We start from the raw sequence: 121,896 nt of genomic DNA, 5'->3' as shown, positions 1-121,896 counted from the left end.
TAACTGTGAAAGGGATCTTGGAGTCATAGTGGACAACCATTTAAATATGAGCCAGCAGTGTGCAGCAGCTGCCAAAAAAGCCAATACAGTTCTAGGCTGCATAAACAGAGGGATAGAATCAAGATCACGTGAAGTGTTAATACCACTTTATAATGCCTTGGTAAGGCCACACTTGGAATACTGCATTCAGTTTTGGTCACCACGATGTAGAAAAGATGTGGAGACTTTAGGAAGAGTGCAGAGAAGAGCGACAAAGATGATTAGTGGACTGGAGACTAAAACATATGAAGAACGGTTGGCAGGAATTGGGTATGTCTAGTTTAAAAGAAAGAAGGACTAGAGGTTCAAATATCTCAGGGGTTGCCACAAAGAAGAGGGAGTCAAACTATTTTCCAAGGCACCTGAGGGTAGAATAAGAAGCAATGGGTGGAAACTAATCAAGGAGAGAAGCAACTTAGAACTGAGGAGAAATTTCCTGAGTTAGAACAATTAATCAGTGGAACAGCTTGCCTCCAGAAGTTGTAAATGCCCCAACACGGGAAGTCTTGAAGAAGATGTTGGATAGCCATTTGTCTGAAACGATATAGGATTTCCTGCCTAGGCAGGGGGTTGGACTAGAAGACCTCCAAGGTCCCTTCCAACTCTGCTATTGTATTGTATTAATAGTAAAATAATAATAATAATAATTGTTAAGCGAGGAATACTGAACTGTGGTTAACAACATGCTTGGGGAAATTAGTGTGTCCTCAGACACATCTCTTGGTGCCACCAAGTCTCTGCCATGCTGCAAACCAAAATAATCTAGCATAACCTATTCATTTATAAAAGATCATTTTTATCTTACTTATTTAGAAAATTTGCCACTCATCCAACATCTCAAATTTATTTATTTGCAAGAACACTGCAATGTTACAAAGCATCCAAGGGAGCCTAACTTGCCTTCTAATTGTTCCATGGTTGACAATGCCCTCACCCCCACCCTGAGGCTTTTGTGGATATGCAAACCTACATTGGGGAAATTGTGAGTGTGCTCACCCCACCTCTCAAGTTTCCAAATGTCACAACCCAAAAGATTGCATGCACTCAAAGGATATGCAGGGATAACAGAAGAAAACTTATCTCATTTCAGAAACCAGGATTCGGCATCTGATAAGCACTTAGAAATCTGAAACCATTTTCACACTTGGAAAAGTAATGTAGGCCAGCCTTAACCTTTGAATTAAATAGGATATGCTTCCAAGCAAGCAGTGGCTAATAGCTTTATATAAGCCTACTAAGTCAATTATAGTCACAATGTCTTTACCAAAGAAATGTACACAATTTCAACTTTAAAAAAAAATCTTTCACCTGATCAGTACGAAAATTAAAGATATGGAAGCTTACTGAGGCAAAGGCAGCTAATTAAGGGAATATCAGCTACAACTGTGATGAAGTCTACTCTTTGGGCCTATTCCCATCTGCCATTAAGACAACACAATCTTACTTTGATAGTACTAATTTTCCCTTTTGGTTCCACAACACAGTCCTTGTTCCATCCCTAGCCCATGAATGGCATGGCCATAGGTTTTTAGTAGCAATACTAATACAAAATTAGCATGCTACTTTTTAGTCCAGCATCATCTAACAATAACATCAAGGTCTGTAAAATCACTCATTTTTTCCAGAGGGAAAGTCAGCTGGCCCATTTCAAACATGATGCAAGGGATGGCTTGGCAGTGTTGGAAGAGGAAGACATAACTCTTCCACTCTGGTCTCTAACCAGTCTTTATCAAAGCCATATTCTCCCAGCCTTTGCAACATTCAATGAATTCCCTTGATTTATATCACTGTACCACAAATGTGTGAATATGCATTAATAATTTAATTCAGATTAAAGCAGTGGTAGTCAACCTGGTCCCTATCGCCCACTAATGGGCGTTCCAGCTTTCATGGTGGGTGGTAGGGGTTTGCTACAACTCTGCTTTATAAATTTTGTAAAGTAAAGTTACTTCCCTACTGTGGAATTTTACTACTAACAGAGATACAAAAGTGGGCGGTAGGTATAAAAAGGTTAACTACCCCTGGAATAAAGGATGGAAAGCTTTTCACTCTTCCACATTAAATTTTTTTTCAAATGTATATTAATATAAAATGCAGCCGCCCACATATTCCTTAGTACAGCACTTTGAGAATAAGGAAGCTGAACTAATCTTATCAATTTCAATCTCTTACCCGCTCCCAAGCTGGGAATAACAATAAGGCTGCCCAGAAGTTAATCAATTTTACTTCTCCTTTTCCCTAAGACCACAAGACTTGGGATGTGGGTAGGAGCAGACGAAAAAGCTTAGACTGGACAGAGCCAAACTTTGCTGCAAGTCTATATGACTGGCGGAAGTTTTTTCTGCTGGTTGGTAAAACCCTGAAAGGGGTTATTTATTATAATTATTTAAATCCATTGGCTATCCAACTCCAATAGACTCTGGGAAGCAAAGCTACATGAGAAAACCAATTCCTTTGCACATAATCAATGCACACGTAGACAAATCAGAACAAAACCATTCACCAGTTGAATCCAATGCCAGCATTTTACTAATTCAAGGATTCCCACTGTAATTCCACAGCTGTATGCACACACCTTGATGAAAATTGTCCTAACCGCAAACGGCCTCCTCAGCAGTTTTTAAAAGCAACAGCTATGAAGAATGAAATTGGTGAATAACCAGAATGTATAGGGAAGGAAGGGGGAAAAAAAGCAGTTAATAAAGGCAGTTCCCCCTCTGTCCCACGGCTGCTTTTTCAAGAGGCAACTGAAGGCTTTGAAAAGCCTTCAAAGAAAAACCCCCAAAAGTCCAGTTGCCTTTGGGTCAACCATAACCTCAATGAGAATCTCCATAGGCAGACAGTCCCCCCTCTGAAAACCTCATTTCCACAAATGTGATGAGTTGCACCCCTTCCCTCCCCCCTTTTTAAAGTAATAGATGGGAAAGTAAAGACTTTCCTTTTAATTTCTTATTAAGACTCAGTGCTTACTGACGGGAGCCAGACTGGCCCTCCAGCGTCTATTATAAATACCACCGCAAATCCACCATGCAAGTTTATTTAGGAGGGGGATACCATGCAGCGCCCTTTACTTGGCATCAACAGGGTGCAAATCGACGGGGAGTAGCTATTTTCCGCCCCGCTTCATCCCTGTCTCTTAAACCCGAGAATAATTGAGCTGACAACGCGAGCCTCCTCCTCCCCCGCTTCCAGCCCCATAGCACGCTATCTCCTCCCTACCGTTTGGGATGCTAGAAAAGAGGGACCGACTGTCACACGTTCAGCCCCAGCCTCTGCAGCTTCTCCATGAGCGTTTCCTACCGCCCCGCCTTTTTTTTTTCAAGCCCCGCCTCTCCCCAAGCTCCTCCCGCCGAGGGGAGGTGAGAGGTCAACGCCGGAAAAGGCTCCGGATGATGGCGGAAGAAGCGCCGCGAAGTCCCTCCAACGGGCGCAGACGCTTAGGTTTGTTTTCATTAAAAAAAAAACAACAACAAAACCACCATCTATTACTCTCCCCCCCCCCATTCCCCGTTACATGGGCTATTCCTTCCTACTTCCTTCGACTCAGTCCGCGGGACGATCAAACCATTCCGCAGCTCTGGAGGGGTGCGCTAGGGATTGGGAGAGGGAAGATGAGAGAAGGAGGCGGTGTACAGTGTAGCACTATAGTATGGGGAATCTCTTAAGAGATAGTATGGGGAATCTCTTAAGAGATAGTATGGGGATCTCCAGGAGATAGTATGGGGATATCCAGGAGATCTTACAATCACAACATCCAGATAATACTCCCAGGGTAGTGGCCGGAAAGAGATGGCTTTGGTTGGTCGGCTTGTTCTAATAATAATAACAATAACCTCGATCTTCCCAAATGCACTTCATTATTATACTTAACACTTATTATGTTATACATTACATTATATGTGCACTTTCTTTAATAGCAGGATCTCATTTAGAGTAGGGGACAGCAAGCATACCTAATGCTCCTTGCTTCCTTCCTTCCCCTAGAACAGAAGTGGGAAGCGATGGCCCCTTTTATGACTTGTGAAGTTCAAGACTCCCAGAATTATGGCTGGCTCAGGAATTCTGGGAGTTGAAGTCCACAAGTCATAAACGTAAAGGGTAAAGGGTTCCCCTTGCACATATGTGCTTGTCATTCCTGACTCTAGGGGGTGGTGCTCATCTCCGTTTCAAAGCTGAAGAGCCAGCGCTGTCCGAAGACGTCTCCGTGGTCATGTGGCCAGCATGACTAAATGCCGAATAGCAATAGCAGTTAGCAATAGCAGTTAGACTTATATGCCGCTTCATAGGGCTTTCAGCCCGCTCTAAGCGGTTTACAGAGTCAGCGTATTGCCCCCAACAATCCGGGTCCTCATTTTACCCACCTCGGAAGGATGGAAGGCTGAGTCAACCTTGAGCCGATGAGATTTGAACAGCCGAACTGCTGAACTGCAGTCAGCTGAAGTAGCCTGCAGTGCTGCACTCTAACCACTGTGCCACCTCAAAGGCGCACAGAACACTGTTACCTTCCCACCAAAGGTGGTTCCTATTTTTCTACTTGCATTTCTACACGCTTTCGAACTGCTAGGTTGGCAGAAGCTGGGACAAGTAACGGGAGCTCACTCAGTTACGCGGCGCTAGGGATTCGAGCCACCGAACTGCCGACCTTTCTGATAGACAAGCTGAGCGTCTTAGCCACTGAGCCACCATGTCCCATTGCCACAAGTCATAGAAGAGGCCATGGTTCCCCGCCCCTAGAACAACAACCCTGCGAGGTGGACTGCGCTGAGAGACATTGACAGGCCCGCAGTCACCCAGCCATTTTTTATACCAAAAGTGGGACTAGAACTCGCCATCTCCTGGCTTCTGCGATTTGTTCTTAACTTTTTGTTGTCCTTTATATTAGGAAACAAACCACCTTTAAAAAATGAAGATGCTGCTGAAAGGTATTGTTTCTAAATATTATTTGCTTATAGATATGTCCGAACTTCTAAAAGAGTTCCAGGGATCTCCTCTCATGTTATCCTTGCGACAGCTATATAAAAGAGCCCAGAGGGGTCCTAAAGGTGTCCTATGCAGGTATTTGGAGTTGGAGCAGAGAAGATGCTTGGGATTCAAAGAGCTGTGATTCTGTGGTTCAGAGTTCCCTAGTTGGTTGAGGAATTGAACCTGGATACTTTCATCTTGAATATCATAGTGGACAACCTTTTATATCTGAGGGCCACATGCATTTGTCAACAAGGCAGGTTTTTAATTTGAGTTTTGAATGTGTTGTGTGTTCTATGACAAAAGTTTTAACACTTCCGTTTTGAGGTGTTTCCAATCTTAAAAGTGAAAGAAAATTCAATTTTCTGCAATTAGTGTCTGGGGCTGTGATGGCGAAAATAGTGGCCCGCAGAGCCCTTTCTGCTGGCACGCGGACCATTGTCCCAGGTCTGATCTCCATGTGTTTCTTTCGTGAGCTTCTGTTTCTATGCAAATGATGAAACAGAAGCTCACAAAAAAAAAGATCTTACCTCTTGCTGCGCTGCTGGTGTTGAGATGCCCCACCTTCCGGCAGTCAGCTGGTTTTCGGGGCTCTGCTGCGCATGTGCGCATGACTATCCATGTGCACATGCACATTTGCATATGCACACATTCGCACATGCCCACGCATGTACACACATACCTTTCAGTTTGGGCATGCACACACACACGGCCTGGATTGGGTGAACCAGTAGTAGTGGCAGCGGGAGGCTCCGCCCACCCGCCCGGACACTTCTGCGCACGCACCTGAACCAGTAGGGAAAAAATTGGCAACCCACTACTGGGCACTCGATGTCTAAAAGGTTCACTATCAGTGGTCTAGGGACTGCAGATTGCCTCTCTCTTTGACCTACATCATAGTATTGTAGAGATAATATATGAAGTATCATAACTCCAAGCATGATAACAAGACTTACTTGTCTTAACTATCCCTATTGCTCATGATACTTACAGTACTGTAGTCCTCAGCTTACAATCAGTCACTTAGAGACCCCTCAAACTTATAACCTATCTGAAAAAGAGGACTTGTGACCTGGATCTGAAATTCTGATCACACACACACACACCCTCCATGGTCACACAACCACACTTCAGGTGTTTAGCAGCACAGCAATTTGTAGTGCCCTAGGGCCACGAGACTATGATTTACTACAATTTTGCTGAAAACTTACAGTTTTTAGCAAAATTGCATCATTGTGAATAATGGATGAGTGAACAACTAAATAAATCACACATCGCTTAATGACTGCAGCATTCGAACTTACGACTGCTGCATTTGCTTAATAACAACCTCAAAAAAGGTCAAAGTGAGTCAGTTACATGACCAAATTGTTATATGACAATAATGGGCAGATTCCATTGCAATTGTAACTTGAGCATTATTTATATATAAGATAAGGACTTTATAGAGAATGGTTTATTACCAGAGGACACAAATACATTTGTGGGTCTTTGGGGGGGTTATTTATTCAAAGACAGTTCCCTGTAAGTTCTGTGGGAGACTTGCTCTAAAGTTTGTGATTATAGGATTATCGTTTGCATTTATTTAACCAGTTTGCTTATTACAAGGAAGATAGTTGGATCCTATTATGATGTTTGTGAATACGTTTTGGGGAGATTAAATATATTCTAACTGGCAAGGCTCAGCTGCTAGCCATTTTTCAAAAGCATGACAGAAAATTCAAACCAAGTTTCAAAATTAACCTAACAGAAGGATGGTTTTATGTAATGAATATAACATTCCAATGAAATACATTATTGAAATAAACAAACGTTTTTAAGCAAATTGATATGAGTTGTCAAAATATTATATACACTATATTGTTAAATCCTTATTCATTTCTAGGAAAGCAGCACTTGAAGCTGCTATTAGGAAAAAAATTGAGTGTGAGCGGAAAGCATTGCAAGTTGTTGAACACCTGTTGGAAGATAACATTACCGAAGAATTATTTGTGGATTGTGTAAGTTCTTTCCTAAACTTACTTTTCTTTTAATTTTTGGTGTTCCCAAGTGTATTAGGAATGCAACTCCCTAAATTCCAAACCAGAAAAATGCTGATTTAAATATTAAACGCTTGAATGTGATGATGTTGTCAATTTTCTGGGTTCACCTTTAGTCATAAGTCATCACTGTGCTTATCATGTGTGGAGTTGATAGAGGACCTGTAGTAGCACAGTGGTTAGAATGCAGTATTGCAGGCTAACTCTGCCCATAACCCTGCATTCAATCCTGATCAGCTCAAGGTTGATTTAGCCTTGTATCCTTCTAAAGTCGGTAAAATGAGAGCCCAGATTGTTGGGACCAATATGCTGATGTTTGTAAACCACTCAGAATGCTGTAACTTAGCAATAGCAATAGCAGTTAGACTTATATACCGCTTCATAGGGCTTTCAGCCCTCTCTAAGCGGTTTACAGAGTCAGCATATTGCCCCCAACAACAATCCCGGTCCTCATTTTACCCACCTCGGAAGGATGGAAGGCTGAGTCAACCATGAGCCGGTGAGATTTGAACAGCCGAACTGCAGAACTGCAGTCAGCTGAAGTAGCCTGCAGTGCTGCATTTAACCACTGCGCCACCTTGGCTAACTTTAATAAGATTTGTATGTCGCCCACTCCCTAGGGACTCTGGGCGGCTCACAACAAAAGCAAAAACATAGAATATTAACAATTATTTAAAATATGATATCATCCATTCAATCACGTGGGGCTGGATTTTAATCAACAGCCCCAGGCCTGCCGGAACAGCCAGGTCTTGGTCGCTTTACGGAAGGCCGGGAGAGTGGTAAGGGTCCAGATCTCTGCGGGTAGCTCGTTCCATAAGGCCGGCGCAGCTACAGAGAAGGCCCTCCCTCGGGGGGCCGCCAGCCGGCATTGTCCAGTCGACGGCACCTGGAGGAGGCCCAACCTGTGTGATCTTATTGGTCGTTGGGAGGTAAATGGCAGGAGGCGGTCTCTCAGGTAGCCAGGTCCAGTACCATGTAGGGCTTTAAAAGTAACGACTAGCACCTTGAAGCGGGTAAAGCATTATAGAGTGGTATATAAGTCTAAATGCTAAAGATATAAAGTGTACTATAGTGACCATGTTCACTAAGGCAGTGTTTTTCAACCACTGTGCCGCGGCACACTAGTGTGCCGTGACATAGTGTAAGGTGTGCCGTGGGAAAAACACTTTATATATAGTCAATATAGGAACAGAGTTAATTTTTTTTAACATTTTCTAATGGTGGTGTGCCTTGTGATTTTTTTCATGAAAAAAGTGTGCCTTTGCACAAAAAAGGTTGAAAAACACTGCACTAAGGCAAGATTTTTACCAGTAGTTGGTTAAGCAAGCCTCAAGTTCGTTCATGCTAGTAAAACAAAATGGATGAGACCATTCCACTTGTTTTTTTGTGAACAAGTCTTGTGTTTTTAGAAAACTTTTTCTACATCTGAAAGTTACAGGAGGAAATATAAAAATGTCATTGGAGAAAGCAAGAGGGGAATTCCTCTCTCTGTTTTCATGTGAGAAGATTTGAGCCATATTTTTTCTCTGTGGGGGGCCTAATGCCTTAACTTAAATTTGTATTCTTTTTTTTTAAAGTAAGACTGAAATTTTGGGGGTTTGTCAACTGAATTTTGGCTATTGAAAACATTAGAACCATGGTGCTATATTAAATATCCCCTTGGTTTTTAGAGTGTCTAAAAACTTTGCCTTTATTACCAGATGAAAATAATTTTAACAGAATCCTCTTGGTTTTGTCATTTCAGGGGAGGCTTATAACACCTTCTCACTATCTGGATGTGGTGGAAGAACGATTTATCATCAAGCTATGTGGCTATCCTCTCTGTCAAAATAGGCTACAGAATGTAAGAGTTTATGCGCGGGGTGTGTGTGCTCTTACCATTTTTCATTCAGAATGTATCGCTTCCAGGGAATTGTCTCACACTAGTCTTTTGCCTATTTTGGTTAAATGAGATCAATTGAAATTCACTCTCTCACACTTTTCTCTATGTAGAGATTAGGATTGCCCCAAATTTAATTTAATTAAATTGACTGGAAGAAAGAGGGGCCCAGCATCTTTGGCTCCAAATGGTTTGATGTTATTCAAATGCATATAATGCACAAACAGTCATTTTGTAGAATCCACAAGGGTTCAGGCATTGTGTTATGATTTTAATCGGGATTGTTACATAATCTCTGGTTGGTTGGATTTCCATGTCATGCTGAGGCTTAAACAGCAAAACCACATTATAGCTTCTTCGGTTGTATGAATCCAGTGATGAAGTTAGGTCATTGCACCATCTAGACCAGAGGTGTCAAACTGAAGTCGTCACAGCGGCGTCACGGGATGTATTGGGACATTTTACCCTTTGCTAAACCAAGCGTGGGCTGGACAGCGCATGATGCACTCGTCCCGTGGGCCAGGAGTTTGACAGCCCTGATTTAGACCAACAATGTCTACGTTTTAGCAGCAAGTTTCCCGGATTTCAGGAAGAAACTTTTCCTAAGTAGATATGCCTGGGATTGGATTTGAGTGTCCTACCATTGAATTACAGCTCCATGTTGCACATAATTTAAATTCAACAAGAGACATATATTTTTGCCATTTTTAAAGTTTCCAATTTGGTAATGACATCTACTTATTATTTCTGTTTTTCCTTTTCAATTAGCACAATAAACAAACTTTAGTCATTTATGAAGCTAGATTATTTTACAGAATCAGAGTGAAGAACAATTGCAATTCAGAGATGGGAAACCAATGAAGTACAACTCTCAGCAACTGTGGTTATTAAGGCGCTTTATTTCAGCAGCAACAGAATGCTCCAGGGTTTAGATATTATACTAGATCATTGTTAACTGAAAAGAGAGCAAACTTTTCTTTCCCTCTCATTAAATCCATGCGAAGAAAGAACGAAAAGAGCAGCAGCAGCTTCAGAAGTTTCCTTTATCCCCTGTAATCTATTCTGAGTCAATCTCTTTACAAGATGCACTTTAGAAAATCTTACTCCTGTTTAATTAAATGAAAGAATCTCTAGGACAGAAGAAAAATTTTCATGCAACACACTAGTAATATTATTCCTGAAGGATGCTGTCTTCCCACTGATTCATTTTGAGATGCTTGGCATTGATTTAGTAGCTCATAATATGTCCCAAAGCTGCTTTTTTTCAGGAGGCAACTGGACATTCTTGTTTTTTCTTTGAAGATGTGTTGCTTCTCATTCAAGAAGCTTCTTCAGCTCTGACTGTATGGTTCTTGGGTGAGAAGCGAAGCATCTTCAAAGAAAAACAGGAAAGTCCAGTTGCCGCCTTAAAAACACCTTTGGGACAACCATGACCTGGATGACTGAAAATCTCTGTAGACCCTTTAGCTCATAATATGCTTCACATGCATAGTAAAAAGTTAGATACAGATAATGAGACAGTCAGTCTGATACAGGCAGCAGAAAAATACAGTACCATAAAGAAAAAAGATAAGTGAGGGAGAGAGTGCCTAAAGTTAATACAAGTAATTGAATGAGGTAGCATAGTGGTTTTTTTAAACTGGGATAAATATATTACTTGAAAGAGAAGAATGCTGAGCTAGCTAAGTTAATGAACTATGTTAATCAATTAACTTCATTCCATTTCTTACTTTTAAGGTGCCAAAACAAAAGTATAAAATTTCCACAAAAACAAATAAAGTATACGATATTACCGAGAGAAAGGTAATTCAGTCTTTGTATCCACCTTTCAATTTAAGTTTGCACCATCTCTATTTTGTTATATTAAAGAAATAACTGTTGTTCTTTATTCTTTCTGTGGGGAGCAGCGTTTTTGCAGCAATTTTTGTTACAAAGCATCAAAATATTTCGAGGGCCAAATATCCAAAACTCCAGTGTGGCTTCGAGAAGAAGAAAGGTACTTAGACAACTCATATTTCTTCCTCTGATTTCTTAGAAATAGAAAAGATCATGCACTATTTGTAAAGATTGTCTTATCTGACCAATATGTATGTTAGAATTTTTTGTTTCTTCAGGCCAACTGCTGCTTTTTAATGTTAGGGATTTTCTGTTATAAAATTTGATGTCCTGGACTGTTGTTAATGGGGAAAAACAGATGCTGATGGATGTTAATAGAAGAAAACCAGGAACATAAGAAAAAAACAGTTTTTATTTGTCAAAGAATATAATCCATATTATTTAATAAAAATGTGTCCTATTGATAGCAGGTATGTTTATGTTTAAATAGGAGATCCATATAAATTCATATTATATGACACTTTAAAAAGTCCCCTGAATTTGCTTTATGACAAATCAGATTATGTTATGGATTTCACTAGTATCTAGTACTTGTCTGTCTGACAGAAATCTTCCAGGCTTCCTAACAGAGATTTACCTCACTTTAAGCCATAATTGGATCTCATTTAGCATGTTGTGTGAATTCAGACTGACTTACTAAGAAACATGATATATGAACCCACTCATTCCTTTCCCAGACCTGAAACTTGAACTGAGCAATGCTCAATGAAGTACAGTTTCCAAAGCATCCTGGTCTGGTTAGGGTAGCAATAGCAATAGCAGTTAGACTTATATACCGCTTCATAGGGCTTTCAGCCCTCTCTAAGCTGTTTACAGAGTCAGCATATTGCCCCCAACAGCAATCCGGGTTCTCATTTTACCCACCTCGGAAGGATGGAAGGCTGAGTCAACCTTGAGCCGGTGAGATTTGAACAGCCGAACTGCAGAACTGCAGTCAGCTGAAGTAGCCTGCAGTGCTGCATTTAACCACTGCGCCACCTCTGCTCATATGCCAGGATTATAACTGGCATACCAGTTATAGGCTGAACAAAGGCATCCCCTGATTATGCCTAAGCAGACTGCTGTTTAATGGTTTGTCAATCCATATCCTAGATTGATTGCTTTTGTTTTAGATTATTAATTGGCTTTTCTCCAAGGTTTAGCAGATTGTATACATCTTCAGCCTGTCCTGGATAGGGGAAAATACTACTATTAATATTTACCATTGGTACATCTAAGGATCATTTTAAGCATTTCTTATTCATGGACTGAAAACAAAATGAAGGCAATGTTATGAAAACAAAGCAGAAAAATTATATAATCAGGGGATGTTTGTACTGTGATTAGGTACAGATGGGAAGGACCCATTTTAAGTATTGGTGATCAGCCTAATCGTAATTAAAAAGGCAAGGGAGAAATGTTCTCCAAGGATGCAGAGAACTGTAAAGTACCATGCATTTTGGAGTATAAGAGACACCCCCCCCCCAAAAAAAAGAAGGTGGAGATGTCGGTGTGTCTTATATACTGAATATGGCCATTTTGGCCTTCCAAAACCCCTCCTTGTGGGTCCCTTTTTCACCAGAAATTGGCCTGTTTTTCACAAAAACAGAGCATGCAGAGAGTTTGGGAGGCCTGCAGAGTGTTCCTGGGGGCTGGGGAGGGCAAAAACTATATTTTTTCTTGTTTTCCTCTTCAAAATCTTGGTGTGCCTTAAACTGCGGTGCCTCTTATAGTCCGAAAAATATGGTAGTTTTACTATTTGTTATCAACAGTGATCAGGGAAATGTTAGTCAGCACTGTCCTAAGACCTTTTCACCTGAAAATGGGATTATCTTGCCTAATCTTATTGGACTACTTGTTCTAATTTTAGTGATGATACCAAACAAGGACTGCCATCTTTAACATGCTTCCACAAGCAGCATTTATTATATATAATAATTCGTATAATTTTAAAGGGGATGTAGGGATCTAGATATTTGTTCCATTAGGAATTCTCTTTTTATGTTTCCTGTTGCTCTTTATTTTCCCTTTCATGTAAATAATATAGCTGAATAGTGTGCTTTGCCTGTAGCACTAAATGCCCCTGATTTGGATTCAGTTTATAGCAAACAAGATCAAGACATCAAAGGAAACTGTCCAAAAATATAAGAACAGGGTTATGACTACACTAAAAAATTATGACTTGCAACTAACCCAGTATCCACTGGGTGTCAATGTCTCATAACGTATAACTGTTACCAAGAAATAAAGCCATGTGGATTTAATGAATAGAACTCAAAATCCATTCTATAGCAAAAAAACAAAGATAATACATTAAAAATAATTAATTTTTTTCTAGGCACCTATGCAGTTGGAACAATTATATTTTTAATTTAAAGTTCGAAGAAGAGAAAAAATCTATTTCAATTAGACTGTTCCAGAAATATTTCAAGATAATCATAATATTCAGAAGCTATGTATTTCTTAAAAGGTTCACTTCCCTCCTTCATACATTGAAGAATGTTGCTTTTGCTTTTAAGTTTTTATTTCCATTCCATTCTATACAATCACATGTTTACTGTGCATAACCGGGGCATATAACATTGAATAATAAACACAGCCCTCACTTATATAGAAAATGCCCTCTACAATACAAGCCCAATATACCTCCTTGGCCCACCATACACCCTCTTTCAACCCCCTCCAACTTTCATTCTTCCTTCTTACATACCCCTCTACTACCTACTTCCCCCCCCCTCTATCACTCCCGAAGAATGTTGATAGATCTAAGGCAGAAGGACCTTTGCCTAGATTAACCTGATATGCTGATTTAATCCTTGCTTGACAGAATTCCCTTCTCATAGTCATTCATGTCTTAATCACTTCACATTGCAAATCACTCTCTGCAAGGGACTTCCCTTGAAAAGCACTTGGAAGCGGTACCTAGCTATAGGGGGCCTTTATGTTCAAGCCTTGGTAAACCTATGATTCCTCTACTGTATTACACAAGATGCATTGGTTACCAAGGTGAGCTTCTGGGTGCAATTCAGAACACTGGTTGTGATATATAACCAGCATATAGTCTGTTACCTGATGTTTCATTTTTCCCAGAGTAGGCATGTTTCAGATCCCAATTTCAAAATACAGATAGTCCTTGACTTACAACAGTCCATTTAGTGACCGTTTGAAGTTACAACGGCACTGGAAAAAAATGACATGATTATTTTCCCCACTTAGAACATTGCAGCATCCTTAGGATCACATGATCAAGATTAGAATGCTTGGCAACTGGCTCATATTTATGACCGTTGCAGTGTCCTGGGGTCATGTGATCCCTTTTTGCAACCTTCCGGCAAGCAAAGTCAGTGGGGAAGCCAGATTCACTTAACAACGGTGTTGCTAAATTAACAACTGCAGTGATTCACTTAAGAAACGTGGCAAGAAAAATCGTAAAATGGGGCAAAACTCACAAATTTCTCACTTAGCAACAGAAATTACTATGGGCTCAATTGTGGTCATAAGTCAAGGACTACCTGTATGATCACAATTGGGACCAGTAACTCCGCTGCTAAGCATGGTTGTTGATTGAGAATATATTACTGCAAGTTGCAATTTCAGTGTCAGATTTTCCATTGACTTGCTACTGGAAAGCCAGCTTGCAAATGGTGGTCACGTAACTGCAGAATACTGTGACAGTCGTACATGCCCACATTTTAATCACCTGACAACAAAACCACTGCACCAGGCGAAAGTGTAAAGATCAGTCATGAGGTTACATTTTCGGGTCCATCATTATTTTTAATGGCTGTTATACAGAACAGTTGTAAAATGAGGACTATCTGTAGTGTCATCTAATGGTCTCAGGTGGCCCTCCTTCTCTGTCATGGTGCCTGCCTCCTGGAATGGCATCTCCTCAGAGGTTCATATTGTCCTTCAACCTGTATCCTTTCACTGAATTTTGAAGATCTGGCTCTTTCTCCAGGTCTTCTCTTTCCCCAGATGTTTTTGGCTTTTGTAGATTTATTGGTTCATGCCATTTTGTTCTTTAATTTTATTGTAAGCATCCAAAGTTGATTGGCTGGGACAGCTTTGTAAATTTGATGGAATAAATAAAATCAACCAAAGAGATGACGGACCTCTAATTGGTTCTGATCATGGGAAGCCTAGATCAGGGATCTCCAACCTTGGCAACTTTACGACTTGTGGACTTCAACTCCCAGAATTCCTCAGCCAGTGCATGCTGGGAATTCCGGGGATTGAAGTCCACAAATCATAAAGTTGTCAAGGTTGGAGACCCCTGGCCTAGATAGCGATCTGTTGGAGACAGCTAAATGGTATTCTCGTCTTGAGTGAAAGGGTGGGTCCTTCCAAATCTTTGATGATTTGGGATGCAACGAGTCAACTTTAGTGAACAGATGGCCAGGACAGACCACAGATAAGAGATGTGAGAAGTTTGGAACATTAGAAGTATTAGTAGTTTCTAGAGAACTGTTTTAAGCCTAAATTTCAGGCTACAATCCTAAGCATGCATGTTAGGGAATAAGCCTATTGATTATTAAGCAACTTTACTGCTGTATAAATATGTATTAGATTGCATCTACAATTTGTGTCATTTTAATAATCTGAATGTTAATTATCAGTTCCCCACTTTTTCAGGTCCATTACATCAGGTAAATGTTTAATACTGTTTCAACCTTAAAAAAATGATTTCAAAACCTAATAAATAATATTTGAATAACTGATTCATGAATTAAAAATTACAGTTGATTAGTATTGTTTATTAGCTTGTTGCAGAACCAAACCCGGGCAAAATTTAGATGAGTTCGTTGATGATCACAATCAGAATTGTCACAGAATATATTTTTCTTGTCTTTCTTTCAAGGCCACCAACTATTGAGCTGCTAAAGAAAGAGGCAAGGTAGGGCCAAAATCTTAATTTCATTTTCAGAGCTGCACTACAGTTGAATGAAGTCTCTGATTTCCTACTCTCTGCTTCTCTGTCAAATAGCCACCATTATTCTCATCCCCACAAAGCCCTGCTGCTTGCCTTGATTAGCTGGGTATTTTTCTTCCAGTCTGAAAAGCCTGTTTGATCTGTATGATTTTCAGCTGGTCCTAGTGGTGTAATTGAACCTGTTGAAACATGACACAAGTAGAGTGTTTGCTTTTGAGTCCGCTGCAGCAGTTTTTGTCTATGGCTTTCTTTGCAAAAGAAACGGGGCCAATTATATGTGCTGAAAGCTTGTTTACATCTTTAGATAATCCATTAAATAAATAGGTCCATTTGGTGCTGTGTGTGTGTGTGTGTTTTTTTTAAAGCAAGCTTTGGCTGTATCTGCAATCTGTGTGTTTTAATAGAATGGCTGTGTTTGCTAGAAGTCCTTCTTGTCTGCATTTAAAATACAAAGCCAATTCATGGTACATACTGTTCTAGCGGTGTAATGTGGAGGAGGGAAATCTGTGGCAATGGGTTTTTTTGATTAAATAATAGGGCTGCTAAATCTGTAAAGTAGGATTAAAACCAGTGTATTAAAATCATGGTTTTCAAAGCAAAAAAGGAAGGGTAACTGGCACCTTCTGGCAAATGAAAAAGCTGGCAAATGACCAGCTGTCTGCAAGGGGCATATAAATCCTTCCATTCCCTACCATCCAGTCAGAGCTGAAGAAGCTTCTTGGATGAGAAGCGAAATGTTTTCAAAGAAAAAAACCACAAAGTTCAGTTGCCTCTTGAAAAAACACCTTTGGGACAACGATGATCTGGATGAATGAGACTTTCCATAGACAGTCCATTTAGCACTCCAAATACTGGAGAATGAGTGATTTTAGACAGGTTTTTTTAATGTGAACATGGGTAGTTCCATTGAATTTCTGTGTGGGGATGAATTGACTCATTCAAATAATAAGTAGAATGATTTATTCGTGACCCGTCAAAACTGCGGTCCACAAAAGCGCGCTCGACGAAAGCGCGCATTTGACGTCATCACAGCGCGACGAAAAAAATTAAAAATTGAAATAAAATTAAAATTAAAGCAAGCCGATTCACATAAAGGTAAGGGTTAGATTTAGTGTTAGGGTTAGGTTAAGGGTTAGGGTTAGGTTTAGAGCGTTAGGGTTACGTTTAGCGTTAGGTTAAGGGTTAGCGTTAGGTTTAGCGTTACGTTAACGGTTAGGTTTAGGGTTAGATTTAGGGTTAGGTTTAGGGTTAGGTTTGGGGGGGTTAGGGTAAGGTTTTCGCTTTATTTTTACATTTATCGATCACAGCGCAATGTTTTCGTCGCGCTGTGATGACGTCACGTACGCGCTTTCGTCGAGCGCGCTTTTGTCTACCGCGGTTTTGTGGTGGAACCTGATTTATTCTCAGAAGGGGCAAATTAGATAGAGACAACTGATAGCCTATGCTAGTACAGGGATAAATTCTTTAGGATTTTAGAGATTTTCAGTTATAAATTTCTAGTTACCCAGAGATAGAATGTTGTTGCTGCTGCTGCTGCTGCTGTAGTAATAGTAGTAGTAGTTGTTGTTGTTATTCACCAAACAGAGCAAAACATTTTTAACCATAATTGGTAATTATTCTTCAATGTTGCTTCTCCTAATAAAAGCTTGCATGGTCTCTTGCTTAAAGCTAAGTTCTGGAGGATTGATTAGTTGAGTCTTGGGTGCTGTGACTATGTGACTTCGAAATCATAAAAGAACTCCTTTGTATTCCTGTGCAAAATGTTTCATGTTCAATATATATTTGATCCTTAAAAAAAGCCTGATTTTATATCAAAACAGGTTATCCAAAGTTTACTGAAAGCATTTTATGTTGACAGCTCCTGCTTGAAACAGCTAGGTTTCAAAGTCAGAATAGCATTGAAGCACTGGTAGTAAGTCTAAAAAAAAAGGAATCTGAACTCAAAACTCAGCATTTCAGCTGGAGGCAGTTTGAATTTAAAAAATTTTGCAATCATTTTTCCTTTTTCTCAACAATAGTTAAAAGAAATCCCTAAACCAAATTTATTTTGCAATAATCCTTCCACTTAAAGCATTTCACATAAAGGCCATTAGAAAAATTTCTATAAAGGTCTGCAGAGTTTAAAAATTAAATTTACCCAATTTAATTTCCAGACATCTTATTATACTCAGCAATTTGGCAGTACTCCTTCCATCTCAAACCTATTTTATTTAATAAAATTTTAATATTTACATCTCTAAAGTTTTTATCAACGATGGCTTATTGATGTCTGAGAGGCCAAATTATTTATTTAAGCATCTGCCAGTAAGTGTCTGTGTACTATATAGACAATAAAATATAAGTCATACTTACAAAAGGAAAATAAAACAAAGGCAGTGTGAAGGAAAGGAAAAGAAAATTACTCTTTGAAATGGACAGAACCAGATTGATGATGCTTTTCTTATTGCACTAGTGAGAAAATGCCTTTTTTTTCTTTTGTAGTTTGTATCTTCGGTTAGTATTTTTAATTTTTTTTTCAATTTGTAAGATTAAAGATTTTTGTTAGGAAAAATAGATATTAATTTAAAAAAAAAACTCTTTAGCTTTACAGTATAATTATTTTAAATTAAAATAACTGTTCTGCCCCGGGCTTACATGTTTGATGTTAAGCCTTTGTTTATCTTAGTTAATTAGATAGTCATGCTATGTCCTTGTGTAACTCAATTAGTTAGACAGTCAGTTTGCATTTTTTATGCCATGTTTTTTGTTTACCTTTAGTTAAAGGTTAGTTGATAGTGGAATTTATAATTCCAGGTGGGGAGTGTGCTGTCCCAACAGTATATGGCTAATATAGGAATTAAGAGCTGTCTCCTTTAAGAAACTACCTCATGGGAAATGTAACTACCTTATGGGAAATGTAGTCCCATAACATGTGACCACATCTGTGCTCCCTGATTGGGCAGTGGGGTACTCTGCCCGGGAAATTGATTTATTACTGCCCACTCTCTGAATCGCCTTCAATTCTACCAGAAGCAGCTTTGCACCAGCGGCATGGGTTAGAGGAATTAATGTCTTTTTACACTACGTGATGGGACAGATCATGGAAAGTCAGAAGAATCTTAACACTGAATTGTAAGTTTTGCTATTAAGGATGCCTGATAATAAATGTGATCTGAAAGATATTCCTAAACGTGGAGTTAACTGGCTGCCCGAGCAGAACCTCATTGCCTGGGGCAGAACAATAACCAAACTACTTAAAGCCAGCATCAACTTCAACTATCTAACATCACAGTGGGAACATCACAGTGGGAGAGAGAGAGAGAGTTTGTGTAAACTAGCTAAATGGCAGATTTTTAAAAAATTGCTACATTAACAAGAAAAGGTCCAAATTTGCTCCTTCTTTTCCTCCTTGCTCTTCTTTGTAATCTGTTCTGCAGCATGGTCTTTGCTTCCTCTCCTTTAGCCAGCCTAAACATAGGGCTGTAGATTATAGTTATGACAGGAAACCCAAGGAAGGGCAGGTCGGATGATGGCGTATCTGACTTCCACATGTATTTCCCGCTTCTTTAAACAGAAGAAAGTAGGCCTTCATCCGGGGCACAATGTACTTGTGGCGTTCAGTCAAGGAACATGCTTCTTTAAAGCAGACATTTTATTTATTACCGTCTTTGCATATCTTATTGTCATTTTTATTTGTGTTGACAGTGGCTACTATGGGAAGGAAATAAAATTAGTCGGCGAAAGAATTGAAGCCTTAGACATTGAAAACCCTACTCCTGCAGAAATCCATCACGACTCTAACTCAGGCAGTGAAAGCAACAGTGATGCTGAGCAGGAGTTTGTTTCCTCTGTTCTACAAGAGAATCTCTCAAATACAGAGAAATTGGCCGGGAAACCCCTCAAAAGCATCCTCAAAAAAAGCCCTACCAAGAGAGCCGAGCCTCAACTCTTCACCCCAGAGGAGACGGTTGATGAGACTTCAGCCCAACTAAACCAAGGCAGATCACATGTTCTACAAGAAGAGGGTGGCTTTCCTGGTACTATTCAGGGGGAAGAACATTGCCATTCTCCGAACGTTCTTGAAAATGTGCAGGTCTCTGAAAATCTTGGAAATAGCCCTAGATGCTCCCAGGTAGTGTTTCTGGGAGTGAGCCAAAAAGGGGCAGACCAATTTAAAAGGTTACTTGCTAAATCAAAACTGACTGACAGAGGTCCAGCAGACTCCCTTGCGGCCAAAGATAGCTTGTTAGAGAGCCTCTGGCAGACATTTACTGAATGGAGAAGTGAAGAGACACTAAAGCTTCTCCATGGCTCTTGCAGCACCCCCAGTCATCTACTGCAGCACACCCAACCAAAGGACTCTGGCAAGGAATATCTTGATGAAGATGATTTGGAAAATGCTAGTAGCAGTGAAGCTCTACCCCAAGAACACACTTTAAACAGCCTAGATCAGTCTTTGCCTTTCCGGGACCCTGGGACAGCTGCCAAACCTTTACCCAGCTTTGAAAAATTGAAAAAAGAGACATTACAGTTGGAGTTAAAGGTGAGCGAATTTTACAAAGGAAAGTTCACCGTCACCGAAGAGGAGGATTTGGCAATGCAATCAGAAAGGGAACAGCAGAATGGGAAGTCTCAAGTAAGTATCCTGAAAATAAAGGAAGTGGTTATAATGTCAACCTTCAGGTGTTGGGGCCAAGCTGAATGGAGTTCCTCCCTGGAGGAATACAATATGAATCTCGGTTCTGGTTACCTCTTGTTGTTTTCAATTGTATTTTGGGGGGTGGGGGTTGGTTTACTGATTGTATGCTGCTCAAATTGAGCTTGAAGTGGTAATGCAGATTTTTAAAAATATTTTTATCCCATCTTTATCTTTATCCAACCTTTAATATTTGTATAAATAACAAGGTATTTATAAAAGAAATTAAGAAGGCACTTAATACTCTATCCTTCTCTTATTTTCACCACCACAAGAACCCTATGAGCTGGATTGGGCTAAGAAAAAAATGACTGGCCCAAAGTCACCCAGCCAGCTTTCATGTCTAAGGCAGAACTAGAACTCACCGTCTCCTGGTTTCCAGGCAAACACCTTAACTGGTAGATCAAACTGGCTTTTGTTTTTATTTAATTTTTATTTTTCCAAGAATAGTAGCAAGTTCATGAATTCTGGAAGGATCCCATATAAAAGCTTTTTTGTTTGCCATTGTTGAAGTAATTTTATCTCACAATTATTCAGTGTCTTCTATATTCATTTTGGTTTATAATTTATCAAAGGTAATCAAAGGCAAAAACATTTTAACCTACTGTATTTTTCAGAGTATAAGATGCTCCGAAGTATAAGACACACGTAGTTTTTGGGGTGGAAAACAAGGGGGGAAAAATCTGTCTCTGCCTCCCAGCAATTTGCCTCCTTGCAGCAAACAGCCTGTTTCAGTTTCAGTTCAGCCTGATTGACACCTGATTGTCAGGCCTCCCTATGATCAGCTGTTTCAGGCTGCAGGGATTGCCGTGATGGCGAACCTATGGCACGCATGCCCGAAGTAGTACATGGAGCCCTTTCGCCTGGCATGCGTGGAGTCGCCTGTTCCTCTTTCAGGTTTTTGGCGTGCATGCACACGCGACGATCAGCTGGCCTTTCTGCGTGCAGCAATGCCGGAAACTGGAATAGCTGGTCTTCCATTTTTCGGCATGGACATGCACACCAGCCAGCTGATCGGCATATGTGCATGCGTGCCAGTAACCGGAAAACTATGTGGCTGGTGGCCGGCATATGAGCGCCGGAAACCAGAAGTTCATTTTGCAGCATGCGCATGCCCCCTGGCCATCTCCTCTTCCAGGTTGTGACAGCAAAGAGCCACGCGTGTGCTCCCTTTTTGGCACTCAGTGCCAAAAAGGTTCGCCATCACTACCATAGCCTACTGCCGGCTCCGCACACCCCATTTTCAGCCTCTGCATCCCATTTTAAGCCTCCGCAAGTCCCATTTTTGACCTCCGCACACCCCATTTTCTGCTGGTTTCAGGCAGCAGGGATTGGAGTGGATGGATAATGAGGCACGTGGAGGCCAAAAACGGGGCATGCAGAGGCAAAAAATAGGATGTGCACAGAGGCGGCAATAGGGAATGGCAATCCCTGCAGTATGAAACAGCTGATCATCAGGAGGCCGATCCAACCGATAATCAGCTGCTTGTGCTACTCAGACTGTGCTGAAACTGAAACAGGCTGCTCGCTGTTTGCTGCAAGGAGGCAAATTGCTGGGTGGCAGAGGTCAAAGGGTGGAGGCCGGTGGGTGGGCAAGGCTACATTTGGTGTATAAGACGCACTCACATTTTTACCCACTTTTAGGGGGGTAAATGTGTCTTATGCTCAAAAAATACACTATTTGTTATAGTCTCTTCAATGTTATATTCTCTGTCATAGTTGTGCCGTTTTTACATTATCTAGGACAATGAACAGTGGGCTCCCATTTTGCCACTTGTAGATTCTAAAGCACAGCAGCAGATACGGACACGGATTGTGCTTGAAAAGCTACAAAAAGCGTAAGCATCTTTTTGCATCAGCTGTTGATATATATACATTCAAAAAACTAAATATACAGAATCAGTTAACTTGGAAGGGATAATATGCTTCAGAGCCATTAATTGTAATGTCATCAACCTGTCTTAAAAACATTTTTAACCACTGTAAATTGAAACCATGGTTTGTTTAATAAATCCTTGTTAATGCCATATTCAACCATGAACATGTGTTGATGTTTTGCTAATCAAACTGTTAATTTCAGCAGATTAGATTTAAATCCTGGATTGTTTCGCTTTGTTATAGCTGAATTCAAAGTCCTGATTTATTCCATGTTTGTTTTATATTCCATACATTTCTTCTGGATACTCACAAAAGAAAACAAATGTGTAATTTTGAGCATGTACAAGATAGAATTGTTCTTTGTTCAGCAAAATAATCCCTTATACATTAATCAAATGCATTAATATCTTTGTGATAGTTTGGGAGATGACAAAATGTTAAGCTTTAACTTGACATCCGGTGAAGTGTAAAGGAAATATGATTAATGACATAGATGAAACTTTTCATTTGGAATTTAAGCAAAGTACATATTCTAATACTTAACTAAGTTTGTTTTGTTTTTCTCTCTCCCTCCGTGTTTCAGATTGCCTGCTGTTTTGGGCCCTCTTAAGATTCCTTTTGGTGATGTTTATAGTGAACTGAGAAATCTTGTAAAGACATTTAGGTAAATATAAAATAATATAAAAGAATCTCAAGGTTTAACATTAAGCAATGATAGGCTGATGCTTACTAAAGAGTGATGTACTATGTGTCAGCGTTCCAAATACCATGCAGAATTAAATCAGAGCCGAAGGCAAAACTATGCTTAAAGTTCCAATTTAATAAGACAGGCATGTTGGCATCGTGCTGTGGGATTCCAACTCTGGAAGTTACATCAGAATCCCACCCAGTTAAAAGTTCATGATCTTGTCCCCACACCCACAGTCCATCACATGGTCCAATCTTCTTCTTCCACGCTGGCGTCTCCAGCCAGCTGCTTCCGGTCAGGTGTAAAAGTGTGGAGACAAAGGATGGCCTTGGCTTCTAGTAAAGAATAAAAATAATACATTCCCCAATCCTACTCCTTCTATTCCCCGCTCCCATCGACTGTACTTAAAGAAACAGCATAATGAAATAAGAGAAAGTGTGGCAGGCCAAAATTCTAAAAGGAATATAAATGCAGGCCTGACACTATGAGAATTTGACTGAAGAATTAGAATCCTACAATTCAGTAATAGACCATGTTGTCTGACCAATTTTCTTAAGGCACCATAGCTTGAAATTAAACATAATATTCCTAATTTTTTTTACCTAGTACATAGAAAATCTTGTGCTGTTGGTGATGTGCAGTACAAATTCTGGCTTTACAAAGCAAAGTTTAGTATCTTGAGAGTTGTCTCATGTTTCATTCTATATTTTAAAATATTTACTTGATAGTTCTGGGCTCCACAGAATATAACAGAGCTGGAGAAAGTGCAGACAAGGTTTTGAATTGCCCTCTATAAGAAAAGACTAGAAGGGTTTGGCCATGTTAACTTGAAAGTAGGTGATAGAGGACTAACAGGTCTGCTTGTTTGGTCCTCTAGTTGTTCAGATTTCTTCTTTCACTAGTGACCTGCTTGCTTGCTACAGTACATTTCTCCTGCCTCCTCTGGGAAAGACTGGCAGGTTAGTCTTTATGAAGTGGTTAAATTAAAAACTGTAGCAACCATTTGCTAAAGAAAGAGAGAGAAAAGAATAAATTGGAGTGGAGAAGATGGATTGACTATACTCAAAATAAATATGGGACTAAGAAATTCCAGATAGGTTATGACTGAAGAAACAAGGAATGATATAATCTGTTTAGAGCTAGCCTAGCAAAGAGGAGTTAAAGCTCAAATGAAAGATGATATTAACTTTTTTAAAATTTATTTTAGAATATCTTTGTTAAAGATCTATACCCTGTATTGGTTCTGGGAAGTCGGGGGGGGGGGGGTAAGGTTGGGGGGGTTGGGGGGAGGATAGGGGGAGGGAAATAAACATTTGTAAAAGTTTTTTTTTTCAAAATTTTCAATTAAAAAAAAAGAAAGAGAAAGAAAAATTAAACTATCCTGTCTATTGAACAGGAGAATAAAATTTAAAAAAGAATTAGACCTGGAAAACTTCAGATGAAATTCAAGAAAAGTCCTATTGTATGACATGAAACACATGGTCATTTCTGGAGGAATGGAGAGGCTAGAATGGAGACTGGAGGGGGGAAGCGTTTCAGCCTTAAAACATAACGTGTTAAAAAAAAAGTGCGTGGTAAACTCAGCAGCAGCAATTTTCAGCTCCATCAGTTTTTTAAAGGAGCACAAAATTTCATCTTCTGATCTGCACCATTTCGTTCAGTCACTACGGCTGGAAAGTACACTAAAGAGTTCTCTGGAGACATTATAGGATAGTTATAGTTCTTTAACCAAGTCCCTGAGTACCTGTATGCTTTTGTTACACAAAATGAGATGTCAAATAATCTCCAGGGTTGTCTAGAGTGTTCTGCTGGAAAAATGATGTGGAAGGGTTGGGGGGGGGGGGGGGGGAGACAACATTGAAATCCAGGCTGAATACAGAAGTTGGCAAATGTGATTTCGGTTGTTGCTATTTAAATGCATTTAAATACTTATAAATGCTCTTGGAAGGGACAGACTTTTGGGATCAAACTATGTTTTTCTGGTTAAAGATTTAATTTGCATGAAATTTTAATTGGGAAGTGGGATGATCGCTTTGCTGCAGTAAATCATGGATTGACGTTATGTATTCACTGAAACAGAACTGTCAATATTTAAACCTTACAAGTACTTTATTAACATACTTCTTTTAGGTGTTGACTGCCTAGTTGATTGAATTAGCACATCTGCCTTGGGAAAGGGTGTGTTTCTGTGCTCATTCATGCCTTTTCCAATGTGGCCTCCTTGGCATCCTTCAAATATATTGCATTACAGTTCCCAGAATTCCCAATAGATTGACCAGGGGTCACTTTGAATGAGAATTCTAGGGGTAGTTCTGTAATTCAACCCAGCTACAGAACATTTTGTTGGAGAAGTGGTCCAGATCTTCTCCCTTTTCAGATTTGAACAAAGCTTTGTTTAAAGTATTTATATTCTGTTTTTCTCCATGATAGACCACAGATTGTTGGCAAAGAAAACCTAAATGCATAATAAGATTCTTTGAAAGACAATGTAGTTTTATGAGGCCTGAAGAAATGATGAAAAAGTACACTCCTTCAATTGTAGGGTTCCACCACAAATCCGCGAAGCCCTTCTGCGCGGAGACATAAGCGCAAAGACTAAATCGCGCCGTTCTAAGCGCTAAGGAAAAACGTGACCCTACCGCGATGACATAATCGCGGAGGGCAAAATCGCGCATTCCCAAGCACTCACTACCCTAAACCTAACCCTAACCCTAAACCTAACCCTAACCCTAACCCTAAACCCTAAACCTAACCCTAAAACAAACCCCTAAATCTAATCCTAACGCTTACCTTAAATGAAGTCGGCTTTCTGCCGCGGCGCCGTTTTAAAGCGCCCTTATGTTGCTGCGCTGTTGTCGCGGCGGTGATGACGCACGGTGATGATGTCGCGGCTTTAGCGCTGTGATTTTATCGCCGCGATTTTGACCAGCGCGGTTTTGTCGTGCCACGCAATTGTAGATTAGCATTCTTCAATCAGTAATCTTAGCCTACAACTTCCATTATTTACAGCCTGCACAGTTGGTGATAGTTTGGTTTCTGATTGATAAGAGTATGGTATCTCTAAGGCAGTGGTAGTCAACCTGGTTCCTACCGCCCACTAGTAGGCGTTCCAGCTTTCATGGTGGGCAGTAGGGGTTTGCTATAACTCTGCTTTATAAATTTTATAAAGTAAAGTTACTTCCCTACTTTATAAATCACCATTACTGTGGAACCGGTGGGCGGTTAGAAAATTTTACTACTAACAGAGATACAAAAGTGGGCGGTAGGTATAAAAAAGTTGACTACCCCTGCTCTAAGGCATCAATAAAGACAGGTTGCATTAGATAATGCTGCTGTTGTGTTATGGGCATCGGGGCTGTTCCAACTGCTGCAACTCTTTGGAGCTCCATATTAACAACAGGAAGGAAGAGCCAGAATGCACTGCTTAGCAACAAAGGCCAGATAGCCCCAAATGTCTTTGTTTCTGGAAGGATTCTACTTTTCATTTCTGAGTGTAAAGATCTAGTAGGGATGGGGGGGTAAGACAGTTATGAGAGTGGTTCACTTTCCCACCCACTTTTTAGACCATATATGAACTTAGTGCAAAAAGAGCAAAGTGTAACAAGAGTAAAGCTCTCGGTTTCTGTTGCACATGAACTTTATATGCAAACAAATAAATATGTTGAGATGGGGTATCTTTTCCCAATTTATCTTACTACTAGATAAAGCTTTGATAAAGTCAATCAGCATATGCAAAACGAAAAGGAGCTCCATCACCTCAAACGTTTTTTTTGTTGATGTGTTTTCATTTTTGGCATAGTTTGGAAACTTCCAAGAACATTCCACACACCCTCACATTTTGTGTCTTCCATTTTTTTACATATTAAAAAAAATGTGTTTTTATCTGACGTAACAAGAACACATGCATTTCTAAAATTGGTGGATTTTTTTTTTTCATTTTCAGAACAGATAGTCTTTTACTTATGGCCACAAGAATTTATGTTGTCAAATGAGAAATTGTTTTGCATTTCGCCCCATTTTACGACTTTTCTTGCTACGTTTATTAAGCGAATCACTGCAGTTGTTAAATTAGTAACACATTTGTTAAGTGAATCTGGTTTCCACATTGACTTTGCTTGTCGGAAGGGGATCATGTGATGTTGGGACAATGCAACGGTCATAAATATGAGCCAGTTGTCAAGCATCTGAATGTAAATCTCATGACCATAGAGATGCTTCAGCAGTCCTAAGTGTGAAAAATGGTCATAAGCGACTTCTTTCGGTGGTGTTGTAACTTCGAACGGTCACTAAATGAACTGTTGTAAGTTGAGGATTATCTGTATTGTGGACTTGTTCTAAAAGAGCATTATCTGCAGATAGGAGGTGGGAGTACTGTAGTGAACCTGTTCTGCATAGCTCCTGACCAATTCTTTTTCTTTTTTGAAACCTCAGCTTCAACACACCTTATTTTTCAAAGGTGATTGCCCTCTCTCTTTTGTTGATTATCTAAGGCAGTGGTTCTCAACCTGTGGGTCGGGACCCCTTTGGGGGTTGATGACCCTTTCACAGGGGTCGCCTAAGACCATCGGAAAACACATATTTTCAAAAAAATATGGAAAACAGTTCACCGACAAATGCGCAATAGACAAATGCGCGCTGACAGAACCGCGCTGACAAAACCGTGATGGACAAATGAGCGCCGTCAAAATCGCTAATTGATTTTTGACAAAATCTCGACGACAAATGTGCGATGACAAAATCGCGTCATCAACAAACTATAGAAAGCCCAGTGAGTGTGCTGGGCCTTTAACATAGTGGGATGCGTATACATACGTTATAACCCTAACCCTAATTTTTTTTCCGATTTTATTGTGCTTGTCATCGCGCTTTTCTCGGTGCGATTTTGATGTTGCGAATTTGTGGGTGCGATTTTAACATCGCGTTTTAATCGGCGCCATTTTGTCGGCACGCATATGTCTATCGCGCAATTGTTGGGTCCCGATGGAAAACATAAAATAATTTTATGTTTAGGGGTCACCACAACATGAGGAACTGTATTAAAGGGTCGCGGCATTAGGAAGGTTGAGATCCACTGAGCTAAGGTTTCATGTTTGTGGGTCATTTGCTTCAGGCAATCAGGGATTTTGTAGGATGACCGGGCAAACTTCATCCGGGACAGAAATTGTAGCCCAAAAGCTTTTGACCAGGGAGTCCTAACTGCTTCTCCAGCCTAGTGATAGCTTAGCTCACTATCTGCTTCTGTATTCAGTTCCACTGAGCACATTATTGATGTCTCCGGGCTTCCTCTGCTATAAGTACCATATTGATGACAACAACTAGTGTTGAGACCTTGCCAATCAATACTGACATTTAATAAGAGTTAATTGACACAAACAACCGCTTCTTGGAGTTGGAACACAACAACGATTCCTTCTTGATCCATGATCAGTAATGGCTCCCCTTGTAGGGCATTGAAACAAAGGTGCTTTCCGCTCTCCTGTCTGACAGAGTTCTCCCCAGTGATTTGAGGCCTGTCTCTTCCACTGCATCTCATCCGGGCAGCTTAACTGGAAAGTTACATATGAATTGCCTGTCAGGATGATTCTGTCAGGCGTCTTGTCTTAAGTGTTTACTCCTGTCATCAGTGTTTAATCTAGACCTTCATCCTTTGTTTCTGTCAGTAACTCACAAACTCAACAGAGCAGTTTAGCAAGTGCCAACTATGTAAGCTGCATAGAGAGCAGATCGCTTTATCTCTTTTAAAGATTCATGCAAATCCTCTTTAGTCCAGGGTCTGAAACTGCAGATAGAATAGTTGATTTCATCGCTTCGATATAGAAGAGCAAGAATGTTATAACTAAGGATTCCCTACTGCACAGAGGAGAGGTGGGGATGGGAAATATAAGGATTAAATCTCAATTGTAATGCCAGGATGATATCAATTTAGCAGGTTATTATTTATTGCAATCCTACTAATTTTATTATGTTTGCAACCTGGTAAAAAGTAGGATGGCATTTGAGGTTGCTGTTACAGATATAAGTGTCAGTAGGAACCGTTAATGCAATTCTTAAAAAGCTATGGTTGTTCATGACCTGTGCTATACTGCTTTTTAAAAATCAACTTAACTGAATTCCATAAAAGACACATAAATAGCAATAGCAATAGCAGTTAGATTTATATACCGCTTCATAGGGCTTTCAGCCCTCTCTAAGCGGTTTACAGAGTCAGCATATTGCCCCCAACAACAATCTGGGTCCTCATTTTACCCACCTTGGAAGGATGGAAGGCTGAGTCAACCCTGAGCCGGTGAGATTTGAACAGGCGAACTGCAGAACTGCAGTCAGCTGAAGTAGCCTGCAGTGCTGCATTTAACCACTGCGCCACCTCAGCTCTTATGAGGTATCCTATTGTGCTACATCACACCTAAACAATGTGGATATAAACTATATTAATACTTTAGCTATATTAAGGCTATATACAAAATATTAATTTCGGGCATTGAATTTCTTGAGAGCCACCGTGACTTGATCTCCCTTTTAACAAAAAACTTGTTTGAGTAAGAATTCTGAAGCTCTTTATCCTGAATATCTTTAGAAAATGTGAAAGTCGCCCATCACAGATACTACACATGGAAATTCAGTATTGAATACACTTCTAGGGATTAAACCGTTTCAAATTTAGCATATATTATATGCATTTTAATGAAGTTTCTTGGTATGCAAAGAGCCATGGTGATCCAGTGGTTAGAATGCAGTATTGCCGGCTACTTCAGCTGACTGCAATTTGGCAATTCGATTCTCACTATGCTCGAGGTTGACTCAGCCTTCCATCCTTCCAAGGTCGGTAAAATCAGGACCCAGATTGTTGGGGGCAAGATGCTGACTCTGTAACCCGCTTAGAGAGGGCTGTAAAGCACTGTGAAGCGATATATACTATAAATCTAAGTTGTTGCTATTACTGTTCCAGGTTATTCATGTATACCTATTATTTGGTGTTTAAACCCTATTAGAATTTTTTTTTTTAATGAAAGAGCTCTTTACTATAAGTTAAACTTTTAATTTACAATATTACAACACTAAAAAAAAATAACGAGATTACCAATACATGCTCATTTTCATAAATAACTAGTATTGTTAACAAGACAATGTTAATCCACAATGTGTTTTGAAATTATTTCTTTTCGTCACTGTCTACCTTATTGGCTTCTAGTCGCATAAGGTCTGAATGCACCAATAAGGTAAAAGTCTTAAGGTTACACACTTAATTTAGCCCAAATTCTGAAAGATTCTTTACTTTGTTATTCATCAAAGTAAGGATGGGGAATCTGTAGACTTCTAGATATTCCTGAACTATAGGTCCTGAACAGCATGGATACTTTTAACATCAGTTAAGAGAACCCATGAGGCTTCTATGTTCGTTCTTCTTGGCGGTTCCACCACAAATGCGCGTACGACAAAAGCGTGTGTGACTAAAGCGCGGTGACAAAACCGCGCCGTCAAAACCGCGTGACAACAGCGCGCCGACAACAGCGCGCCGACAGAAGCGTGCTGTAACATAACCCTAAAAATAACCCTAAACCTTACCTTAAGTTAAATCGCGCTTCTGTCGGCGCGCTGTTGTCGGCGCGCTTTTGACATCGCGGTTTTAGTGCCGCGGTGTTGTCGGAGCGCTTTTGACGTTCGCGGTTATGTCGTGCCATGCTTCTTGGCTCCTCCAGTCTATTAAGACTTCTACAGACTTTTCATCCCAAATAGAAATACACCTGGTGATTTGTGATGTTCAGCACCAACTGTTCCTCAGTTGTCTGAGCATGCATGTGGAAAGACAGAATCAAATCCTATTGAGCCATATAATTTCTTGAGCAGACATGGGCTCATTCACTGTCTCAGGCTAACTGATCTTGAAATAAAGAATGTTTTGATCAGGAGATAGGGGACAAGGAAGCAACTTTTACAATATCTGCCTTTGCTTTGAAGGAAGACAAATGTACTCAGTAAGCACACTAAATGAATAAATGCAAGTAAAGAAGGAAATTGGACACTGTAAAAAGGAAACATTTGCCTTTGACATTTCTTCTGATATGGGGAGTGGAAAGAGAGTTCTATTTATAATCTATACAGCAACATACATTAGTTTGATCCTGCCTATAATCCTGTTTAAAGTAACTTGGTGTATATTAATATGGGACGCGGTGGTTCAGTGGCTAAGCTTGTCGATCAGAAAGGTCACAGTTCGATGGTTCGAATCCTTAGTGCTGCATAACGGAGTGAGCTCCCGTTACTTGTCTCAGCTTCTGCCAACCTAGCAGTTCGAAAGCATGTAAAAAATGCAAGTAGAAAAATAGGAACCACCTTTGGTGGGAAGGTAACAGGGTTCCGTGCCCCTTCGGCATTTAGTCATGCCGGCCACATGACCAAAGAGACGTCTTTGGACAGTGCTGGCTCTTTGGCTTTGAAACAGAGATGAGCACATATGTGCGAGGGGAACCTTTACCTTTTCTTATACATCAGTACATCAGGATATAGACATAAAGAGACACATTTTTATTGTTGCATTCCAGGTTTTACTGTTTGATAGCTATTGAACCATTCTGCTCTAACAATTTCGGAAATGCAAGAATTGCTAATGTTGGCTTTTCCCCCCCAGGTTGACAAATACAAATATAATCCACAAAGCTCCAGTATGGACCTTAATTACCATTGTGCTGCTGTCTAGGTAAGTATTCAACTGGATTCCTTGAAATACGGTGACCCTACCTTATTCTTCCTCTTATATGAATTAGCACATTCTTAATTTACCTAATGTTGGTTTTCTTTTGATGGTAACTGGGAAAAAAATACATTGGAGTGTGACAGAACTGAAGAAATGACAAACCTATATATAATTAACATATAAAACAAAAGATGATGACTAGTATTTGGAATATACCAACTTTCCTAGGAAATCTGACACCTGAAGAAAAGCACAGTAACTTACTATAGGCATTAACTTGAGCCTAGGCCTCCAGAACTGAAGCGCCAGACAAGTCTGTACTGCGTATTATCACCTTCAAATATATATCAAAATACCTTGCAACTTACTGCTTACACATGATTGCAAAATTAGAACTAATCAGTTGAGAACAAAATTAGATTGAAGCCAATTGGTTGTAATGTCTGCAGGGGAGTTGGAACAGGCAAGATGGTAGTTGTGGCTGTGCAACTCAAGCCCTGATCCTTTTGTATGCACATTGACATCATACACTGGTATTAATTACACCGCTATACATGCCGTCTTGCCTATTTTGACACCTCCTGTCCCCACACAAAAAAAGCACACGCAGTGCTCTAGCACAGCCGCCACCCCAACCTTTTGAGCACCAGGGACTGGTTCCGTGGAGAGAGGTTTTTCTGTGGACCGGAGGGGGCATGGTTTCGCGAGCTACCTGCATTCCGCAGATGGGGCTTCGCTTGTTTCCATGGCCCAGTTTCTGGCATGCTGTGGACTGGTGCTGGTCCACAGATCGGGGGTTGAGGATCCCTGATCTAGCAAAGCCATTCCGCTCTAATAGCAGAATTAGAGGACATTTAAATAGCAATTGTGTTTTTGCCTGCCTTGAACTACATAATAAGAGATGCAGGTGCAGAAAGCATAACAAAAGTATTCTTCTTCCTTTTTACAGATTGCACCCATAACTTTAAACATTGGGGGGGGGGGGAGGTTTCCGAGAATCAAAAAGCATTTTGTAAAATCTTAGAATTCATTCATCTTCTGCCACATACCTCCCTTAGACCAATAAGATCGCACAGGATGGGCCTTCTCCGGGTGCCTTCAGCGGGACAATGCCGGCTGGCGACGCCTAGGAGTAGGGCCTTCTCTGTTGCCGCTCCGGCCCTATGGAATGAGCTGCCCCCAGAGATCCGGGCCCTACCCACTCTCATGGCCTTCCACAAAGCTATTAAAACCTGGCTTTTCCAGCAGGCCTGGGGCTGTTGACCTCTTGACTGAGGTCCAGCCCCCCTCTGATTGGGTGTATGTTGTGCTTCTTTTTAACTTTGTTGTGTCCTATTGTTTTTAAATTCTTTTTTAATATTTTCATTTCTGTAAGCCGCCCGGAGTCCTTCGGGATTGGGCGGCCTAGAAATTCAAGAAATGAATTGAAATGAAATGAAATTACTTTTTTTCCATTAAGAATTATTGTTAGATTTTTATAGGATAGAAAACATCAAATAATCGTTGTCCAGTTGTCAGTTCAAACTACAAGATAGCAAAAAAATATTTTAGAAATTCCTTACTGCTGTAATATTGATTTTCCTCCTTTAAGAATTGCATGAACCAATGAAATCTACAGAATAGTGGGCCAGCCATTCATATATCAAGAAACGTATCAAACTCCTTGCGTCCCTAGAACTGCACTTATTTTGATCTTGCTTTAGTCTGACACATTTTTCTGCCTTTTTTATCCCAGGAAAGGCAATACTAGTGGGCATTAGAGCAGGCTTCAATGAGCCTTACATCAGTGTCACCCTAGGTGGATATTGCTCAAATGATTCATTAAATCAGAACACAGAAAATAACTTTACTTGAATGCCTTGATATAAATTTTTTATCAGCTGTAAGAACAAATCTTTTGTCTCTTTTTCTGTACACTTTTCTGATTGAGTTTCTAATGTGCGAAACAGATCCTATGAATTTTTCAAGCACGTCTTCGGTTAATAAAAGACTGCTGGATTTCTTCAGAAATATGTAGTATGTCTTGGTGATGAATTGTAAATGCTTTAAACGACTACCCTTCCTAAGGACAGATAACCCTTGTTGCCATATTAATGAATTAAAAGCAGTATTGGCTTGCTGGAGCTTTCTCTGTGTAGCAAAGGCAGCAATGCTAAATAAGCAGTGCAGTATGGTAAACTACAACTAGGCAAATATTTTTGTATCCGGAGTTTTTCTTAAGAATGTTAAAAGATGGAGTACACGGAAATTAACCTATTTTTATCTCCAATTCAAATTTGTGTCTAATAAATAGAATAAGAAACAATATTGGTCCACAGTGACCTAGTGAACTTGAGGACTAAGTATGGAGTTGGTTGGCTCATATTGTGTTGGGTATTTTTTTATTGAATGGATAAAAATTTTCTTCATTTTTCTAGTATCAGTTCTAAAGTACTTTCAACAAGATTGTATATGTTTCTTATACAATAAAGTAAATATCCTTGAGCCACTAACTAGCCATTCGCAACTAAGAGGAATGCTGTTAGAACTGGTTTTCGATACAGAACTGATAGAGGTAAGAGAGAATATATAATTTAGGAAGGGAAACTAGCAAGTCAGTTCCAGTGCGATCAGAGTATATGTAGTAGATAACAAAAATCCAATCTTGCTCTTATGGATGGTGTGTTAAATAAGATCGACTTGCCAGGAAAAGGTACAGAGATAATTGATGGCTTATTGACGAAGTAAATAAATGAAATCAGCCATACATACAATCGGGCCCATCAATACAGGTGGTCCTTGACTTACAACCACAATTAAGCTCCAAATTTATGTTGCTAAGCGAGATATTTGTTAAGTGAGTTTTGCTGCATTTTACAACCTTTCTTGCTCCATTTGTTAAGCGAATCATTGCAGTGTTTTAAGTTAGTAACACGGTTGTTAAGTGAATCTGTCTTCCCCGTTGACTTTGCTTGTCAAAAGGTCTCAATAAGTGATCACGTGACTCTGGGGCACTGCAACCGTCATAAATATGAGTCGGTTGCCAAGTGTTTGAATTTTAACCAGGTGACCAGAGGGATGCTGCAATGGTCATAAGTGTGAAAACCAGTCATAAGTCACTTTTTCCAGTGCCGTTGTAACTTTGAATGGTCACTAAGTGAGCTATTGTAAGTTGAGGACTACCTGTACCACATGTTTCACATCTCTTAACTAGGTTCATTAAGAGCCAGTTTTGGCAGTTACAGTTCTAACACATCTAAAGACCACCAAGACAGTAGAAGACAGCTAATAAAGGAGTATACTTGTAACTCAGGGGTGGTAGTAGAGGTTTGCTCTCAGTTTATCTTCTAATGGCTTGTCCTGTCAGTGGGAGTGGTCTTTGAGGTTCTTTGGTTGGGCTGGTTATTGTTAGCTTGTTTGCCAGTTCCTTGATTGGGGTATTGTTTACTTCTTGTTTGTAATGACGAGGTTAGGAGCCAAGGTGGCGCAGTGGTTAAATGCAGCACTGCAGGCTACTGCTAGATCAGCAGGTCAGCGGTTCAAATCTCACCGGCTCAGGGTTGACTCAGCCTTCCATCCTTCCGAGGTGGGTAAAATGAGGACCCAGATTGTTGGGGGCAATATGCTGACTCTCTGTAAACCGCTTAGAGAGGCCTGAAAGGCCTATGAAGCGGTATATAAGTCTACTGCTATTGCTATTGCTATTGTTACCTTCAGAGGTGTTATTCAGCAGGTTCTGGCTAGTTCTGCTGGTCAGCGAAAATTTTGAGTAGTTAGGAGAACCAGCAAATACCACCTCTGACTGGCCCCGCCCCCATCTATTCTCTGCCTCTCGAGTCCCAGCTGATTGGGAGAGAATGGGGATTTTGCAATAACCTTCCCCTGGAGTGGGGAGGGAATGGAGATTTTACAGTATCCTTACCCCGCCATGCCATGCCACAACCACCAAACCATTCCCACCGAACTGGTAGTAAACATTTTTGAATGCCACCACTGGTTACCTTGTTTGGGTAATGGATTGTCCGCAAGAAAACAACCAAGCTCAGTGCACCAAGGTCTCCTGAAGACAGCTAAGCTGATTCCAACAATTTACTTGCTGAAAATTATCCCCTTTCTTCATTTTTGAATGTTCTTCCAGTGTTGTATCATACTGTTAATGTGTTTATATCGTATTCACAGAATGGTTGAGGCAAATGTGAGTTATTCCCCAAAGACCCTTTTCCCAGGACCAAATGAACATTGCTCAATACTTGCAAATAAAGTACAGTCTTTGGAAACACATACTAGAATTGGCAAAGGGTTGGCACTTGGCTACTGCTAGTGAATACCCCTGGCACAGTCTAATGGAAAGCTTTCAAGATAGCTCCAGAAATGTCGGTTTCATTTTATTTACCTGATCTGGCTGGTTTCCAATGAAGTGTGGTCAGCTTCATCTAACAAAGCACTTGCCTAGATTCCTCCCCCACCCTTCCCCCTTAAAAGCTTTAGTGACTTTTTAAATGTTCTGGGAGTAGTACAGTAAAGCACCGGGCTTTGGTAGTTCAACTCAAAATGCCCATGATCACCGTAGAAAAACCATAGTAAGACATGCACTTTAGAAAGATGCGTTGCACACGGAGGGACTCTAGAGGTTTGCTCTGCAGGCGTATAGCAACAGATACAGGGAAATTTGCGTAGCTCTTTATATGTAATAGTGAGCCATAAAGAGCAGCTTTAGTTCCTGGAATGAAAAAAGGCTCTAGTAAACCTGTTGAAAGCTTTATAAGCAGCCCTATTTGATCCAGCAGATTACAAAGATTACAAAAAAAACCCTGGAGTTCAGAGCGGCTACCTTTTCAGGCACATTGAAAAATTAGAACTTTGTGAATGTGTAACTTACCAACAGCCAGATTTTGTTTAGAGCAGTGGTCCCCAACCTTTGTGCCTTGGTGGCTGGGCCTGTCATAGGGGGTTGGGGTGGGGGATTGAGTGGTAGGCACACGCATGCGCACAGCTCCATTGGTGCGAGTGGCGTGCATACATGCCCTCCACTCATGTGAATAAAACACACCGACATGAGTGGAGCTTTGCGTGCAAGAACAAGTGCCCTCTGCTCACCCCCCCCCCACTCGTGCGAGTGGAGCTTCGTGCGTGTGTGCTTTCCTACTGCTCGTGCGCGTGGAGTTTCGTGTGCACCAGTAGTAGGTTTCAAAAAAAAATTGAACCTACTCTGTGGGTGTGGCCTCCTTTGTGGGAGTGGCTTGCCGGCCATGTGACCTGGTGGGAGTGGCTTGCCGGCCATGTGTTTTCTTTCTTTCTCTCTCTCTCTCTCTCTCTCTCTCTCTCTCTCTCTCTCTCTCTCTCTCCTTCCTTTTGTCTCTCTGTCCCTTTTTCCTTTTTTTCTTTCATCTCTCTCTCACTTTTTCTTTCTTTTTTTTCTTTTTTTCTTTCTTTCTTTCTTCCTTTCTTTCTCTTTCTCTTTCTCTCTCTGTGAGTCTGTGTGTGTGTGTGTGTGTGTGTGTGTGTGTGTGTGTGTGTGTGTGTCAGTGGTGGGTTTCAAAAAATTTTGGAACCTCTTCTGTAGGTGTGGCCTGCTTTCCGGGTCCATTGGTGGAACCTCTTCTAACCAGTTTGGTAGATTTGATGAACCGGTTCTACCGAACTGGTAGGAACCCACCTCTGGTGCACACACACTTACTTATGTGGCCCGGTTTGAATCAGGCTATGGCCCATTAGTGGGCCATGGCCCTGGGTTTGGATTTTGCTTCTTTTCTCCAGGGAACATGGGAACTCAATCCCATAAAATTAAATTACTGCACTGACTCTTTGACAGTGATACCTAACCTGAAGCATAGTTGTCCTTACAGAGGTATTGTAATATTTATTTCTTCCAAAATCTGTGTAACTGTCCTGCCCGCATTTTCCTTGATACATTCACATTGGCTGTTGAATTTTAAAATACAGTGTTATATCTACTATTAACACATATTTTCCTGCTGGCTTGTCTTACATATCAGAATTTAGGACTCTCTTGAAGACTGGCTTCTAGAGCTGACAATTCTCAAATTCAGAGATGATTTTAGCAGGAGACTTCAGTGTCAGGATGGATACTGACAAAAAAGTTCTGACCACTGATTTCCGTGCCCATACATATATTCTGCCAATACCCAGTTATTTGGCTGATGTACTCCAAAACAAAATTACTAATATAGAAGGAGGAGGATTAGCACAGTTAGCCATTAAAATTGTTCTTAAACAGTTCAGCCCTTGGAATCAGGAGAGGTCACTTTCTGGCTTGACTGTATATCACAGAGGTTAGAAGATGTATATGCCTAATTATAAATTCATCCAACTGAAGACTATGATTGAGCCAACATAGGACAATCTACATAATTTTTTTTTTATAATTTCCATGATCTTATGAAATCACAGTGAGAATCCTTAAGTTCTACTTTTGAGCTAATGCAAAGAGTTAAATTCCTCAAAATCTGGTTTGGGCAAGAGTATATTTGTACCAGAGGTGGGTTCCTACCAGTTTGCACCTGTTCGGTAGAACCGGTTCATCAAATCTACCGAACCGGTTAGAAGAGGTTCCACCAGTGGACCCGGAAAGCAGGCCACATCTACAGAAGAGGTTCCAAAATTTTTTGAAACCCACCACTGGTCCTTGGATATGATTATTCTGCACTATCATGCTCATATTTATAAAACTCAGTGCCTCTGTGAAAGCTAAGGATGACTACTGCGTCTGTGGTGCAATCAGAACATTGCGTGTGTTGAAGTTGTTTTAACGCAAACCAAAGATGCCTTTTAAAAAACAAGTTTACATCATATTCTTATGCATGCCAGTGCTGTGTGTGAAGTAATTTAAGGTGGTTCTGACAATTGTCGTCGGCATCTTCTTATCCGGTCACATGGGTGGCAGGCCACTCCCATCCGGTCACATGGGCGGCAAGCCACTCCCACAAAGGAGGCCACACCCACAGAGTTCGAACAATTTTTGAAACCCACCACGGATTTGTACCAAAACTTTACTGAATGCTGCCTAAAAAACCCACCATGGGATGCGTTTCTTAATCCTTCTTCCCAAGGACATTACCTGCTGTTAGACCGAAGAAGAAAATCAGTAATGTCAGGGCCTGCTTGTACCACAAGAAGTATAAGTAGGAATAGGGTTTTATACCTTTGCCAAATACAGCTCACTTATTTAAAACAAACAAAATGTTATAGGTTAGGTCAGATTTACATATCTTTAGATGAGATATCTAATATCTCTAATATCTATTATTAGTTCTAATAATGGAGCACTTTTGTTATGACTAACTTAAGGCTTTTGATTTCTGTGGGTTTATTCTAAGCATAACTTAAGCCTGGATTTAACCTATAATGCTTCATTTTGGATTGTATTAAAAACTGGTGAGTTGTGTATTTCATGAGAGAAAATGCGGTAATTTAAAGATGTAATCTTAAGAACATGTTCTGGAGATACTCCCCTGAATGTAGAAGATCTTCCAATTAAACACCAGTAACACTGGGATTCAGAAAAATACTACACAGATAGTGATGTATCTCTTTAATAGTTGGAAATGCTGTGAGAAACCACACAACATTGCAGACATAAGTGCTTAAATAAAAGCCTAAACAATAGGAATATATATTCTCATTCATTAATATATATTTCTTTTATAGTTTCAAAGCTTTGCTATCTAAGAGCACTTTCTGAAACTACAGCGTAGTTCCGCTCTGGACTTTCATTCTTCCAGCAGAGTCTTATAAATATTGAAACAAATAGTTTTATGTCTTGGGATGCTTATCAATCTAGAAAAGGATCCACAAAGTATCGAGCAATAAAATTTAAAATATATAATTCAGTAAAGATTGTTCTCTCATCCAGTGATAATGAAATTCAGTGGAATTGAATTTTCTACATTACTAAAATAAAATATTTTTAAACATAATATCTAAAAGTAATTTTTAAGTAAATCAAATATATATTGTGGTTTGTGATATTGAATGCTCTTTGGGTTTCATTTTAAAGGATACAGGTTTTTTTTAGGTTGCCATATTTTTTAGAGTATAAGACGCACCGGAGTATAAGGCGCACCAAGGTTTTGAAGAGGCAAATTTTAAAAAAAGTTTTTGCACTCTGCACACCTCCCCAAAACAGCCAGTTTTTTGGCAAAAACAACCAAAAATGGGCCCATTTTTCATTTTTTTAAAAAGGGCATGGGTAGCCTCTGAGAAGCTTATAGAGTGCTCGGGCCATTTTTTGCTCATTTCTGCCCTTCCCAGCCCCTAGGAGCTCTCTAAAAGCTTCCTAGAGGCTCTGCACGGCGATTTTGGTGAATGGGGCAGGGTTTCGGGAGGCAAAAATGCTGTATTTAGTGTATAAGATGCACCCAGATTTTCAGCCTCTTTTGTGAGGGGAAAAAGGTGCGTCTTATACTCCAAAAAATACAGTAGTTTGGGATTTTGGTTCAGTTTCTGCAATTTCAATTCTTTATTCGGCTGCTTTGTAAGTGTTGGATTTGTTTATTAGTGTCAGGAAATAAATATTATTTGATTATTGCTTTAGATCAGTGTTTTTCAACCACTGTGCCGCGGCACACTAGTGTGCCGTGACATAGTGTAAGGTGTGCCGTGGGAAAATTACTTTATATATAGTCAATATAGGCACAGAGTTAATTTTTTTAAACATTTTCTAATGGTGGTGTGCCTCGTGATTTTTTTCATGAAAAAAGTGTGCCTTTGCACAAAAAAGGTTGAAAAACACTGCTTTAGATCATTGTGAACTGAACTATGAACAATGTTATGATTATAGTTTCCATAGTAATTGAGGTACAGGTGAGCAAATTCATAAAGTCAAAATGATTTGTTTATCCAAATGGATTAAGTCTAGCATTCTTTCAGCTGCTATTGTCATTCTGTCCCACTGAATTTGTAGTGTTTTTATTTATTACTAAACTTACTTCAGTTAACATATGCTCTGAGTATGTCACAAAAACCGAAGCCTTAGATGCTGTATTCAAAAATACACTGAAAATTAATAATTTCAGCCCTCTGGAATGACCTCCCCGTGGAGATCCGGACCCTTACTACCCTCCAGGCCTTCCGCAAAGCCACCAAGTCCTGGCTGCTCCAGCAGGCCGGGGGGCTTGTGAAACATCCAGCCCCACGGAAATTGTGAATGTTGAATCTTTTTTAAAGTGTTGTCTTTGTCTACTTATCCCCCTTCCCTTGTCTGTTGTGAGCCGCCCGGAGTCCTCCGGGAGTGGGCGGCATACAAGACAAATAAAATGAAATGAAATGAAAAAATAATAATAATGCAAGTCTGCCTTGCCTGTCCTTGTCAACCATATAGCAGAAAGTACTGTGTATGTTATATGCTGTTTTACATTTAGGGGTTTTGTAGTGGGGCAAAGGACAGAGCCTTAGAAAGACTATACATTCCTGATAGTATAGCTCTAGACACTGCTTTTAAGATTACTCGTCCAGTTTATTAAGAGTTTAAAAGATTGCAATCATGACTTCAAAGTAGGACTGGGCATAGATTAGCAGCTGGTAAAACTTGGTAGAATATCATTTATTTAACTTTGTATCTTCCAAAAATGTTGACATTAAAATTCTGAATTGGCTAAGTTTGTATTTTTAGAAAGCTGGATTAGAATAGTTATTTATTTCATATATATTCAGATGTCCTTGAATTTAGTCCTTTATATATAATTTATATCTAATGACTTTATTAAAGAAATCTGTAGTAGTGCATTTTTACATGCTTCAAAATGCTTTTCAAAATATTCTGAAAGGTGTGAATTAACGTTTTTCAAACATAATGCGTTGTAGTAATTCAGTCGTAAGAGATTATCATAGAACTGCTGCCTTCTACACAAATGGGTAAAAGTAATGCGCCATCCCCAAATGTGGGAAAGACTTTAGGCCATAAACATTATAGAATGAAAGGTATATAAAGGTCTCCCAACTTGCTAAGAAACTCAAATGGATGTTTGCAACCCCAATAGTCTTAAATTGTACTGAAAGATGAACCCATTGGGTCAGAAGGTATCTAAAGAACTACTGGGAAAAAGCAAAGCACAAATATGAGTGACACTGATTTTATGATGTGGCTGGTTTAGAGTAGAAAGGATGTTCAATTGCTGATGCACCCAAAGGCAAAATAATGTTGCAAAGACGTATGTGCCATTTGATAATGGAAAGTCAGAATCATGACCGAAGGCATATTTGATGGGTCAGAGCAGAAATGTCAGGATAAATATTGAGATCTATTCCTGTATCCAAAAAGGCAACTGCTGAACTGATTTACACTGATCTTACATGCTAATCAGCTCAACCTTCTACAATCCAGATTTCTGCAACACATGGAAGGAGAACTATCAGAGAGATAAGCTGATTTCAGTAGATACAAAAGCACCTGGGATCCCATTAACATCAGTGGATGGTTGAAAAGATAAGAGAGTTCCAAAATACATTTACTTTTTACTCTATTGAGAATACTAAGGCTTTTGATTGCATAGGTTACAAGGTTTGGACACCTCTTAAAAATGGGTATACAGACCACCTCATGTTTGAAATGTTTATTCCATTTGTATGCCGCCCTATCCCGAGGGACTCAGGGCGGCTAACAAGCAGGGGGAGGAGGGGAATACAAACAAAAGACAAGCAAGCAAGTTAAAACAGAGCAACAGTCACAACAGATTAAGTGGGGCCAGGAACTCAACAACCCCAGGCCTGCCGGAACAGCCAGGTCTTAATGGCTTTGCGGAAAGCCGGAAAGGTAGTGAGGGTCCGGATCTCCATGGGGAGATCGTTCCAGAGGGCCGGAGCAGCTACAGGGAAGGCCCGCCCCCAAGGGGTCGACAGCCGACATTGGCTAGCGGATGGTATTTGGAGGAGGCCTAATCTGTGGGATCTAATTGGTCGTAGGGAGGTGATTGGCAGGAGACGGTCTCTCAAGTGCATATTGCAGATTTTATATGTTGATCAGGAAGCAGCAATTAAAATGAAATAGACAGCAAGATGCTAGTTCAAAAATAGGAAATAAGTTGCTGATGATTGCCTTTTGGTGGCTATAAATGAGGAAGAGTGAGGACAACCAGTTGTTGAAGAGGAAAGATGAGAAACTGCTTTGGTGCTCAACATTAAGGAAAATGTAAATTGTGAGCCAATGCAAATAAATGAATGAATCCTGGAAATATTAACAATTTCTTGGGAGAAAAAAAATGTTAAACATCTGTGAGGGAGATGAGCGATTTCTAAATAAAATAAAAATAAATAACATATTGAAATGTAAACTGCCAACCAAAGATAAAATACAGTGTTGTCAAGGATATAGTCTTCCCAGTTGTAATTTGGGAATCTGGATCACCAGAAAGGCTAAAAAAAAAAAACTCTAGTCCTGGAGAAGATTGTTGAGAGTCCCATGGATAGAAAAGAGAAAGGACCATTCATTGCCATAAATAAAACCCACCCACCCACAGAAGGTGTTACTAATGAAGTTAAAAGTTGGATACAGGATACAGGAGAAATGTCCTGATATTTGGAACAACGGAAAGCAATAGAAAAAAGAGACTGGCGGAAGACAAGATAGCAAGATGATGTCACTGATGTACAGAATAACAGAGTTAGAAGAGACTCTGGATGCCTTTTGGTCCAACTCTCAGCTCAAGATCATGAATTTACAAATACTCAAAAAAGTATCTTATGCCAGATAACTCTGGCAAATTGTTGTCCAATGAGTCATATACAGTTGGAAATGACTGAATGTGAAAAAACACAATGTGCCCTTTAACTCCCTCCAATCACATGCCTGATTAAATGTTAATTTTTATCATTCTTCTTTGAGGTTGTGACATAAAGATTCAAATATAGGCTTTAGGACATAATCAAGGATGGGCAGGTTTTCTATGAATAAAGACTGTTTGTAAACTTTTTTCCAGTCTCTGAGAATTGCAAACAATTTAAGCAATTGCAGATATCAAGTCAGAATTTTCCTTGGGTTTTTTATTTTATTTTAAAAAGTTGTTTTTTTAAAAAAATTGTCTCAGGGTAATACAAGTTGCTTCTAATTTTAAAACTGAAAATCATAAAACCTATTTTTCTGGATTTTGTTTTGAATGATTTTGGGCAAAAAAAAAAGAATTAGATGCTGCAGTGCAGGCTGTGGAAGATTGTCTGTTAATTTCAAATATAGAAGATACGGTTTAGCCGTTTCCTTCCCCTTCCTACTGAGCAATTAATGTTTGCAACAGCCTATTGCAAAGCCTTATATAAAGAGTGAAGTTTAATTACTTTGTCCTTTCAGATCATTCGAGTGCTTTGATTTGGAGCTTAGAGACCAAATAAAACTCTTAAAATTTATTTATTCTTTCCTACTCCGAGCTGGGCGTGTGTTACAAACTAATCTTTGTAGAATGTTCTGAAAATAATCGACATTTGTGTGATTCAATGGGTTTTGAACTCAGCTGCATCTGGTGACGCTGCCAGCAGTGGGAGCAATCAGATCAAGTAACCAACTTCACTTTCTTGCAGATTCAAAGAGTGGTAGAATTTAAACCCTTAGCCTGAAATCTGCTCTTCCTTTTCCTCATCTTCTTCATTGATTTAACTGGACAAAAACAACATCAACGGTAGATTTTATTTCAATCATAGGATTAAAAGACTCCCTATGTCAGTTCAGGACAGACCATATTCATTCATTAGCATTTAAGAATAAATTGAAAATCTAAATAAACACAGATCCCACTGCTTTTTTTTTTCTTTTAAGATAAAAGAAATTTAACATTAGTAAAATGGAATTTTCTTTTTAAGGAAATTTAATATCTGTTAGTACAACGGGTATTATGAAATTCTAAATGTAGCCTACCTCTTTTTATAATTCAGCAGCAAATATTCCTAGTTGATAAAAATCTAAATGGGTGGGAGTGATATAACTAAACCATTTCCCTTGTTCCCCTTTTGTTTTCTTGGTCCTGGTTAAGCAAAATATTTAAGGTAAACATTTTTCAAGAAGTTTAATTACCTTTGTTCAGATAAAACTGGGTTGATTAAATTGCACTACAATCTAGTTCCAAGTTTGTCTTTAAAACATGCAGCATGTTGTAAGTTAGAAGCTTCCAATTCAAGACCATCCATCAAATATTAATGTGTTCTAATGGAAAATCTTCTCTAGAGGCAACTCTTTTTTGCTTTTAACGAGATTTTTGTCAGAATGTTTTGTCAAGCTTTTATTTCAAACTTGAACACAAGTCATAAGTGGGAAGTCTTTTAAAGCTAACTCATAACAACAAAAATGTACAAATGGCAGAATTATAGTCACTAATCAGAAAACGTGTTTTTATAGAGTTGGCCTCATTGCTGTAGAACGATTGCCTTTAAAAAAAAAAGATATATATTTTCAATGCCTTGCATTTTCTCCCCAGTCAAATGTATGCTTAGCATAATAAAATGATTCAGAGGAATAAACTACATTTAGTTTTTCATAGGGACCTGAAATCATGTTATTTCAAACATGACCCTATGTGTATGTGTTTATCTGTGCCTATTTTTGTATTGTTTTCAGTACAAATGAAGTGGGAAGTCTTTTTACGCTTCTATGCTTACATTTCCAGAAAGGCAAAGGAAATTGGTATTGAGAGTATTCACAAATGTACTGTAAAATGTTAAAATCAGCCACCATCTCTGAGATATTTATCAGGCAGATTTTCCTACCAGTTTCTTATGATGCTCAAACTGTATTTCTTTAATGAGGGTTCTTGAGCCCTTTACTTTTTTTGTAATATTAATATAAAACAGTGGTTCCCAATGCCGCGACCCTTTAATACGGTTCCTCATGTTGTGGTGACCCCCAACCATAAAATTGGTGTCTCAGTTCCTAAGACCATCGAAAATATATGATTTCCGATGGTCTTAGGCGACCCCTGTGAAAGGGTCATTCCACCCCCAAAGGGGTCCCGACCCACAGGTTGAAAACCACTGGTGTAGAAGGAAGTTGAAATCATAGGATACCAGTCTGGTGGTACAGAGCTATCCAGTCAGTACATAAAAATATAATGCTATAAATCTTCCTACCCCTTCTGAATGGAATCCTGTTATTCAATACTACGTAGGTTGACACATTTCGAGTTTTAGGCATAAGTCATCTTTTTCGCCTAAGTGAAAAAAGCAGAAAGGTCTTCTTACTAAAAACAAAAGACCTTCAATTCGTTTGAATTTTTCAAATTGCCATCCTTTTTATTTCAGAGTGAATCTCTCTGATTTTAGTGGCACGTAAATTTTGAGAGTTGTGCTCTTTACCTTTTCACAATATAAATTAACCTTTTTTTAGGGTGGTTAAGGCCATGATGTATGTCTCTCTTTCAGATTTGGCTGAGTAGTGTTGTGGAAAAAACAGAACGCTAAAACATTAAACAAGGCAGAGGATCTTTTTCATTACAACCTTTTAACGTGATTAAGCCAAGGCATGATGGGTCATTGGGGGTTTATGTTTCACTCAACCTCTTGGGATGCTTCTAACAAATGCAGTGTCTGATTTTGGAGGGAAATGTGCATTCTAAATAAACAAGCCTTAAAATCTTCCCTATTAGATTGCTCAGTTATAATGTTATGGCAATGATTTATTAAAACGCCTAGGCAACAAACAAATGTAAATGGTTTTGTTTGTTTATGCATGAAAAATTGACCAGAATTTTTAGGACAATGCACTACATGGGGCTACCCTTGAAAAGCGTTCAGAGACTACAGCTAGTCCAGAATGCAGCCGCGCGAGCGATATTGGGTGTACCGAGGTACACCCATGTTGCACCTGTCCTCCGCGAGCTGCATTGGTTACCAATTGGTCTCCAGACGCAATTCAAGGTGTTGGTTATCACCTTTAAAGCCCTACATGGCTTAGGACCAGCGTACCTGCAAGACCACCTACTGCCACATACCTCCCAACGGCCGATAAGATCCCACAGATTGGGCCTCCTTCAGATGCCGTCAGCCAGTCAGTGTCGGCTGGCGGGCCTCCGGAGGAGAGCCTTCTCTGTGGCTGCTCCGACCCTCTGGAATCAGCTACCCCCAGAGGTCCGGGCCTTGCCCACTCTCATGGCCTTCAGGAAAGCTGTTAAAACCTGGCTGTTCCGGCAGGCCTGGGGCTGTTGACCTTATTGTTAAGGTCCAGCCCCGATTAGAATGAATGTGTGTTGTGAATTTTAAACCATTCTTTTTTATTTTCTTTTTCTTTTTTTCCTCCTTCTTTGTAAGCCGCCTGGAGTCCTTCGGGATTGGGTGGCCTATAGCTTATATTTTCAAACTGTAGCATGAGCCGAGGTGGCGCAGTGGTTAAATGCAGCACTGCAGGCTACTGCTAGATCAGCAGTTCAGCGGTTCAAATCTCACCGGCTCAGGGTTGACTCAGCCTTCCATCCTTCCGAGGTGGGTAAAATGAGGACCCGGATTGTTGGGGGCAATATGCTGACTCTCTGTAAACCGCTTAGAGAGGGCTGAAAGCCCTATGAAGCGGTATATAAGTCTACTGCTATTGCTATTATTGCTATTGCTATAAATTCAATAAATAAATAAATAATGCCATATTTCCACAAAGGTATCTCATTAACTGCTTAGGCTTGCTTTCTCTGAAGGGATGGTTTTTGTTTATAACTCCTGCATTGTAGAACTAGAGCTGCAGTCTTGCAAGTACGTCTTTTGAAAAAAGTCCCACAGAGTACTTCTCTCTTCCAAATTCCTCGTTCTTCCTTCTGCCTGGTTTTGTTTTCGCTCTTTCTCTCCAAGTTAGTATCCCATAATGGCGGGATAGACTGTCCTACATCCGGGTGCTTTCAGGCAATCTCCCCTCAGTGTTTGCTCCTAATTTTCGTATTTTATTATATGTAGGACACACTAAAGTATTTCAAGGTTGGAATAGCTTGTTCTGCTGGGGAATGGGACATCTCTAAATTACCCTATGTCATACAGGATATTCTGTTTTACTCCTTTTCAATTTTCTCTTCTGAGTCCCCTGTCACAACAGTCCTCCAGCATTGCATGCTCAGTCTTCATTCATCTCCTGGAGGAACTGTGCCTGTTGCAAACCTTGGATTACTTACGTATTGTGTATCTCACAAAAGCTCATTTTCACTCCTGTCCTTTTATTGAGGGATATTACGTTTGAGAAATTTCATATGCTCATGAACCGTTTTAAAATGTTGAAATAGTGGTGGCTAGATAATAAAAGAGAGCAGGCTTTTGAATACATTTGATTAATAGGATCCAATCTGGGTCGGTCACTGGGACCAGAAGTTTTGTCTACCGAGCTTTCAGACTCATGCTGGAGCCCATCTTCAGACAACTTCTCTCTAGCAGAGTGTGTGCTGTTCTGTATGTGGTATTTATAGTGCCTGTTATAAGTGGTTTTTTAGATGTTGATTGGGGTGTGTTGATTGCTGGCTTTTAAGTTATTAGCTATCATTTGTTTGTGCTGCCCAATCCTCGGCTTCTAATTGATAGGTGGTGGTAAATCAGCACTCCCGTTGACTGACAAGGGGCCTGTTTCTTAGGCTTCAGTCACTTCCTTGGCTGTTTTTGTGCCTGCTCGTCCAACAATCTTAGCAGCTGCAAAATTGAATGTGTGTCCTTCTTCATTGCAGTGTGAGGCTACCAATGAGTTAACATCTCCAAGTCTGACTGCTCGCTTGTGTTCTTGCAATCTGGCTTCCTCCCCATCTGTCCTACATAGCCACAAGGGCAATCCATGAAGGGGATTCGGTAGATTACATTGGAAGTATCTCCCACATTTGATTAACTTTTATCTTTTTACTAGAAGTTTGAGATCCACCAAAATGATGGGTATGCAAATATTTGGCAAAGCAGCCTTTTGTTAATTCTAAGGACCAATGCGGATATAATATAAGCACAATAATTTCATTACATTTTATTTAACTAATTATTAAAATGATTATTTATTGACAATAATATTAAGGATTCTTTTAATGTTATTGGAAGACCAAATCTTGATATTTTCTACCATCAATTTATTCCTGGATTTTTAAATATTTCCTCTATCTAATATAGAGAATGAGAGAGTGTGTGTTTTGTTATTTAATTTATAAATATTGGTTTCTTATATATACTACAACAGATTTTCCTAAAATGTGTTAATATATACTAATCTATATTCTGCTACTGAATTCTTGAATTTCATTATTTTCTATTTCAAGTTGGTCCTTTTCCCTAATACTGCTGCCACTGCAATTTTAAAAATTACATAGGGGAGCATGCAAAACAGTGAAATTTAACATGGTTTTATTTCAGCTAGGCATTATAATTATGAACATTTAATTAAATAAGAATTTGATCATGTATTTCTACAATAAAATGTATCTTCCTAGAAGAAGCCTTATCCAGCCTAATAAAACAAGTTTATCTTTAATTGCTATATTGTGGTGGTTTTGGGCCTTAAACCAATGAGCTAAGACTAAACAATAGAAGACAGAAGATATTGTTAGGATATTTTTCTTGAGTCAGGAGATAAAACTGAGGTTTTATACATACAAAAACACATATTATTTTTAAGACACACAAAGAAACAGAATACTACTGTTGTAGAACCTATTGATCCTACTCAAGAAGAAAGTCCTCTAGATGGTTATGATTCACTTTCCAATAGGTTGGAATTGCTAGTCATATATTTCAAACGAGTAATCAGCCTAAAGATATTTTTTGTGTTCTCTTATATATGTTTATAATTCTCACCAGACTAATTCTTTAATCTCTCCTACCAACTATTTAACCTCTGTCTTTCTGTCTCTCTTAATCCATTTACCACTGTGGATTACCGTATATTCCGGAGTATAAGACGCACCCTTTTCCCCCAAAAAAGAGGGTGAAAATCTGGGTGTGTCTTATACACTAAATACAGCATTTGTGGCCTCCTGAAACTCTGCCCCCTTCACAAAAATGGCCATGCAGAGGGTTTGGGAGACCTGCAAAGTCCTCCTGGGGTGGGGGGAATGAGCGTAAAACGGGCCATTTTTGCTCCTTCCCCCCCCCCAGCCTCCAGGAGCACTCTGCAAGCCTCCTAAAGGCTATGCATGCTCCTTTTTGGAGCCGTTTTCTGCTTGGTTTCCCCCCCCCCCCCAGGACCCAGGAGCACTTTGCAGGCCTCTCAAACTCTCTACAAGCCCCATTTTTCACAAAAAAATGAGGCATGCAGAGGGTTTGGGAGATCTGCACAGTGCAAAAACTTTTTTAAAAAAATTTACCTCTTCAAAATCTTGGTGCGTCTTATACTCTGGTGCGTCTTATACTCCCAAAATTACAGTAATTGCTGTCAGTGGTGAAATAGGACTTAAAATTTTAAATACACAGGAAGAAAATACTTCTTTCCCTAGAAGCCATAGCCCCATCAAACAGAAACATAGAGAACCAGTTTGGTGTAGTTGTTAAGGCACCTGACTAGAAAGCAGGAAACCGTGAGTTCAGTCCCTTCTTAGCCATGAAAGCCAGCTGGGTGATTTTAGGCCAATTACATACACATTTTCCTTACAGGATTTTTTGTAGAGAAAATAAGGAGAAGGAAGGTGTTTTGGATATATGTTTGCTGCGTTATATATGAAAATAATAAAGGCAGGATACAAATACATAAACTTCTAGAACAAAAGAATTCAAAGTGATGTAAATCTAATTAACTCTTCCATGATTGGTTATAAGTGGGAAGGCAAACATCCTGAAATAGATACCATGCTACAGTTTGAAAATATAAGCTAACTTATTCTCTCACCAGCCATTCCAAGGATCGTAAGCTCTTCCTTCAACTTTCACTCAAGTTCTATCTAGTCCAATGAAGACCTCAGTTGTGGAGAATGGCTCAGAAGCGTTCAGGGTTTTTTTTTCTTAGAGGAACGATTCAAATATTCTATTGCTAGAATATTTGATTGCGTATTATCGTGGCTTTTATCGGCTTTTGCTTAAAAAGAAACAAATGTATTAACCATTTTTTTATTTCCCATTTTCTTCACTTTGGTAGAGAAGAGAGGAAGAGGGATTCTAAATATCTTTCATGTAAAGCAGATGGCACTTAATGGCTTATTGAATAATAGCCCATTGTTATTGCTTATCTTACGTGAATTGTTACTCAGTCTTTTCTGGTATAACATATGTGAAGTAGACAGCTTGATTACAGATATAACATTCTGACAACCTTTTGAAACTTTAACTTTTTTCGGTTTTGTGAAGGCCTATTTTCCATCTGGTTGGTGCATGGAAAGATATAAAGCAACATTCCTCAGACTCATGCTAGCCAAATATGTTTGATTTCCTAGAATACCTAATTAGCCCAGACAAGGGTATATTGACTGGAGGATTATGCATTCTGTATCAGCGGGCACTAGGTTGAAAATGAAAATTAACAAAAAATGAAAATTAAAAATGAAATTAACATTGTTTATATCAGATGTAGAGAGTAAAACCACATCGATACAATATACGTTGATGTACTGGATCGTAATGCAAACTTGGAGTGCCATTTCCCAGTAAAGGAAGATTACTTTCAGACAAATTTGAAAAACAAATTACCTTACTACTTGTAAATAAACTAAAGGTCACAACACAGAGCCGAGGTGACGCAGTGGTTAAATGCAGGCTACTTCAGCTGACTGCAGTTCGGCTGTTCAAATCTCACCGGCTCAGGGTTGACTCAGCCTTCCAACCTTCCGAGGTGGGTAAAATGAGGACCCGGATTGTTGTTGGGGGCAATATGCTGACTCTGTAAACCGCTTAGAGAGGGCTGAAAGCCCTATGAAGCGGTATATAAGTCTGCTATTGCTATTGCTATACTGATTGAATTATCATGCCCCCGCTGGCTGACACATTTTCAACCTTCAGGTAATGCTTCTGGATTGACTACGTACAGTTGAACTATATGTTATAAAAGATCTGTTTTGAGGTACCTACTCAGCTCTTAGGTTGTTAGGTTGCTATATAACTTCCTGTGAAGTGAAAATGTACCAGAATATTCCCAGAATTTTTCTGTGACTGAATACTGGAGGGGGAAATGAGAACTGGGTAACCTTCATTATTGTATTAGAGATAGAGATAGGGAGCCGAGGTGGCGCAGTGGTTAGGGTGCAGTACTGAAGGCCACTACAGCTGACTGTTATCTGCAGTTCAGCGGTTCAAATCTCACCGGCTCAAGGTTGACTCAGCCTTCCATCCTTCCGAGGTGGGTAAAATGAGGACTCAGACTGTGGGGGCGATATGCTGACTCTATAAACCGCTTAGAGAGGGCTGAAAGCCCTATGAAGCGGTATATAAGTCTAACTGCTATTGCTATTGCTATAGTCTTTGACTTAAGTGGACCCTGCCATAGCATGGGGATAATGCTAGGAAGAAGAAGGTAATCTTTGACCTACTACATAATTGGGAACACAACTTCTGTTGCTAAATGAAACAGTCGTTAAATGGGTTACACCTGATTTTTTAAAATCTTTTTTGCCCTGGTTGTTAAGCAAATCCAGCTTTCCTTACTGAATTTGCTTCCCTCCCCTCCCATCCTGGAAAGATCACGAATGATGATCACATGACCCCAGGCCACTGCATCCATTATACATAGCAGTTGCCAAACACCCAACTTTTGATCACCTGATCAAGGAGACAAATGTGATTGGTTTCTGTCCATCTGATTGTCAGCTCCGGTGTGCCGACAAGCCTAGAGCTGCTATTTGGGGGAGTGCGCAGCGGTGGTGATCGTACACACACACACACACACACTCACCTCCCAGGCTGGCGAGGAAGTGGTGGCATTTCTTAGAGCATGCGGGTGACGGGGCCGCTGCTCAGAAGCAGACAATCCGCTAAGAGGTGGCAAAATGGGCATGATGTCATCAGCAGGTGCCATGGAGTAGCAGCAGCAGTGTGGGAGCAGCCCGTCTTGCTCAGGGGCTGTTTAAGCTGTTTAAGTTTGAGATGACGGCCCAACCAAGGGGAACCATGGGTTTCCTCTGTGCTCAGTATGCTTCGTGTCCAGTGTGCTTCTGAGTGGCAGGCCAGCAGAGGTTGGCCATGCTGAAAGGGCATTGTCTGCAATTATGAGTAAACTGTAACACATCCGGGTCACATGGGTTGGAGCTGCACGTGTGAGTGGGCGAGGCGGTGGAAAGCATTTAAAAGATGGTGGAGAGCAAGGGCAAGTATCCCTAACAAGAATTTCATCGTGTATTGTGATTGTCAGTTTGTGCCAGAAAGTAAGTAAAAGAATAAACAAACCAAGTTTGAGTTTGGAGTCTTTCTTGCTTCTTTGGAACCTCACACTGATCTCGTCTTCCCCAACGCTTTGTTTTTAAATTCTGAATTCCAGACCAACCCTAAATGAGATGAGTAGCATTGCATATTACTCAAAGGTTTAGGTTTGGTTTAGGTTTTATTTGACTTGAATGCCGCTCTATTCCCAAAAGGCTCAGGGCGGCTAACAATCAGAAGGGGAGGGGGGTACAAAAACAAAAATAGAAAACAGAGGTATTCCTTGCCAGCTTGCACCAATCATGTCAGAATGTGAGCGTGTTTTATTTTCCTCCTAAACTGGTTAGAGGCCTTCATAGTTCTGCTGGTGGCACAGTGGTTAGAGTGCAGTACTGCAGGCTACTTCTGCTGACTGCCGGCTGACTGCAATTTGGCAGTTCAAATCTCACCAGGCTCAAGGTTGACACAGCCTTCCATCCTTCCAAGGTGGGTAAAATGAGGACCCAGATTGTTGGGGGCAAGAGGCTGACTCTGTAAACCACTTACAGAAGGCTATAAAGCATGGCCTAAGTGCTATTGCTATTGCTATTATTGTAGTAGTGCAGATTAATTCTGGTCCAGGTTGGATAATATGATGGAATTCTGCAGTGAATACAACAGTTCCAAAGTTTAATACAGGTAATCCTCGACCTATGACCACAGTTGAGCCTGAAATTTTCATTGCTAAGCAAGAGAGTTGTTAAGTGAATTTTGCCCCATTTTACAACCTTTTCTGACACAGTTGTTAAATGGATCTGGCTTCCCCATTGACTTTACTTGTCAGAAGGTCATCAAATGTAATCACATAACTCTGAGGACACCGCAACTGTCATAAGCACATGCCAGTTGCCAAGCGTCTGTATTCTGAGCATGTGACCACTGGGAACTGCAATGGTCTTAAATGTGAAAAACTGTCAGAAGTTGCTTTTTTCAGTGCCATTGTAAGTTCCAATGGTCATTAAATGAACGGTTGTAAATCAAGGACTACCTGTATGGACACCTGTGGAATACTTATCGGGAGATGTACTTTCTTAGGCATAACAGGCCCTGTTAACCAAGGAGCTAATTGTCTACACCAATTATTATTGAACTATCAGGCAGCTTTGGAAAAGCTTTTCACCAAGTGGTGTGCTATTAATTGAAGGAAAAGGTGATTCCTTTAAAATAATCAGCCTAGGCATCTTTGCTCCTAGGTCTATAGAACTACATCCTGGATGAGCAAATGATATTTAGATTTGCAGATCTTATTTGCCGGTGTTTGTGTTGCTACCACAAGTTCAGAGCCCTCATGTGTTGCATGCTTATTTATTTATTTTTAAGTTCACTTGCTGATTGCTTCAAGTAATGGAAGCTCAGCTCAGAAAATGCATTGCTCTGATTACTCGCTTGTTCCCCTTGACCTGCAGCTTCCGAGAGTTCTATTCATATTTTATGTGCCCCATGGCAGTGGGTAAAGCTAAATTAAATAATCATTGGAAAAGCTTCTGTGGCGAAGAGTCCAAGCTTTTTGTAGAAATCCGTGACACAGAAGAAGCAAGTTCAAAAATCAGAAATCTTTGTTTCACGGGTATACAGAGAGAACTGAGATTAGCTGGCTAGATATGGAAAAGGAGCATGAACTCTTTGTTCTTCAGTGTAAAATAGATTCCAAATTTCTGTATGTCGAGATTATGTTGTACTTTTCACTCATAATGAAATTACCCTGCTTTATATCTTCTAGGGTTTTTTTTTTGGTTCATGTAGTTTTGACCCTGAAATCTATAAGATTCCAAAATATAGGAGTAATTATGCTCACTTCTTCCTTTCATTTTGATATGCATGCATAGGCATTCCCCTGCTCTGTTGAAAATCATGGAGAAAACATCTGGGGAGCGGGGGAAACCTAGCAATAATTACACCCTACACCAGTGTTTCCCAAAGTGTGGTATGCGTACCCCCAGGGGTACGGGAAGAGTTTGGTGGGGGTACGCGTTGCACCGGAGTTTGGTGGGGATCACGTGGGAATATCACAACAGGAGAATATATCTTTAATGTTATGAATACATTTAGGCAAGAGAACAAAATTGATTGGAATAGATGTGTTGGAATAAGCACAGATGGAGCAAAAAGTATGGTCGGAATTAGTAAAGGACTCGTTGCAAGAATTCAAAATGTTGCTCCAAATGTCATATCCACACATTGTTGCATACACAGAGAGGCTTTGGCAACACGTAAGGTGCCCGCTGATCTACAGAAAGTTCTGGATGAAAGCATGAAAATCATTAACTACATTTTTTTTATGTAGTTATGAGGGGTACTCTGTGTTTTTTATGAGGGGTACTCAGCGTTACGAAAATTATAGAAGGGGTACACATATGTCAAAAGTTTGGGAAACACTGCCCTACACAATCAGAGCTGGACTTGTAGGGTTTTCTTCGCCTGTTGCAAAGGGTTTTTGGGAGGAGCAGGTAAAGCACAAGGCAACCTTCTTCCTTCCAGTGATCGCTCTGCAAAATACTGGCCACTTATTGCCATTAGTACTAGGGAAAGTAGTGATCTTTCTCTGCAGAGCCACATTGTAAGTATTGGCTAGATTCCTGGCTGCTCAGAGTTTGTGCGTCACTGACTCATCCCAAATCAGACACAAGGTGCTTTTCTGCGTGACCCGTCAAAACCGCGTTCGACTAAACCGCGCTCGACTAAACCGCGTTGCTGACGTCATCAACAGGGCGACAACAGCCAGCGCGGAAAAAGAAGGGCGCTTTAAATAGCGCTTTGAAAGCAAGCCGATTCAACTTAAGGTAAGGGTTAGGGTTAGGGTTAGGGTTAGGGTTAGGGTTAGGTTAAGGGTTAGGGTTAGGTTAAGGGTTAGGTTTAGGGTTAGGATTAGGTTTAGGGTTAGGTTAAGGGTTAGGGTTAGGGTTAGGTTTAGCGGGGTTTTAGGTTTAGGGGTTAATTTTAGGTTTAGGGTTTACAGATTCTGTCTCTGCGCTGTTGTCACCCTTTTGATGACATCAGCGACGCGGTTTAGTCGGGCGCGGTTCAGTTGGGCGCAGTTTTGTCGGTGAACCGCTTTTCTGTACCAGCATATTCATGTGTCTCAAATTCCTCATGTATAAAATGCAGGCAATCAGACAGGTATTGGGCAGCATTACTTTTATCAGTAAAGAAATTTAATCGAATAATCACTCTTGGAAGAAAAATGACTTTCATTTATCTTGTCCTGAAAGCTTAAGTGAGGGATCAGAAAAGCCTGTTCTGTTGAGTAAGGAAAAACAGAACGGAGGCAGTTTTGTTCGTGTAGGAACCAAATTTGGGGTAGATGGTGAAGGCGCTAGGCTAGAAACTGGTAGGTAGACTGTGAGTTCTAGTTTCTGCCTCAGGCACAAAGCTTGTGACCTTGGGCCTGTCACGCCTTTTAATCCCAGGAAGAAGGCAAATGGCTAGCCACTTTTGAAAAAAAATAACTTGCTGAGAAAACGGCACAAACTTGTCCAGGAAGTCTCCAGGAATCAACACTGACTCAAAGGCACCCACCAGTGGTGGGTTTCAAAAATTGTTCGAAACTACTCTGTGGGTGTGGCCTCCTTTGTGGGAGTGGCTTGCCACCCATGTGACCGGATGGGAGTGGCTTGCCGCCCATGTGACCGGATATGAAGATGCTGACGACACTTGTCAGAACCACCTTAAATTACCTCACACACAGCACTGGCGTGCATAAGAATAGGATGTAAACTTGTTTTTTAAAAGGCATCTTTGGTTTGCGTTAAAACAACTTCAACACACGCAATGTTCTGATTGCACCACAAACGCAGTAGTCATCCTTGCCTTTCACAGAGGCACTGAGTTTTATAAATAGGAGCATGATAATGTAGAATAATCATATCCAAGGACCAGTGGTGGGTTTCAAAAAAATTTGGAACCTCTTCTAATTGAGGAGTGAGAATAGGAATTTGTATATAAAGAATTGGCTACAATTCAACATGATAATTATTGATACAATTGATCCCTCCAGATCAGTCCAATTTGACTGGAAGCAGTTTTGGAAAACTATAAGCAATAATTTTGCTCTTGGTGAGCATTTTGGAGGAGGTTGAAGGAATTGAATGCTGCACCTTTAAAACGTATGAGAGAGATTGCAAATCCTCTGAAATAGATACACAATCTCATACAAGATTTTTTTTTGGGGGGGGGTGGCTCAATTTAGAGATTCGTTCTGTCCATTGATTTTTTTTTCCTTCCATTCACTCATATCCCAGAGACTGACTGGACAAGCTCCTGCAGCTTTCTTGGCAAGGATTTGAGAAGTCATTTGCCATTGCCTCCTTCCTAGGGCAGAGAGAAAGTGACTGGCCCAAGGTCACCCAGTTGCCTTTTTCCCTATTTAATTACTATTGGAAAACATAATAGGAATTTGCCGCTATTTCAAAGTGCCTTGTTTTTGTTTTTTAATTTGTTACTAATTAAGTTGTTTGGGGACTTTTAAAAAAAAAATTAAGAAAATGTTTCCATAAGTGACTAATTGTCAACATGATTAATATTGTGATTACTTCTTGTTTCATATTTGACATTTATATCTACCTATTTGACGTAGTAAGATTACATCTTTCTGAAAGCCCTCAATTTTTGCCTTTTAGCTTGTCAGAAAATATTCCTGCCTTTGCACATGGTCAGCAAAACAAAGGATATACACAGTTCCTTGCTACCTTGCTGGAAGAATTATGTATCGAAACCGAAGATCTGAAAAGTTTAACAAAAATATTTAAAAGTGGTTGACTCCTTCACTGGTCAGTAATTTTTTTTCTCTCTCTTGTGTTTCTCTTCTTATTTCGCTTCATATAAGATCCCCTTGCAAACAGCCTAAATAAGGACTATTATTAAGGCTAACCATAGTTTCCAATTTATCATAAGGTATTTAATGGTTGGACCCAAACTTTCAACAAGTCAGGAGCAGGTTGCGTGAATTCTCTTAAGTCAAAGGATAGTCCTCGCTTTCTGACCACTTATTTAGCGATCATTTGAAATTATGACGGCACTAGAGGAATGGTACTTACAGGTAGTCTTCGACTTATGACCCCGATTAAGCCCAAGATTTCTGTTGTTAAGTGATACATTTGTTAAATGAGTTTTGCTCCATTTTACAACCTTTTTTGCCCCAGTTGTTAAGTGAATCATTGCAGTTCATAAGTTAGTAACACATTTGTTAAGTGACTCTGGCTTCCCCGTTGATTTTGCTGGTTAAAAGGCTGCAAAAAGTGATCACATGACTTTGGGACAGAGCAACATTCATAAGTATGAACCAGTTGCCAAGCATCTGTACCTTCATATCACATCATCATGGGGATGCTACAGAGTTCCTAAGTGTGAAAAACGGTCATAAGTCACTTTTTTCAGGGTCGTTATAACTTTGGACGGTCACTAAATGCACCCTCTGTCTCCCAATCTTCCTGTACTTGTGCCACATCTTCTATCCTCCATCCTTCTGGATCTTGCACCATGCAGTACCCTCCCTCCCCCAGCCTTTCCGCACTTGCCCATAGACTGTGTCATGGATCACATGATCTCCCCTAGCCTCCTCCCCTTCCCCCAGCACTTCCTGGCACCCCTGCACTAGTTCTGGAACTTCTGCCCCTTCCTACTTAACAACTCACGCATCTTTGGGTTACAACAGAAACTGCGACTTCTGTAAATTATTGCTGCTAAATGGCACATTCATGTGATATTACACTTTATAATTGCATCACTTAACAAATGCAATCCCAGGGCCGGTTGCAACCGAAGAACTATGGATATATGGACTTAATGCTGATCCTGGAGCACTATTCTTGGTTCTGTATTTTAACACTAATGATAGAAAAAGCATGAGAGATTAGTTGAAGAGATGTTATTTTGAGAAATTCTAGTCACCTTTTTCATGTTTGTGTTGCGGTAGTGATTGGGGGGGAGGTGAAATCCCTGAGATTTTATATTCTTTATTTTATATGTATATTTTCAATCAGTGTTATTTTTGTATTTTTATGGACAAGTTTTTGAAATTGCTTATTTGATGTTTAATAAATGTTTTATTATGATACTGCTTATACTTTTTATGTTCATTTTTTTACTTACAGAATAAGAAGATCATCCTTCACTTCTCTTTTGACCAGAGAGATTCAATTAATGTTACCCAACTGACAACTAGAATTTTTTTTTGTATTTTAGTATTTAAAAAATACCACCTTTAAAAAAAAACCACACACACACACAATAAGAACTTTTATTATGTGGTTGCTTGTTTTATTTTTATAAATTTAATTTCACAACATTAGATTAAACTTCTTTTTCAAGATGAAGAATATCTATGCTATTTTATTGCTGCACCAACAGAATGTCAAATAATTTAATATCTCAAGAAAATACTGAATCATGGGAAGCACATTTTTATTTATATTCGTTCTTTTGAGTCCTCAAAAATCAGATGCATCGGAATTTTAACACCTTTTCAGTTTTCTTAATAAAAAGATATGATTTCAATCACTTGCAAAATAATAAAATTAGTATCAGTTTTAAATTATTCTCAGCTAACAGATTGAGAAGTTGGAGAGCTCTTTGTTTGCAGGAAAGAGTCACTTGGTCCTTCAGGTTCTGAAGAATCTCCACCATCCCAAAGCTTAGTTCAGGGATCAGCAACCCGTGCCTCTGGAGCCACATGTGACTCTTTCATCCCTCTGCTGTGGCTCCCTGTTACAAGTCGGCTCCACAGTTGATAGGGCTTTTGGTTAGGACAGGTAGAGGAAAAATGACACCGCACTAGGAGGAGACTTTATGGTTGGGGAACCAGGCTGGCTCTAGAACTGAACAGGGGGCTTCCAGTTAGGACCTTTGTGGCTCTTTGAGTGTTTAAGGTTGCCGACCCCTGGCTTAATGGGTCTACTTTAAGGGCCTGCATCAGGGGTGGGTTTCTCGCCCCGTTCCAACCGATGCTCCAGCTGCTCCTGAAGGATCACGCAGGCGCTGTATGCGTCCTGCGCATGCGTGGAAGCGCAAAACTTGTCAAAACCGGGTAAGGAACGCGGACGGGCGGGTGGGCCCTTTGCCGTTCCCGGAAGTTACTTCTGGGTCCGCCAACCAACCGGTTCGTGGGGACCGCCATGAACCGGTTGAAACCCACTCCTGGCCTGCATCCAGATGTTTCTGCTTTGTAATCCCATGAATTTGTCTTCCTTGGTTTTAGGATTCATGATTTCCATATTCAGGAGCAGTGCACAGTTCATTCCAGGTTTATCTTTCACATATCAATCACAAAGCTAGAAAAGGCTTTGGAAGTCGTGTGGTTCAGTATATAGGTAATCCTTGAGTTACAACTGTAATTGGACCCCGCAATTACGATTGTAAATTGGGACAATCTTAAGGCAGGTCATGGCCTGACTGGACCTAATTTTACAACTTTTTTTGTGGCAGTTGTTATGCTAATGCAGAGGTTATAAATAAAAGCAGTGGTCATTAAGCGAACACCATGGTTGTTAAACAAACATATTGTTTGCTGTGGACCACTTTTTGCCAGAAACCAGAAGTGAACTCCAGCTTCTAGCAAAATTGTTGTAAATTGTGGTCACATGACCCCAGAGGGTTCACCGACAAATGCGCGCTCGACAAAACCGTGAGGTTGAAATCGCGCCGACGAATGCGCGGAGAAGCGCGCCGACAACAGCGCACCAAGAAAAGCGCGCCTTCAACAAAAAACTAATAACAACCTAATAACCCTAAACCTAACCCTGAACCTAACCCTAACCCTTACCTTAACTTAAATCGAGCTTTTGTGGGCGCGGTTTTGTCGGCGCGTTGTTGTGGGTGCGTTTATGACATCGCGGTGTTCTCGCCGCGGTTTTGTCATTGCGCTTTTGTCGTGCGCACATTTGTCGGGTCACGCCCCAGAGCACTGCAAATAGTCGTAAATGTGGGCCAGTTTCCAACCATCCAAAATGTGATCGCATGATAGGAGACAATGTCAGAGGTTCAAAACTGGGTTGTAAGTAGCTTTTGGGACAGGACTCCTCATAACTTTGAACAGTCACTAAGCAATCGGTCGTAAGTGAAGGATTTCCTGTAACACGGTATGCAATTGAATGCACAAACCCTGCTGAAATATTTCCAGCTAAAAAAGGCATCCAAGATATTTCCATTTTTAAAGAATGTGTTTTGTGTAAAGGTTTCTCCTAATGTTGAGTCAACACTTACTTTGGATTTTTATTATGAATAGTATGGATATATACAAATTTATTATGAATGTTATGAATGTCTAACAGCTCACAGGAACACAGAAGAGGCAGAAAACAGTTAAAGGAGAAAATAATGCTTAATTATATTAGGTATATGTAGAGTGGATAATTATTTGGATAAGCTTTCAAGATTCTGTACCATTCTTTACTAGTAAGCAAGATCTTTCCAGAAATCCATGTAGGCCTTCTTTCCTGATTGTGCCTGCCATTTCTGAAAGGCTTGACAAGCTTCAAGGCGCTAGTCGTCACTTATAAAGCCCTTCATGGTATTGGACCTGGGTACTTGAGAGACCGCCTGCTGCCAATTACCTCCAATAGACCAATCAGATCCCACAGATTAGGCCTCCTCCGAATTCCATCCGCCGGCCAATGCCGGCTGGCGACTACCTTCTCTGTGGCTGCTCCGACCCTCTGGAACGAGCTCCCAGTGGAGATTCGAACCCTCACCACCCTCCAGGCCTTCCGCAAAGCCCTTAAAACCTGGCTGTTCAGACAGGCCTGGGGCTAAAGAGCTTTTGGGCCCCCCCTCGAATGGTATGACTGTTGTGTGCTTTTAAATTATGTATTGTTTTGTTTGTCTTTTTATCCCTTATCTGTATCCCCTTCCCTGACTTGGATTGTGAGCCGCCCTGAGTCCCCTCCGGGGGAAAAGGGCAGCATATAAGTGCAATAAATTCAAATTCAAATTTTCCCAACGGCTGATTCTTATCTTGCTTTTCGAAATCATGTGTGATATGATTCAGAATATTTGCATTTAGATCAGCTGCACGATGGCTTAGTTTCACAACGAAGCCGCCATGTCAAGCCTTCTACAGATGCCAAGTGAGCTTCTCCAAATCTGCATTGTAGGACTTCTGAATCTGGCACTTTTATTCTGGATAATCTTTCTATTCAGAGATTAAGCCACATAAAAAGGATGGAATTTACTGAAGGTGACTGCTTGAGTATAGTGGTTAAGATCCATTAAGGTGCAAAATAAGGTGGTTTTGTCAACTCCAAACTCTTGATTTTCACAGGTTTACTTCGTACATTTCCTGTTAGTTTAGCAGCATGATTTTCTTTGCAGGTTTATTTTAGACTTACACTTTAATGTTTAATCTTTCAAAACATTTCAACTTTTACAAAATGAGGATTGCTTATATTTAAAGAGCTAGATTTGCAAATTTCACTATGACAAAATAACACATTTTCATCCCCACCCTTTCCCCTTGTTTATCATGGAAGATTAACTTGATCTTTCTAGCTCCTATAGAAGGTATGTGAGCGCATGTATATGTGTGTGAGAGAGTTAGGTGTTGGTTTTTTCAGCACTCCATTTATTCTTACTTGGTAAAGGCAGAAAATGGACTATGCGTTGGACTAAGCAAGACAGCTATTAATAGCATACAATTATCTATGTATTGCCTTATACTTTGCTGTTGTAGTATGAATAGCAATATCTATAGCATTTAGGCTTATATACTATCACATAGTGCAGTGGTTCACAAACTTGGCAACTTTAAGACTTGTGGACTTCAACTCCCAGAACTGGCTGGAGAATTCTGGGAGTTGAAGTCCACAAGACTTAAAGTTGCCAAGTTTGGGAACCACTGACATAGTGCTTTACAGCACTCTCTGGCCAGTTTACAAAGTAGAAGCATTATCTGCATAGTACTGTCAACAATCTGGACCCTCATTGTACCAACCTCAGAAGGAGGGAAAGAACCTTGTCTGGATCAAACTCTTGGCTATGGGCAGGGTTTGCCTGCAATTCTGCACTTAACCACTGCGCCATCAGGGCTCCTGATTGGCTCCAAACAGGTTATGGTTAAGTGACTAGATAAAAGTTTTACCATATAGGGCAGTGTTTCTCAACCTTGACAACTTGAAGTCCTGTGGACTTCAACTCCCAGAATTCCCCAGCCAGCATAGGTTGAGAAACACTGATATAGGGCAATACAAAAAAATATATCTCATTGAAAGCATGGATGGGCAACTTAGAACTTTCCAGATAAAGTAATGCTGAAATAAATTTTCAGGTATGACATCATTGCTCCACAAACTGCTACCATTGGCTACCATTTTGTTCCATGTCTAATTCAAGTAAATCACCTTTCAAACCTTTCACGGACAGAGACTGAATTATTTACAAGAGTATCTCTCCTCAATGGTTTGGTCAAATTAAGGACAAACGTGAGTTTTTGAAAAATAAATCTAAAGGGCAGCTTTCTGAAATGCAGGACTGTTCTTTGGAATAAAAGCTCTATGGTCACTATATAGGAAAGGTCTGTTCCAGGTCCATTGGCTAAAGACTGTCCGCAGGTGGGCTAAGAAGGAATGGTTTTTCTGCCATGGTGTCCACTTTCTGGAACACAATCCCTTCAGAGGTCAGATTGGCCTTGACTCTACTGGGCCTTCCCATGGCTTTGAAAACTTCTGCCCAAGCCTGGGGCCCTGAGTATGTGGTACAGCCCATCAGGCTGTGTTAATGATTGCTTTTATGATTCCAGCAGAGGTGGTGGTTGCTATTAGTCACCCAGCCACTTAGGTGAGGTAGACAATAAAATAAATAAAATACCCCACAATGTATTTTTAGATGGTGATAAAGTTTCTCTTTCTGCCTTTGTTGCAGAAACAGTCTATCATGTTCTGTAGGGATTTTTCCTAAATTAAATAATATAGTTAATTGTTCTGACCCCCCTTGTCTCACACCAACAAACACTCCGAGCCAAAGATACTTTACGTAATTTATTAACAGACACACAGGTCCTTGGCAGCAAACCGGCACAAACAAGCTGGGCAGCAATCCAGCAAAGATAAGGCTTGGCAGCAATCCAGCCTGCCAAGCTTCTAACAATGTTCTCCGACATTCGATCCTGTGTTGACTTCTGCAAAGAGGGGCGTGTGCACAAGTAGTCTTTTTATAGTCTGGAGAGGAGCCTAATGACCACCAGCTGAGCGCAATTACTTTCTGTAACTGCGCAACTGTTCCTGACGCCTAGTAGCGTCAGGTGTGTGCATCCAGGAACAACTCACTACTGGCGTCCGGCTCACTCTCCCTTGTCTCCTCCCCACTGGTCCAAGGCTCAGGCACGTCCTGGTGGCCAACCAGCCTCTCTGCTCCCTGCTCGGAGTCAGAACCTTGTCCAGGGTCCTCCATATCCTCCAGAGCTGACTCATCGGGCCCCTCGCTGTCGGGGTCTGGTGGCAGCTCCAACGGCTCCTGCTGGGCCACAACAGTTAATATAAGTTAATATTTCTAAGTCCAATTTATTCTCCCTGTCATGTGACTATCAATGTAAGGAAAACCTACTAGAAGTCAGTTATACAACTTTTGCATTACTTACATCAATGTATTTACCTTTTTAAAGAGAACATATGAACACTTGTGAATTAAGTGTTGTGTAGACATTAATCATCACCTTTAGGAGCCAATTCTTTTTATAAATATATGACAAGACTCTACCACTCAGTTTAGCTGGTTTATGATAAAAGATTCCATGCTTACAAGAGAGCAGGAAGATTGAAACCAATGAAATTTCTAAATAATCAGTCAGATTGAACTAAATGTTCCACTGTGGGACATTGTTTTTAGTGGTCACGGATCATGATTAATCTTTGTGACTCATTGTAACCAGTGAGTCTAATCTGCCACCACTTTTACAACTCTCAACAAGTTTGTGAAAGTTCTATTATATAATTAAATCACACTGAATTCAACAGAAATGCTAGGGATATTTTTCCACTGAAATGTGAAAGATTCTTAAATTTGGGAGGCGCCTGTAACATGTTTCCTTCTAGTAACTGATCAATGAAGCTTTTGTATGCACTTGCAAATTTTTATAGTTTAGTTCCATGAAGTGCAGGCTTTAGGATTTTTCCTACGTTAATTGTTGTTATGTGCATAAGTTAATATTACCAATATTTGTAGCTGAGAAAGGCTTATGGCAAACAAAACAAAAGCTTTCTTTCAAATTTACAGCCTTCAAGCAAGCGTGCTAAAGAAAATGCATTTTCCCTATGTATTTTCAACATAAGTTCTGAAACGAGAACTATTATTTGGAAAATTTATTTCAAAACCAAAGCAACCTAAGCTTTTCTTCAAATGAATTTAAGGAAAAATAAAACAGTTGTCTTCGTTGCTGCAAATCTGATTTCTTTCTAAATTGTATATGCTAAGATCTGTAAAAGTCTCTGGCGATGCCAGAAATAGCGGATAGAGGTGATTGCTTTTAAAAAAACCGCATACCTTCTACGGTACCTTTTAAAGCATCAAAGTAAGCTGAACGCAGGCATAGGATGTGGGTTGGGAGCTGTTTCATTTTGTATAAAGCCTTGTTGAATGACAAAGTAATTCTGAAAAAAAGGTATCTACCACAAGTCGTGAGTTCATCAATGTCCACTTTTGCAAGCCGTGTGTCCTTTTTCCGTACATTGCTCAAAAAAATCAGTTCAAGAAAGGCTCCTGGAAAAAATGTGATATAGTCTCCCTGTGGGTGGACATTCCAATATCTTGAGGTAGATGATACGTGGATAATATTCATATCACCATCACCCCTCTACATGCAGTTGGCAGGTTGGCCTTTGTCTCCCCTTATATGACCACTACCTTGGAGGTTTTGCTGCATCTATTTATAGTCACAGATACCATAAAGTAGTTGTAACAGAAAGCGTCATAGACCTACTTGCTCCTATTTATCTAGAGAGACCACGCACATAGAAGCAAATGCAGATTTACAACATTTCATTGTTCACTTTCTAAATTGCAGAAGAATGGGGACACTTGCTATACAAAGAATGTGTCAGCCTCTGTTTTGCTGCTTGCTTTTCGGCTGCCATTGAAACGGGGAGGGGGGCATGGTATTTGGGTGGGGGAATTGTTCAGTGCAGGAGTGACTGTAAAAAGGGAGTTGTTCTCACCATCTACTGCGCATGCTGCAGATAGAGGAGTTGCCGCCAAGGCCAACTGTCCGGCATACCAACCTGATGATGCTTTTTGAAGATGTCTCCCACATGACACCTGAAGGGTGTACGGATTGGACTATGGGATGAGGTTACCAAGGGGAGGGTGTTGGGTCACATATTGATATCTATGATTACGCATGCTTTTGCCTCAGATCTTGCTTTGCTTAGCTGCTATCTACTCATGACCATTAAAAGTACTCTTGATTCTAAAAGATTCACATCTTTTTTAAGTATAGGTAACATTTGGAAAAGAAATAAAAATTTTGGTAAAATGTTCATTTTCACTGCTGCTATCCTACCCAACAAAGATAAGTGCAATTTCTCCCATTTTTTCATCTCTGTCTGTATACTATGCCAAAGTGGTTCATAATTATGCTTATATAATTTCCCATTTGAAGTTAAGATGTTAACTCCAAGGTATTTGACTTTTTTAACTACCTCACATCCTAGCATCCCTCCTAATTCTTCCTTTTGTTTAGTATTCATATTTATAGCTAATATTTTTGTTTTTCCTAAATTTATTTTAAAACCAGACACTTGACCATATTGATTAATCGTATTCATTAAGACCATACTGGATTCCTGCGGTTGTTCCAATATTATAACCAAATCATCCGCAAAAGCGCACACTCTGTATTCTTGCTGCCTAATCTTGATCACTTTTAAACCATCCAAGCCCCGTATTTTATTCAACAATACTTCCAAAGTTATAATAAACAATAATGGGGACAAAGGACAGCCCTATCTTGTACCTTTTCCAATTTGAAAAGAGTCTGTTAAACTTCCATTGACTATGATGTGTGTTATGTGATGATTCTGAAGTCTATCATTCCCATCATTTTTCTAACTTCTGATAAGTTTGGGCCAGTCCCAGTTTGGTACTCTTCTCATATCTTCGGGTACTTTTCTATTTCCATCACTTCATCCAGGAAACCACCTGTTTTGAGAAGCAGTGTGGGTTTCAGAAACCATGTGTGTTGCGTTGCTTTTTCTGCAGCAAATTTCTACAACACTCTTATGTCTCTATGGCCCACTTTGAATGGGTCTCATACTGTATACTTGAATTTCTTTTATGTGTCTGTTTTCACCTTCAGATAAGCACATGGAGACGGGATTGAATAGGGATACTAAACAATTGACTGGCTCAGATTGGAACCTAAACAGTTACAGAGTACCAGCAGCATAATACAATGATCTCTTTGGATGTAACTGAAGTTGGATTTAGGCAATCAACATTCCCTAAAAGAAACTGTACACGAATATTTACTGTCCCACTGAAGAATGGTGCCCAAATATAATAATAATTTTATAGAAAAGGGAATTTTCTAACACACAAATGTTCCTTGTCTTCAGTAATTTGTGATCACTCTGAAATATGAAAACCGCTTTATCTCTCCAAAAAAAAAAAAAGCACAGTCCTGGTCAGTTATGTTTAATATTTCATGCATTTGTTCCAAGTAGCACACATGGAAGAACTAGAAAAAGGTGAAATTAAAGATATTAATTAAGAATTAAGTGTATCACCTCAGTAATTATCTGTCCAAGTATAGATGTTACCAATTACCTCCAATAGACCGATTAGATTCCACAGATTAGGCCTCCTCCGAATTCCATCTGCCGGCCAATGCCGACTGGCGACTACCCGGAGGAGAGCCTTCTCTGTGGCTGCTCCGACCCTCTGGAACGAGCTCCCCGTGGAGATTCGAACCCTTACCACCCTCCAGGCCTTCCGCAAAGCCCTTAAAACCTGGCTGTTCCAACAGGCCTGGGGCTAAAGAGCTGCTGCCCCCGCCTCAAATGGTATGATTGCTATGTTTTTTTTTAAATTATGTATTGTTATGTTCTGTCTTTTTATTTCTTGCCTGTATCCCCCTCCCCTGATTTGAATTGTGAGCCGCCCTGAGTCCCCTTGGGGAAAAGGGCGGCATATAAATGTAATAAAATCAAATCAATCAAACCTTTTTAAAAATATAGCTTGGTTTTAAATAAATAAGAAAAAAAATAAATATCCTAGTACTTATTTGTGTACTCCCAAATAAAAGTTTAGATTTCTAGTAAAAGTATAAAGCATGAATGAATCAAATCAAAGTTATAAAATATAATCTGGTCCATCCCTAAATTAGTACTTCATATGTATACACTCGAATTTAGGTATACCTAAGCCAAATCAAATATAACCTAGAAACACTATAAACTTATTTTCTCTGTAAAGACTTCCTGAAGTTCTTAGAGGAAAGGTGACAAAGACATATTATAAATATGTCAAATAAATTGGTATGCCTGATATTCATATTTTTAAATCCATTCTGAGAAGATAACCACATTACTTGCATCTTAGAGATAGTTTCAGCCATCTTTCACAACTGTTGTCTCTTTTTGGCTTATTTCCATCTAAAATTATGCTAGGCTGTTCCTTCTGCGCTTGGATGAAATCATGAGAAAGCTGTTCATAGAAAACCTGCTTTTAGGAAATATTGTCTACAAGGTTCATGATTACACTTGGCATAATTGGATAACTACTGAGGATCTAACAGTGGCCCATTCAGAAAATCTGTCTGTACTCTTACTGCTAACCATTGCTATTAAGTTTGGATCACCTGGCTTATTGTCCAGTCTGGAGTTGGAGAACAGGATTGGTAAAAAGGCAAGACAGAAGCTGCTATTTTCACTTACTCAATCTTTGGTGCCATCACCTAAGGAGCAAATAGGCAGGCAGCTCAATTCTTTCTCACCTTCTTATTTGCGCCTATAATGTTATCAGTCTCTTCTTAATATTGGGGAGGGGGGGAAATGAGCAAGCACTAGAAGCAAAATTTGACAATTTCAAAGAGATCAACAGTAGTTAGATACATGGATACATGGGAAAAGATTTGGGTAAGAAATGTAAAATTTACACAAGCCCAAAATTTGAGAGAAAACTTTTATAAGATGTTTTATAGATGGCATTTAGATAAAAACTGGCTATAAAAAACTGGCTATAAAAAACTGGCCTCTATGTATCTGAATTTACAACCTAAATGCTGGAGATGTGATTGGGCTGATGCTACATACTATCATATATGGTGGACTTGTAAAAAGGTTAAAGCATTTTGGATAAAAATATGGTGGATTATGCAAAATGTTCTTAGAAAAAGGATCAAGTTTACCCCTCAGTAAACTTTTTGTTAGGTATAATTACTGATTGTACAGTTATAGAGACTAACTTGATTTTGCATTTAATAACTGCAGCAAGACTGTTGGTGGCGCAATACTGGAAAAAGGAAGATTTGCCTACTATTCAAGAAAGGACATTAAAAGTAACAAACTTAGCAGAGATGGCTAAAATATCAGCATATCTCAAAGATCATTCCAATGAGAGATATAAATTGGAGTGGAAAAGATGGATTGACTATACTCAAAATAAATACGGGACTAAGAAATTCCAGATAGCTTATGACTGAGACAATAAGGAATGACATAATCTGTTTAGAGCTAGCCTAGCAAAGAGGAGTTAAAGCTCAAATGATAGAGGATATTAATTTTTTACTTTTAAGTTTACTTTAGAATATTTTTGTTAAAGATTTATACCCTGTATTGGTTCTGGGAAGTCGGGGGGGAGGGAAGGTTGGGAGGGGTGGGGTTTGGGTGGGAGGGGGAGGGGGAGGGAAGTAAACATTTGTAAAAGGTTTTTTTTTAAATTTTCAATTAAAAAAAACAGTAGTTAGATGTAATGAAAAAAGGTGATCCAGATGGTCATGTCTTGCCCAGGCGGGCAAGGATAGTTGAGGGCGGGCAAGGATAGTTGATGCGCAAAATATACATTGCAACGCTTATTGCAAAGCCTCTCAACTATCAAACGACAACCCGGCCTTCACATGGTGCCCCCCGTTCCCACCAATCGGGCTCTGTCGACCCTTGGGACTGGCGTCCCCTTGGGTATATCCAGCCGAAACAGCTTCCATGGATCGCCGTATAACAGTGGCATCAAATTTCCATGGAAGTCGCCTATACCCACGATGGGTGAAGAGGCGTCAAGTACAAGTACAAGTACAAGTACATGTCTTGCCAAAAAAAAAACCAGGGAGTTTTACCTGTCTACTATGACAAATCAACTCCTTGAGAAAAACTAAGAGTGAAATGCACTAGTTTTCTAGAGGTTACATTGAGTAGTTTCTTCAACCTCATTTGAGGGACTTAACATTCGAGATCTTTGTTCCTTCAATTTCCTTCCCTTTGTTTCTTTTGTGTGAGTTGGCTGCTAGTTGTCTCCCATCTAGAGGTCTGATGACAAAGGTCATCTTATTTCAACCTTACCTCCAAACCAGCAACCATGTCGGTGTTTCTTCCTCTTTGAATTTTCTCAGATTTGTCCACATCCTTCTTTTGCAACTATGAAAAACCAACTCACACCAGCTCTTGCCTGCTGTCTGACCTAAAGTAGGCCTACAGTCAATTTTTTCCTAGTTAGTGGTTCTTCTGAAGTCTTTCATGGGATTATTTGCAAACACATGGTGTCCACTTGTCTTCTACATTTTATTTCATTGTCCTGTATGTGTTTCTTTTTAATGTGATTTCTTCAAGGAGTGACAGTAGCAAGGTTATTTAAACTAGGAATAGAGTCTCAAACCAAGATGATCTTTGAATCCAGCATAACTTGCTACTCCAATTTTTGCCAACATATCTCATATAAAACCCCCAGCCTTGCACTTGAATTTTCTTTTACTGCTATCTAGTTGACGTCCAGATAGGAAACACTACATGGAGAAAAAATATAGCATGTGATTTCCAATATCTATCCTCGGATCTAATCAGTGAAGTCAGAAAAGAATAAGCCGTCAGATGGTAAAGGAACAGGGAAATAAAAGAATTTTATAGACAGTCTGAGTCTGTCTTATATACCATCTGCTGCTCAGTGCAGAAACCTAAGACTTGCTAATACATGCCGTTTGTGTGTTTTCAATATTTTATGTCAATTGAAATGAAATCGTTGAAGCTCTGAATTATGTAGTCTTACTCACAGGTATAGATGATAACAATTCAGGATAGAAAGACAAAGAAGGCTAGATGATAAAATAAACAAATGTAGAGATTATTTAGTAAAGAGGTGGCTCTTCTTTTGTTTTATTTCACAAAAATAAGCCAAGGTTTCCATGAAACATTATGTAAATCTTAGGGTGGTTTTTTTTATAAAAACCTAAAGGGTTTGTTCTTTAGTTAGGTTCACAATCAATGGATGAGAAAAACTAACTCAAAGATTATAATGTTGATATAATCACAAAAAAAATCTTATAATTGGTGTATAGATGTGGAATGGGTGATGGTATCAGAACCTGTGGGATAGATCTTGGAATAGTATGGGATTGCAAACTGAATGTAAATACAGTTGAACCTTGGGTCATGAATGCTTCTGACCACGACCAAATCGGGTGCTGACTAAAAAAATTATAAAATGTTCAACTCCGGTCGCAAACACATCTCGGGTGGCGATCAAACACAGCCCCAGCGATTTTCCCGCCAATTTTTTTGTGCGTGCATGCGCAGCCCGTCTCCCTTCCAATCATGACCAAATCGGATTGTGACCGAAGTCCTGGAACGGATTACGGTCATGACCAGAGGTTCCACTGTATGCAGAGTGATGTCACCAAAAAAGGAAAAGTTTGGTTTTAGCCCACATCAAGAGAGGTAAAGTTTTCAATTATAGGATTAAGATTTTCACTTTATTTTATACACATCAGACTCTACCCTTAAGTGTTATGTTCAGTTCTGGGGCCATTCTTAATAAAGCTTCAGAGAAATGAATAAATTTTGAGAATGAGCAGTAATTATGATCAGAAGACTAAAAACTAATTCCTACAAACCTTGAGAGATTGGAAAGGGGTTTTATCATCAAATACCTGAAATGATATCATGTGGAGCTAGTCTTCTTTCTAGAATTCAGGAAGCAAGGATTTAGATTACTAATAGCAAATGACACCTATACAATACAAGTGTTCCTTGACTTATGACTGGTTGGGCAGCAATAGTTTTAAATTACAACAAACCTTGTGGTGGTACTTATGACACAGATTTTATGGCATAATTCAGAACTTCAAAAATGGTTGCCCTCCCCTGTTGTCATGTGATCACACTGCGGGCACTTATGCAGTTGGGCTGCATTTATAATCATTTACAGCATCCTGTAGTCATTTGACTACATTTTATAAAGGTTTTGCCCCAAACCAGCATTTCCTTCTGATTATTGGCAAAAGTAGCCCATGATGAAGCATGGGTTCGCTTAACGACTTCAGTGTTCACCTAATGACCATTGCAGAAAAGGTTGCAAAATCAGATCGGTTATGAGGGTTACCCAATTTACAACTATCAAAAATTACGACCATGATGGGAAGGCTTTATGACACTCATAACTCAAGGACTACCTGTAGCTTTAAAAAAAAAACCTTCTAAGATAATGGAACTCATTACTCAGAATTTATAGACTCTCTTTAGTTGGTTGTGTTTATCTGAGATATAAGCAATCTGAAATATTTTGTTTGCCAGTGGTGGTTGAAATCAGTAGCCTAAACAACCCCTTTCAACTCTATGGTTTGTTGATCTATGCCATGGTATAAAAATTTTGAAGGCATAAATGAGAGGTTTTGAATGGAGCAGTAATGCTAGAGCAGGGGTTTTTGACATCATTTCCTATAGGTACTTACTTCAGTGTGCAACTTAATGGGAATGTAAAGGAACTCCCAACTGGGCACCCCCAGGCAATAGTGATGTCACCATTCAATCCTTTTAATCTGGAATTGCTTCAGCACTCCTGACATGATTGTAAAGTAGTAGCATTTCCTATTCACCCAGTAATCCTATAAATATCTTCACAAAATTCTGCCAGATAATGACTTACTTAGTGTCATCCACTGTGTTTTTCTAAATCTAATCAGCCTGAGAACTATACATACTAAGCTGTTGTGGCCCAGCAGGAGCCGTTGGAGCTGCCACCAGACTCCGACAGCGAGGGGCCCTATGAGTCGGCTCTGGAGGATGTGGAGGACCCTGGACAGGGTTCCGACTCCGAGCAGGGTGCAGAGAGGCTGGTTGGCCTTGGACCAGTGGGGAGGAGACAAGGGAGTGTGATCCTGATGTCAGCAGTGAGTTGTTTCTGGATGCCCAGCACCGGAGAGCTAATAGACGTAAGGAACAGTTGTGCAGTTACAGGAGGTAATTGCACTCAACTGCCGGTAATTAGGCTCCTCTCCAGACTATAAAAGGAATGCTTGTGCACACACACCTTTTGCAGAAGTCAACACATTAACGAATGTTGGAGAACAGTATTGTGAGCCTGGCAGGCTGGATTGCTGCCAAAGCTTATCTGTGCGGGTTTGCTGCCAAGGACCTGTCTGTCTGTTAATAAATTCCGTAAAGTATCTTTGATTCGGAGTGTGTTGGTGTGGGACGACGGGGGTCAGAACACTAAGCCATTATTGCATTGAGATATTGATCAATTTCCTGCTGTATCTTTAACTTTTCATGTTATTTATGAACTTTTATTTAATTGCTTGTAGGATGCAAACTAAAATATTTTTAGCCCTCTCACATCTTCTGGAGAGAAACAAGGAATTCAACTCATTTTTTTTTCAAAGTGGATTTTCATAATATGCCAAATATTTTATCAGTGTATGTTGGTAGTTTTCTCAGCCTATCATCTGAAATCCATTAACTCAGAGACTGAAGTAACGTGAGTTTCCCCACCTAATTTTACTAGCTACAAGTCCCATCATCCTTAACTATTGTCTGTTGATCCAGAAAGTAACAGCTTCTGCATCCTTAAGTTATTTTCAAATTGTCAAGGCTTGAAGTTGGGATTTTTGCATGCTGGACAGGTATGCGTGACTGCATTCAGCATTCCAAGCAGTCATTCATTTAAGCTCTCTGCTATATACCATCCAGTCACATTTTCTATTGATTATTCTTTTTTTTATCTATCGCAACTTCTTCCTCTATAATTCTCCTTCACATATAGATGTTTCCTTTCCACGCCACTGAGTGTTCCTTTTCTCTGTCGGTCATCTGCTCTCTTTTCATCAACCTGGCTCCTTCACGGTCTTGTGGGTGTAATAGAGATTTAAAATAGGATGGATTACCGTCATTGAAAAGAAAGTTTCTACATTATCCAATACAAGGCCACCAAACATTTGCCAATATTGCCCAGATGGAAAATTTATAGACCTTTTCTCTAGATGTGGTGCAATTTGCATCCAATTTTGGGGAACCCAACTGTTACACAATGCCATTTTATCTGCATTGTCTAGACATACTTTGTTGGCTAATTCCAGCGTCAAATGGATCTTATCTTTGGGGCTGATTTGCAAATGTCAGAGTTACATTTTGTAGGAAGTCTGTATTAATGAAGTCTTAATATCTCCTAACTAAATTTATTTTAAACATTACATCACTGCTTTATCTGAATTACAACGAAGGTAAATTGGGAACTTTCCATATACCGTATTAATTAAAATAATGGAAAATATTTTGTTAGAGCAATAGACAATAGTTATAAAATAAATAGTTTAATTTGGTCATAGACCAGCATAAAATTAACAACATAAGTCACCCCAAAAATAGAAGCAAAAATAAAAAATCATATTGATAGGATGAATATATTAATGAAAATAAAAGTATTATTATTATTATTATACAATTTCAAAGTACAGGAATTAAAACTCAGGAGACAAGTAAAATTTACCATCCCCACCCCCAGAAAGGCATTACTTGTTGCACCAACAAAATAGAGAAATTTTACGAATGCCTACATGGCTTTGTTAGTACTAACTCATGAATTATTTACACATATATTTCATAGTGTTAATGCAGCTGCTTGGATCATGCAGCACAGTGAATCATGTTAACCACAACATGGTACCTGAAATCACATAATGTACCAAGCCACAAAATAACAAGCCATATTTCAGCCTTCTGTCTAGAGCAGCCTTGGTATTTGACACACACACACAAAAGAAAAGAAAATGTGTAAGAATAAAATGTATTGTTTCTGGAGGTGGCGTTTATAATACAGCATGAGGAATCCTTGGTGCTCTTTGAAGATATTTCATTACCCAAATAAGGTAACACCATCACTGCTAGAGGAATGTGCTGTCATTTTATATTGTAAAGTCTTGGTCTGTCAACATTGGTGAGAATGTTCTCATTGTTAGGCTGCAGTTTGCTGTTAGTTTGGCAATTCCTTGGTTGGAATATTGTTTGCTTCTTGATTGTTAGTCTAATGCAGTGGTGGGTTTCTGCCAGTTCTAACCTCTTTTATAGAAGAGGTTCCACAAATCTACAGTGCCGTTTAGAACCGGTTCCAGCTCCCTCCCCCTGCCCGTCTGCACATCATCAAGATGAAGAGCGAGAGGAGGAATTCTGGGAGTTGAAGTCCACAAGTCTTAAAGCTTTCAAGTTTGAACACCCCTGGGTTTTTTCTCTCTAAAGGGTTAGGGGTGCAAGGGTCTTGTAACTTGACAGCTTTAAGACTTGCAAACTTCAATGCTAGAGTTCGTGAGCCAACATGACTGGAGAAGGAATTCTGGGAGTCCACAAGTCTTAAAGCTGTGAAGTTTGAACACCCCTGGGTTTTTTTTCTAAAGGGTTAGGGGTGCAAGGGTCTTGTAATTTGACAGCTTTAAGACTTGCGTACTTCAAATGCCAGAGTTTCTGAGCCAACATTTTGGTTGCTAAGCAAGAGCGTTGTTAATTGAGTTTCACCACATTTTATAAGTTGACCATGCCTATCTAGTCACATGACTGCCAACCACGCCCACCCAGTCACATGGCCGGCAAGCCACTCCCACAAAGCAGGCCACATCTACAGAAGAGGTTCTAAAAAAATTTGAAACCCACCACTGCTTGGATGACTGAGAAACTCCGTAGACACTTTGAGCTTGGTTATTTGCTGGCAGACATTTCCTTATCCAAGAATATCACCAGGGCTAGCAAGAAAACAACCAAGCTCAGCACCAAGACTCCACATTACCAAATCTGGAAAAAGAAGGTGGACAAAATATTGAGATGTGTGGCAATACATTTGTTCTGGCTATAAAAATCCTCTTTATAGCTTTTCTGATAATGTAATCAGCAGCTCTCTGAGAGGGAGGCCACCCATCTATTCATTCACAAGCATTACTGGAATGTCACGTATCAGCCTGTAAAGCATGGGGCGCCCCATTGGGATGGATCCTACAAGCCTTTAAAGGCACAACGTATGTGTACAGATTTGTGTTGCCTTCTACTCAAATGAAAAGAACAGAATTTCTCCTTCGAATGAATGTGGGCCACATCTGGTTAAAATAAAATCGACAGGAAGCTGGCTTGCTACAAAACAAGCATATCATCTTTATTCTCAAGACTGCCTTGGGCCAGTCGTGGGTTGCTCCTGATTCGGCCCGGATTGGGCGAACCAATAGTGGCGGTGGTGGGAGGCTCCGCCCAGACACTTCTGCGCATGTGCAGCAGTGTTGCGCATATGCAGGAGCGAGCGTATGTGCACGAGCAAACCAGTAGTAAACAAAATTGAAACCAACCACTGCTCTGGGACTCTTGATAGCATCTTAACATTCCAAACAGAGATTGGCTACTGACCACTGCTTTGTTTGGAAGGGTGCCCAATTGTCTAGCAAAAGCAACCAGGCATGGCAGAGGATATTCTGCAGGGTTAGCGGGGAATGGTGGGCAGCAGTTATAATACTTGCTTTCAGAATGGCAGCCATTTTCTGAAAGCTGCCCCCAAATTCACCGCCCTGATATTAATATATAAAGTTATTCTCGCCTTTCCCCTCTGGTGATTTTAGTTTTTTGTTAAATCTGATCGGCTTCTGCAAATGAACCCTCCCATCAAGCCACTGCAACATTATATTGCAGATTAAAATTGTCACTACTTGAACATGTTACATCCTGATCTTCCCCCACCATTTACAGTCAAAGACCGATAAACGCCAATGGTCTTTTAAACACACTTTCTGGGACCAATAAAGGAGAATACTTGTAGCTCAGGGTTAAAATGAGGGGTCTTTGGTACTCTCTGAGCTTGATAGGGCAAGCCACTAGAACAGTGATGGCGAACCTATGGCACGCGTGCCACGGGTGACACGTGGAGCCATTTGTCAGGGCATGCGAGGTGCTGCCCTGTTAGCGGGCCAGCACGCATGCACGCGCTGGCCAGCTGAGTTCACCCTTTTTTAAAGCCATTTTTTGCCCTCCCCAGGCTCCAGAGGCTTTATAGGAGTCTGGGGAGGGCGAAAAGAGCCTCCCCCGCCGCGCCCGGAGGCCCTCTGGAGGCTTCAAAAGCTTCCCTGAAGTCTCCGGAGCGCAAAGAAACGGCTCTATGGGCAAACCGGAAGTTCAGGAACGGACTTCCGGTTTGCTCGGAGGGTCGTTTTGAGTGCTCCGGAGGCTTCAGGGAAGTCTCCTGAAGGTCCCTGAAGCCTTCGGAGCACTCAAAATGACCCTCCGAGCTCAAAACGACCCTCCAAGCAAACAGGAAGTTCAAGAACGGACTTCCAGTTTGCTCGGAGGGTCTTTTTGACTGCTTTGGAGGCTTCAGGGAAGCTTCCTGAAGGTCCCTGAAGCCTCTGGAGGGCTTCCGGCAGGGTGGGGGGGCTGTTTTCACCCTCCCCAGGCTCTTATAAAGCCTCTGGAGCCTGGGGAGGGCAAAAAAAGTATGCAAAAAATAGGGGGTCGTGCCTGTAGTGCGCGCATGCGCACTGGGGGGGTCACACATTGCATTATGGGTGCGGCATTCCCGCACACAACCCCCCATCTTCCCCCCACTTATGGCGCCTGAGCCAAAAAAAGGTTCACCATCGCTGCACTAGAATATAAACTGAGAGCAATCCCCACTCCTTGCTAGCACTGTTGATGTTACCTTGTTTGGGTAATGAAAGATGTTAAGTATTCACAATAGTTGAAGTTTTCTCTCAGGTCCGCTGTTTAAGCGGGAAAGACAATTCATCCTGATTGGCTACCTGTCTGATAGCTCCCTATAAAAGCAACACTGTCAGATGGAGAGGCCTAATAAACAAGTTTGTTGAAGTTTACTCTGGCTTCGTCTCCATTCATTTGCCCAGAACTTAACAAAATGTTTGTATAAAAACCATCAAGTCCAGACAGCACCAAAGACCCTACAGTTTTTGAGGTCTCGAATCCCACCCTAACTATGAAGTAGTTAAAAAATGCCTCCAAATTCTAATATTACCCCAAATCAGTCAGCCTGCGGCGAGGGGGAAAACCAAAGAACAGGAAATGATATGAAAAATGGATGTTGCCTTCACTCTCCATCCCCAGCAAGGTGGATGGAGCCCTGGCCATTCTATAGAATGCCCACTCTTAGTTTACAATGTATGTGCGTGCGGGTATTTCATTGTGTCAGAGAGAGAGGGAACTAAAACACAAGTCCAGAATGCAGCCGCGCGAGCGATTGTGGGTGCACCTCATTTCACCCACGTAACACCTATCCTCCGCGAGCTGCACTGGCTGCCTGTTGATCTCCGGGTGTGCTTCAAGGTGCTTGTTGTCACCTTCAAAGCCCTTCATGGTATAGGATCTGGGTACTTGAGAGACCGCCTACTGCCAATCACCTCCACTAGGCCAATAAGATCCCATAGATTAGGCCTCCTCCGAATCCCATCAGCCGGTCAATGTCGACTGGCAACTACCCGGAGGAGAGCCTTCTCGGTGGCTGCTCCGACCCTCTGGAACGAACTCCCCGTGGAGATTCGTACCCTCACCACCCTCCAGACCTTCCGCACAGCCCTTAAAACCTGGCTGTCCCGACAGGCCTGGGGCTAAAGACTTTAACCCCACCCGAATAGTATGACTGTTGCGCTTTTTAATGATGTAATGTCTTTATGTGTGTATTTTGTTTTGTTCTTCCCCTCCCCCTGGATTGTGAGCCGCCCTGAGTCCCCTCAGGGAAAAGGGCGGCATACAAATAAAGTTAAATCCTAAATCCTAAATCCTAAGTCTGCGTATACAACAAATTGAGGTCTAGTTTATGAAAGCTTAGGCCAGAATGAATCTGTTGGCCTTAAGGTGGCATAGGACTCTTTATATCAGTAAATAGAATGATAAAGCATTTATTGGTCTCTGTTATCAGCAGGAGCCAAGGAACTGGCTGCTCCTGTTTTGCTCTGACTCATCAGAAGCTGCTCTCTCTCTCTTTTTTTTAACAACAAGCAGATGCTTAGCCTGTTGAGACTTCACCCGTCATTCAAAGAAAATGATAACAGCTTCCTAATCAAGATTTGCCACTGAGCAGGATTTCCTAGGAACACTTCAGGACCATAAACCTTGCCTACCTTCAGGGAAAAATAAATAAATAAAGGAAAGGATGACTAAATAAATAATACCAAAGGAAGAGAAATATCAACTAAGCAGAGGTGATATGTCAGTTATCTGCTTCCCCCCCCCCACCCCAATTGGCTTTTAATTGCATTTTTATTAGCGTTGTTTCCAGTGGTGGGTTTCAAAAATTGTTGGAACCTACTCTGTGGGTGTGGCCTCCTTTGTGGGAGTGGCTTGCCACCCATGTGACCAGATGGGAGTGGCTTGCCACCCATGTGACCGGATATGAAATTATGAATTAGTACTTAGGTCGGTCCAAGTAGCTATTCAGAAACTCTGGCATTGAAGCATGCAACTCTTAAAGCTGTCAAGTTACAAGATCTTTGCCAGTGGTGGGTTTCAAAAATTTTTGGAACCTCTTCTGTAGGTGTGGCCTGCTTTCCGGGTCCACTGGTGGAACTTCTTCTAACCGGTTTGGTAGATTTGATGAACCGGTTCTACCGAATAGGTGCGAACTGGTAGGAACCCACCTCTGGTTGTTTCGATTTGAATGGCTGCTTCGCTGCTGAGTTTATATGACGCTTCCATTTTATATTTTACTTGACTTTTTATATATGTTTTTCCTTGCATTATAATTTTTGTTGTAATTCGCCCGAAGGGCTCCAGCTATTAGCCAGTTAAAAATTTTTAATACGTAAATAAATAATATGGAACTATTTTGTAGAGTATTTCCTTCCTATGCAAAAAGATCATTTATGGGCTTCGCAACGGCTTGTCTGAGCCACGATTCAAAGTTTGCAGGATTCATGCCAGCAGCTTGTCAGTGTGATGTACAATCCTTTAAGCATTAACATTACAGATAATTCTTGTTTAGCAACAGCATCATTTAGCAATTGGAACAGCGTCATTTAGCAATTGTAGTTATTCCAGTGTTGAAAAAATAACATTACGACCGATCTTCACCTTTACAACTTTCAAAGATCTGTGAAGCAAAATAAAGTTGAAGTATAAGGTTGCAAAATCACAATGTTTCATACGATGACAACTTCGCTTGACAACCAAGTTGCTGGTTCCAATTGTAGTCACTAAACAAAAACAACTTGCAATAACTAGATTGTCGGAGAGAGCCAGTTTGCTCCCAACTGATCGTTGGAGATCATTTGGTAGAATACCACCCCTGAATATACCAATAGTCTTCATTGGGCAAATGTCATTAGACAAGACAGTCGCTAAACAAAGACAACCTATATAAGAAAGTTTGGAAGAGGTTATCGAGACAATACCACAAGAGAATCATTAAGAGGGGTTAGCTTAGGGGAAAAAATTACAAGCAATCTAGGAAGCCGCCAACAAAAAATACTTAATTACCAGGTGTGAGTCTGAGGCAGGAAAATATGAGTAGTTTTGCTCACAGCAGAAATAGAACAAAAACCAGAAGGCCAAAAATTTAAAGGGAAAAATAGGAAGAGAGGTGAAACTGGCTGAAAAATGATTTTGCATTGAATAGAGAGTGCCTACTGAACTGGAATTGTTCCAGGAAAATCACATACCAAGGTCCAAAAAAGAGGCATCGGCTATAACCAAATTTCAGTACCACTAGAATGCTGAGTAAACTCTTTAATGTTGGGCTGGTTGTTGCATTCAGTTTCCATAATGACACTACACCTCCATGAAATTTCTCGGCAGTTCAGGCTTCATCTTAATCTACTAGGTGCAGAAGAGCTAAATATGAAAGCCGCAAATATGCCATAGCAGAGATTCCCAGATGATCAAACAAGGTGTTTTTTTTTGTTCAACCAACCTTTAAGCATCAAATAAGCAAAGCACAACATATCCAGAACGAAGGTGGAAATAAATCAAATTTACCACATTTCCCGTTTTACTTCTTTTAAAAAGTTTCTTCAAACTTGATTTTATACAGTTCACCAATAAAGGTTCTAAGCATCGTTCTTCTCTCTCTCTTTTTATAACCACAATAACATCCTCTTGAGCAAAAAAGAAAAAAAACAAAAGCCAACAAAACATAATCTCAAAGCACAAGCGGGTTGTATGATAGCGAAAACGTGAGCATAGAAGAAAACTAGGCAGCATTTGCTATGCAAGGTGGGCATAAGGAAAGGCATGGAGTCTGCCAAAAGTTAATCCAAATCAGTTTGGATTTTTGAGAAGTCAGCACTATATTTCACAAGAAGAGCACAAACTTCACATATGGAACACTTTGTTTCAGCCCTGGCATCTCCAGAGTGTTTTGAGAAAACCCACTGAATTTTTATTCAAATTTATTAAGAGTCCCTAAGGTTCAGAAAAAACAAGACTAAGCTGGACTTTCATTTTATCTGTGTCTCTTATGAATAAAGTTTTTTTTTTTTAAAAAATGGAACAGTGATCTAATGCTAATTCCACCAGGGACGTGCAGTCAGGGGAGGCAGGGGAGGCAGAGCCTCACCACTGTCATCATGAAAATTTTAAAAAAATGTAAAAGGAAAAAGGCAAGAGCTGAGGTCAGGCTGAGCTAGTTGCTGCCAGAGTCACAGTGGATGACGCTGCTTAGTGCTTAACTGTTTAAAAAAGCCTCTAAAAAAGTGCCCTCTACAGGAGGCGGCAGGAGAACGATGTGCCTCACCTACTGGTGCAACTCTGTGTGTGTGTGTGTGTGTGTGTGTGTGTGTGTGTGTGTGTGTTTGAGAGAGGGGGAGGGAGAGAGGGAGGAAGGAGGGAAAGGGAGAAGAAAAAGAAAAAGAAAGAAAGAAACTTATTTAGCAAAGGAGAAAAACAAACGCTGTCGCTTTAAATCGGAACTGAGCATGCCTGGCTGTGGAATTCTGGGAGTTGAAGTCCACAAGTCTAAAAAAATTGCTGCCTCGCCAGCCATAAAGCTCACCGCACGTCACTGAATTCCACGTGGTGAAATGACTTCTTCCTGCAACCGACCTTTTGGCTCCTGGAAGGCAGAGAAGCTGCGTTTTCTCTACTTGTTTCCCTTTGCAAAAAACTCAAATCAAAACATTGCAAAATTAGCAAAACCATAGGACACATTTTACATCACAGTCCCTTTTGATCCCAAGTTTATCAAAATTTGCTGATTATTGGCATTTTTCTCTGGCTCCTTTTACTCTTTGGCTCAAGAATCTCCTATTTATTCTCAGAAGAACTAAGCAGACCATTTGATATGGGGTTCAAGGCTACCTTTCCAGAATAAAGTGCAATCCCCATACACATGTGATATGTGTGATATGAGTCCTTTGTGGATCGCATGATATTCCAGTTGGAAACTGTGACTTTCAGTAGATGCTGATTGCTAAAGATGATGACTCACGGAATGAAAAATTACATTTCTAAGCAACAAATGAGATTTCAGAAACATCAGCATAACATCACCTTATGCTTCACAGGACAATCTATGCCTTCATTCCAGGGTATTTATGATCTGTCCTTGGTTTCTTTCTTCTCTTTTCTTTTCTTTTCTTTCTTTCTTTCTTTCTTTCTTTCTTTCTTTCTTTCTCTCTTTCTTTCTCTCTCTCTCTCTCTCATCTATAATCCATCTATCTATCTAATCTATTTATCTATATCATCTATGTCTATCTACCAACTACTCTATCTATCTATCTATCTATCTATCTATCTATCTATCTATCTATCTATCTATCTATCTATCATCTATCTATCCCAGTGGTGGGTTTCCAAAATTGTTTGAACCTACTCTGTGGGTGTGGCCTCCTTTGTGGGAGTGGCTTGCTGCCCATGTGACTGGATGGGAGTGGCTTGCGCCCATGTGGCTGGATATGAAGATGCCAACGACACTTGTCAGAACCACCTTAAATTACCTCACACACAGCACTGGCATGCATAAGAATATGATGTAAACTTGTTTTTTAAAAGGCATCTAAGGTTTGCGTTAAAACAACTTTAACACACGCAATATTCTGATTGCATCACAAACGCAGTAGTCATCCTTACCTTTCACAGAGGCACTGAGTTTTATAAATATGAGCATGATAGTGTAGAATAATCATATCCAAGGACCAGTGGTGGGTTTCAAAAAAATTTTGGAACCTCTTCTGTAGGTGTGGCCTCTTTCCGGGTCCACTGGTGGAACCTCTTCTAACTGGTTCGGTAGATTTGATGAATCGGTTCTACCGAATAGGTGTGAACTGGTAGGAACCCACCTCTGATCTAATCTCTATTATCTATCACTCTATTATATCTAGATTATATCTATCTATCTCTATCTATCCTGATTCAAAAATACTTGAAGATATTAATATATTTTTAACCTTCAGTGAAACCTGTCCTGAGAATGTGTGAATACCTTTGGAAACCTTCAGCTAGAAACCCTCTGAAATATGTGAATATTTTTTTCACATGCTGCTTGTTTTTTTAATTGAAAGAGTGACCACAATGATCATGGGACAAAGATGAAGAGAAGAGGGGTTAGACTATTCTGTTCAACACTATTTTTGCAGCAAAACTGGAAGCAAGGAGGTGCCCCAGAAGAGGCACAGCCACAGGAAATGCAGCTATTTGCACAGCTTTTTATAGAGCCCAGACCAGAATCAGTCCTGCAGAGAAGATGAATCCAAAGCACAATCCGGTTTTTTGAAATGTTCGCCTGGCTCCAAATGTTTTCGTTCAAAGCAGTGATATTAATTATGATTGATTTCCCACACGCGTTCATTAAGTTCAGTGTGCAAAAAGCAGCAGGGGGGAGGAGAGATACAGGATTTCTGCGAGGGAGAATACGACTGTGGAACAATTTTTGGTTGGCTATTTTCTCTCTCAGCCCTATTCACCTCACGAGACTGTTGTTATGAGGCGATTGATTGATTGATTGATTGATATTGATTGATTGATACCAGAAATAAAGGTGCAGGAAATTGCATTCACCTTGTATTGAGTAAGAAGGAATTTGCAGGAGAGTCAACTAAACTTTCTTGCAGGGATGCCTGTACACCAAAATGTTTTAAGATAATTAACAGCTGGGAGACAATTGTTTGGGTGATCTAGTGATTGCTATGTTGCATATGAAAGCATGTAGGACAATCTGTGCTCTGTACCATTAGTCAATATACGACCACAATTGAGCCCCAAATTTATGTCGCTAAGCAAGACAGCGTTAAGTGAGTTTTGTCCCCATTTTACGACCTTTTTTGCCAGGGTTGTGGAGTGAATCATTGTAATTATTAAGTTAGTAACATAGTTGTTAAGTGAATCTGGCTTACCCATTGACTTTGCTTGTGAGAAGATTGCAAATGATGATCTCATACGTAACCCCAGGACATCACAACCATCAGAAATATAAGTCAGTTACCAAGCATTTGAATTTTGGTCACATGACCATGGGTACTCTCCAACAGTTGTAAAAGTGAAAAATGGGCATATAAGCCACTTTTTTCAGGGCTGTTGTAACTTTTGATGGTCACTAAACAAACTACCTGTACAATGAAGCCACATTTTAATTTTTTTAACCTTTTCATGCCTGACTGAACATAGAGACCAAGTTCCAAGTTGATTTCTCTCACATTCACATTCATTTTCCCTCAGTACCAGGGGTGGGTTCCTGCCAATTCTAATCTCTTCTATAGAAGAGGTTCCACAAATCTACTGTGCCATTTAGAACCAGTTCCAGCTCCCTTCCCCATACATCATCAAGATGAAGAGCCAGAGGAGGAATTCTGGGAGTTGAAGTCCACAAGTCTTAAAGCTGTCAAGTTTGAACACCCCTGGGGTTTTTTCTAAAGGGTTAGGTGTGCAAGGGTCTTGTCACTTGACAGCTTTAAGACTTGCACACTTCAATGCCAGAGTTCCTGAGCCAACATGACTGGAGGAGGAATTCTGGGAGTTGAAGTCCACAAGTCTTAAAGCTGTCAAGTTTGAACACCCCGAGGGGTTTTTTTTCTAAAGGGTTAGGGGTGCAAGGGTCCTGTAACTTGACAGCTTTAAGACTTGCGTGCTTCAAATGCCAGAGTTTCTGAGCCAACATTTTGGTTGCTAAGCAAGAGCGTTGTTAAGTGAGTTTCACCACATTTTACAAGTTGGCCACGCTCACCCAGTCACATGACTGCCAAGCCACTCCCATTCAGGCACATGGCCGGCAAGCCACTCCCACCTGGTCACATGGCTGGCAAGCCACTCCCACAAAGCAGGCCACACCTAGAGAAGAGGTTCTAAAATAATTTGAAACCCACCACTGCTCAGTACTTACTATTCATTCCCCAATTGTTTCTGGATACTCCATGCTGAGTAGCAACAGCCAAATGGGACTTTTGTCATTGTCCTTTACTTGTTATCTTCCCATGAGCCTCTGCCTGGCCAGAGGATAGAAACACAGTAGTGGACAAATTACATCTGGGACCTAACCTGACAGGATTCCCTTTATGTTTTAAGAGTCTTTGGGGCATTTTCTAATGCTGTTCCTCTGTGGTAGCAAAAATGAGGCAGGTGCTTCAGAAAGCAGGTGATGGACTTGACATCACGTGTTGGAAAATGGGCCTGTGTGCATCTTGTAGCTTGTCTTCTGCCGTTGGATCCAGTGGTAGATGCTATTTTATTGCCACTGCAATATGTTGTCAACTCCCAGAACTCCAGTTGGCTTGTGTAAAGAGAAATGGGAAGGGGCCACATAGTTTGTTCCACCTCATGTGGCAAATGGCACTATTTCAGCCCTGAACTGAGAGGCCCAGCGAAATTTAGAGCCATCCCCAGGGTCTCTTAAGAAGCATGTTTCCATCCTTAAGCGTGGTTGATTGAGCAGAAGAGAAAGCAGGACACCGGGAGGCAATAAATGAGATTTTTTTTTCCGTTAAAGAGGATACTTGCATAATATTCAGGAAGCTGATGAAGAAATATTAGTATCTTTCAAATGTTAATGTGAAGTGCCGTTAAAATTTATTCCAGAAAACACACTGTCTGTAGGTAACACAGCTGAATGCAGACTCCCTGTTTTTATTTTATATGTCATTTTGCTTTTGTTTTTTTAATAATAATTCAAGGCAACGAACATATCCTGCACTGTTGTGGTCCGTCAGCAGAGTCGGACAGTGAAGAGGTTGGGGAGGAGCACGGGCCAGTCCTGGAGGCTGTGGAAGGCTCAGATGAGAGCTGTGTGTCAGAGGCAGTGAGGGGGCCAAGGCCGTCTGGCAGTTCTCAGCTGCCTTTGGAGCTAGACAGCAGTGAGGCAGAGGAACAGCTGGAGCCTGTTCCCAGTGTGCGCATGCACAGAACTGCCAGAAGAAAAAAACAACTCAGAAATCAGGGTGGACTTGGGAGTAAAGTCACAGGCGGAAGGGGATTTGCCCCTCCCATAGTAAATAAAAGAGGAGTGAAAGGGGAGTGGGCTTTTGCACGAAACAATTTGTTCGTTTGGTCGTTAGATTAGTTTCAGGAGTGTGAAGACTGTCCATGAATCTCAGAGACTCTGTGCCCAGCCTTTCCTTGCACAGAACCTCATTTGGAAAATATTTAAATGGCAGCTTTCCAAGATAGATAAGGTCTGTACTCATAAATATTCCTTTGAAGGACTGTTTGCCAGGCCTTGCTGAATGTGAATGATAGGAATTCACATTAGTTTAAAAAAAGGGATTTTGTCTGGGAGGGGGACTCTGCCTCATGCTTTTTGGGGAAGCCTAGGTTAGAACAAACACATCTTCCTCTTCTTATTTTCTCCACAACAAAAACCCTGTGAGCTGAGAGAGATTGACTATCCCAAGATTACTCAACTGGCTTACAAGGCTAAAGCAGGGCTAGAGCCAGAGGCTCCTCATTTCTAACTTTAACCACTAGGTTAAATATGACTTGACATTAGAATCAAGATGTAATATAGCTCAGAAGATCGCAAAAACTATGTGTGATGTTCATAGTTAAAAGTTTTTGAAATTCTGTACAAGGAAGTGAGGCATACTGTCTTTGAAAAGGCTACTAAAGTAGCTCTTCTAATTTTACGTCAAACTATGGAAACATCTATTTTATTCCTGCCATTACTATTATCTCTCCATCCATTCATCTGCCTAACCATTCTTTCATCTGGATGTCTGTCCATTCATCTGCCTATCTATCTGTCCATTTGCCTGTTGGACGGTCCCTTTGTCTGTCCTTCTGTCTGTTCATCCATCTGTCCAACCATCAGTCTGTCTGTCCATCCATCCACTCTGTCTATCCATCATTTGTCTGTCTGTCCATCCATTGGTCCATCTGTCTGTTAGTCTCATCTGCCCATCTGTATGTCTTGCCATTAGTCTAATCAAGTACCTTTCCATCCATCAGTCCATCCATCGATCTATCCGACCATCCGTCCACCATTTCACATTTTGCATCACAACATGTCACATCTTCTGGGAATCCAGTTGAGAATCCCAAGAAGGAAGATTCATTTGGATGATCTGTAAAGATGCTGAAGCTAGCTCTTCTTGAAATATTATTTTTCATACCATGATTCTGCTGAATAGATCCTCATGTTGGAGAGCCATTTCCACCCTTTCAACAAGTCTGATTCTAGTAAGAAGGATTTGACTTATGTGATGGGACAAGAAAAGAAAAGACGTTTTCCAGAAGAAGAAAATAAATATGAGATTTTCTCTTTGCAAATCAAATGTTCTGTTGATCTTTTTTAAACTCCAGAAGCTGCCCCATATCCAATTACACTGTTGAATCATCTCATTCAGACATATCTAAAGGTAAAGGTAAAAAGTTCCCCTCGCACATATGTGCTAGTCATTCCCGACTCTAGGGGACAGTGCTCATCTCTGTTTCAAAGCCGACGAGCCAGCGCTGTCCAAAGACATCTCTGTGGTCATGTGGCCAGCATGACTAAATGCTGAAGATGCATGGAACACTGTTACCGTCCCACCAAAGGTGGTCCCTCTTTTTCTACTTGCATTTTTACATTCTTTCAAACTGCTAGGCTGGCAGAAGCTGGGTCAAGTAATGGGAACTCACTCTGTTACGTGGCACTAGGGATTCGAACCGCTGAACTGCTGACCTTCTGTATTTGTATTTGTATTTTATTATTTGCATGCCACCCTTCTCCGGGAGGACTCAGGGTGGCGAACAATTCAAGGGGGGGAAAAAAGGGGGAACATAAAAGACAAAATTCAAATAATAAAAGTAGACAACAGTCGCACAACCATACATGTCGAGAGGGGAGGGAACTCATCACCCCCAGGCCTGCTGGCAAAGCCAGGTTTTGACGGCTTTTCAGAAGGCCTGGAGAGAGGTGAGGGTCCGAATCCCTGCGGGGAGTTCATTCCAGAGGGCCGGAGCTGCCACAGAGAAGGCCCTCCCCCGGGTAATAGCCAGGTGGCATTGGCTGGTAGATGGCACCCGGAGGAGGCCAACCCTGTGAGATCTAATGGGTCTGTGGGAGGTAATTGGCAGCAGGCGGTCTCTCAAGCTCTGATCGACAAGCTCAGCATCTTAGCCACTGAGCCACCACGTCCCTTTACCAGACATATCTACACAATCATAATTGTACTAGGTCTTGGTTTACTAATCTTAACCCACGACTTAAAAACTACAGCTCCCTTCAAACAGCAGTGCCTAAAGTATGACTTAATATAATGTGTTACTCAGTCCTTGGCTTACAGCATTCTCCATGAGTTCAATCAGAGTTTTTCCCATCCCTAGAATGAAGAACCAGACTGATCTTCTGCGTGCTAAGTATCTTGTCTGCTACCTAGGAACAAGAAACCACAGGTTCAGTTGCTACAGAGTTCATCTAATAAACAGTTTCTAGTTTAAAATTTGAGTGGCTCACCAATGAAGATGAAGCTTCCCTACCAGCTCCTTCTGCAGGCAAGGCTGGGAAAATGAACACATGGGCAGAAGTATCTTTTTCATAGCTTAGTTCTCCCTTTTTTTCATTTCTTAGTAAATTAACCTGATGATTCCTAAGCAAAGACTGTCCACAGAATACTTCTTTGAAATCAAAAGTGTTCCTTTTTAACAGGCTGGGTTACTCTGGGTTAAAATTAAAAATGTTGCTGTTGGGCCGAATTCCTGTGATAAAAATGATTTTTTTTTTGCCTAGAATGTTTATTTATTTGTTTGTTTGTTTCAGACAATGCTTGCTTTGACAACCGATGTACCAATTAATCAATGACAAAAAGATATACATAAATTTCTATGGGAAGAGTGGGGGGAAAAACAGCACAAGTTAAATACAAAGTTTTACCAGAGGCAGAGGAAAAAGAAAGATTAGGTTTACCAGATTTGAAATTGTATTTGCTGCTGCCTTTTGTGTTTGGATGAACGAATGAGGTTGCAGAGAAAGAAAATATTCTTAGAGTTAGAAGAACCCAATCTGAGTTTTGGATGGCAATAGATATTTATGGTATGTTAAAGTTAATGTAGATATTAAAAACCTCTTTATCACATGTGGCACAATGAGAATATGGAAGAAATATAAACCCAAGCTTGTGCTATGGAACTGGTTCACCGACAAAACCGCACTCGACTAAACCACGCCCGACTAAACCGTGTCACTGATGTCATCAACAGGGCGACAACAGCGTGGAGACAGAAGCACGCTGTAAACCCTAAACCTAAAATTAACCCCTAAACCTAAACCTAACCCCCTAAACCTAATCCTAAACCTAACCCTAAACCTAACCCTAAATCTAACCCTTAACCTAATCCTAAACCTAACCCTAAACCTAACCCTTAACCTAACCCTAAACCTAACCCTAAACCTAACCCTTAACCTAATCCTAATCCTAATCCTAAACCTAACCCTAAACCTAACCCTTAACCTAACCTTAAACCTAATCCTAACCCTTAACCTAACCCTAAACCTAACCCTAACCCTTAACCTAACCCTAAACCTAACCCTAAACCTTAACCTAACTCTAAAGCTAACCCTAAGGCTAACCCTAAACCTAACCCTTACCTTAAGTTGAATCGGCTTGCTTTCAAAGCGCTATTTAAAGCGCCCTTCTTTCTCCGCGCTGGCTGTTGTCGCCCTGTTGATGATGTCAGCGACGCGGTTTAATCGGGCGCGGTTTAGTCGAGCGCGGTTTTGACGGGTCACGTATGGAACTCAGCCCAAGAAGCATTTTATAGAAAGAAAACAACAACCAAAGACCAACGCCTACTAGGAATTATTGGAGAATCACTAAGGAGGATGTAAAATTAAATCAAGAGAGCAACTAATGGCAGAAGATAAAAAGTGAGCTTGTCGGACTAAGCCTGAGAGTGACATAGAACAATTCATTCAGAATCGAGTTCTTTATTTGCTTACACTTCGCAGACAGAATCTTGTCAGATTAAACTCTTACTACTCTCAGCCTAATGGATATACCCTTGGGGGATTCTAGGAAGTCGTTATATCTTTATTCTCTTCTTCTATCACCTGTCCATTCACGGACTACGATGACTCTTATCTATGCTGACTCGTATCTTTCTGGTTCCACCACAAAACCGCGCTCGACTAAAGCGCGCTCGACGAAACCGCGTACCTGACGTCATCACAGCGCGACGAAAAAAGCACGCTGTGAGCGGTAAAGCTAAAATTAACGCGTAAACCTAAACCTAACCCCCCCAAACCTAACCCTAAACCTAACCCTAAACCTAACCCTTAACCTAACCCTAAACCTAACCCTAAACCTAACCCTTAACCTAACGCTAAACCTAACGCCAACCCTTAACCTAACCCTAAACCTAACCCTAACACTTAACGTAACCCTAAACCTAACCCTTAACCTAACCCTTAACCTAACCCTAAACCTAACCCTAACGCTTAACGTAACCCTAAACCTAACCCTAACCCTTAACCTAACCCTAACCCTAAACCTAACCCTTACCTTTACGTGAATCGGCTTGCTTTAAAAGTGCTTTTTAAAGCGCCCTTTTTTCTCCGCGGTCGTTGTTGTCGCGCTGCTGATGACATCAGCGACGCGCTTTAATCGGGCGCGCTTTAGTGGACCGCGGTTTTTGTCATGCCACGATCTTTCTACCCCTTTCTGGAATGTGCTCCTTCCTTCCCAGTGAAATTGTCCACTTCACTGTAGTCCTTCATTCCAGCTCCCCTTCAGTAGGCAACATCTATCAGACAGCTCAAGGCCCAGTGCCCTCATTAAAGCTTGCTTCTGTGAACAAGAATCTAAACCCAGATTGTAGATCATTGCCACACCTGTCAACCTCAAAAGGTCTTTCTACCAATTTGAAAAGCTAGGTGTTGCTCCAAAAGTAGACTCTTTTGAGTTAAGTCCAATTGCTAGGGATGTATCAATACCACATTGTTTTCTTGGCCAACATGACCATTGTTTGCTGTTACTTTCACCTAGGATTCTATCCACTCTTGGATTTCCTAGCAATCACTCAGTCAAACCCCAAGCTGGTCCAACTCTCCTTAGCTTTTAGAATCACTGACGTGTTGCATCCCTGGCTTCTGGGTTCCTCTGTTGGTTATTCCAGGAATTCTATCAACTTCATTTGGGATAATGTCTTTAATCCAATAAGTGACCCTCAGAAAATCCATAGCTAAGAATCCTTAAGAGTTGAGGTGGCGCAGTGGTTAGAGTGCAGCACTGCAGGCTACTTCAGCTGACTGCAGTTCTGCAGTTCGGCTGTTCAAATCTCACCGGCTCAAGGTTGACTCAGCCTTCCATCCTTCCGAGGTGGGTAAAATGAGGACCCGGATTGTTGGGGGCAATACGCTGACTCTGTAAACCGCTTAGAGAGGGCTGAAAGCCCTATGAAGCGGTATATATATATAAGTCTAACTGCTATTGCTATAAAATAAAATGGAGATGAGAGATCCGTATTCTTCACATATTACTAAATTACAATTCATGGAAACTCCAGCCATGTGGTCAGTGGGCACGAAAGCCAGGAAATTGCGTCCAGGAACATTTGAAAAGACCCAATGTTATCAATCAAGAATGCTGCTGCTAGGGAACTGGAATATTCAGAATAGAGCTGGAAGGGACCTTGGAGGTCTTCTAGTCCAACCCTCTGCTCAAGCAGGAGAACCTATACTATTTCAGATAAGTGGCTATCTAGACTCTTCTTAAAAACACCCAGTGATGAAGCATCTGCAACTTTTAAAGGCAAACTGTTCCACTGGTTAATTGTCCTCACTGTTAGGAAGTTTCTCCTTAATTCTGATTGCTTCTCTCCTTGATTAGTTTCCTTCCATTGTTTCTTGTCTTGCCCTCTGGTCCTTTAAAAAGGTAAGTTGACCCTCTTCTATTTGTGGCAACCTTTCAAATACTGAAATACAGCTATGATGCCTCCACTAATCCTTCTTTTCACTAGATTAGCCAAACCCAAATCCCGCAACTGTTCTTCATACATTTTAGTCTCCAGGCCTTTAGCCATCTCAATTGCTTTTATCATCTTAGTTGGAATATCACAATAGTGGTGCTAGATGATGTACAATATCTGTTTTATTTTAAAAATTCCAAAAGCACATATTTCAGGGAAAGTTAAGAACTTCCACTCACAAGAGGAAAACATTGGGCCATATTCATCGATGGTGCAACATTTCTGATTTCAGAAGAGTTACAGCAGCAACTGGCACTTGGCTCATCAAACTGCAAGGAATCTTTCCATGGAATACCACACACCACATGTATGAAGAAAGCACAAAAATGCGCAGGGGGGGAGCTTTTAATTTAAAAAGAGGTAAATGACGCCATACAACTTCTTTGAGTGAGTACTTTGGCTATATTTAGATATGTCATAACTAACATCTGGATGGATGTTAAAAGGTACAAAGAACACATCGAGAAAGAGGATCAGATAATAAAAAAGAAGTGTATTATAGCATTGGGAGGGCCTAGAAGGATGTCACTGATTCAGTGCAGCCCACCCATTTTTACCCACCCATCTGTAAACCGCTTAGAGAGGGCTGAAAGCCCTATGAAGCGGTATATAAGTCTAACTGCTATTGCTATTTTTAACTTTATGATTCCAAATTATCAGCATCTAAGGCCATTCTTGTGCAAAACAAGGATCTTTTGAAATGAACATATAGTGTATAGATCCTGAAAGCTGCCAAATAGAGCCAGAACATTGTTCTGCTCTATAGCAATAGCAATAGCAGTTAGACTTATATACCGCTTCATAGGGCTTTCAGCCCTCTCCAAGCGGTTTACAGAGTCAGCCTATTGCCCCCAACAATCCGGGTCCTCATTTTACTCACCTCGGAAGGATGGAAGGCTGAGCCGGTGAGATTTGAACCGCTGAACTGCAGATATCAGTCAGCTGAAGTGGCCTGCAGTACTGCACTCTACCCACTGCGCCACCTCGGCTCTTCTAATATACCTTCACTGACAGCAGCACTCAGATTTAAAACAGGTTATTTCCAGCATCTATTTAGAAATGAAAAAAGATCAGATTCAACATCCTGTGGTATATCTGAAATTGTTTAGAGAATGCATCGTTGACAAGAGCTACATCTTGTGAAAGTTCACCTTATGCTGGAATGATATGCCTTCATCATCTCTATGAACCAGACTCAAAATCAGAGGTGGCGTTCTCCTGGTTTGGACTGGTTCACCCAAACCAGCGGAAATAGCGGCTGGCCCCTCCCACCTGTGGCATCCCATTTAGGCACTTTTTTAGCCAAAGCACATGCACGGAAGGAAGGGTGAGCACATGCGTGGACCACACACTCACATTTGCAAACTGGTAGGGAAGGGAAGGGGATACCACCACTGCTCAAAGTGTTTTAAGATTGCCAGCCCAATACTTGCATGGAATGGCATATGAGATTGACCTTGGGAGATGAGCAGAGACTCAACCAAGGGAACAGTCAGATAAAATGTAATTGGTCAAACAGAAGGAATGTGGTTGGGGCAAGACACTCAGAAGGGATCCTCCCTAACTCCTGGGATGTAAAGAAGATGGGGGTTGGGTGGAAGAAATTTATTTTCAGACTTGGAAATTCTGTTAATGCAGCCTTATGAAAAAAAGAAGAATTAGCTCATAGGCAAGAACTACTGAGTTTACCCCAACTACTTCACTCTTTTGGGTTCATGAATGAGAAAATGCAGCATTGAGGGATGTGCATCATGGTTGGTAGAACTTCCAGGAAGGCTTCAAATTCCTAACAGGGATGTATGCATTATGGCACAGGTGGTCCAGCTTTATGAAGCAAGGAAGGATGTAGAGTCTTTCCCACTTTCCACATATAGAAATAGACAGGCAGTTCAATTTTAACTTTAAAAAGGACATTCTCCTTCCCTGCAGCTGGCTAGTTTAATGAGAGTTTGATAGATTGGGTGGCAAGTGAATCTGTGCCCTCTGACAGAGACATATAGCTGGGGAGAAGACGTTCTCAAGAAAAATCAGGAGATACCATTGTTGTGTCCCAGGATTTACCACCTCAAGTAGTTGCCTACTATAACTATTGGTAAGACCAGTTTTCAATCAGAATAGAGCTGGAAGAGAACTTGGAGGTCTTCTAGTCCAATCCCCTGCTTAGGCAGGAGACCTTATACCAGGGGTGGGTTCCTGCCAGTTCTAACTTCTTCTATAGAAGAGGTTCCACAAATCTACAGTGCCGTTTAGAACCGGTTCCAGCTCCCTCCCCCCGCCCGTCCGCACATCATCAAGATGAAGAGCGAGAAGAGGAATTCTGGGAGTTGAAGTCCACAAGTCTTAGAGCTGTCAAGTTTGAACACCCTGGGAATTTTTTTCTAAAGGGTTAGGGGTGCGATGGTCTTGTAACTTGACAGCTTTAAGACTTGCGTGCTTCAAATGCCAGAGTTTCTAAGCCAACATTTTGGCTGCTAAGCAAGAGCTCTGTTAAGTGAGTTTCACCACATTTTACAAGTTGGCCACGCCCACCCAGTCACATGGCTGGCAAGCCACTCCCACCCAGTCACATGGCCAGCAAGCCACTCCCACCTGGTCACATGGCCGGCAAGACACTCCCACAAAGCAGGCCACACCTACAGAAGAGGTTCTAAAAATTTTTGAAACCCACCACTGCCTTATACCCAGTGGTGGGATTCAAATAATGTAACAAACGGTTCACCCGGGGTCAGGTTGGCTGTCGTGGGAGGCATGGCCCGTGATGGCCAACCTGACCCTGGGCAAACTGGTTGTTAAATTACACCCCCTCCCCCGCTTGCTGGATCCTGAGAGCTGCGTTGCACTGAAATGAGAGCCGAGGTGGCGCAGTGCTTAAATGCAGCACTGCAGGCTACTTCAGCTGACTGCAGTTCTGCAGTTCGGCTGTTCAAATCTCACCGGCTCAGGGTTGACTCAGCCTTCCATCCTTCCGAGGGGGGTAAAATGAGGACCCGGATTGTTGTTGGGGGCAATATGCTGACTCTGTAAACCGCTTAGAGAGGGCTGAAAGCCCTATGAAGCGGTATATAAGTCTAACTGCTATTGCTATTGCTAAATGGAGAAATGGACAATGGAACAGCCGGCACAAGGGAAGGAGGAAGAGCAGGGAGAAGAAAGAGGGAAAGTGGCCCTCTCCTTCTCTCACGCCAGCAGCTCTGTTGCCCATTTCTCCATTGCGGCGCAGCGCCCAGGATCCATTTTGATAGCGGGGTATTTTAACAACTGGTTCTCACAAACCAGTGCGAACCAGCTGAATCCCACACTTCCTATACCATTTCAGATAAGTGGATGGATGTCCAGTCTTTTCTTAAAAACATCCAGTGATGAAAGCATCCACAACTTCTGAAGGCAAGGTTAATTGTCCTCACTGTTTGGAAGATTCTCCTTAATTCCAGGTTGCCTCTCTCCTTGATTAGTTTCAATCCATTGTTTCTTGTCTTGCCTTCTGATGCTTTGGGAAAATAAGTTGACCCTCTCTTCTTTATGGCAGCCCCTTATATACTTGAATACTGCTATCATGTCACCCCTGGTCCTTCTTTTCTCTAGACTGGCCATGAACAATTCCTGCTAGTGTTCTTCACACGTTTTTGTCTCCAGACCTTTAATCATCATGCTCTTCTTTGCCCTTTTTTCAAAATCTCAACATCTTTTTTGTAATGTGGTGACCAAAACTGGGTGCAATATTCCAAGTATGGTCTTAGTAAATATTTATATAAAGTGTTTTTCACGTGTTTCTCCTCAGGGGTGATCTTTCAATTTAAGTGTGCGTGTGACTGAAGGGCCTGGCGTATGACTAAACCAAATTGTCATTTCTAAGGCTTGGAGAGGGGAGTTAAGTGATACTTCTAACAATTGGTTGACATCATCGTACAAATCTTTCACTGAGCATAGAAACAAATCGAAATAAGCAGAACATGAAACTGTAGAGCATGTTGGCTGATTAGGCTTCATCAGAGAAAGTCTCATAATTCCTGCTTATTATCAAGGGGCCGATTCTTACTTAAAAGGAGGAACTAGCTGGAGCAGTCTTTGTGTCACAGTGGAGTCAGAATTAGAGAACCAAAGTTCCAATTTCCTCCTCCCCCAGCTGATCCTAATAACATAGGTGGTACCCAGGGGTGGGTTTCTCGCCCCGTTCCAACCGGTTCGGTTGGAATGGGGCCGGCGGCGTCCTCGTGCACGCGCGCGGTGCATGCATGCGTACTAGCATCTGTGCGATGCTCCAGCTGCTCCTGGAGGATTGCGCAGGCGCTGTATGCGTCCTGCGCATGCGTGGAAGTGCGGAACTTGTCAAAACCGGGTAAGGAGCGCGGGCGGGCAGGTGGGCCCTTTACTTCCGGGTTCACTGACCAACCGGTTCGCAGGGACCGCCGCGAACCGGTTGAAACCCACCCCTGGTGCTACCCCCATGTACTGTTGCTATTTTGAGGGAGAGGGTTCAGAATGGCTCTACGCTACCTGCAATTTTCAGTTGACTATGAAAATGATGACTTCCTGTAGGCCATTTTTTTTCAATAGACTGCTTGTTTCAGCAATGTTTACTCAAACGGTTCAAATAATATTTACCGTAGGCCACCAAGAGTCACGTTGCAAAGGAAACGGGCAGCATAAAAATGTAATAAATAAATAAATAAATAATCAAGGGGTGTCCCCTTGTTGAAAAACTAAATCTTTTATAGCCTGTTTTTAATCATGTAATTTTATTTGGCATGGAACTCTGTTCCCTTACAAAAAAGAGAAAGCAAGAAACAAGGTTGAAATTTCATGTGGAATCTCATTAGAATAGAATAGAACAGAACAGAATAGAATAGAACAGAACAGAACAGAATACAATAGAATAACAGAGTTGGAAGGGACCTTGGAGGCCTTCTAGTCCAACCCCCTGCCTAGACAGGAAACCCTATACCATTTCAGTCAAATGGTTATCCAACATCTTCTTAAAAACTTCCAGTGTTGGAGCATTCACAACTTCTGGAGGCAAGTTGTTCTACTGATTAATTGTCCTAACTGTCAGGAAATTAGAAAGACCATCCTCAAGGGAGCTATCAATGCAGCTCAACAGATCAAAAACCGATTTTATTCCCGCTGATTTTAAGGAAGCCCAGTTGGGTTGTGCGGTTGAGCCCATATAAAAGAACCATAATACTCCAGTATACATCTGCTGAAGATTAGTTGGTCTTTAAAAGCACGCTGCCTTTAGAAGCACCGGGGAGGGGGAGGGAGATTCAAAACAATCCAACTAATAAGCCAGGGGTAAATCCTTGCTTTACCACGATCTTCTGCGTCATGTTTTACAGTTGGATTCGCTCTTATCTGCAAGGAAAACAAGAAAATCAAAAGCAACAGAATGGCAGAAAAACTGGGAAGGAGAAACGACTGACAAGATTGTCCGTTACTGATAAACCAGTTGAAGTGGTTTTTTACTCAAAAAGAATGTAGCAATCAACCTGCCTTGCAGTGGGCAAAACAGCTTTCTTTCAGGTTAAGAGTGTGCAAATATTGGTGTTACAACAGAGCTGCTTTCTCCAACCGCATACCTGACAGAACCTCTATACAGTAACTGCGTATGCTGATTAGAGCATTAGTAGTTGTAACCCAGCACTTTAGGATAGTATATGATACTTTAATATTAATATTTCTTTGCTAATGTACTTGTATTAATATTAAGGACATATTTGCTAATTAAACCATAAATGTTCACGTTTGTTAACTTACGTTAATATTAATGTGTATTAAGCATATGTGCCAAATGATTTAATATTCATATTTGCTCATTAATCTATGTCAATATTTTTACTAATGTTTATTCAACAATGTTATATTCTGAAAAGAATTTATATTAAAAGGTACATAGGAAGCACAATTAGAATTAGGGATAGCATCTTCTTTTCTTTTTCAAAATAGTGCAGAGAGGATCCAGTAGCTCGTTTTACTAAGACAAATAAACCCCGTTTCTGCCCAAAGGAACATGCAATTTAAAAAAAAAATAGTAACACAATCAAACCATTTGTTTTTGTGGTATGGAAAGATTGTATACAATGCACTTTTATTTGAAGTGCCATGTTAACTGATCAGAGAATACGTTTGGTGCAATGATGAATAGGCTGTAAGGAAACCCAAGTTTGATTCCTCCCTTAAGCATGCAAGCCAACTTGGTAACTTGGACCCAGTCCCTTCGCTCAACCTTAAGAAGGCCATGGGAAGACATTTCTGAATCCATTGCCATGGAAATTGCAAAGAGTTGGCTATGTACACATCAGTGGTGGGATTCAGCCAGTTCGCACCTATTCGGGAGAACCGGTTGGTAACTTTCTAAGCAGTTCGGAGAACCGGTTGTTGGAAGAAATCTTTTGTTTTTTCCCACTTTACAGGGCTAATCCTGTAAGGAAGGCAGGAAGGAAACATTCTGGGGTTGTTTCTAGCCTAATCTTTATTGCCCTGCTTACAGAAACTGTCTCCAGTTAACCCTTATTACCATTGTAACAACTAAAGCGAAGTGCGCATCGACCTGAGTGACATTGACTTGGCCACACCCACATGATCACATGACTACCGAGCCCCGCCTGCCCAGCTGGTCATTAGGGCAGAGAACTGGTTGGTAAATTATTTGAATCCCACCACTGGTAGACATCATAAATTAAGACTGACATAAAGGCATAGAAATAAATGAAATATTAGTCTAGAAAGATTTAATGGGATGAATACCCTGTTTCCCTGAAAATAAGACCTCCCCAGTTAATAAGCCCAATTGGGCTTTTGAGTGCATGTGCTAAAATAAGCCCTCCCCTAAAATATTTAACTGCATATGTAGCCGGTCCCTGTCATTTCCTGGGGAGGGAAAGGGGGGAATCTGTCATCCATGTGGAACAGCCTTGCAGAAGCCACTCCTGCAAACTCTACCACACCCCTTCTCTTAGTGGCGGCCACAAAAAGAGTGGCAGGACCAACGACACTAGGCGCTGGCAAGAGTGTGCCAGAAACAGAGACAGAACATACGGTCCTCTCTAGACCAGCTGATCTGTGGGCCATGGGCTGAGGTTAAGGGGTCTCCCACACCTCAATAGCAATAGCAATAGCAGTTAGACTTATATACCGCTTCATAGGGCTTTCAGCCCTCTCTAAGCGGTTTACAGAGTCAGCATATTGCCCCCAACAATCCGGGTCCTCATTTTACCCACCTCGGAAGGATGGAAGGCTGAGTCAACCCTGAGCCAGTGAGATTTGAACCGCCGAACTGCAGATAACAGTCAGCTGAAGTGGCTGCAGTACAGCACTCTAACCACTGCGCCACCTCGGCTCTCAAAAATAATAACACCTCCCCCAAAATAAGGCCAAGCACTTATTTTGGGGGTCAAAAGAAAATAATTTTTGGGTAAATACGGTATCTGTTGTTCTGAGGAGCTTGTACTGGAGTTGACCTCCTAAAAACTGTCCTAATCAAAACCAGGTTCTTCAGCCTGGTGCGCCCTTTTTGGCCATAAGGGAAGCTGCTGATAGTAGCATTGGACATAAGTTTAATGGCATGGAAGGTTCACAACCACTCCTAATCCCAAGGAGCAAACAAACAAACATGGTTCACCCAATCTAAAAATATTGTGTTAGAATAGCTGAAACGCATGAAGCATTCCTGGAATATTGAAAACCATTTTAATGGCATGAATCTGGAAGGTAGCAATAGCAATAGCAGTTAGACTTATATACCACTTCATAGGGCTTTCAGCCCTCTCTAAGCGGTTTACAGAGTCAGCATATTGCCCCCAACAATCCGGGTCCTCATTTTACCCACCTCAGAAGGATGGAAGGCTGAGTCAACCTTGAGCCGGTGAGATTAGAACTGCTGAACTGCAGATAACAGTCAGCTGAAGTGGCCTGCAGTACTGCACCCTAACCACTGCGCCACCTCGGTACTATAGCAAGAGCTTATATTTGTACAATTAATACCAAATACTTGTTGGAGAGAGCCAGTGTGGTGTAGTGGTCAAAGCATCAGGCGAGAAATCAGGAGAATCATGAATTGTGGTCCTGCCGTAGGCGCAGTGTGCCAATTATTTTCCCTTAGCCCTAGGAAGCAGGCAAGGACCAACCATTTTCTTGCCAAAAAAAAAAACCCAACAGGGATTAGGAGTCGCCAGGAGTCAAAAGTTAACCGCAAAGCTGTGGGGGGGGGGAGTATTGATTTTTGCTGGGCTTCCTTCAGATTTTTGTACCTTTAAGATTGCAATGCAGCTGCTACGATTAACAGAGAAAGAGCTTGTTCAACAGCTGGTTCTGTAATAAAATTGATGGATTTTAGCCTCAATGAAAGGCTGTGCCCCGGAAAAAACCTGTTACAGATTACTCACTGGTTACACAACAAAGTTACTAATTTTGATTTACAACATTTACTGACGTATACACCACCCATGGAAGAAAGAAAAACATCAACAGCATTCACCCATCCCTGTGAAGCTATGGAGTTTCCTTACTTGGAAGGCATGAGATATCTGGAAATGGCATAACCAATTTCTAGAAGGACAAGCTCCTAAAATAGAGGACTTTTTCCTTGCTAATCAAGATTTGTGGAGGCTGAATATTAAATGAAATTAAAGGTTAATTTATACTGGATTTGCAAAGTGGTTTTTCCCATAGTGACAAACCTAACTAAACTCAATTGAGAAGAAATATGGCAGCTGGGTGGAGCGGTGGGGATGAAAAAAGCCAAAATGGCAGGCATAATATTGCAATTGAAGCATCATTCCTTCTAACAAGAAAAGCCTGCAGGTGAAAAGAAATGCAGCTTGTATTGTGCAGCCAACCAGCCATTTTGACTTTTTTTTTTTTTACCAAGCCAGATTTAAGATTTAAAGCAACCCAAAACCTTGTCTATTGGTCTGCTCTTCTAGTGGCATGGCTGGATGATTTATTTCATAGCTAAGATGGCTTCAGCTATCATCCAAAGAGAATAGCTGATATGCTCACCCAGCACCATAAAGTTAGGCAGATGGGTGAAAGATTGATAGACAAGATAGATGGACGGACAGACAGACAGATATAGATAAATAGATAGATGATAGATAGATAGGTAGGTAGGTAGGTAGGTAGGTAGATAGGTAGGTAGGTAAGTAGGTAGGTAGGTAGGTAGGAAGGTAGGTAGATGATAGATAGATAGATAGATAGATAGATAGATAGATAGATAGATAGATAGATAGATAGATAGATAGATAGATGATAGAGAGAGAGAGAGTGATAGAGAGAGAGAGAGATGATAGATAGATGATAGATAGATGATAGAGAGAGATAATAGATAGATGATAGATAGATAATAGATAGATGATAGATGATAGAGAGAGAGATAATAGATAGATGATAGATGATAGACAGACAGATAGACAGATAGATAGATGATAGATAGAGAGATAGAGAGATAGAGAGATAATAGATAGATAGATGATAGATAGATGATAGGTAGGTAGGTAGGTAGGTAGGTAGGTAGGTAGGTAGGTAGGTAGGTAGAGAGAGAGAGAGAGAGAGAGAGAGAGAGAGAGATGGGTGGATGGATGGATAGATAATAGATGGATGGATAGATAAAGATAGAAAATGAGAGAAGTAGAAGATTTGAGGGAGGGAGAGAGAGAGATGATAGAGATTTGATATTTTGCCCTTATGCTCATATCCATAAAAGTTGCTTCGTCCATGCCAGCAAATGCATTCATTTATCAATTCTGGCTCAAAACAGCAGCTTCGGAACAACTAAGTCTGAAAATGTCCCTACTGCAGAGCAGATTATTGAATGGAACAGGTGGTAAAGTAAGTTCAGGAAGAAGGACAAAGTTCAAAGAAAATGAGACATGAAGCTTTAAGTGAGCCTTAAGTGTTCAAGGAGCCAAACTCTGCCCTGGAAGTCCAAGATTATATTTATTGTTCAGGCACCTGGGCTCAGATCTAACTTTGATTGAAATCTGCCAGACAGCTGATTGAGGTTCTTTCCTCCTAGTTTGAGTACTTCGTAAAGCCTCTCCATAATTTCATGGACAAATATTAACTTGTCAATCCAACCGACTGAAAATGTTTGGCTTGCGCCAGATGTGTCGCGTGCTACGTGTCTCAAACATTCACTAAAAGAGTGATTTGAGAAATAGAGTGCTGGGTGGATTTGTTTATTTTGCTTAACTATTGCTTACGCTCAACTCATGAGACGAGGAACTCATTTTGACAATAAAACACCCAATCTAAACAGAGAGCATTGCTTTAGAACAGGGCTATCTATTCAAGCTTGGCAACTTTTAAGACTTGTGGACTTCAGCGCTCAGGCAACAATGGCTGAGTGGGGAATTCTGGGAGCTGGAATGCACAGGTCTCAAAGTCACCATGGTTGAACACGCCTGCTTTAGAACATTCATTTAAAATTAAATTAAAATTAATAATTCCACAAATTTCTAAAATCAAACCATTTTCCCTTCCTCTGTTCAAGCGTTCCAGGATAAATCAACAATACTATAATAGCAGAGTACAACAAAACAAGGCAATTCTATGAACAGTCAGAAATTTACACATGTCACTCATGGATATTTCTTTCAAAAGAGATCATTACAAGCTTGTGGTATTTTTTTTTCTGATGTATAATGTATTTACAATATGTATAAGTGGAAAGTCGCCATATTAATACTGACAGAATTCTAATTTAACTCTCTGGTTCCCAAATTACCTTTCCTGAAGCAGCAAAAAAGAGGAAATAGATTACATCTTCATAATGTTGAGCAAAATAAGGACAAGCCCCTTTTCCTCATTCTTTAATAAAAACTGGCATAAAATAGGGGTCCAGAAGTTTTCCTGACCATTCCCTGGACAGCTTTATAGATTTTGTGGGGGAAATACAGCATTCCATCCATGCCCAAATCTTGTAAGAGTTTGGTAATCTCTGTGAGATCTTGCAAGAGATTTTAGATTTCTCACAAGGCATCTTGTGAAAAGATGTCAGCATTCTCATTTTGTTTTGTAAAAATCAATTTTCATCCATGTGATTTGAATGTTGATTGAACTTCAAAGTCTGAACAATACTGGTGGAATCAGAGAAGAGAGATAGCGGCAATCTAGGGCACAGTGTTGCAAAACTCTAAGATAACCCAAGAGGAAAGTTCCAAACTAAATATCTTGGAACCGTGGCGGCGCAGTGGTTAGAATGCAGTATCAATGTTCCCTCTAATTTTTTTTCAGTGTGAGCGGAAAAGTATAGTGTTTGAGCGGCACATTTTCATGCCTGAGCACCTGAATTTTTTTAACAGATGTCACCTAAGACAACAACGAAATCAGTATTATTTGAAACTCAAAGTTATGTTTATTCAAGGTACCCGCTTAATTAAAAGTGTTATATAATATCAGTATCACTTAACAACGGTCCTGCTTAGCAACCAAAATGTTGGCTCAGAAACTCTGGCATTGAAGCGTGCAAGTCTTAAAGCTGTCAAGTTACAAGACCCTCGCACCCCTAACCCTTTAGGAAAAAAACCCCAGGGGTCTTCAAACCTGACAGCTTTAAGCCTTGTGGACTTCAACTCCCAGAATTCCTCCTCCAGTCATGTTGCAGCAACGTCATCTGCGTGGATCTGCTCCATCTTCGGTTTTTTCACAGGAGACAGGGCTGCTGCTGAAGATGCCAACGAGCTCCCGCCGCCACTAGAATATGCATTTGTTTAGCATGACATAGAATAGTCTTTCAACCAGAAGTATGGAATAAAAGAGAGACTGATAAATATTAAAAAAAATAAAACCAAAAAGCAGCTATTTATTTGAGTTCTAGATAAACATTTAGTTCAGAAGAGATTAGAATAGAATAGAGAAAGAATAGAATATAGAGAATACAATAGAAATAGAATTGGAAGGGACCTTGGAGGTCTTCTAGTCCAACTCCCTGCTTAGGCAGGAAACCCTACACCACTTAAGATAAATGGCTATCCCACATCTTCTTAAAGACTTCCAGTGTTGGGGCATTCACAACTTCTGGAGGCAAGTTGGTCCATTGGTTAATTGTTCTCACTGTCAGGAAATTTATCCTTAGTTCTAGGTTGCTTCTCTCCTTGATTAGTTTCCACCCATTGCTTCTTGTCCTGCCCTCAGGTGCTTTGGAGAATAGCTTGACTCCCTCTTTTTTGTGGCAACCCCTGAGATATTTGAAGACTGCTATCATGTCTCCCCAATTCCTTCTTTTCATTATACCCAGTTCTTGCAACCATTCTTCATATGTTTTAGCCTCCAGTCCCCTAATCGTAGAATAGAATGACAGAAGGGACCTTGGAGGTCTTCTAGTCCAACCCCCTGCCCAGGCAGGAAACCCTACACTACTTAAGACAAACGGTTATCCAAAATCTTCTTTAAAACTTCCAGTGTTGGAGCATTCCCAACTTCTGGAGGCAAGTTGGTCCATTGGTTAATTGTTCTCATTGTCAGGAAATTTATCCTTAGTTCTAGGTTGCTTCTCTCCTTGATTAGTTTCCATCCATTGCTTCTTGTCCAGCCTTCAGGTGCCTTGGAGAATAGCTTGACTCCCTCTTCTTTGGAGCAACCCCTGAGATATTGGAAGACTGCTATCATGTCTCCCCTAGTCCTTCTTTTCATCAAACTGGACATACCCAGTTCCTACAACCGTTCTTTATATGTCAATATCATTTAGACAAAGTTGATCCCCTTATTCTCCACTCCAGAACCTTGGAGTTTGAAGTTCTTTGGTTCTCTTCTCCCACCCTCTGTGTTCCCACGAGGGGATTAGCATCATAGCTCAACTGCCCCCCTCCCACCCATAAAGACCAGGAGAGCATCGCTGCGCATAGCCAAATGCTACCATAGCAACTATGGCGTTGTCTGATGTCTTTCTTGCACGCTAAGATGGACTGACGGGGTGAAGCATAGCTTGCATTGTCCCTACTAGTGTGGATTCTTTTCCCAGCCTTGGTCACTTTACGAGGGGTGGACTTCAGTTCCCAGAATTCTTCAGCCAGGGAAATTCTGGGAGCTGAAGTCCTCCGTCCCTCCCTTATTCCTGTTTCCTTTTCCTTCATTATATTCAATTGTTTCAATATTAAGTGTAATTCTTCCTTCCTAACATTTTTCCATTTTTTTCCTTATATTCTTTTCCATTTCAACATTGTCTTTGTTCCTTCCATTCTTTCTTCCTTCTTTCAATCCTTCCAATATTTTTTCCTTCATTCCCTTGTCTGTTTCAATATTAAGTACATTTCTTCCTTTCTTCCTATACTTTTTTCCATTTTCTTCCTTATATTCTTTTCCATTTCAACATTGTCTTCCTTTTTTCCTTCCTTCCTTCCTATACGTCTTTCCATTTTCTTCCTTATATTATCTTTTCTGTTTCAACAGTCTTTGTTTCTTTCTTTCTTTCTTTCTTTCTTTCTTCCTTCCTTCCTTCCTTCCTTCCTTCCTTCCTTCCCTTCCTATACTTCTTTCATTCATTATATTTTCTTTTCCATTTCAATATTAAGTGTAATTCTTTGTTCCTCCTTCCTTCTTTCAATCCTTCCAATAATTTTTCCTTCATTCTCTTTTCCTTCAATATTAAGTGCAATTCCTTCCTTCCTTCCTTCCTTCCTAAGTTATTTCCATTTTCTTCCTTATATAATATTTTCTGTTTCAACATAAAGTGCCTTCCTTCCCTCCCTCCCATCCCTTTCTTTATGTTTTCTTCATGCTTTCTTTTCTTTTTCCTCTGCTCTTTTTAAATCCCCCCTCTTCTTCTCCTCCTCTACATTTAGGTTGGATTAGTTTGTACAACGGTCATCAAACTTCTGAAGTAAAAATAAATAAATAAATCATATTTAAGAAGAAGAAGAAAAAGGAAGACGTTTTTAGTTAAGTCAAACATTTTAATAAAAGTTTCATCTTTTAAGATTTGTCCAACACATCCAATTGTAACCTTAACAGTAAAGAATATCACCCCAGCTGCTAAAGGTTCAACCAGTCTGAGAACCATTGAAAAGACAACAGTGCAAAATCCAAAAGACACAACTTCCTCACCGCCATTGCTTTGGTACCAAATCTTTGAGGAAGGGGCTCCAGAAAGAAGGAGGAGGAGGAGGAGGAGAAGGGAACCAAAGAGAGGCTTTTACCGGGTCTGCGCCCCACAGCCAGGACCGTCCTTGTGCCTCAAGCCGCGTTTCTTCCTGCAAAGCCCTTCGGGCAACCCGAGAGTTCCTTTTGGCGCCAGAAGGGCTTTGCAGGAAGAAACGCGGCTTGAGGCGCAAGGACGGTCCTGGCTGTGGGGCGCAGACTCGGTAAAAGCCTCTCTTTGGTTCCCTCCTCCTCCCCCTCCTTCCACAGCTTGCATGACGCTGCCGCCCAGGCTGAGAGCTGCCGCTGAAACAAGTTTGGGGAGGTCCTTTGCGGGCGGGCAGTTCTAGCCGCCTGCAAAGGACTTCCCCACGTTTGCTTTGAAAGAAACCTCTGCGCGGCAGTTAGAAACCTCTGCGCGGGGGTTTCTTGCCATGTGCGCGGCCGCGCACGCGCGCACCTTAGAGGGAACAGTGTGCAGTATTGCAGTTAGAATCACTAATTCTGCCGACTGCCAGCAGTTCAATTCTCACTGGCTCGAGGTTGACTCAGTCTTTCATCCTTCCGAGGTCGGTAAAATGAGTTTTGGGGGGCAATGTATTGACTCTGTAAACTGCTTAGAAAGGACTGAAAAGCACCATGGAGTATTGTATAAGTCTAAGTGCTATTGCTATTGCTATCTTCTGTTTGTTTTGGCAGCCCACTGCTCCCATAACTTTTATAAGAGAGCCGAGGTGGCGCAGTGGTTAGAGTGCAGCACTGCAGGCTACTTCAGCTGACTGCAGTTCTGCAGTTCGGCTGTTCAAATCTCACCGGCTCAAGGTTGACTCAGCCTTCCATCCTTCCGAGGTGGGTAAAATTAGGACCCGGATTGTTGGGGGCAATATGCTGACTTTGTAAACTGCTTAGAGAGGGCTGAAAGCCCTATGAAGCGGTATATAAGTCTAACTGCTATTGCTATTGCTATAATCATGGATACCAATGTGAAAGGGACTGGGGTCCTCCCTGCAGCTTTGGAGCAGTCTTGTTTGCCATCAAAATTAAGAGCTGAGATTTGCCACAAAACTGTAAAAAAAATGATTAGAATAAAATTGGAAATAAATACTTTGGAATTAATCTCTGTGCGGGAGAATTTTATGTCTCACCCTCCATTGCACAGAGGCATAATAATTCACATGATATGTAGACAAAGAATGGGGAAAATACTGTTATGGGTCAATCATGTGCCTATCTTTTGAAGGTCTTTATCCAGGTAACCGCTATGCAATGGGCTGAATCTCAACAGAGTAGGCACCTGTCTTTCCTTTCAACACATATTGATCCCTCTATAACCATCAACTTATCAAAACTGAGTTTGTCCAACTAATGAGCCGAGGTGGCGCAGTGGTTAAATGCAGCACTGCAGGCTACTTCAGCTGACTGCTATCTGCAGTTCGGTGGTTCAAATCTTACCGGCTCAGGATTGACTCAGCCTTCCATCCTTCCGAGGTGGGTGAAATGAGGACCCGGATTGTTGTTGGGGGCAATATGTTGACTCTGTAAACCGCTTAGAGAGGGCTGAAAGCCCTATGAAGCGGTATAGAAGTCTAACTGCTATTGCTATTGCTATTGCTAATACTGGCCAATCTTTCAACCTTTTCTGTGAACGTATACGGAATGCAGATGCACAGATCTAATCTCAGCACCAGCTGCATAGAAGAAGCCTTTGGAATCATGGTTCCATCCTTCAGATCAGTGGTGGGATTCAAATAATTTACCAACCAGTTCTCTGCCCTAATGAGTGGCTGGGTAGGTGGGGCTCGGTGATCATGTGATCATGTGGGTGTGGCCAAGTCAATGTCACTCAGGTCGATGGGCACTTCGCCTTAGTTGTTACAATGGTAATAAGGGTTAACTGGAGAGGCAGTTTCTGTAAGCAGGGCAATAAAGATTAGGCTAGAAACAACCCCAGAATGTTTCCTTCCTGCCTTCCTTACAGGATTAGCCCTGTAAAGTGGCAAAAAAAACAGATTTCTTCCAACAACTGGTTCTCTGAACTGCTTAGAAAGTTACCAACCGGTTCTCCCGAATAGGTGCGAACTGGCTGAATCCCACCACTGCTTCAGATGTAAAGAACAATGAAGGCGAACATCTTCTGCATATACCCTAAAAAGCATTCTTCCTGAAATGTCAGTCAGCGATGGCCCAGGCAAACATAGATCTTCACACATGGATATTGCCAGGCTTAGATTATTACCCTATATATGTGCGCTCCAGTTTCATGGGACCTGCAAGGAGAACAATTAAATCTGGTTCATCCCATTGCCATGTTAACTACTGTTCTGAAAACGATCCCGTGCTTTGCAGGCAGAACACTACTGGTTCGGCCAGAAGAGGTGAATAAACTCTATCTGACAACCTGGAAATCCATTGCCATTCACAGTAGAAATGTCTGCAATCTGTTGACTCTCATCATTTATCTCCCAACAGTGAATAGCAAAGCAGTGTCCCAAACATTGGGAGACTATCATGTTTACTACACTTATGACTCTGATCAGACAGCCATAGGGCTCTAGGTAAGGCAATTGCCTATACAGGTTACGACCACAATTGAACCAAAAATTTGTTTTACTAAGTGAGATAGTTGTAAGTGAGTTTTGCCCCATTTTACCATCTTTTATGACACAGCTGTTAAGTGAATCATTGCAGTTCTTAAGTGAATCATGCTTTCCCCATTGTCTTTGCTTGCCAGACGGTCACAAAAGGGGATCATATGAACAGGGCTGGGCTTCAAAAATTTCAGCAATGGATTCTCTGCCTGGTTTCTGGGTGGGCGTGGCCCTGGGGGACATGGCCTAGTTGGCCTCCTGCACCACAGTGAGGGGCGGGGGGCATTTTCGCCTTCCCCAGGCTCCGGATGCTGTTCTCAAGCCTCTGGGAGGGTGAAAATTGCCTCCATCGGGCTCTGGAAGCTCTCCGGAGGCCAGAAACAGACCTATTTCTGGCCTTCTGGAACTTCCGGGAGATCCGTTTATTTCCCCTCCCGAGCCTCCGTGCAGGCCCTGTACTTACCTACCATCCAAAACAGGCCACATGGAGACTCCTGGGAAGGGTGGGGTGGGGTGGGAGGGGCAGGGCCAACCAGGGGTGGGAATTAGAGGTTCTCTGAACTGGCCATAACATTATGGGTTCTCCCGAACCCGGGTAAACCCGTTGCAGCCCACCCCTGCATATGACTCCGGGACACTGCAACCTTCATAGTTATGAGTCAGTTGCCAAGCATCTGAATTTTGATCATATGACCATGGGGATGCTGCTCCAGCCCTGTGGAATGATCTCCCCGCAGAGATCCGGACCCTTCCCACTCTCTCGGCCTTCCGTAAGGCCATTAAAACCTGGCTGTTCCGGCAGGCCTGGGACTGTTTACCCCAAAATATGGTCCAGCCCCACTTCGAATGGAGTGTATGGTGTGTTTTCAAGTCTATCTTTTCTTTTTCTTTATGCTTTTTGATTTATATGTATTGTGAGCCGCCCAGAGTCCTACGGGATTGGGCGGCATACAAGTGTTATTAAACTTTAAACTTTAAACAGTTGTAAGTGTGGAAAAGATTGCTTTTTAAAGTGCCATTGTAGCTTCAAACAGTCACTGAATGAACTGATGTAAGTTGAGGACTACCTATGTTACTACATTCAGATAGCATCCTTTTGAGAGGGGGAAACCTAGTTTCTAAAATTTTGGAAATGCTGGCTTTAGGAATTCATGTGTGTTCTGTATTGTCCCAGTCATTCTTTTGCATTTTTCAAGTGATTAGACCTAATGAAGCATTCATACGGATGGTTTGGAAATGTTCATTATCTGGTAAATAAAAGCAGAGATGCAAAAACTCTCTGATCAGATATGAACACCACAAAGCCAGAATTTCCCCGGCTGCCTGCAAAATCTGCTTCAGTCAGAAGTTGTCTTTTCAGGACTGCAGGAAGCAGCTTCCCTTCCACCCCTGATCAGATAACTAGCTATGATATCCTTCAGAAAAAAACCCAGCCCCAATACTATCAGGCTGTCTGGCACAATTTTCATAGCATAAATAACAAAAAAGCCATCCTGTCATGCCAGAGCAGTTTAGCCTCTACCTCTCTAAAGGTAGGTATGGAAGCATGTTCTTCCTTCCTCTCTCCACAGAGACCTGAAACCATTCTCCTTGCTTTGGTGCAGTGCAGAATAGGGCTAATTGTTGAATACTAGCGCGGGAAATACAAGCGCGGGAATAAGGACTCCCTTCTGATTGGTTCCCGGGCGGAGCCGGTTCAATCCTCGCCCCGATTGGTCGAGCTACTCGACGCCCATAGGCTCCTCGTTCAAACCCGGAGGTATAAATGTTTGGCGCGAACCACGCCACGCTGAATCGTAGTCACTCTATTTTCAATAAAGGTTGCTGTTTGTATACCCGCTTGTCGCGTCCTTTCCCTTCGCTCCAAGATGCAAAACTGGCGACGAGGATGGGATACTGATTCCCGCGACCACGGAGAAGAACGAGCCAGCTGCCACCGCGTTTGAACCAGCACGAACGCTATCCTCAGGCTGAGAACTCCGGCAGCGAACGCAAATTTTTCTCCGCCCTCTTCCTCCCCCTCTCTGGCTCCACACCACGATGGCAACAGCGCTTCCTCCTTTCGCGCCATTCGGATCCGCCGGAGAATCATGGGACAGCTTCATGGAGCGTTTCGAGTGCTATTTAATCGCATCGAAGAACCAGGCACAGACCGACGAGGAGAAATGCAGCTTCTTCTTGTCCTGCTGTGAGCCTTCCATGTTCGCCTCTGCGAGAGCCCTGGCCGCCCCGAGGCCAGCCTACAAACTTGGGTGGGACGAGCTGATGTCCAGGCTGAGGAACCACTACGCTCCCTCACCCTCTCTGATCGCACGCCGCTTCACCTTCCGCCGCCGAGTGCAGAAGCCCAACGAATCCATCAGCCAGTTTCTAGAGGCTTTGCGCACAGTGGCCGCCCAGTGCGATTTTGCAGACCTGGAGGAGAACCTCGTGGAGCAGTTTGTATGCGGGGTCCGCGACGTGCATTTGCGCAGCCGCATGCTCCGGAACCACCAAATCACTCTGGTGCAAGCCGTGGAGACCGCGCGAGCAGCGGAGCTCTCCGAACAATCCACGGCCGACATCGAACGCCTCCAGTTGAAACCCCCCGCGCAAACCGCCGCGGGGCCTTCCACCCAGACGAACCTCGTCGACGACCTCTCTCCTGCTGAAGACGAGGAGGAGGAAACCGTCGGACAAATGAGGACGCAGCCGAAGCGGAGGCCACACCAGCAACCACCGACGCCCGCTCAGCCAGTCTCAAACGCACCTTGCCGCGGATGCGGCGGCCGCCACAGCCGCGCATCCTGCCCGTTCCGTTCCGCCGTCTGCCGCCGCTGCCGAGGAGAAGGACACCTCGCCAGGGTCTGCCGGGCTCTCGTGCCAGCCCCATCGTTCTTGCAGCCCAGCGACCAGCGCCAGGCACCGCAACGCCGCCAACAGCCACGTCCCGCAAGGCGAGCTGAGGACTGCCACTCAACCTACCAGCCCTCCAGCGCCGACTGCGTGGTCTACCAGGCTTCCCACGTTCCCGCCGGCGATCGCAAAATCAGCACCGCCGTCCGACTCGAAGGTCAGCTTTGCCGAATGGAGGTGGACTCCGGGTCTTCCCGTTCTCTCCTATCTTGGGCCCTGTTTTCCCGCCTTTGTCCCGGGGTTCCCCAGAGCCAATTGCGCCCCGTCGGGGTCTCCCTCCTAGACTACCAGGGAAATGGGATTCCCACGGCAGGAATATTCCACATCCAGGTGGAATACGGAGAATTTAAGGGGAAACTCCCAGTTCTAATCGTCAGGAACGATCTGCCCGCTCTCCTTGGGTTGGATTGGTTTCCCGCCTTGGGCCTCACCATAGAGGGGGTGCACAGGGTAGTCCCCCTCACCATAGATAGCGTTCTAGATGAGTTCGCAGATGTGTTCGATGGGAAATTGGGCTGTTATAAGGGCACCCCCATTTCCCTCTGCCTCGATCCCCAGGTCGCTCCCATTAGGCTGAAGGCACGTAGGGTCCCCTTCGCATTGAGAGCAAAGGTAGACGCTGAACTGGATAAGCTTATAGAGCAAGGGGTGATCGAGCCCGTAGATCACGCCCGTTGGGAAACCCCCATAGTCCTCCCGGTCAAACCCGACGGATCGGTGAGAATATGTGCCGACTATAAGTCGACCATCAATTTGGCCTTGCAGGCAAATCCATATCCGGTCCCCGTAGTGCAACACCTACTCCACTCCTTAGGGCAAGGCCGCATTTTCGCCAAGCTAGATATGGCACAGGCCTACCAGCAGCTCCCCGTAGACGACGATGCGGCTACAGCCCAGACCATCGTCACCCACCGCGGGGCCTTCCGTTGCCGCCGCCTCCAATTCGGCGTTTCGGTTGCCCCGGGGATTTTTCAGAGCCTCATGGAGCGGTTGCTCCACGGGCTCCCAGGCGTCGTTCCCTACTTCGACGACGTCCTGGTCGCAGCCCCCAGCCACTCGGAACTCCTGAAAATACTGCGGGAGGTTCTCACACGTTTTAGGGAGGCAGGACTGAAACTAAAGCGCAGCAAATGCGAAATTGCTGTTCCCGAAGTAGAATTCTTGGGGTTCCTCATTGATGCCCAAGGCATCCACCCCACTCCTTCCAAAGTTGCCGCCATCAAAAACGCACCCACACCCACCTCTAGGGCGGAATTGCAGGCGTTCCTGGGGCTTTTAAATTTCTACGCCCCTTTTATTCCCCATAAGGCGTCGCTGGCCGAGCCGCTACACCGACTGCTTGACCGGTCAGCGACCTGGCAATGGGGTAGCCGTGAAGCGCACGCGTTCGCGGCTATAAAAGACATTTTGACCTCGTCGGCAGTCCTAATCCAATATAGCGATAGGATGCCCCTAGTTCTGACTTGCGACGCCTCTCCCTATGGCATAGGGGCGGTCCTGAGCCATGCCCTCCCGAACGGCTCAGAGGCCCCCATAGCTTTCTATTCCCGGACACTCTCCTTCACGGAGCGGAACTACAGCCAAATCGATAAAGAAGCCCTGGCTGCAGTGTCCGGCATTAAGCGGTTCCATGACTACCTCTATGGTAGGAATTTCACCCTTGTCACAGATCACAAGCCGCTCCTGGGGCTACTGGCAGGCGACAAGCCAACCCCCCCCATTTTGTCTCCCCGCATGACACGCTGGACGGAGTTCCTAACGGCGTATTCGTATACGCTGTTATACCGTCCGGGTAAGCAGCTAGGGCACGCAGACGCCCTGAGCCGTTGCCCTTTGCCAGAGACGGACACAGCCCACGTGCCCGCTCTCTCTATTTTGTCCATCGCCGAATCCGACCTCCCCGTCTCTGCCGCGGACGTCGCAGCTTGCACAAAGGCTGACCCCGTCCTATCCCAAGTAGCTTCATGGGTTTTGAGGGGTTGGCCCACGGAAAAGGTAGCGGAAGGATTCCGACCATTTAAAGCACGACAAGCCGAACTCGCCCTTCACGGGGGTTGTCTTGTCTGGGGGGATAGGGTAGTGATCCCCACAGCTTTGCGGGCACGAATCCTGCCCGCACTCCACAAAAACCACCCCGGCATAGCGCGAATGAAAGCCTTAGCCCGTAGCTATGTGTGGTGGCCCTTGCTAGATTCGGAAATTGCAGACTACGTAGGCCGATGCAGGATCTGCCAAAACTCTAGGCCGAATCCCCCCACAGCCGCCCCTCGTGAATGGGAAATCCCTAGAGGCCCATGGTCCCGTTTACACATTGACTTTGCCGGCCCCTTCCACGGCCGAAACTTCATGATAGTAGTTGATGCTTACTCCAAGTGGGTGGAGCTGGTAATCATGACCTCCACCACAGCAGAGAGTACAGTGAGGGCCCTTCGTAAGATGTTCGCCACCCATGGGTTACCGGATGTGATAGTCTCAGATAATGGGCCCCAGTTTACCTCCACCACGTTCCAAGAATTCCTGGCCGAACAAGGAATCAGACACGCTGCCACAGCCCCGTATCACCCAGCTAGTAACGGCCGGGCGGAGCGCGCAGTTCGCTCAGCCAAAGAAGCTTTGGGCCGCATGGACCAGGGCGACTGGCAAGAAAGAGTGGCGGCTTACCTCTTGAGCCAGCACTCCATACCCTGCCCAACGACTAATAAAAGTCCCGCGGAGCTCTTGATGGGTAGGAGATTGCGAACCCCCCTAGACAGGCTCCATCCACTTTATGCAGGGGATCTGCCGAGCAACCTGGGGGCCCTCCCTTCACACGCGTTTAAGTTAGGGGATCCTGTATGGGCCCGCTCCTTTTCTGGGGACCCACGGTGGGTTCCCGCAACCATCACAGCTCTGACTGGCCCCTGTTCCTTCAGGGTCGGCCTGGCCGACGGAACACAATGGAGGCGCCACGTGGACCAGTTAAGGCGACGCCTCCCCGCGGAAACAGACGGTCCGAGCCTCTCAGACACCCGCTCTCAGCTGGAGCCACCCTCGATGACCTTCCCCCCATCGGACCGCCTCCACCCGGGGAACGGGGGACAAGCCGATACGAACCTTTCGGACAGACGCGCCTCACCCGGCTACTCCCTTCCCCGAAGTCCTTATCGAGACTCTGAACCTACACCCCAACCAGACTGCACGGGGCCACTGTCGGACACTCCTGTTGCCACGGAGACGCCACCCCGGACAAATGGACATCGGGCACGGGGCCCGGGGCCAGCGCCATCTCACGGGGCCGCGTCGCAGATTCACCGCCCCGCCACGGACATACCTCCGCCGGCGGTTCCCCCCCCCGACGACAACCGCCGGGGAGCCACGAAGGTCGGGACGAGAACGTCACCGTCCTGCCTACTTACAAGACTATGTTTGCCCTTCCTAAGGGAACTCTTTGACTAGGGGGGGAGGGGTGTTGAATACTAGCGCGGGAAATACAAGCGCGGGAATAAGGACTCCCTTCTGATTGGTTCCCGGGCGGAGCCGGTTCAATCCTCGCCCCGATTGGTCGAGCTACTCGACGCCCATAGGCTCCTCGTTCAAACCCGGAGGTATAAATGTTTGGCGCGAACCACGCCACGCTGAATCGTAGTCACTCTATTTTCAATAAAGGTTGCTGTTTGTATACCCGCTTGTCGCGTCCTTTCCCTTCGCTCCAAGATGCAAAACTAATCACATCTGGAGTGAAAACATCTGGAAGGACGCTCAACCTCAGCAAAGCATTAGGGCGTTCTGTAACTCCATGCCGTCTTCTAGCAGCTGGTCGCCATGTTTCTGCAGCCCAGATCCAGTTGACTTGGGGCAGAAATCCAGCCCAAGGATTATGGAGAAGAGCGAAAGCGGAATATTTCTGAATACCTATTTATTTTTCATTTGCAATGCTCAGTGTGCATAGATTTTGTCCAGAATGATCTGTTATTGTGGATGTTTCCTGCATTTTCCTCCTGCTATTTCTCATCCTCTTCTTTCTCGTGTTCTCTACTTTGTTTTTTAACAAATATTCCATAACTTAAGGCCCATTTTTTAAAAAAATTTCACTGCTCTTTGGAATCCCTAGATAGTCTGATTAAACCTAAGGACAATATTCAAAACAGCGTTTAGACCAGTGTTTCTCAACCTTGGCAACTTGAAGATGTCCGGACTTCAACTCCCAGAATTCCCCAGCCAGAAGTCCGGACATCTTCAAGTTGCCAAGGTTGAGAAACATTGATTTAGTTTAGACTGTTTTGCTTACATTCACCCTTAACAGAAATAATGTTATTTAATCATTTGATCTCTTTATTTTGTCACAATCAGTAGTCCAGGGATTTTTCTTTTCCTTGACCGTGAGCCTTCCCTCCTTGTTTAATATGGAGAAAGAAGTGTTTCTTTTTATTTTTCTTTTTAAAGTATCTTGTGTGATTTTCCATCCTATGCAACTTCTCTCTGTTGTGAGCCAATTTGTGGTAGCAAAACAGTTTGGCTTCTTCATTGTCAGGTGCTTCTAGAAAGGAGCTTGCATTAACACACCATTTCCTAGAAGTTTAGCAATCTCTAGATTGATTTTGTGGCCGGTTAAGATAACGTGATTGCTTCGTTGTCCGTTTGCCACCTCTTCTTTGATTCCAGTGAAACGGTGATATGTTCTAACATGTATTTCCTTCACGGTTTCTTCCCCAATCTAGGTTGCATCACAGAGTGGATGGAAAGACACGGCCGTTTTGCCTTTCCGTCTGCTTCCCTTTTACCCTTCTTATTCACATAGATTGTGAATTTCTGCAGCACATAATCTTTGCCGCTAATTCCTTTTCTAGCTATGGTCCATTATCACAGCTGAGTGCATTCAAAGATGCATCAGCAAATATTTCAGTGGTGAATGATACCTTGTACATTCATTTGTTTTGGAGGTTTTTTTTCCCCTTTTGTCTTTATGTGTGTTAAAAAAAAGAAAGAAACAGGTTTAAGATATTGGTTTGTGGAAGGGATATTTTGAAATAGCAAGTGAAAATAAAGACACAAAAACTATGTTTATTATTCCATCTGCAACCCAAATGTATGCAAAGAAAATTATATATATATAAATAGCTTGAAATAGATCTATACTAGTCTCCCTTTATTTATTTATCAGCAAAAATACAACACACACACACACACACACACACACATATATATATACACATACACATACACAATACACATACACATACATATATATATCAAATTTTATATAGTGTTGTATTTGTGCTGATAAATAAATAAAGGGAACAGTAAAAATATTGGGTTTCTGTCATGATGGACTCTTGTGACGAGCCGATAGACAGATAATGGAAGCAGTTAGCTTCCTCCCATAATTGGGGCATACCAGGGGTTGTGACACTATATATATATAGCAAACAAACAGCTGAGATCTCACACTACTCCTGGAAACACCAAACCTGAAGTAGTCTGAAGCCGCCTGAAGATGACGAATGAGACTTCGTCGAAACGTCGCCAAGACATCTCCAATTCTACGCGGGAGAAAACCCGAACAACTAGAGACCTACATGTATGTATGTATGTATGTATGTATGTATGTATGGATGGATGGATGGATGGATGGATGGATAGATAGATAGATAGATAGATAGATAGATAGATAGATAGATAGATAGATCAAATTTTCTATTTGATATATATTCTATTATATATATAATAGAAGCTTGTATTCAATATACCAATATACCAAGTCAGGTGTAAAAGAACAGTCATAAGAATCCAAGTCAAGTTAGAAAATGTCCAGAGGAAGACAGAAAAAAGTGAATGCAAATTTCCCATCTTGCACAGAACCAGAAGAACTAAGCGATCTTGTGCTGATCACAGGAGGCGTATCTAACTGAATCCAAGAGGTCTTCTCTTCCTGTTCTCCATGGTGGTTGTTGCCTTTCCTTGTCTCTTCCAATTCAAGTGAAAGATTTGTCATGTGGAGCTGCCAAGACTGGGGATTTGTTCTTTGAGGATGCCAATTTACCACAAATCATTTTCTCAACACTTTCAGTATCATCCACAAATCACATAATCTAGTGTGTTAAAAAATCCTCCTTGTGTCTATGTAAAGTGAAAGGACTAATATGGGTCAAGTGTTATCATCTTGAAGTTCCTGGAATATGACTTCCTTGAATGAAGAACCCAAGTCAACAAGTCTTTATGACTAATCCGAGTTAGTTCTTAGTTCTTGATAGCAATTATCACACCTTCTAAATTAGTTTTTTTATACATTACAATAAATTCTTAGCCAATCAAAGTTAGTTCATGTTCCCCACCCATTTAAATTTGGGGAATTCCCAAATATTTTCTCTCTATCTTCCATTTTGGCTAATTCCCTCCATTTGGTTTCAATGAATCTTGATCATGCTTAGTTAAAATGGAGTTTACATGCCCTATCCAATAATAGTTCAAGTTGCACAAAAATATCACAACCATTAATATTTCCAATGGTTTAGGAAACATGATGTGCTAACAGTAATAGCACATCAACGAATCAGATGGAAGGAAATTAGTTATCTAGGTAAGAAAAAGAATGGCTCATAGGCTGCAAATAAAACCAATTCTTTGTATTCATCAATGCACAAAACTAAAATTTTCTAATGTAGACCTGAACTGCAACTCCCAAAATCAAATTCCCAGGCTAGTTGTGAATTCTGGGGGTGATCGACAATTTACAAATGCCAAGTTACAGAAGGCTGAAATAAATCTTCAAAGAGCTCAAAATCCTAAAAAAAATATACACTTTGTTTTTGTATTTAACAGGTTGGTGGATTGTTGTTTTTTTTGGTAAGAGGAAAAAATGGTTCGACATGATTGTATCGCCCTTTCTATAATGAGGCATGGATTTTCATGGAATACATTTGGGGAAACGGTTTAAAGATTGGCCACTCTTAGTTGGACAAACCCAGTTTTGATAAGCTGTTGGTTCTAGAGGGACAGAATAATTAATCGGTGGAATAAGTTACCTCCAGAGATTGTGAATACTCCAAAAGTTTTGAAGGAACAGAGTGGACAACATTTGTCTCAAATGGGATAGGCTTGAGCAGTGGGTTGGACTAGAAAAGTGGTGGGTTTCAAAAATTGTTCGAACCTACTCTGTGGGTGTGGCCTCCTTTGTGGGAGTGGCTTGCTGCCCATGTGACCAGATGGGAGTGGCTTGCCGCCCATGTGACCTGATATGAAGATGCCGACGACACTTGTCAGAACCACCTTAAATTACCTCACACACAGCACTGGCATGCATAAGAATATGATGTAAACTTGTTTTTTAAAAGGCATCTTTGGTTTGCGTTAAAACAACTTCAACACACGCAATGTTCTGATTGCACCACAAACGCAGTAGTCATCCTTACCTTTCACAGAGGCACTGAGTTTTATAAATATGAGCATGATAGTGTAGAATAATCATATCCAAGGACCAGTGGTGGGTTTCAAAAAACTTTGGAACCTCTTCTGTAGGTGTGGCCTGCTTTCCGGGTCCACTGGTGGAACCTCTTCTAACCGGTTCGGTAGATTTGATGAACCGGTTCTACCGAATAGGTGCGAACTGGTAGGAACCCACCTCTGGACTAGAAGACCTCCACACTCCCTTCCAACTCTGTTATTCTGTTATGTGCTGAAAGGAATAATAGGTACCCACTCTGTTGAGATTCAGCCCACTGATGTTTCATTGCACTCAACAAGCAGGCTCAGAAGTTATCTCCAGGCTCACACCATTTCCAGGCAAACGAGAGTTCAACAACTACATGCACTGAGGGGGTGGGAGATCACGCTTCCCTTCTACCCAACTAATACCCAGCTCTTAATATCTTCCTGGAACTGCAAAAACAAGACTGTCGAAGCTGGGCACTTTGAGTCATAAATGGTATAGACATGCATTGGAAGGTTAAGAAGTGTCAAACCAACACGCTCTCACTTCTATTTAGAGAGACAAAAAAGAAGCAGAACAAAAGACAGGGCTGTCCAATATGTTTTTGTGCATTGCAAGTATCGTGCAATAGAAAGCTGTGCCTCCAAACTTTAGAACCCTGCTGGGCCTTTCTCTGCAAACAAGAAACCAGATGACAGGTTGTATTATTTAAGAACAGAGTTATCAATGTGCCATATGCACAATTGAACAGGTAAACATCGAATGCACTAGAATAGAGAAGGAGGCCTTACCTAGATCCTCTAGATCCTTCACTGGAAGGAATTAGTCCACGTTGCAATCTTATTTATGTTTATTTGGAACCAAGTAGCCTCATAAAATTCTGGAGTGTGCCAGAAAAAAAGCAGATGATTCATAGGCTAATGGGAAAGCTACCAATCCTTTTTCAGTGTTGACTTCATTAGATTAAAAAGAAAACATAGATAAGATTAATATAGGTGGGCTGCAAAAATCCAAACCATGGGATGGCAGCAAAGATCTAAATCACTGTTGCCATCTAGTGGACATGGGGAGTTTGACAGCTCAGGTATGGCAACTTCAGTATTGTATAATACAGGTAGTCCTAGACGTATGACCATAATTGAGCTCAAAATTTCTGTTGTTAAGTGAAACATTTGGTGAGTTTTGCCCGGTAGTAGACCTTTCTTGTCACCGTTGTTAAGTGAATTATGCAGTTGATAAGCTACTAACCCGGTTGTTAAGTGAATCTTACTTGTCCGTTGATTTTGCTTGTCAGAAGGTCACAAAGGGGGATTACATGACCCTGGGATACTCCAATGGTCGCAAATATGAACCTGTGGCCAAACATCTGAATTTTGATCACATGATTGTGGGCATGCTGCAAAGGTCGTAACTTTGAAAAATGGTCGTAAGTCACTTTTTTCAGTGCCGTGGTAACTTTGAATGATGACTAAATGAACTGTTGTATGTCAAGAATTACCTGTAATCCAGAGGTGGGTTCCTACCAGTTCGCACCTATTTGGTAGAACCGGTTCCTCAAATCTACCGAAACAGTTAGAAGAGGTTCCACCAGTGGACCCGGAAAGCAGGCCACACCTATAGAAGAGGTTCCAAAAAATTTTGAAACCCACCACTGCTGTAATCCCATATGAGGTTTGGGAAGAGCAAAGGGTTCCTAATTTTAGGAAGAACAGAGGAGTGGTGGATTCCAACCAGTTCGGACCGGTTTGGTCGAACCGGCAGTGGTTTGGCGATCTGGGTCATTGGAACTAGCAGTGACCCAGGCCTGCCACACCCCCAAACCAGTTCCCCAGGTGGCGCCGTTGCTGCCTTCATCTTGTTTTTCGGTTCTGCACATGTGCAGAACAATTTTAATTGCACTGTGCATGCGCGTGCAGTAGTAGTTTTTCACATTGTCAGGGTGGGGATTCGTGGCTCAAGAAGCAAGTAAGTTAGTGTAAATTCTGAATCTGTGTTGGTCCCTTGCTGGAAAAATGGGCCAGATAAGCCGCAAATCACAATTCTGAATCACAATTGCTTCCTTCTTTCAGGAAGCCGCCAAGGTGACTCCAGCTTTTACATTAGTTCTCCTGTTTTATATTTGGGATTGCTGACAGCAGAACTACCAGTTACATTTTTATTAAATGATTTTTTTTATTACAAGTGCATTATTAATACCCTCAGAATCATCTCACCTGGCACACTTCAGTTTAGAAGAGCAATGAGGCTCATTTTACATTAGTACTGATAGAAATTTCTCCCATTGTCGATAAACTGACCGTTGATGCCAGA

The 121,896-nt window shown here is 41.5% G+C and overlaps 1 protein-coding gene across 1 annotated transcript; it reads left to right on the top strand.

Annotated features, from left to right (window-relative positions):
* Positions 1 to 3,398: 3,398 nt before the first annotated feature.
* Positions 3,399 to 57,657, top strand: RPAP2 (RNA polymerase II associated protein 2). Its single transcript, XM_032218763.1, has 12 exons — positions 3,399 to 3,480; positions 4,922 to 4,961; positions 6,887 to 7,001; positions 8,788 to 8,886; positions 10,660 to 10,725; positions 10,830 to 10,918; positions 15,659 to 15,694; positions 19,415 to 20,345; positions 22,149 to 22,243; positions 22,867 to 22,947; positions 31,598 to 31,666; positions 57,508 to 57,657. Exons 1-12 carry the CDS (start codon positions 3,429 to 3,431, stop codon positions 57,644 to 57,646), a joined length of 1,812 nt encoding a protein of 603 aa, XP_032074654.1. The 5' UTR covers positions 3,399 to 3,428; the 3' UTR covers positions 57,647 to 57,657.
* The last annotated feature ends 64,239 nt before the right edge of the window (positions 57,658 to 121,896 follow it).

This window comes from Thamnophis elegans, chromosome 5 (genome assembly GCF_009769535.1).
Source record: "Thamnophis elegans isolate rThaEle1 chromosome 5, rThaEle1.pri, whole genome shotgun sequence".
Classification (NCBI taxonomy): Eukaryota; Metazoa; Chordata; class Lepidosauria; order Squamata; family Colubridae; genus Thamnophis; species Thamnophis elegans.
Note: the sequence above shows the minus strand (reverse complement) of the source record. Positions and strands in the feature narration are given on the sequence as shown.

Bases quoted from the DNA above. Each gene is read 5' to 3' on its own strand.
- RPAP2 (XM_032218763.1), top strand. From the start codon at position 3,429: ATGATGGCGGAAGAAGCGCCGCGAAGTCCCTCCAACGGGCGCAGACGC. The intron at 10,726-10,829 runs GTAATTCAGTCT...TGTGGGGAGCAG, and splicing joins ACGATATTACCGAGAGAAAG to CGTTTTTGCAGCAATTTTTG. The intron at 22,244-22,866 runs GTAAGCATCTTT...TCCGTGTTTCAG, and splicing joins CTTGAAAAGCTACAAAAAGC to ATTGCCTGCTGTTTTGGGCC.